The following is a 144,179-nucleotide window of genomic DNA, read 5'->3' as shown; positions in this document are numbered from 1 at the left end:
TGTCCGCTTCCTGCTACAGTTTTGGGCAATGAGTCAATGTCAGCAATAAGTAGAAACTATAGGCTTTCAAAAATATTAGATTTGGGGATGAAGCAGTAAAGCTTGCACTTTACTATCTGTATAGTTCACTTGGAAAAGTGTGGTATAAAAGGACAAAGATGGTAGAATACCTGGAGAATAACATCCAGGTGACCCGATGATTTTTCTTGGGTTTTCCCTCAGAGTTTATGAAGAAAGCAAATGCAAAAAGGTCACTCAAGGTGCAACTTTTCAAGTGGAGCCCTGGTTATTTGGTATTAGCAGAGTGTTAGAGAACACTTTTGCCAACAATTTACATCTAGAGAGTTGAGATCATTTAAAAACAATCATTGGACAATCTGAAAAAAAAAAAACAATAAAAAACACTGAAAATGATTTAACATCACACACACACACACACGCACACGCACACGTGCACACACACGCACAAATTGTGAGGTAAAGGAGACCCAGACTTCCCAGCAAGACGGAAGAACTGAACTCAAGGCTCCCTGCTTGTAACTCAACCAGTGATGCCACAAGGGTAAGGGTGATATTTTATTGAATCTGGGAAATTAATATAAAATGCATTCATACACCCCAATTTATCTTTGATGCTCATATAGTAGTTAAGAAAATAATTGCTTTGTGTGAAATAAGCTGGTTGTCATGGACAGGGATCACACTGATGATTTAATTTAATTTAATCTCTGAGAAGCCCCTGGAGGAGTAGAATGGATTAGGTCACAGTGTTGAGGACTAATGGGGGGATAAGGCTTGGGATATAAAAGATTTTACTTGTGCTCTTTTCAGACCCCTCATAAAGAGGGCCCACTTTCAGAATCGGCCCTGGGATGTGCAAGCTGAGCCTAATGTCCTTCCTCAGAAATCTTCACTCACTCTTGCTTCCTCTTTGACTCTGATTTCAGAGACCAGGGGGATTTTATTTGGATGGAAGGCAATTTGCCTTTTTAAGATATAAAAATATTTATACTATAAATATTACAATATAAACATTTAAATAATATAATACACGCATTTACACGATAGGGAATGAAGTCTCCTATAACTTTCCATCATATAGTAGATGCTCAATCATACTTATTTTATTATCAAAATTAGGCTGAGTTTAGGAAAGTCTTCCCTGAGAAAACGACACTAGATACACGTAATTTGAAAAACAGGTGGAAATTAGCCTGATTAAATAAGTAGAAGTCATTCCAGGCACAGGAACAAGGTGTATAAAGGCAAATGCATGGCACAGAATAAGTTTGAAAGTATGTCTATGTGGCTGGAGAAAGCATGCTGAATTGTATATATTTGGAGTGGAATTGTGATAGAAGACTTCATGGAACACATCATGAAGCAGAGCTAAGGAATTTAGACATTTTCCTGAGGACCATTAAAGTGCTATGAACAGGAGAGTTTAGTGTCAGATGTAATATTAGAAAGTTGGCTCAAGCTGTGGTGTGGGAGCTGACAGAGTTAGGGAGTGATGCTCAAACAAGGAGGAGGGGTGTAAGAGGTAATTCAGATGAGAAAAGTGAGGAGGGCTGAGATGAGTTTCTAGAAAGAAAATGGATAGAGTTCATTTTATTAAGGTTATAGAATTTGTGGAATTTTGCAACTAATCGGATATGGTGCTAGTAAAAAAGAAAGTTGGCTACATTTTATTTGATTATTTTCAGCATAAGCTCACTCATTATTCCGCAGGATAGCCAATCTATTTTTGAAAATGTTTATATGAAGTTGAAATCTGCCTCTCTGCAATTTAATCTTCATTTTTCCTGCCGGAACTATAAAAAATAAATTCATCTCCCACATGCTAGTCTTTCTGATATTTAAATACAGCTACATTTTCATCCCCACATCTTCATTTTTGTCTAGATTTTTTTCTAAAATGAATATAGTTCTTTAATTATTTCTTAAATGGTATGATTTCTAGACATCTCTCCATCCTACCACCCATTTCTAAACATACTCACGTGTAAATACTTTTTATTTATTTTTTTAAAAGATTTACTTACTTAGAGAGAGCGAGTGCAAGCAAGGAACAGGGGCAGAGGGAGAGGGAGAGAGAGAATCTCAAGCAGACTCTCTGCTGACCATGGAGTCCGATGTGGGGCTCCGTCCCAGGACCCTGAGATCATGACCTGAGCTGAAATCAAGAGTGCATGCTTAACCAACTGAGCCACATAACCACCCCAGGAGCCCCTACTTTTAAAATGCAGTGGCCCACATCATTCCAGATGTGGGCTGGCCGGTGTAGAGACTAGAAGAAGCAGCTCCTTTGTTCTGAATGCTATAGGTCTAGTAGTAGAGCCTGAGCTTGCATTATCTTCTTTCATCCCCACTCAGTTCCTTGGTCCCTTCGGTCCTTCATTCCTTCCTCCCTTCTTTCCATTCTTTTTGTCAGTTATATCACACAAAGTTAGTGTTATGTTGAGTTTGCAGTAGCCTAAAAGCCTGAAAGTATATGCATTAAAGAGTTCTCCTCTTATATTTAAGAGCTATATTATTTTAGCCTAAGGCAGAAAATTTATGATAGTGCGATCTCAGCACATCAATGGAATTGATAGATATGATTTTGAGTTCTGATTCTTTCATTTACCATATAAGTTCTTCTCCATGCTGTCTGCTCCATTTATAAAACATTTGCTTATTTCCAAATAGATAATCATCTTCTGAATTGTCATGACCCTTAATTCCTCTCTTCTGGAACTAATCATTTGATGGCTTGTGTTATAGTTATTTAGTGATAGGACTTATCTTTCATAAACGGTAAGTTCCTCATACCAGGCTCCCTGCTGATTTACTTATTTTTATTCTTTTTATGGCCTAGAACATAATAAATATTTTAGCAAACACCCAATGAGTGGATAAATTTAAAGTAGCAAGTAAATTATCACCATTTTCTTCAAGTATCCTTTGTTTCTATTTTCACAATCAACTGTGTTACATCCATTGTAGATTGAAAATCTTTGTCTGATAGAGAATTTCAAAATGAAAATTCCAATTGAGTATCTCTGATTTCCAGCTCTCATTTATAAACATTATCTCATCTGCATCAAGTGATAAAGCTGAACTTTCCCTTATTCTATCTGAACAGACATTTATAAGTCTTGTGCCTATCCCTGATTATTCAGTTTCCTTTCTCTCTGACGCATGCCCTTTGCAAATGCAACTGGTCCTCTTCCTGTCCGGCCATATTTTGGTTTTTGGTGCCCCTTATTTCCTCAATGGAATAATATGTGATTATTTGTAGAAACTTAACTTTAAGGACTATCAGCCTTCTTCCCTTTTAATATATATATATTTTCAATTTCTTGATATGTGAAACTAGTACTATCCCTTCCATGGCAATTAGACATTCTTTTATACTATTGCTATCACCTTCCAAGATCCTCACATTTTGTCGACTAAAACTTCCTCATTGCTCAAAATTAAGAATAATAATTACTAGTTATTTTATCAACCATCTGAAAGATAAACTCTGTATCAAGAAAAGCTGATAATCATATATAGATATAGATATACCTATATTTATACCAAGAACTATAGTATATATTTTTTTAATGTCAAACCTAGTATCATACTCAGTTGATAAATACTAAAAATAATCTTACTGAAGGTAGAAATAAAATGAAGATATTCTTCATCACCAATATTATTTATCATTCTTAAGCTTTTTGACAATGCTATGAAGAAATGGAAAGAGATAAAAATAGGGTTGGAGGATAAGCACAATCAATGACAGATGATTTGACTAATTTATCTGGAAAACCTGAGACAAGTAAGTGAAAAGCCACATAAATGCAGCTGGGAACAGATAATACACAGAAATAAATATATAATCATTTTTATTTCTCCTTCACTTTTGAAGATTAATTTCACTAGATATTATTTTCACTAGATATAGAATTCTAGTTAGAAAGTCTTTTTCTTTCAACACTTCATTCTTTTCTTGCTTGCTTGGTTTCTGATGAAAATTCCTCTGAAATTCTTACCCTTGTTCCTTTGTAGGTAAGGTGATTTTCCTCTCTAGCTTCTTTCAGGATTTTCTCTTTGTCTTTGGTTTTCTGCAATTTAAATATGATAGCCTTAGATACAGATTTTGTTTTGTACTTATCATACTTAGGGCTTTCTGAATTTCATGGATTTCTGGTTTGAAGTCTGTCATTTACTTTTAGAATGTTCTCAGTCATTACTTCACATATTTCTTCTGCTTCATTCCATCTTCTCTTCTCCTTCTGATGTTCCAATTATACTTTTTGAAAATTTTCTCATAGTTTTTAGATGCTTTGTTATGTGTGGGTTTTTTTTTCCCCTTTCTTTTATTTTATTTTATTTTTTCTTTTTTTCTCCTGTGTATTTCAGTTTGGGGTGCTCCTATTGACCTATCTTCAAGCTCACTGACTCTTTTCTTTGTCCATGTCCAGTTTACTGATGAGTGCATAGAAGTCATTCTTCATTTCTCTTACAGTGTTTTTTATTTCTAGTATTATCTTTGAATTCCTTCTTAGGATTCCCATCTCCCTGCTTACATTACCCATCTGTTCTAGCATGTGATCTGCTTTTTTTCATTAAAGCACTTAGCAAATTAATTACTAATGTTAATTAATAAATATCAGTTTTCTTAAATTCCATGTCTCATAATTGCAGCATTGGTCTTCTGAGTCTTATTCTTAGTCTCACCTTATCTCTTCAGACTGTGGTTTTCCTTGTCTTTGGCATGCCTTGTAACTTTTTGTTTAAAGTCAGATGTGTTGTATTGAGTAATAGGAACTTAAGTAATAGGCTTTTAGTGTGAGTATTTAGTTAATCTTTCTAGGAATTTGGCTATATTTAATGTTTGCTGTGGCTGTAGGTGCTAGAGACTTCAAATTCTAGCATCTTTGTTTTTGTCTTTCTTGTTAACTTTGGTCTTCACAAGTACCCTTTGAGTCTATTCATTGCAGATCTTCCAGGTGAAATCCACTGTTCCATGCTGGGGCCTTGTTTGTGTGGTGGTAAGATATATGTGGGAGGGGGAAGTGTTTCATAATCTTATGATTAAATCTCAGTCTTTTACTGTGCCTGTGTCCCTGCATTGTGAGCTTCACAGGTATTTCTTAGTCTCCTCCTCCCCACTCCAGGCCCTCAGACAAGCCTGGAAGACTAGAAAGAACTAGAATGGAAATGCTGCCTGTAAATGAGATAGAACTCTGGACAAGTCTTTTTCCCTTGGAGAGCAGGTCTTGGTTAAGGGGAGTGCTCTGTGTGAATTTCACAGAGATTACTCTTCCCCTCCTCCCATCACAGCCAAGAGGGGACCTTTTTGATTCTTCACCATGAGAACCAGGTGGAGTTCCCAAAGGTAAAATCCATGAAAGGATGAGTGTCTCTCCAAGACCGAGGCTTTTAGGAGTTTCTCACTCACACTGGTTCACACTCAGCCTCCAGCAATTCATCAAAATTTTACTCTAAGTTCACCTGCCAGTTTACAGCTGCAGAGGCTTATTCCACATAAACAGATCTTATCTGTGACTCTCCTCGTTTGTCTGTCTCTCCAGATTTCAGGGTGCTAGTTTGCCCTGCAAACTCAGCTTTCTGAGGAATCCATGAAAAGTTGTTGATTTTCAGTCTTTTCAGCTTTTTCTTTTAGGACAGGAGTGATAACTTCCAACCTCTTTACATGTCAGAGTTGAATCTGAAAGTAGCTCTGTGTGTGTCTGTGTGTGTGTGTGTATGCGATCCACTAGAAAATATGAAGAAAATATAGTTTAATAACATCAAAAATAAAATAAAATACCTAGGATTGAGCTTAATAAGAAATGTGCAAGTTCTATATAAAAAAAGTTCAATAGAAACTTCCCAAACTGAAATGCCACATACACACAAAAAGAATGGGCAAACACATACAATAGAACATCTAAAAACTATAGGAAACTTGCAGAAAGTATAATTGGAATATATATTAAAAAGTGTTAAATGCATATGCGGAAGACAAAAAATACTCATTAATCAAAGGCCAATTCTCTCTCAATGAATCTCTAAATTTAATATAATTCCAACAAAAGTGCCAAAAGTATTTCTTAAAAGTAAGAAAGTTTATTCTAAAATTGATATGGAAAACAAAATTCTAAAGCAAAAGCATAAGGCAGGTGAATCTAGATTATTAAAAGATAAACTAAAGCATATTCAAAATTTTAAGATTTTATTTGAGAAGAATTGATTCCAACTGGGCAACACCAACCTGGAAGTGGTTAGGAGTGCTCCACCAACAGTTTGTGGAGGGACTTTTATAGTGAAAAGGTGGAAGCAGAGTAAGGAAATTGTGGATTTGTTATAGTTTTATAAGGTTTTCTTCAACCATACTATTTAACGTAGCTTAAAATCTATCTGGCTACTTGTGATTGGTTGTCCCTAGGTTTCAATTTTATACCCTTCAGGCATTTACAGGCTTAGATTTTGGTTTGCCTACCTAGGCCACAGCAGCATTAGATCAACATCAATCTAATGGCTTCCTTGTTTAATTAATTTAACAAGATCTACCACATTTTAAAAGATCATAACAAAAAGCAGAGTAAATAAAACAACATGATAGAAAGCAGAATTGTTCATTCATTCAGTAAGTACTTCATATGCACCTACAGTAAGTCAGACATTTTTCTAAGGATTTAGGATAGAGTAGTGAAGAAATCAGAAAAAAAAAATTATTTGCCCTCAAGGAGTTTATATTCTCATAGGGAAAGACATACAATTTAAAAAATTAATATGCAAAATACCAAATATATGAGATGCTGTTAAGTGGGATGAAGAAAAAGCAGGAAGGGGAATGAGAAATGTTGGACAGGGGATGTTAAATATTGAATAGGGTAGTTAAGGAAAAGCTCACCGATGAAGTGATACTTGAACAAGGGTGTAAAACAAATCATGGTATTTGCCATGCAGATACTTGGGGGAAATTTTCTAAGCAGAAGAAACATGAAATTAATAGGTTCTGAGGCAGGAGCATGTTGGGTGTTTCATAGTGACCTGAAAGAGAACCAGGAGTTAAGAGAACCACAGTGAAAATATTAAGCAATGAGGTCAGAGAATTAAGAGGTGCAGGTCATTTAAAGTTCTGTCGGTCATTATAAATATTTTGGCTTTTCATCTGAATTTGATGGGAGTCCATTGGAGGGTTTTGAGCAGAGCAGTGACATAATCTGATGTGCATAAAATGGACTCCTTTGGCTTCTGTGTTGTGAATAAACTATTGAAGGGGAAGGTCAGAGGCAAGGAAGTGAGTTAGGATAATAATGTGAGTGAAATATGATTTTGTATAAATAAAGGTGGTAGCAAGATAGGCAAGTGAAAAGGAGGTGGTTGTGAGAGCAAGTAGATAAGGTCATGGGGAAAAAATGAGAAGTTAAACTTTGGGCTTGTAAAATTGGAGATGCCTATCAGATGTTCATGTGAAATGTCATGTAGGTACTTTCATGTGTGATTCTAGATTTGAAGGGGAAAATGCGGGCCACGGATATAAACTTGGGTATGTTTCAGCATACAGAGCATATTTGAAGATATAAAACTGATGGGATCACCCAGAAAGTAACTGTAGAGAAAGGATGAAATCCTGGGACAGCCCATTGCTAGAGATTGGGGAGATTAGAAAGTACTAGTAAAGGGGAACAGAGAAGGAGTTGCCAGTGGAGTAGAACAACTAAGTATGGGAAGCTGAGTAATAAATTTGGCTGGCCCTTATCCCTGGTTACTGGAAAGTCACCTGTAAATCCTTGGAATCTCCTGAGAGATAGGAGCACCTTTGTAATTTATGGAGGGCCGCTGAATGGTTTATGTTAACGGGATGACTCAAAATGGGGACTAGCCCCAGAAACACCAACCCTGTGGTTAGAAGGTTGAGTTATGTGATATCAGCCTGCTCTCTGGTGAGGGGAGGAGGGTTGGATATTGAATTCAACAGAGTGGCCAGGGATTCAATCAAGTGTACCTATGTAACAAAACCCCAGTAAAAGTTCTGGAAACTAAAGCTAGACTAAACTTTGCTGGTTGGCAATACTCTGCTGTTGCACAGTAATGTGCCAGGAGGGTAGTGAGTCCTAAGGATGAGGAAGTTTAATGTTTGGGATCCTCCCAGACTTCGCCCTGTGCCCATCTCCCTTTGACAGGTATTGTTTTGTATCCCATTGTTATTAAAATGGTAATAGTTAATATAGCACCTTCCCTGAGTTCTGTGAATCACTCTGGTGAATTATTGAAGCTCAGAGGGTAGTAAGAACCCAATAATTTGTAGACAGCAGATCAGAGGTGAGGGTGGCCTGGGAAATCCTGGATTCATGGCAGTCTTGTAGAGGACTGTGCCCTTAATATTTGGCTCAACTCTGAATCGTTAGTGTCAGAAGTCATTGCAGAGGCCAATGGAAGAATATATTTCAGGGAGCAGGTAGTGATTATGTGAATCAGGTTATATGTAGACTGAGAATTGAGGTCTCTACTCAACAATGTGGAAACCATGGGTCACTTTGAAAAGAGAATGTTCCATAGAGTTAAGGGAGTGAAATCTTGATTGCAAAGCATTCTGTCTAGAATAGGAGGAGACGAATTATAGTTAGCAAGTATAGACTACCCTTTTGAGGAGTTTTGCTGTCAATGGAAAAAGGTATTTGTGGCTTTAGCTGGAGGTAGAAGGTGTGGGATTAAGAATATTTTTTTCTTTTTTAAGATTGGAGATTTTATAGAATGTTTACACTGGATGGAAATAATCCACTGGAAGGAAAACACAGATGAGGCAGGAAATAGCAAGAATAATGTCTGAAAATTATCTTTGAGCATCTGGAAGTCACTGGATTAGATGCATAATTTAGGGGTTGGCCTGGGAAAAAAACACAGACAATGCTTCCATAGTAGCAGAAGAGAAGGGAGAGTATGGGCATAGATGCCTTCAAATGATAGATAGGGATTTTGCAGAGAACTTCTCTTCTGATTGCTTCTGTTTTCAGTGGAACACAAAACAAGGTCATGGTGTGAGAATGAAGATAGTGTAAAAGATATTGGAGGCCTGAGGAGACAAAAGCAGGTATGAACCCCAGGCAGCACTAAAGAATGTGAGGAGAGTGGTCATGAATGTAAAGTGAAACCAGTCAGCATGGCAGCAATGAAGAGATGGAGAGTCCCTGCCCCACAGAATTCGAAGTGATGGTGGCATAAAAATGGTCATCACTTGAGAGGGCTCCCTGGGAAGAAATGCATTCAAGGCACGCTTAGACCAAGAAGGTAAAGTGAATATTTAGAAAAAAAAGTGAGGATATGAGGTGTTTGCCAATAACAGATTAGTGGAAAAAAATAGAAAATCCGTGAAGAAAACTCTGTGTATATTTAATAATGGTAGAATTTCACATCCATTCAGGAAAAATGGATTATTTAATACATTGTTGTAACTGGAGGAAAAAGGTTAGATCTCTGTCTTACATTTTATACCCCAAAAAGTTCAGACAGGTCAAATATTTAAGTACGAAAAAGTAAAGTATAAATTTGCTATAAAAAACAAAAACTAAAAAATAATTTTGAAATGGGTACAGCCTTTCTAAATATGACACAAAAATATAGCAATTATTGTGAATTATATTGACCAATTTCACTACTTAAAGTTTAAAAAAATTGAGGGGCGCCTGGGTGGCTCAGTTGGTTAAGCGACTGCCTTCGGCTCAGGTCATGATCCTGGAGTCCCTGGATCGAGTCCCGCATCAGGCTTCCTGCTCGGCGGGAAGCCTGCTTCTCCCTCTCCCACTCCCCGTTTGTGTTCCCTCTCTCGCTGTGTCTTTCTCTGTCAAATAAATAAATAAAATCTTTAAAAAAAAAAAAAAAAAAAGTTTAAAAAAATTGATTACAAAGCATGGCTAAGCAAAGGCCAAAGATGCATGTTAAAATGAAAAATAATGTTATTTATATTACAGAAAATAGCTAACTAATTTTATTATTAGTCAGTAGTCACCATTTATAGTCAATAAGACGAATAACCCAATATTAAAATGGGCAAAGAATATGAACAAAACACTTACTTAAAAATAAAAAAAAAAAAGGAAATGCAGCTAGCTCTTAGGCATATTAAAAGTTACTTAATATTAGCCATTTTTAAAATGCAAATGAAAACTATGAAGCTCCAAATTTCCCTCATCAAATTGGCAAAGATCAAAAAGTTTGGTAAGATATCATCAGGGCAGAGAAGATTATACATTGCACTCTATGAGTGTAAAATGGGAAACAAATGAAGTAGTCATTAATAGGGTACTTTGTTAAATAAAATATGGTGTATCATTATAATGGAACACTGAGTAGCCAATCAAAAGAATGCACTGATTTTATACGCTACTTTGAAATGTGCTAACAGAAAACTTTGTCATCATAATTTAAGGAGGAAGCAATATTGCAGAGTAAAAATGTAAAGTAATACTATGAAAAGCGCTGCTCAAGACTCAGACATCGCATATGATAGTTACTTTGAGGCAAAATAAAAAGTGAGTACACATACACACATAAATATGTATGTACACTTGTATTTGCATGAACTATATAGGAATACATAAAAATGCTAATTGTTTGCTTCTGGAGCAGGCTTTGGGTTCTACAGCAGAATAGAATGGAGCATAGTCTTTGCCTGTACACCTTTTTGGAACTTTTAAATTTTATACCATTATTTGTGTCATCCTTTATACTATATCCATGCTTTGCATTTTAAAAATTTTAAGGAAATATTTTAAGTTACTAATATAATTGCAAACTATTGAAACACTTTAAACAGGTAAGTTTAAAAAATAAAGGTAAACCAGTATCAACTGAAAGTAAAAACCTTTGAAATTTTAAAAAACATAATGTTAAATTTTAGACAATAAAAGTAGTTACATTGTGAAGGTGAATTCACAAGGGAGCTGAAGGACACTGATGAGGATTTACTAAGGAGAATGATGTGGGTTGCTTAATTCTATCTTGGTTAAAATATTAAGTTAAGCGTGGTTGCTAAAAATTTTCAGGCAGTTAATAAAAGAAAGTAAATAGACTGTATACTTTCCAAACTTGAGAAGGAAAAAATAGGAAACATTAAAAAGTTGATCAAGAAAAAGAAAATGAGTAACAAAAATGTGAAGCAGTAATATATGATGATAGAAAAATGTCCAAATATGTCAGTAACCACAATAAATATAAATAGTTATTTAAAGTCAGAGCAACTCAGCCTCCCTCCCTTTTATGTTAAGAAAAACTTAAAAGTTAATTACAATGCCCCTGCTAATAATAGAGCTAATGTGGTTTTGGAAATCCTTGTTTTGCATATATATTCTCCTAAATATATGTGTTCTGTTTCTTCTTTTTTGTTGTTGTTGTTTGCTTGTTTTTTTGTTTTGTTTTGTTTTTGTGTCCTCAGCAGAAACCTCTAATATATAGACAAAGGTCATGAGGCAGGCAGGTTACAGCAATGACTCCTATTCTTCCCCCTCTCTGTGTCCTGGCTATGTTTCTGCACAGAGCCCTCCCACTCTGGCTCTGGCTTTGGCCATCTGACTCACTTCAGCCAATGGAATATTAACATACATGACACAAGCAGAGACTCGGGAAATGCTTGTATAATGAGCTTTTCCTGCTTCTGCATTTTGCCTTCACTGTGAGAGCATGCCTGCCTGACAGTGAAAGACATGAGGGACAGAGCCAACCCATGGCAGTCATTCCAAGCAAGGCTGTCCTAGTGCCGTCAAAAGCCAGCCATCCCTCATAATATGTGAATAATTCCCATAAGATAAGTAAAATCATCCAATCAACCCACAGATTTGTGAACTAAATCAATGTTTATTGTTTCGCACCGCTCAGTTTTGAGGTGGTTGGCTATGTAGCAGTATGGTGGTAAAAGATTCTTGGTACAGATGACAAGACTTTTTGGATTGGCTTTTTCAGTGAGTGAAGAATCAAGGCAATGGTGAGATGCCACGTGTCCTCGTACGTCACTGTAAGCCAACACTCCCCAGCAAGTGAGACACACCTCACTCACAGAGTCATTGAGGGACCATTTTACAACAATTCTCTCCACCAAGTGATCAAAATATGATTGACTTTAAAAAAGTACCAAGGGTCTAATAACCCCTGCTAGTCTATACTTCTTATTAGCATCAATTTATGTTCTTTCAACTTTCTGTTCAACTGCGATGTAATTCTTCTCATTTGCCAGTCTTACCCTGCTTCTGACAGTTGCATTCTCTTTTCTGGCTCTCTTGCCTCTGTTTAACCTGCCACAGCCTTTTGTTTTTCCCCCTGTGCTTCAGGAAAAGGAAGATAACTTGGCATACCTGCCAAAGACTTGTGACAGTAATATATGAGCAGGGTGCTCCCCTGATGTCTCAGAAAAAAACAGTACCCTCAAGAAGACAAACCCTCTGTCATTTGGTTTCCAGGGATACAAACATATCTAAAAATGCAGAACTAAATACATTTTAAGTAAGAAATTCTTTAAAAAGTGAAAGTGCAGAGAATGATCTGTTGGAAAAAATACAGGCTTTGGAGTCAAACACTCCTGGGATTGAATCCTGACAGCCATTTACCACCAGCAAGTTACTTAGCTGCTTGAGCATCCCTTTCATCTTCTGCAAGATGTGAGGATTATATGAGACAGAATAACTGAACTCTTAGCACAACCAGCATATTTCTTCTCCTGAGTCTCTCTGGCCTCACTGACAACTAAGACTTCTTTTACCTTACTCCTAAATATCCCCCAAATCCTTTAGCAATTCTGCTCTGTCTCAGCCCCTCCATACTGCCTCTCTTTCTGAACCAGTGCTCTTTCTGAGCAAAAGCCCCATGGTTACTAGGATCTAACTACCAAAAGCAGAAGAGAAAGGTAGAAATAACATTTTAAAATTCTTATTTGGATGCATTTTCAAATTGGAATCCTTTATCCTTCTTACATTAAGAAACAATGCTTCCATGATTCATTAACAAAACACTATTTTAAATTTCATAGAACTTGCAGAACAAATCAGGAAGATTACTTTGTAAAGCAATCGTGAGGACAGTGTTAGATACAATTATATGTCATAATTAATAGGATATAGCTAGTCAATTTGATTTATGGATCTAGGGAATGATGACCATTTCCTAAAGGAACGAGATCTGAGACCTGAGCCCTGAGACAAGTCTTTGACAAAGTAAAAATTCACATCTTGGTTCTCTGACAATAGTTTTCTCAGCTGTTGATTACACTGGATTATGACCCATTTAAATATCTTTTCAATTTAAGTCCCTATTTTGTGCCACATCCACTTTCATAAGCATTGAATTATAGGTGATAAAGTGTGCCATTTTTCTTTTTGATTAGTAGGGTAACTTCCCTGTTCTTACACTATTCTAAATAGAAGGACTACAAAAAGCAACAAAATCTTGACAAATGAGGTACCAAGTACTTATTCCATGGCTCAGAGATAAAAATAGAAGCTACCATTTACTGATGTCTCAAACGTGCTAAGTACTTTGTGTACATTATCTTATTTGATTCTAATGAAAACCCTTTGGGGTAAATATTTTTAGCCCCATTTTATAGGATGAAGTACTAATGCTTAGAGAATAAGGAAAGTTCTCAAGTTAAAAATGGCTATTTAAATATATGTTTGGATGCAATACTATTAAACCAACAATAAAATAGGTATAACAACAACCACCCAGCCCCTCTTTTGCTTCACCTACCTGAAAACAATGCCCCCTTTTTGTTTATATAGTGTACATCCCAGATGCTGTCAATTTCTCCTTATATTTCCTCCTCTCAGGATTCACCTGCCACCTAGTCGTATTCATTTGACTTGCTACATCTGCTTTTCAAGCGAACTGCTCATGCTGTTCTTGAAGGATTTTAGAGGAGGGCATTTTCATGTCAGTGGCCAGAGGAAGAGTTGAATTTTAAAATGAAGATGAGAAGTCAAAGGTGGGAGGGATTCTTTTCAACTTTTCAAAGCTGTATGAAGATAATGGGTTAAAAATAAAATTTTGGTATAAATTTAATGAACAGGGGCTTGGGTTGCCATCATGAGGCATATAAGTGCAGTATTATTCTCTATGACTTCTCTTGTCCTTGGCCATTATAGTCAGGAAAGCTTCTTACAGCACAATGTAACTAATCAAGGAATCATTTTAAGTGTATTTTTGGTACATAGATGTTATTAATAAGTGAAGAATGGTTTATTTCAGCCATTCTTATACGATATATCAAGAAAAAAAAAGGTGGGGAATCAGACTATCCTTATTTTTGGTATATATATATATATATATATATATATAAGTTGTTCTCTCATTAAAATTTTGGGATACAGTTTCTTCTAACAGACCAAAATATACCCTAACTCTCTAGTATATGGCTTTGTTCTAGTCTCCTCCCTGATCACATTCTCTCCCCTTTTTTTTAATTCCTCTTCTTTCTTTTTTCAACCAACTTCTTATCTTATCAATTCCTTTTATAAAATCTTTTATAATTTTCATCTTTACAGTCATATTCCATCCCTTCATCATATTAACCCTTATTTTTGTACATATATAAGCTTTTCTTTCTTTAAAATTTTGGGAGGCACTTTCTTCTAACAGACCAAAACACACCCAAAATCTAGTGTGTGGCACTGATCTATGCACCAGCCTGATCATATTTGATAATATTCTTCTTCTTTTTTTTAATCTTATTCTTTTTTCTTTTTTCTTTCTTTCCCTTTCTTTTCCCCTGGTTTCAGGTCTCTTCTGATTTGTTTAGTGTATATTTTTCTGGGGTTGTTGTTACCCCGTTAGCATTTTGTTCTCTCATTCATCTATTCTCCTCTGGACAAAATGATAAGATGGAAAAAAATCACTTCAAGAAAAAGAACAAGAGGCAGTACCGACTGCCAGGGACCTACTCAATACGGACATTAGTAAGATGTCGGAACTAGAGTTCAGAATGATGATTATAAAGATACCAGCTGGGCTTGAAAAAGGCATGGAGGATATTAGAGAAACGTTTTCTGGAGAAATAAAAGAACTAAAATCTAACCAAGTCGAAATCAAAAAGGCTATTAATGAGGTGCAATAAAAAATCGAGGCTCTAACTGCTAGGATAAATGAGGCAGAAGAGAGAATTTGTGATATAGAAGACCAAATGATGGAAAATAAAGAAGCTGAGAAAAAGAGAGATAAACAACTACTGGATCACAAGGGCAGAATTCGAGAGATAAGTGATACCATAAGACAAAACAACGTTAGAATAATTGGGATCCCAGAAGAAGAAGAAAGAGAGAGAGGGGCAGAAGGTATACTGGAGCAAATTATAGCAGAGAACTTCCCTAATTTGGGGAGGGAAACAGGCATCAAAATCCAGGAGGCACAGAGAACCCCTCAAAATCAATAAAAATAGGTCAACACCCCAACATCTAATAGTAAAACTTACGAGTCTCAGAGACAAAGAGAAAATCCTGGAAGCAGCTCGGGAGAAGAGATATGTAACCTTCAATGGTAGAAACGTTAGATTGGCAACAGACCTATCCACAGAGACCTGGCAGGCCAGAAAGGACTGGCATGATATATTCAGAGCACTAAAAGAGAAAAATATACAGCCAAGAATACTATATCCAGCTAGGCTGTCATTGAAAATAGAAGGAGAGATAAAAAACTTCCAGGACAAACAAAAACTAAAGGAATTTGCAAACACAAAACCAGCCCTACAAGAAATATTGAAAGGGGTCCTCTAAGCAAAGAGAGCCTAAAAGCAACATACACCAGAAAGGAACAGAGACAATATACAGTAACAGTCACCTTACAGGCAATACAATGGCACTAAATTCCTATCTTTCTTTTTTTTTTTTTAATTTTTTTATTGTTATGTTAATCCCCATACATTACATCATTAGTTTTAGATATAGTGTTCCATGATTCATTGTTTGTGCATAACACCCAGTGCTCCATGCAGAACGTGCCCTCCTCAATACCCATCACCAGGCTAACCCATCCTCCCACCCCCCTCCCCTCTAGAACCCTCAGTTTGTTTTTCAGAGTCCATCGTCTCTCATGGTTCTTCTCCCCCTCCGATTTCCCCCCCTTCATTCTTCCCCTCCTGCTACATTCTTCTTCTTCTTTTTTTCTTTCTTAACATATATTGCATTATTTGTTTCAGAGGTACAGATCTGAGATTCAACAGTCTTGCACAATTCACAGTGCTCACCAGAACACATACCCTCCCCAGGGTCCATCACCCAGTCACCCCATCCCTCCCACCCCACCCCCCACTCCAGCAACCCTCAGTTTGTTTCCTGAGATTAAGAATTCCTCATATCAGTGAGGTCATATGATACATGTCTTTGTCTGTTTGACTTATTTCGCTCAGCATAATACCCTCCAGTTCCATCCACGTCGTTGCAAATGGCAAGATCTCATTCCTTTTGATGGCTGCATAATATTCCATTGTATATATATACCACTTCTTCTTTATCCATTCATCTGTTGATGGACATCTTGGCTCTTTCCACAGTTTGGCTATTGTGGACATTGCTGCTATAAACATCGGGGTGCACGTACCCTTTCGGGTCCCTACTTTTGTATCTTTGGGGTAAATACCCAGGAGTGCAATTGCTGGATCATATGGTAGCTCTATTTTCAACTTTTTGAGGAACCTCCATACTGTTTTCCAGAGTGGCTGCACCAGCTTGCATTCCCACCAACAGTGTAGGAGGGTTCCCCTTTCTCTGCATCCCCGCCAACATCTGTCATTTCCTGACTTGTTAATTTTAGCCATTCTGACTGGTGTGAGGTGGTATCTCATTGAGGTTTTGATTTGGATTTCCCTGATGCCGAGCGATATTGAACATTTTTTCATGTGTCTGTTGGCCATTTGGATGTCTTCTTTGGAAAAATGTCTGTTCATGTCTTCTGCCCATTTCTTGATTGGATTCTTTGTTCTTTTGGTGTTCAGTTTGATGAGTTCTTTATAGATTTTGGATACTAGCCCTTTATCTGATATGTCATTTTCAAATATCTTCTCCCATTCTGTCGGTTGTCTTTTGGTTTTGTTGACTGTTTCCTTTGCTTTGCAAAAGCTTTTTATCTTGACGAAGTCCCAATAGTTCATTTTTGCCCTTGCTTCCCTTGCCTTTGGCGATGTTTCTAGGAAGAAGTTGCTGCGGCTGAGGTCGAAGAGGTTGCTGCCTGTGTTCTCCTTTAGGATTTTGATGGACTCCTGTCTCACATTGAGGTCTTTCAACCATTTGGAGTCTATTTTTGTGTGTGGTGTAAGGAAATGGTCCAGTTTCATTCTTCCGCATGTGGCTGTCCAATTTTCCCAACACCATTTGTTGAAGAGACTGTCTTTTTTCCATTGGACATTCTTTCCTTCTTTGTCAAAGATTAGTTGACCATAGAGTTGAGGGTCCATTTCTGGGCTCTCTATTCTGTTCCATTGATCTATGTGTCTGTTTTTGTGCCAGTACCATACTGTCTTGATGATGACAGCTTTGTAGTAGAGCTGGAAGTCCGGAATTGTGATGCCGCCAGCTTTGCTTTTCTTTCTCAACATTCCTCTGGCTATGCGGGGTCTTTTCTGGTTCCATACAAATTTTAGGATTATTTGTTCCATTTCTTTGAAGAAAGTGGATGGTATTTTGATGGGGATTGCACTGAATGTGTAGATTGCTCTAGGTAGGATTGACATCTTCACAATATTTGTTCTTCCAATCCATGAGCATGGAACGTTTTTCCATTTCTTTCTGTCTTCCTCAATTTCTTTCAGGAGTATTCTATAGTTTTCTGAGTACAGATCCTTTGCCTCTTTGGTTAGATTTATTCCTAGGTATCTTATGGTTTTGGGTGCAATTGTAAATGGTATCGACTCTTTAATTTCTCTTTCTTCTGACTTGTTGTTGGTGTATAGGAATGCCACTGACTTCTGTGCATTGATTTTATATCCTGCCACTTTACTGAATTCCTGTATGAGTTCTAGCAGTTTTGGGGTGGAGTCTTTGGGGTTTTCCACATAAAGTATCATATCATCTGCAAAGAGTGAGAGTTTGACTTCTTCTTTGCCAATTTGGATGCCTTTGATTTCTTTTTGTTGTCTGATTGCTGTGGCTAGGACTTCCAATACTATGTTGAATAGCAGTGGTGATAGTGGACATCCCTGCCGCGTTCCTGACCTTAGGGGGAAAGCTCTCAGTTTTTCCCCATTGAGAATGATATTCGCTGTGGGGTTTTCATAGATGGCTTTTATGATATTGAGGTATGTACCCTCTATCCCTATACTCTGAAGAGTTTTGATCAAGAAAGGATGCTGTACTTTGTCAAATGCTTTTTCTGCATCTATTGAGAGGATCATATGGTTCTTGTTCTTTCTTTTGTTAATGTATTGTATCACGTTGATTGATTTGCGGATGTTGAACCAACCTTGCAGCCCAGGGATAAATCTGACTTGGTCGTGGTGAATAATCCTTTTAATGTACTGTTGGATCCTATTGGCTAGTATTTTGGTGAGAATTTTTGCATCCATGTTCATCAGGGATATTGGTCTGTAATTCTCCTTTTTGATGGGGTCTTTGTCTGGTTTTGGGATCAAGGTAATGCTGGCCTCATAAAATGAGTTTGGAAGTTTTCCTTCCATTTCTATTTTTTGGAACAGTTTCAGAAGGATAGGTATTAATTCTTCTTGAAATGTTTGGTAGAATTCCCCTGGGAAGCCTTCTGGCCCTGGGCTTTTGTCTTTTGGGAGATTTTTGATGACTGCTTCTATTTCCTTAGTGGTTATAGGTCTGTTCAGGTTTTCTCTTTCTTCCTGGTTCAGTTTTGTTAGTTGATACATCTCTAGGAATGCATCCATTACTTCCAGGTTATCTAATTTGCTGGCATAGAGTTGCTCATAATATGTTCTTATAATTGTTTGTATTTCTTTGGTGTTGGTTGTGATTTCTCCTCTCTCATTCATGATTTTGTTGATTTGGGTCATTTCTCTTTTCTTTTTGATAAGTCTGGCCAGGGGCTTATCAATCTTGTTAATTCTTTCAAAGAACCAGCTCCTAGTTTCGTTGATCTGTTCTACTGTTCTTTTGGTTTCTATTTCATTGATTTCTGCTCTGATCTTTATTATTTCTCTTCTCCTGCTGGGTTTAGGCTTTATTTGCTGTTCTTTCTCCAGCTCCTTTAGGTGTAGGGTTAGGTTGTGTACTTGAGACCTTTCTGGTTTCTTGAGAAAGGCTTGTATTGCTATATACTTTCCTCTTAGGACTGCCTTTGCTGTATCCCAAAGATTTTGAATAGTTGTGTTTTCATTTTCATTGGTTTCCATGAATTTTTTTAATTCTTCTTTAATTTCCTGGTTGACCCATTCATTCTTCAGTAGGATGCTCTTTAGCCTCCATGTATTTGAGTTCTTTCCGACTTTCCTCTTGTGATTGAGTTCTAGTTTCAAAGCATTGTGGTCTGAAAATATGCAGGGGATGATCCCAATCATCTGGTACCGGTTGAGACCTGATTTATGACCTAGGATGTGATCTATTCTGGAGAATGTTCCATGGGCACTAGAGAAGAATGTGTATTCCGTTGCTTTGGGATGGAATGTTCTGAATATGTCTGTGAAGTCCATTTGGTCCAGTGTGTCATTTAAGGTCTTTATTTCCTTGTTGATCTTTTGCTTAGACGATCTGTCCATTTCAGTGAGGGGGGTATTAAAGTCCCCCACTATTATTGTATTGTTGTCAATGTGTTTCTTTGCTTTTGTTATTAATTGCCTTATATAATTGGCTGCTCCCATGTTAGGGGCATAGATATTTACAATTGTTAGATCTTCTTGTTGGATAGACCCTTTAAGTAGGATATAGTGTCCTTCCTCATCTCTTATTACAGTCTTTGGTTTAAAATCTAATTTGTCTGATATAAGGATTGCCACCCCAGCTTTCTTTTGGTGTCCATTAGCATGGTAAATGGTTTTCCACCCCCTCACTTTCAATCTGGGGGTGTCTTTGGGTCTAAAATGAGTCTCTTGCAGACAGCATATCGATGGGTCTTGTTTTTTAATCCAATCTGATAGCCTGTGTCTTTTGATTGGGGCATTTAGCCCATTTACATTCAGGGTAACTATTGAAAGATAGGAATTTAGTGCCATTGTATTGCCTGTACAGTGACTGTTACTGTATATTGTTTGTGTTCCTTTCTGGTCTATGTTGCTTCTAGGCTCTCTCTTTGCTTAGAGGACCCCTTTCAATATTTCTTGTAGGGCTGGTTTTGTGTTTGCAAATTCCTTTAGTTTTTGTTTGTCCTGGAAGCTTTTTATCTCTCCTTCAATTTTCAATGACAGCCTAGCTGGATATAGTATTCTTGGCTGCATATTTTTCTCATTTAGTGCTCTGAATATGTCCTGCCAGTCCTTTCTGGCCTGCCAGGTCTCTGTGGATAAGTCTGTTCCCAATCTAATGTTTCTACCATTGTAGGTTACAGATCTCTTCTCCCGAGCTGCTTCCAGGATTTTCTCTTTGTCTCTGAGACTCGTAAGTTTTACTATTAGATGTTGGGGTGTTGACCTATTTTTATTGATTTTGAGGGGTTCTCTGTGCCTCCTGGATTTTGATGCCTGTTTCCCTCCCCAAATTAGGGAAGTTCTCTGCTATAATTTGCTCCAGTATACCTTCTGCCCCTCTCTCTCTTTCTTCTTCTTCTGGGATCCCAATTATTCTAATGTTGTTTCATCTTATGGTATCGTTTATCTCTCGAATTCTGCCCTTGTGATCCAGTAGTTGTTTATCTCTCTTTTTCTCAGCTTCTTTATTTTCCATCATTTCGTCTTCTATCTCACTGATTCTTTCTTCTGCCTCATTTATCCTAGCAGTTAGCACCCCCATATTTGATTGCACCTCATTAATAGCCTTTTTGATTTCGACTTGGTTAGATTTTAGTTCTTTTACTTCTCCAGAAAGGGTTTCTCTAATAACTTCCATGCTTTTTTCAAGCCCAGCTAGTATCTTTAAAGTGATGATTCTGAACTCTAGATCTGACATCGTGCTAATGTCCGTATTGAGTAGGTCCCTGGCAGTCGGTACTACCTCTTGTTCTTTTTGTTGAGGTGATTTTTTCCGTCTTGTCATTTTGTGCAGAGGAGAATAGATTAATGAGAGAACAAAATGCTAGCAGGGTAACAACGTCCCCAGAAAATATACTCTAAACAAATCAGAGAAGACCTGAAGCAGTGGGAAAAGAAAGGGAAAGAGAGAAAAAAGAAAAAGAAAGAAAAAAAGAAAAAAGAAAGAGATAAAGATAAAGATAAAAACAAACAAAAGCAGAACAAAACAAAACAAAACAAAAACAGAATGTGATCAAATATGATCAGGCTGGTTTATAGATCAGTGCCACACACTAGATTTTGGGTGTATTTTGGTCTGTTAAAAGAAAGTCCCTCCCAAAATTTTAAAGAAAGAAAAACTTATATATGTGCAAAAATAAGGGTTGATATGATGAAGGGATGGAATATGACTGTAAAGATGGAAATCACAAAAAATTTTAAAAAAGGATTTGATAAGTTGTTTGAAAAAAGAAAGAAGAGGATTAAAAAAATAAATAAATAAAAGAAAGAAAAAAGGGAGAGAATGTGATCAGGCAGGGGAGTAGGAAAAAACCATACAGTAGAGATTTAGAGTATATTTTGATCTGTTAGAAGAAACTATCTCAAGATTTTAAAGAGAGAACAACTTATATATATATGCCAAAAATACGGGTAACTACTATGAAGGCATAGAATATGACTTTAAAAATGAAAAATAAAAATGTTTTTTTTTAAAAAAGGGATTGATAAAATGTTGGTTGAAAAAGGGAAAAAGAAAAATTCAAAAAAAAAGAAAAAAGAAAAAAGAAAAAAGAAAAAAAGACAGTTAAAAAAAATAATTAACTTTGAAAGACTAAAGAATCATGGTAAAAAAGCCATGAATTCTATGTGCAGTATTCCCATAGCGCTGGAGTTCTGCCGTTCTCATTGATCGGTAAACTTGGTCTTGGCTGGCTGTTCTCGCTGATCTTCTGGGGGAGGGGCCTGTTGCCGTGGTACCCAAATGTCTTTGCCGGAGGCAAAATTGCCCCGCCCTTGCCGGTCCGGGCTAAGTAATCTGCTCGGGTTTGCTCTCTGGAGCTTTTGTTCCCTGCAAGCTTTCCATACAGCTTTGGAGGTGGAGAGTGAAAATGGCGGCCTCCCAGTCTCCGCCCCGGCGGAGCCGAGAACTCGGGGTCCCGCTCCTCAGCGAGCCCCCAGAGAAAAGCAGTCAGTCACTCCCGTCTCCCCGGTCTCCGGCCACACTCCGCGCTCACCCGGCCTGTGACCACGCCTTTCTATCTGGCACCCGACCCCGGGTGGAGTCTCCAAACCCAGCAGATCCCCGCGGTGCGCTCCCGCACCTCTCCTCCCGGGGGAAGAAGGTGAGTCTCCCCGGATCTGCCGCTTGTTGGGTCCCTGCTGGAGGAGCAGTGGCCCGACTATGCCGCGGATCACAGTTTATAGCAAACCCGAGCTGAGAGCCCGCGCCTGGGCTCCGTCTCTGCAGCCGGCTTCCCTGCTCCGATACCTGGGAGCTCTGCCGCACTCAGGCACCCCCGGTCTTTCTGTGACCCTGAGGGTCCTGAGACCACACTGTCCCGCGAGGGTTCCATCCCCCACTTCGCCACCAGAGTGACGTCCCTCAGCGGAGCAGACTTCTAAAAGTTCCGATTTTGTGCTCTGTGGCTCTATCACTTGCCAGAAGCGGCCGACGGAGGCCCCTACCCCGCCGTCTATCCTCCCGGATAACGCCTCGGATTCACTTCTCCGCACGTCCTACCTTCCAGAAAGTGGTCGCTTTTCTGTTCAGAGAGTTGTTGCTATTCTTTTCTTCGATCTCCTGTTGAGTTTGTAGGTGTTCAGAATGGTTTGATCCCTATCCAGCTGAATTCCTGAGAGGAGAGGAAATCCAGGTCTCCTACTTCTCCGCCATCTTGCTCCGCGCCTAAATTCCTATCTTTCAATAGTTACCTGGAATGTAAATGGGCTAAATGCCCCAATCAAAAGACACAGGCTATTAGATTGGATAAAAATACAAGACCCATCAATATGCTGTCTGCAAGAGACTCATTTTAGACCCAAAGACACCTCCAGATTGAATGTGAGGGGGTGGAAAACAATTTACCATGCTAATGCACACCAAAGAAAGCTGGGGTGGCAATCCTTATATCAGACAAATTAGATTTTAAACCAAAGACTATAATAAGAGATGGGGAAGGACACTATATCCTACTTAAAGGGTCTATCCAACAAGAAGATCTAACAATTGTAAATATCTATGCCCCTAACATGGGAGCAGCCAATTATATAAGCCAATTAATAACTAAAGCAAAGAAACACATCGACAACAATACAATAATAGTGGGGGACTTTAACACCCTCCTCACTGAAATGGACAGATCATCTAAACAAAAGATCAACAAGGAAATAAAGACTTTAAATGACACACTGGACCAAATGGACCTCACAGATATATTCAGAACATTCCATCCCAAAGCAACGGAATACACATTCTTCTCTAGTGCCCATGGAACATTCTCCAGAATAGATCACATCCTAGGTCACAAATCAGGTCTCAACCAGTACCAAAAGATTGGGATCATTCCCTGCATATTTTTGGACCACAATGCATTGAAACTAGAACTCAATCACAAGAGGAAAGTCGGAAAGAACTCAAATGCATGGAGGCTAAAGAGCATCCTACTAAAGAATGAATGGGTCAACCAGGAAATTAAAGAAGAATTAAAAAAATTCATGGAAATAAATGAAAATGAAAATACAACTGTTCAAAATCTTTGGGATGCAGCAAAGGCGGTCCTAAGAGGAAAGTATATAGCAATACAAGCCTTTCTCAAGAAACAAGAAAGTTCTCAAATACACAACCTAACCCTACACCTAAAAGAGTTGGAGAAAGAACAGCAAATAAAGCCTAAACCCAGCAGGAGAAGAGAAATAATAAAGATCAGAGCAGAAATCAATGAAATAGAAACCAAAAGAACAGTAGAACAAATCAATGAAACTAGGAGCTGGTTCTCTGAAAGAATTAATAAAATTGATAAACCCCTGGCCAGACTTATCAAAAAGAAAAGAGAAAGGACCCAAATAAATAAAATCATGAATGAAAGAGGAGAGATCACAACCAACACCAAGAAACACAAACAATTGTAAGAACATATTATAAGCAACTATATGCCAGCAAATTATATAATCTGGAAGAAATGGATGCATTCCTAGAGATGTATAAAGTATCAAAACTGAACCAGGAAGAAACAGAAAACCTGAACAGACCTATAACCACTAAGGAAATTGAAGGAGTAATAAAAAATCTCCCAAGAAACAAAAGCCCAGGGCCAGATGGCTTCCCAGGGGAATTCTACCAAACATTTAAAGAAGAATTAATACCTATTCTTCTGAAACTGTTCCAAAAAACAGAAATGGGAGGAAAACTTCCAAACTCGTTTTATGAGGCCACCATTACCTTGATCCCCAAACCAGACAAAGACCCCATCAAAAAGGAGAATTACAGACCAATATCCCTGATGAACATGGATGCAAAAATTCTCACCAAAATAGTAGCCAATAGGATCCAATAGTACATTAAAAGGATTATTCACCACGACCAAGTGGGATTCATCCCTGGGCTGCAACATTGGTTCAATATCCACAAATCAATCAATGTGATACAATACATTAATAAAAGAAAGAACAAGAACCATATGATCCTCTCAATAGATGCAGAAAAAGCATTTGACAAAGTACAGCATCCTTTCTTGATCAAAACTCTTCAGAGTATAGGCATAGAGGGTACATACCTCAATATCATAAAAGCCATGTATGAAAACCCCACAGCGAATATCATTCTCAATGGGGAAAAACTGATAGCTTTCCCCCTAAGGTCAGGAACGCGGCAGGGATGTCCACTATCACCACTGCTATTCAACATAGTATTAGAAGTCCTAGCCACAGCAATCAGACAACAAAAAGAAATCAAAGGCATCCAAATTGGCAAAGAAGAAGTCAAACTCTCACTCTTTGCAGATGATATGATACTTTATGTGGAAAACCCCAAAGACTCCACCCCAAAACTGCTAGAACTCATACAGGAATTCAGTAAAGTGGCAGGATATAAAATCAATGCACAGAAATCAGTGGCATTCCTATACACCAACAACAAGTCAGAAGAAAGAGAAATTAAGGAGTCAATCCCATTTACAACTGCACCCAAAACCATAAGATACCTAGGAATAAATCTAACCAAAGAGGCAAAGAATCTGTACTCAGAAAACTATAAAATACTCATGAAAGAAATTGAGGAGACACAAAGAAATGGAAAAACGTTCCATGCTCATGGATTGGAAGAACAAATATTGTGAAGATGTCAATGCTACCTAGAGCAATCTACACATTTATGCAATCCCTATCAAAATACCATCCACTTTTTTCAAAGAAATGGAACAAATAATCCTAAAATTTGTATGGAACCAGAAAAGACCCCAAATAGCCAGAGGAATGTTGAAAAAGAAAAGCAAAGCTGGTGGCATCACAATTCCGGACTTCAAGCTCTATTACAAAGCCGTCATCATCAAGACAGTATGGTACTGGCACAAAAACGGACACATAGATCAATGGAACAGAACAGAGAGCCTAGAAATGGACCCTCAACTCTATGGTCAACTAATCTTCGACAAAGCAAGAAAGAATGTCCAATGGAGAAAAGACAGTCTCTTCAACAAATGCTGTTGGGAAAATTAGACAGCCACATGCAGAAGAATGAAACTGGACCATTTCCTTACACCACACACAAAAATAGACTCCAAATGGTTGAAAGACCTCAATGTGAGACAGGAGTCCATCAAAATCCTAAAGGGGAGATGAACTATGAGAGACTATGGACTCTGAAAAACAAACTGAGGGTTCTAGAGGGGAGGAGGGTGGGAGGATGGGTTAGCCTGGTGATGGGTATTAAAGAGGGTATGTTCTGCATGGAGCACTGGGTGTTATATGCAAACAATGAATCATGGAAGACTACATCAAAAACTAATGATATAATATATGGGGATTAACATAACATAAAAAAAAAAAATGCTAAAGGAGAACACAGACAGCAACCTCTTCAACCTCAGCCGCAGCAACTTCTTCCTAGAAACATCGCCAAAGGCAGGGGAAGCAAGGGCAAATATGAACTATTGGGACCTCATCAAGATAAAAAGCTTGTGCACAGCAAAAGAAACAGTCTACAAAACCAAAAGACAACCGACAGAATGGGAGAAGATATTTGAAAATGACATATCAGATAAAGGGCTAGTATCCAAAATCTATAAAGAACTTATGAAACTCAACACCCAGAGAACAAATGATCCAATCAAGAAATGGGCAGAAGACATGAACAGACATTTTTCCAAAGAAGACATCCAAATGGCCAACAGACACATGAAAAAGTGCTCAATATCTCTCGGCATCAGGGAAATCCAAATCAAAACCTCAATGAGATACCACCTCACACCAGTCAGAATGGCTAAAATTAACAAGTCAGGAAACGACAGATGTTGGCAGGGATGTGGAGAAAGGGGAACCCTCCTACACTGTTGGTGGGAATGCAAGCTGGTGCGGCCACTCTGGAAAACAGTATGGAGGTTCCTCAAAAAGTTGAAAATAGAGCTACCCTATGACCCAGCAATTTCACTCCTGGGTATTTACCCCAAAGATACAAATGTAGGGATCCGAAGGGGTACATGCACACCTATGTTTATAGCAGCAATGTCCACAATAGCCAAATTATGGAAAGAGCCAAGACGTCCACTGACAGATGAATGGATAAAGAAGAGGTGGTATATATATATATATATATATATATATATATATATATATATATACATATACAATGGAATATTATGCAGCCATCAAAAGGAATGAAATCTTGCCATTTGCAATGATGTGGATGGAACTGGAGGTTATTATGCTGAGCGAAATAAGTCAATCAGAGAAAGATATGTATCATATGATCTCACTGATATGAGGAATTCTTAGTCTCAGGAAACAAACTGAGGGCTGCTGGAGTGCTGCGGGTTGGGAGGGATGGTGTGGCTGGGTGATAGACATTGGGGAGGGTATGTGCTATGGTGAGAGCTGTGAATTGTGTAAGACTGTTGAATCACAGACCTGTACCTCTGAAACAAATAATACATTATATGTTAAAAAAAAGAAGATAGTTGGAAGGGAAAAATGAAGGGGGGGAAATCAGAGGGGGAGATGAACCATGAGAGACTATGGACTCTGAGAAACAAACTGAGGGTTCTAGAGGGGAGGGGGGTGGGGGGATGGGTTAGCCTGGTGCTGGGTATTAAAGAGGGCACGTATTGAATGGAGCACTGGGTGTTATACGCAAACAATGAATCATGGAACACTACATCAAAAACTAATGATGTAATGTTTGGTAATTAACATAACATAATAAAATTTAAAAAAAGAATTTAATTCCTGCTGATAAACTAGGTATTCATGAGAAAATACAATTTCTAAGCATCCCTTCAAGGCCAAGACTTCCTCACCTGAAATTTGGATATCTCTCATTTTCTTTTTTCAAGTTTAGGTTATAAAATGACATATGATTTAGTGCCCCAAAGCACTTTTCAGACTAAATTAATCCTAGCCTTTTATAAATGCCTAAGAGAAATTAAACAGCTTAGCCGTAATTGAACGACTGGCTAGAGGTAAAAGCTAAAATGAGAAGCCTCTTTAGTGTTTTTTACTAGCCAGGACACAGTGGTATCTTCCTGCTACAATATGAGCATTTTTTTTCCCCTTTATCTGCCTTCAGTGGAGACAAAACAGCTGGTCACCATCCTTCCTATTTGGATAAAGAGTGCAAGAATGGATTATTATAAAAATCACCTCCTTCCCTCCAATCTAGTGGGTGATGATTCCACTGAAGGGAAAGAGCAATAGAGGGGAAACTTTCAATGTTGCTGGCCTGTTTCCATGTAATCTGTGGATAATAGAGCTCTTTGATGTCTGGTACTTTCATAGCCACCAAACTCAGCTTCCCAGTCAACAGAAAAGCTATTTTACACCACTTTTGATGTGATGAAATAACTTAACTAGACATGGTTAATCACATAGCTGGTGATTATGCCATGCAAGGAAAAGCCATTAAAATAAGCCAAGTGCCGCCTCTAACAAGAACAAAGGAAAACTCCCTAGCAGGCATGTACATAGCTGACTCAAGTGCTCTGGCATGACTCGGTTTTTTACCATCCAGATTCACTCTCACTATTTTCATAACACGAAACATAAACATCACTGCTTCCATCAGAATTCTGCATACCTGCCCAACTTGCTTATTTCTTATTCTGCGAGGCAGTCACAATTTGTCTTTACTCCGTTCCAGACATATCTGGCTTTGATCACACCGCCAGGCTGAACACTGACAGATTCTGGGACTAAAACAGAGAAGGCTCTTTTGTAAAAGTTTAATCCCACTTAGGTCATCTGTTTATTGCTTTGTCCAAAACATCTAGGTTTTCTGATGATTTGACTAGTATCACAAATGCAAATCCTATAATAAATGAGAGTACCTACAGGTTAGCAGCATCAAAGGAAAAGAGCTCTGGGGAGAACAGCACTGACAAGTTGGTTTATTAGTTCAGCTGGTTCTTAAAGACCAGCCAAGGTCCTGTTTTCAACTAGATTGTTTATTTGTATCAGTGGATGCTCTACTATTTCAAGAAAATAAGCAAACTAGATCTCCTAGATTCTTTCTATGTAGAGGAAATTCTAACTTTTGTAAATCTCGATGAACTGAAAGCTAATCAAATTTGACATTTACCCACATTCATACATTTCCCAAAGCCTGGCAACCAAATGAGTCAGTGATCTTGAAATTAAGCTATTAATTGTAATATATAATTACATTAAAAAATTAACTATGGGCTAAATAACCTAAGAAGTATTAGGTGAACTGTATGTTGGTTGAGCATAGAGGGCACTGTTGTATAAAAACCATCCAAGGACCAAGAGAGATGTTAAGAAGATATAATTCTAAAAATTAGGAGTTCAAGGTATAATTTTAGAGAAAGTTACTCAGTGCTGTAAAAGGAATCTACACTTTTGTGCTTAGATGATTTATCTTTTTAGGAAGGAATATGACAAATCTCGAAAAACTCATTCAACACAAGAAAAATTGCATTTTTCAATAATGGATGGATTTATTAACTGATTTCAAAAATAAAATGCCAACAGGCCATTAAAAGTTAATTACAGATGCTTTCAGTATCTATATCACTGTATGAAATGACAAGGAAACTAATTAAGGATTCTGTGCCCTAATTTCCTCATCAATAAAATGATGGGCCTCATTCACTCAGTCAAAAATATTTATAGGGCTCCCACTATGTGCCACAGGATTTAAAGTAGTGAGCCAGCCAGCATCTTTACCCTCTTGGAACTTAGACTCTGGTAAAGGAAAGCTGGAAAATAAACATGATAGTGGTAACGATTCTGAAACAAATAATTAAGATGATGTGACAGTGACTTGGGGAGAAAAGCACTGCTTTTATCAGGGATCATCTGACCTGATGGGGGAGGAAAAACGTAGCAAAGATGTGGTGTGGGACGGAATTGGAGGAGAGAATTCCAAAGCGCTGAACCAAACCAAAGGCCTTAGCCAGGATTGGACTTGATGTGATAGAACCGCAAGAAAGATGGCATGATAAGCATGATGAGTAAAGGCAAGTGTGGAAAGTGGTTAGGTCACAGAAAAAAGACGAAACTAGAGACATGGTATTTAGACCAAGGTATGGAATTTGGATTTGAGCCTAAATGGATTGGTAAAGCATCCCAAGTTTTGAACAGGAGAGTAAGACGGTATTTACACATTCAAAGATAACCCTTGCATTTGAGTACACATTAGATCTCGGAGTTGCAAGAATTGAGGGAGAAAAATGAGTTAGGAAGATAATAGTTACCAGGAGTGGATTAGATGGTTTGGGTTAGGGCAGCTAGGTTAGAGCAGAAGTTCTCAATTTCTTGGCAATGGATCATTTTGCCAGTCTGTGGAGACCTCTCAAACTAATGTTTTTAAATGCTTAAAATACATTGTAGAGAAATAAAAAGGAGAACTAGCATATTAAATGTAAATATATAAATATTTTTAAATGTGTGATTAATACATTAAATAACAAGATTTAGTATAAATAAAATTTTGAAATGTCTGCACAAGCTGTAACATGATATGGAAATATCTGATTAATATCAATAACAAGGTACTACTAATAATACTGTGGTTGGTCCTACATTCATGATTAAAGAAAATGCTAAATTTTAGTTAGAAGTGTATGAAAACAAAGCTGCAAGTTTTTCCATATAAACTCACACATCCCTGAACTCTGGGTCATACATGATCATGCTTGTGGCTTCCTAGGTTTATACCACTTTTTTCTCCCATTGGGCCTTTTCTAGGGAGCTCAAATTCCGGATAACTATACCATTTCCATCTCTAAAGAGAATCTGTGTTGATATCAGGATAAACTATATGGAGATTTTTCGGTTTGCCAAGATATCCTGACTTCACTTACAGTTGGCTTCCATCACAAGATTTAGATGTCAGATACGAATAAGCAATAAAACCAGGGCTCATGGCAACATGCATCCACCATTGCTTTGAAAATATTTATTAAATAAATAGTATGTACATCACTTAACTCCTGTTTATATACAGAAACACTTTCTCTTATCCTCTCAGAAACAATAGAAACAATGGGAAAAATATAACGAGATTAAAAGTGCTGGGTGTTGCTCTTGGATCTTCTCAGTTGTTTGATTGCCTCTGACAAATTACATGACTAACTGATTTCCTCACTTATACTATAAAGCTAAAGTGTATCTACTTTGCATCAACCATCCCAGCATGCTACTTTTCTATAAAAAACTAAACAGGTTGAATAAAATGAAATAGATCTTTTCACACTATTGATATCATAGTGTGATGCATTTCTCATGGTTATTTGGTTTGGTTTGATTATACTGTATATTGAGGAAGAGTTCTAATTGTTTTGACAGGCTTAACACCTTTCAAAGAAATTATATATGGAATGGGGAAATCTTAGTTTTGATGTTGTCTCTGAGATACTAAACAGCTTTGTCTTCCATTTCTTTAATATTTGTTTTAAGTACATTTTGTTCCATACTCAATTTTCCCTTTCCACTCCCAGCAACCACTGCTTTCAAGGTAACTTTCTAAAACAGAATGCGAGAGGAAATCTGGACCAAGGATTTCATTATAAATAAAATGTGAAAATAAAATGATCTTTCTAATTTCAAAAAAAAATATTTTTATTTATGTATCTAGCCTTAAATACAAATACAGGCTATACATACTAAGCCCCTGAAATCTATCCAAATCAACCTAATGAGAATCAGTTTTGGTAAATCTACTGCTAGCCATTTCAATTAGCGATTTTGGTATCACAAAATTTTAAGGAAGCCATGATAAAAGACCTAAGTTAGTTAATATGGCTAGTGTAATATGATGTGGGTATTAAAAGGCCAATTTCTGTGACAGGTATCACCAAGAGCCATGACATTTACCATGAAGTTGCAATCAGAGTGTTTAGGCATGACATGAGAGTTTTACATTCACCTATAGTTTTGCAGTCAAATGCTCTACCACTGAGCTATACCCCCTCACCTATAGTTTTGGAAAGCACCAGAACTGGGTTAATGGAAAGAGCACTTCTATTTTTACTTCTTGGCCAAAATCAACAGGCATTCCCTCATCAAGGAAATGAGCCCAGAATGAAAGCCAAGACTGTTAATAAGCAAGGAGTCTTACTGACCTGGTACTATGTGATGAGGCAAGAGGAAAGGTATTACCAAGGGTAAACATAGTTGTTTTTATTACATATAGAATTTGAGAGAATTAACTAGAAGGAAATTTAGTTATATTAATGTCATCTATGATAAAATATAAACAAAGATAGGCGCAAAATGACATAATTGAACCATGGTCTTTGAGGACAGCTATATATTAACCCAATTTCTCATTCTACAGGCTAACGTCTTGGCCAGTTACTTAAAATGTCTGTGGTTCAGATTTCTAATCTATAAACTCAGTCATGATAACAGTGACTAACAGAGCCCCCCTAAGGAGCACTGGGATAATCCATGTGGAAAAGTATCTTGCAATTGAGTAGGCAATTTGAGTTTTGCTCTTGTCAAAATAAGCATTTCTTTTTGCTAATTTGGACTTATACAAATTAAATAGAGTTACTTCTTAATTTTCAGGAATTGTAACATAATAGGATGTTCTGGATAAGTTTCCTTTTTTTCTTGGTTTGGCTTGTCCATATTTTTTTCCTCTTTTCCACACCATACAGTCTTCCTGCTTTCTTCTTACCCCTCTTTCTTCTTTTTCTCTTTTTCCTACTGGTCCATCTTACACCAATCATACCATAACCCTTCTTCCCCTCTTTTATGTTATCTTCCTCCTGCTGCCTTTCCTCTTGCCTTCTCATCACTGTTCTCATTCTTCTCTTCGGCTCAGCTTCAACTCTCATTTGCACTGTGACCATACCAGCCAGAGTGTGCTAAGTTGCATGCTTGTCTTTCCAACCCATCCCAGAACTCTTTGATCTTGCAGAGACCTGACCAACCATGGCATTTCTTTGAACTCAATGCCTTTGGCTTTTCTCAATAGCTTTTCCTAACTTCTGCCTGTAATTTTGCTTTAGCTGGAATTCCATTTGTTGGAAGGTGCCAAATGTATAGGTGCCAAATATTTGAGGTTTTGTTATGTGATCAGAAATTTTGATATTTTAAATCAGGGAATTTTAGCAGTGCTCTAGTGCTTAAATGAGTCTTAAACAAATACATATTTAAGACTTAAAACAAGACAATACAACTTTTCTGTGAATAAAATTAAGAAGAAACAATGGCAAATATACAATGGCTGTTTGTACTATGTTGTTTCTTATCAAGGCAATATTAACAGTTTTCTTAGCTCTGCAAAAATTCCACTAAAATCTCCTCCCTCAAACTGTAAAGTAAAGCAGCTTAATAATTTAATAAAACCCATCTTTATAAGTCTCATGTGTTTATTTAAACTGGATTATAATTATGATGGAGAAGTGGTGGTATAAAGAGATTAGAAGATTATAACATGCAAAAACATAGAAAAACTATAGTCCTAAAAAGGAATATTGAAGTAATTAGTCACATTGACTTGGAAAAGTTAATAATAGATTTGCATGTTACATTAGTCAAGATTCTTTTTTTATTTGAAAACTAGAAACAATGTAACTCAGTTGTTTTTCTCTCTCCCTTGATTATACTTAAAGAATTGATAATTTATTTGGAGAAGGATAAAAAAATCTGAATTCTCTAGACAACTGCATTACAAAATGATTTGTGACTGCATTGTTCCCATATTGATTGTAAATGTGAAAGCCATTGGGTTGGTCCTTTATGAAATGTAGCTGGAGGCTCTCTGGCTCAGCTTTATTTATAAATAAAAGGGGGAAAGGAAGCAAATTACAATTTCAGAGTGAGTGAATATTTTCCAAAACATTCACAAAGGAAGAAGGAAGGAAGGAAGGAAAGATGAAAGGAAGGAAGGCAGACAAACAGGCAAGGAAATAAAAGACTTTATTCTTCCTTTTATTGAAAGTTAAACCTAAAGATACTCTAACAAGATTTGGTCTTCAGAATGTACTTGTTAAAACTGTACCAATTTGACATGTCTGAGACCTGGAGTCTGCTGCTCCTAGAGGAAGACTGAATATGTGTGGTGTTTGTGAGTCAGGCCACAAATTGCTCTATCTTTGGCATTGACTAGAACTTGAAATTCTGTGTGTTACGTTTATCCTTTCACTTGAAGCTGTTGTTCCTTTGTAAAACATACCTTTCCCTAAGATGGGAATCACTTATGCTATTTTAATCACTTATCATGTGAGAGAAGAACCTACAAGCTTATTTTAACAAAAAAAGAAAAGGATGGCTCCAGAAGAGATGGTGATACCAAAAGAATAAATGTTGGAAAAGTAAAAAAGCAAAACATCATTTTTCTTAATGGGCTAAACCTACTAAATCTATATCTTATCAAGATCTATAGTCCTGTTTTTATTTTTGTTTTTATTTTTTTTACTGAATAAATATCTATTGAATTTTTCCTATGTGCAAGTCATTGTTCTAGGCTCTGGTGAAATCAAACACACGTACATACACACACACACACACACACACACACACACAGTTATGATATTCATTCATCCAACCTTCTTTCAGTACATAGTTATTGTATTTCTAATATGTGCCTAGTAATGGTCTGGGTGCTAAGAATATTGACTTGAATACTACAGAAAATTTCCCATTTTTTCACTGTGTTTATTTTCTTTGGAGAGTGATAGAAATAGACAAAAAAAATTGTCAAAGTGTTGTCATATTAAAAAATGGTATTTGAGATCAGGGAATAACTTGAGGGAGAGTGGGCATTTCAGATGTAAACTGAATGAAGAAGGAGCCAACCATACAAAAATTTTGAGAAAGAGCATTCCAGTGAGAAGTAAAAAAAAAAAAACAAACTCTGAAACAGGAGGAAGTCTAGTAAAGTAAAATAAGAGCTACCTGTATTATAGGCTTCATCAGAGGGAGCTAGAGGCATAATGTTATGAGCTAAGAGTGCTGAGGTAGGCAGCAGGCAGATTATGAAAAGAATTATGGGTTGTGGTATGATGTTTGTGTTTTAAGTGTGCTGAGAAACCACTGTAGAGGTTTTAAGCAGAAAAGGGACAAGATAAAACGTATGCTTTAAATTTTTTATTCTGCCTGAAAGATAAACTATGTACATATTCTGTGTTTGAGGCTACTGCTTACCAAATGCTTTTTAAAAAACCACTGCCAGTTTCACTTCTGCTTAAGATATAGAAAGTCACAACAGAACATCACTCCCATCTTAACAGCAAGAAAGTGGTGGATAATCTACAAAATCCTAATTTCTTGAATTGATCAGAGCTCTGAGGTGGCAAGACAACAAAACAAACTGAGTTCCAAGCAGTGACAAGCATCCCTGATAAGAGATGGGACCCATGGGCTATTCCACTTTTGGCAGACTACTGGAGGAAGAGATGACTGCCATGGAAGTGAGTAATATATAATCAGCCAAAACTATAATAAAATCTAAAAGGCTGAATGTGGGCTAGCACATCAGTTTGGAATAACTGAGAGCCCCCCACATACAGCCCCTCTCACAATGCTGTGAGGAGGTACTTCTCACTCACTCATAAAATCTTCTTAATGGGCTTCTACCAGGTAATGATAAGAAAAATGGGTGCAAAGCAGGAGGACAGAGTGAGCTCCCTGCAATGGCACATATACAAAAGAGGTGACTGGCTGCCAATGAGGGACAAGCACACAACACTTATTCCCCAGATCCCATTTTCATGAGAAGCAAAACCCTAAGACATTGAGAAAGAGGCAGCAAATCTTTCTTCTCCTCCACCTGCTGGGAGGGATACAAGCAAAACCACTAGAGGAAGGGTAGGAAACCCTCCTTTCTGCCTCAGCAGCCAGGAAAAGATTCACTGCCTCTGGAGAAAGGGTAAAAATGAAAGCTGTCTGCCCCTTGCAGAGAGGGTAGAAAATCCCCCCATTAATCCCCCAAATTGATATCAAATTGATTGATATCAATCAGGGGTCTACTACTTTTGAGAGAAGGGCAGAAAACTCTTTCCTTTCTCAAGACCTGTCAAAGATAGATAATAGAGTTTGGCTGTTATGGAAAAAAGAGGCAGGAATGATGAAGAGACCTAAAGCTCAGACACAAAGACTGCTTGAGACTAAATCTGGACCAGGAGAATAGAGATTCACTGCTCCAATCACAAGCTTAGCATAGGCTACCAAGCAGTAACAATCCACCACAGTGTGTGTTTTAAATGAGTGTGGCCAGTAACTGGGAATGTAGAGAAAGATGCTCAGTGTGATATAGATATCTAGGATCTACTGAAAACCATAGGTGAGGCAGGAAAAAAGTAAATCCCTTGGCCATCCCAGACTTCACACTAAGCACAAAATGACAAAAATTTACCATTGGAAAAGTTTGAAACTTGTGGTACATTGAAGGTAACAACAGCAACCACAAAATCTATAGTTTGCTCAACTACTGAATGGATTGACTCAATCTTCCACATTAGCAGCCTGACAGCAGAAGAAACATGCCCACTTCTAGGTATAAATACTATTTATTTCAATTTCAACTGATGTGTGTGAAACATGATGTTTAGTATTCAATTGCAGTTAGGAAACATGAAAGAAAATCAAGGGTGAAAAAAGATCCATTCTCAAAAGATAAAGCAACTAACAGAAGCAGATTCAGAAATGACTTAGATGTTAAAACAATCAGTGACTTTAAAGTAACTCTGAGTAATATGTCAAAGAATCAAATGGAAAAAATGGACATTATGCAGGAACAAATGGGGAATTTCAGCAGAGATGTAAATTATAAAAAATGTCAAATACAAATGTGTACAATTTAAAAAACACTCTTGGGTATCAAGAATTCTTTTGATAGCCTCATAAATAGACTGAACACAGCTGAGAAAAGAAACAGTTGACTTGGATCTAAAGAGAGGTAAAGAGAAATTATTCAAAATGACACAAAAAAGAAAAGAATAAAAATACATAGTATGCTAGAATTATGGGACAAGTACAAATACTTTAACATATAGGTACATGAGGTTCCAGAATAAAATTAGGAGGTAGAAGAAATATTTGAAGAGATACAGGCTAAGAATTTTCCAAAACTAATCAAATACAACAAACCACAGATCTGAAAAGGTAAGAGAACACTAAGGAGGATAAATACAAACTATATATGTATTTATATATTATATATAGGTAAACAAAACAAAAATGTAGACAAAAATGTAGGCACATCCTAGCTAAACTTTGGAAAGCCAAATATAAAGTGAAAATCTTGAAGAACAAAAAAATATAAACAAAGGAACAAAGATACTACCCACAGAAGACTTCTCATCATTAGTTATACCAGCCAGAAAACAATGGAGTGACATCTTTAAAGTACTGACAAGATTACTTAGAACAAAACTATCAACACAGAATTTTATGCCCAGCAAAAATGTTTTATAGAAGTGAAGGCAAAGTAAAGACATTTTTAGACAGAGGAAAGCTAAAAATGTTCATTGGCAGTAGATTTGCATTACAAGAAATATTAAAGGAATTTCTTCAGGCACAAAGAGTATAACACAAATATGAATTTGGATCTATATAAAGAAGAGTACCAGAAATAGTAAAAAATGCAGGTAAATATAAAAGGTATTATTCTCCCCACTTTTAAATAGGCAAACATAAAAAGATAAATGAGTGCTTAATACAAAATAGTAACAGTATATTGTGAGGTTTATAACATAGGGAGAAGTGAAATGCACAATAAGAGAAGCAAAAAGAATGGGAAGGAGGAAACGGATTTAAAATTTATACTGTTGCAAAGTTCTTATACCATGAAGTGGTATCATACTATTTGAAGATAGACTTTCATAAATAATTTATATTAAAAACTTTAGAGCAACAATATACCTTATATGGCAAAATGGATTTTGAAGATGTGATTATGTTAAAAATCTGGAGATGGGGAGGTTATTCTGAATTATCCAAGAAGGCCTGATGTAAACCTATAAGTCGTTAAAAGAAAAACGCAGATCAGAGTCAGTAGTAAGTATGTAGCCACAAGACAAGAAATGCAGGTGGTCTCTAAAGCTGAAAAAATAAGGAAGCAAAGGTCTTCTGAAGGAATGTAGCCCTGCCAAAACCTTGATTTTAGACTTCAGAACTCCAGATACATCGGAAAATAAATTTATGATGTGTTAAGCCACTAAACTTGAGGTAGTTTGTTGTAATGGGAATTAAGAAACCAATACAACTAATTAAGTAATAGCATGGGTAAAATGTAACCATAGAAATACTCAAATAATTTTTAAAAGATCAGAAGAAGCAGAAAAAAAAACAAAACAGATGGGAAAATACAAAGGCAAAAATATAAAAGTACAAAATAAAAATACCAAGACAGTAGATTTAAATCTAGTAATTATGTTAAATATAAAAGCTCTAAACAGAAAATTATAAAGGGCAAAAATTGTACCATTGGGTAAGAAGGCAAATCCCAGCTATACGTTGTCTACTAGAAAACCACATTAAAGGAAAACATACAAAAAAATAAAAGGATGGAAGAAAATATACCATGAACAGCAGAAATATGGAAGGGCTATAGTAATGTTAAACAAAATAGTCTTAAAAACAAAGAATCTTAGCAGGGGTTCTTAACAAACTCTCATAAAACACGAAACAAGATAGCATTTCCCAATACAAAATGCTGGCAAGAATGTAGAAGAACGACTCGCATTCATCACTAGTAGGAATGGTAAAGCCATTTTGTAAAATAGTTTAGCACTTGTACATAAAGTTACACTTACACTTACCATATGATTCATCAATTCTATTGCTAGGTATTCATTCAAGAGAAATGAAAACATGCTCTCTTCTCTACCTGCATGTGAATGCTTCATGGTAGGTTTCGTAGGTACTGCCTTGTAGAATTCCTTATTTGTGTTAGTTTTCTATTCTTGCAGGAAGGAATTACAAATTCAGTGGCTTAAAACAACACCCACTTATTATCTCACAGTTCTGTAAGTCAGATGTCTGGGTGCTCTGTTCAGGGTCTGTAATGTTGAAATCAAGGTACTGACTGGGCTGGGCAGTTATCAGAAGGCTTGGGGGAGAATCTGCTTCCAAGTTAACCCAATCTGTTGGCAGAATCCAGTTCCTTGTGATTGTAGGTTTGAATTCCCCATTCTCTTGATAGAGGTCAGATGTCTGCTGTCTGCTGACAAAGACCTCCCACATTTCTTCTCAGATGAACCCCTACACATTCAAAGCCATCAACGGTGCATGAAGTTTTCTTCATGTTTAGATTTTCTGCACTGCATGTCCATGACCAGCATGACAAAACTTTCTGCCTTTAAAGGGCTCATATGATCAGATTAAGCCAACCTGGACTCTTCTGCCTATAATCCTCTTATCCTTATGGTCAACTGTGCCATATAACAATCTAATGACAAGCCTGATCTTTTATCATATGCACTGGTTCTATTCACACCCAAATGGGAAGGAATTAAGGGCAAAGGTCACTCAGGTCATTCTTAGAATTCTGCCTACATATTATTCAAGAAGCAACAGATATTGTTCGAATATTTGTGAAAGAGCATTAATCTGACCTGGATAATTATATATATATATATATACGTATATATATATTTGCAATATATATAATATACATATAAATATTTGCTTCTCTTTGCGATGTTTTGATATTATACAGACATAGCTACTGGGCAAAGTAGAATGATCTGGTGATAGTTTTTAATTGTGGATGTTCAGGATCATATCAATGGCAAGATTTTGCTTTCCAGGTTTATTCCAAAGCAATTTCTTTGGCTGGATTTACAGCAAGTACTAATTTCTACGTAAGCAGGACTGACCATATTTTTCTCTAGGAATGAAAGGAAAGATACAAAGCCATGAACCCAAATACTCAAGTAGTGATTTAAGAGGAAAATAAGTCTTGAGTTCAATCGCCAGAAATACATCTGACTCAAAAATGTGATGAAGGGGCGCCTGGGTGGCTCAGATGGTTAAACATCTGCTTTCCGCTCAGGTCATGATCCCAGGGTCCTGGGATCGAGCCCCACATCGGGCTCCTGGCTCAGCAGGGAGCCTGCTTCTCCTTCTCCCCCTGCCTCTCTCCCTGCTCATGCTCTCTCTCTCTCTCTATCTCTGTGTCTCAAATGAATTTAAAAAAAAAAAAAAAATGTGATGAAGAGGGGGAAGCAGATGAGCTAAAATGGGACTCTGCAGGAATGTGATGTGGTCAGTAAGTCCCGAAAGTATCATCAGCTCCCCTTTACACCACCTCTTTTAAAAATACCATTAAGGGATTAGTAAGCCTGTCTCTTCTGAAACCTTTAAATTTTGGCCATGGAAGTGTGGATTCTGACCCTTGTTTAAGGATTTAATGATCCAATACTAGTTGACTTGTCCTTGTTCTTGTTTTTCACTCCAATATGGTCTCACTGAAGGGTCAAATGAGACACTATCTTTTTTCCCCCCCAATTTCATTTGGATATATCTATATCTACATCTATATCTATATCTATCTATATCTATATTTGACATACATTGCCTTAAATACTCCTAACACATTTGAAATCTAAGTAGTATTGTTCCCATTTGAAAGAGGAAGAAACTGAGGGTTGGAATTAAAATCATCTTCCTTAAATGACACAAACAGAAAGATCCAGAATCAGAAAAAAGGGGCATCTGAATTCAAAGCTTGTGCTCTTACCATTTTCCTCCGTTACTTCTCATACAACACATATCATTAGGCCTCCTTGGAGTTTGCCCCTTTCCCAAATTCATATGGCCTTGACCTAATGAATGCTTGCATCATTAGGTGTAATCTTATGTATTTTACTTTGACCATGTGTGTAGCTTATGCTACAATTTGGTTTTCTGCTTTAGTCTTAGCAATATGAATTTTTATTCTTGGTTTCCTATGATAAATATTGTGATCCAGGTTATTGTGATCATTAAATAATATTTTTTTTTGGCTATTTGTTTATTGTGTTTATTTGTTCTTTTGTTAGGGGACCCCAAATCCAAAAAGTTGAGATCATCATACTGCTTTCTTCATGGCATGATAACATCATACCTCTGCATAGTTCCTAAACTGTTTGATATCTTTTGAAGATTCCTTTATTTTATCTCTATTCCCTCCTCTCATTTCACCCCCTCCCTCCCCATTAGGCAACTCTTCCAAGTGTTTGATGTCTTTTAAAAATTCATATTATGTCTTTTACGTGTGGGTTTTTTTTGTGTATTTTAAAATACCTAAAAAGTTGTATAATATTCATCCAATTCTCTTTTACTCTTTTTCACTCAGTACTGTGTTTTTAAGATCTACTGATATTGTGTGAATCTCTTGACCATTGCCTCTAACTTCTGAAAAGTATTCTATAGTGTGCATTTTCCTTTGAGAAATACTTAGATTGCCATCAATTTCCCACTCCTGGAAGTAATGCTGCAGTGAACATTCTCACACATTTACCTGCAGAGATGTGGGGTGGAGGTGAGGGGTGAGCAAACTTTTCTGGACCATATGCTCGGGAGTGAGATTATTGGGTCATAGGTTACACATAACTCAGTCTGACAACAAACTTCAACCAGCAGTGGCCAACGGTTCTTGTATCTCTGTACTCCCTCCAGCTCTTGGCATCAATCAGTTTTATATGATTTTGTAGTTTTATGGATTTTAAAATTCTTTTTGTTTTTTTCTCTCTCCTTTTTCTTTTCTTTGAGTTAAAGTTATTAGTAATATAGATTTCTCCCTCTGGGATTTACCACATTGTAATCTTTGTCAATTTGTCTATTCATTTACTTGCTGATTTTCAAGAGTTCATTATGTATTCCAGATATTAATTCCTTATTTTTAGACATTGTAAATATTTTCTTCCAATATGTTATCTGCCTGTTAACTTTGTCAGTGACATTCTTTATTGAATAAAAATCTTTAATATTAATAAAAACAAACAGACCTTCTTTTTCCCCTACTGTTATGTGCTGTGGGGGATTGGTTACGAAGTCCTTTTCCAACCATAGATCACAAAGAAATTCTAATATATAAACTACTATTTATAATTTACCTTTCATATTTAGGCCCTTAATACTTCTAAAGCTTATGTTTGTAGATATTGCTAAATGAAAAAACTGTTTTATAATTTTTCTACTTGGTGAGAAAGATTCCTTCTAATTCCTTTCTCATTTCTTTCTTCATCACTTTCTATCATATATCAAGTTCTTATATATGAATGAGTCTGTCTCCAATTTCTATTTACTTAAATATTAATATTTATATGTCCAAGCACCTTGAACAATCTCTATCACAGAGAATTATTTTAAAAGATTAGAATAAATAAATTACGTTCATAGGATAGTGCTATTAAGAGTTTCTACTAAAATATTTTTTACATGTATATATCTCTGAAATTTAAATTTTAGGGAGATTTTTTAAAAACTTAGTGTATTTGAGGACATGTCTTGGATCTGTCACTGATAAGAAAAGGCAATGTTATTCAACATCCTAAAAGAGATGATCTGTAAAATTCCTTATTACTCCAAAACTCAGTTTCTATGGTGGAAAGCTAAGGGAATTTGAATGAATGGGATAGAATGTGGGTATAGTGAAGGTTGAAAGTGTCCCACTCATGCCTTTAGAAGTGCTAGCATGAAATTCCATTTTTACTTTTAGACCCTACTCTTTGCTCTGGATTCTCACTAAAGCATTTTGCAATCCACAACTTTTCCTAGAATTTCATGGAATCCAGATTTCCTGCCTGATTGCCAAGACCTTCAATGTTACAACAATGGGAGATATTAGGTACAGTGGATTGCACAGATTCTCAATTTGTAAAACCAGACAGCACATTTCTCTTTTTTTTTTTAAGATTTTATTTATTTATTTGTCAGAGAGATAGAGAGAGAGAGAGAGAGAGCACAAGCAGGGGGAATGGCAGGCAGAGGGAGAGGGAGAGGGAGAAGCAGGCTCCCCACTGAGCAGGGAGCCCGATGAGGGACTCATCCCAGGACACTGAGATCATGACCTGGACTGAAGGCAGACGCTTAACCATCTGAGCCACCCAGGCGCCCCTGGACAGCACATTTCTTAATCACATTCTTCATTGGAAGGTAATTTTGTTGCTTGCTGATAGCTATGTCATTATGTCAAACTGGACTGCAATATGGCCAAATAAGCACTAGCCATTTGTTTAGTGTGGGACTAGGGCGAAGAATCTATTTATATATCAAAATACACTTTGGGACAGCCTGGATATATCCTGGAAAGGAATAACATGTATAAATTTCTGGGTAGTATGCTCTTAATTTGGATAATCTGATCTGCTCTGTATTCTCCTTGTCACCATAATATAAAGTTTGGGATTGTGTTTATCTGATAGTAACAGAAAATATTACTGCAGAGGCTTAATAAAGTAGGATGCTCAATTAATCAGGCAAAAAGAGATCAGGAGGCTATTCAGCTATATTGATTTAAATAAAGCCATCAATGACTCACACTCTTTTTCCTTCTTCTCTGTGGCTTTTGTCATAGGGGCAACATAGTGGATCCTGGACTTTTTTTTAATGAGTCTAATTATTGCAGATGAATTACCCTTATTAATATTTGAAGGTATGTTAACCTTTCAATCTGCCTTCTTAATATTGTAGACTCTTTAGAAATTCCTTTTAAAACATTATTTACCCATTTTTAATTACCTAGCCCTTTTTCTTATGAAAATTATGCAGTTGCTAAAATGTCCTTTTGAAATGTGTTGTGTAGTAATGATATGGATATATCTTGATCAATTTATTATTGCCCTAGATTTAAATGCTATGATTAAAATAAGACACTATAATTACATAATAATATATTTAGATAATGCATAATACCAAATAATGTATACTATATAAAAATATAATATTTGGTGAGGACTTATGATGGGGCTGGTAGCTTTCATCAAGCAAATGCTTGGCACAGAATAATCCAGTTAACCTCACTTAAATTTCAGATATAAATACTAGTAATATCCCCATTTCCAAATGAGGAAATTGAATCTCAGAGAGAATAAGCACTTGCCTAATGTGACACAGCCAGTGAGTGGTTCTTCCGGAATTTGAATCTAGGCAATCCGGCTCTAGACTCATGCTCTTCAAGCACCACATTACACAGCTATGCTTCTATAAATACAATTTGTTTCCATATGGCAATTTTTGCCAAGTTATATTATATGATTGTTTAATACTCAACTACTCAACTTGTAGTCACCAAGTCTCCAGATATTTTCTCTTACAACATTTAAAAAATACATACGTGCTTGTGGTGGAGACATTGTGACCTTTATCTGTGTGTGTGTGTGTTATTAAATCAATTTTATAACATACTAAGTGGTTCAGTTAAGGACCTTGAAATGCACGTAGGTTCTAGGTTTTTTGCCGAGTTTTACAATTACATTTTTTTCTCTTAATTAATCTAACCTCATCCATCTGAGTTTTGGTTCACTTTTTGCAGGATAAGTAAAGGCCTTGCAACAAAGAACACACACGTCAGATGAAGCCTTTGATTATTATTCATTCCCATAAAATGTACAGCTGTGGCCTTAATAATGTGTACTAAAAATTCTGATTTTTGTAAACCAAGAAATTTGGGACAGCCCAGTAAACTTGTTAGGAAGAATATCAACATCACAATACCACTTAGGCAACAGCTCCCAAATCTACACTATTCAGCTTTAGAAAGTTCAAATTCACGTATGTACTGTCATTTTAAAAAGCTATTGATATGTGAGCCACTCTTTTCAGTGTTGTTGGAGAGAAGATAAAAAATAAAGTTTTAATTCACATAACAGATGCAAAATATTTTATTTATAATTATCATGAATGTGCTTACCAGCCCATGGGTTAAGGACAATTTGATTGAAGAAGAAAAATAAAACCCATATAAGTTAATCATTGCTGAAAGCCTGAAAAATGATGAATTTTAGCAGTAGCTTTATTTGTAGTCAACAAGGAAATTAGATTATCCTTTTGCAGCAGAAGAGGTTACAATTTGTTATATCCCATTGACAGCCTTTAAAATATACAAACCTTTTACCTAACAAAGATAACACATCTTTTTTTTTTTTATTTAAAAGATTTTATTTATTTATTATTAGAGAGAGAGAATGAGAGAAAGAGAGAGCATGGGGGGGGAGGGTCAGAGGGAGAAGCAGACTCCCCGCCGAGCAGGGAGCCCGATGTGGGACTCGATCCCGGGACTCCAGGATCATGACCTGAGCCGAAGGCAGTCGCTTAAGCAACTGAGCCACCCAGGCGCCCCACAAAGATAACACATCTTTAAGAGAAATAAAATTACTTGATTTGTTTTATGAAACAATGGGTGTCATATCAGTATTAAACAACATAAAATATTGTTCTTTTGCTCTTGATTGGTGTTGTATCTATATTTTAGAAGAGTTGAAGAGTAATAAAAGATGTTTGCTTATAGTCATGCAACCAGAATCAAAGCCCTTCTCTTGGAGGCAATTGCTTAGGGAAGCATACTGTGTTCAAAAATATTAGATAGTCAATAAATACATAGAAACAAAAATTACAAGTAAAGAGGGTCTTAGAAACTGTCTACCACAGTGATTTTCTTTTTTCAAGAAAAAAAATATCTTTTTATATATTTTACCATATGTAAAACATAGTCATGAAACACTGCTCTCAAGGGATTCCTCAAAGAGGGTGCCCTAAGGCCTACCTGATGAGACCTCCACTTTCCCATTTGATAGCTCCTACCTTATTAGGTAACACTGGAACATAGTCTTAAATAATTAGTAATTCCACTATTTGACAGAACTAAGGAAGATGTTAGTTAGTGTAAGAATTCAAATTTACTTTTCCTGATTCCTGGATGAGTATTCCATCATCTGAAATGTTGCACTGAAGGTTAATGCTCAAGGATAGATGTTAGCAGAATGTAATTCTAGGCCAAATGGAAAAGATCTTTATATTACCTGTATTTTGGAATTATTGATGCTACTGTTCTGCTCCATTAGTAGGGATAATTGCTATATGACTGCACTGAGTCATTTTGAAAGCTATTGGATTCAATTGAATGCTAAATGCATTTTGCTACAAGTAATAGGTTTGTTTGGCACTGAAATAGCTATCAACAGCAAGTTCTGGTATCTTCAGAAATCATGAAACCAAACATGCATCTTCTTCAAACGCCTAGGATAGTTTAAGAAAAGTATAACTGGAGAACCTGGATTCAGAGTAGATGGTCTTTTTAGGGGTAGTGAGATTAAGATTTTAGTTAAATTTTATTCCCAGTTATAAGTGAGAATCCATCTGATTGGCAAGTGTCATGGGCAAATGGCTACTCTCATCACACATTACTCTCACTCCCTTTTTATTCAATAAAAGTATGAAAGAAAACAATTTTATCTAAGATGGTACAATCCTATAATAATTTATGTAAATTTGAAATTCACATACAACAACAACAACAACAAAAAAAAAGAAATTCACATACAACATTAAACCCAGGCCTAAAACAATGTAACTGTGTTAACATTTAAAAACTCAGTGACACACACTTCTTCCAGGTTTTATTAATTTTCCTTTTAGCAATAATTCTATGGAATCAAATCTGGAAATGTTATTATACTTGAATGGTAGTCCAGATGAAAGGAGCTCTCGTGTCTATAGTTGACTATATCTTTTCTCTTTTGCTTGGGTTACCATCTTTTTTCTGTCCCTCTTCAATTGGTCTAAATTGGACTTTCTCCAGATTTGGAATCTCAGCCTCAAAGCCATCTCCCTACTTTCCAGAAGTGACCTGAGGCCCCATCAATATTACCAAAAGCATGGAAAACTCTTTACTAAGTTCAGCCAAAGAGAATGAATTTAAATTCAAGGTGAGGTAAAAAATACTTGCAAATGTAGAGAAATAAACTAGTACATTAGGGGAAGGTCTCTGATTCTATTTTAATCTAAGTCTGACCTGAGTGTAGATTGACAGGCACAGTTTAGGGGACACCTGGCTCTATTTCTTTCCTTTTTCCTATTTTCCTCTTTGATGTTTTTCCCATTTCTTTCCTTCTTTTCTTTTGTAAACATGTTGTTATTGGCCATAAGGTCAAAGGGCCTTCATGATGGTATAACTTCCTTCTAAGACCTTTTGTTCTATTGTAAGGTCTCTGATCCTGTTTTAATGTCTCAGATTCCTGGTGGGCTACTCATTCAGTTTCAATTTCTTAGATGATGATCTGCTTCAAACTGTCAGAAAATTTACATAGGAGAAATGATTGATATGCTCTGACCCTACTGAATGATCAGACTGGCTCAGGTGGCCTATCTCCATTCACTTCTTAAAGTTCTTTTTGATTACTTTTTCCCTCAATACTCCAGAGAAAGGATTTTCAAGAATAATATCATTAAGGATTTACATATCCCCCCAAATTAGTAAGATTTACCACTTATTCATGTCAATGTCCCTGGATTTGGGGGCCAGCACAAAAAGAGTTTAGATGAGACTTTTCGATGACAAAAAACCATTCCCACTAAGAGGAAAAAAAAATTCATCTTTTCCCCAAAGACATTGTTTTTCTATTAGTTCTTCTATTAGTTAAAATGATAATATTACTTTCAACTAAAGAGAGAGATCAATTCCCTGGAAATATCTATAAATGGAAAACACTGGAAAGAGAAGCATGTGCCATTGAGTTTTTTCCTATTGATGAAGTATGTTGCTTTAAGGCTAGAAATGCCATGGATGCAAGTTTCAAATTTGTAAAGATTATAAAAAAACTAGAGTTCCTATACAGATTGAAACAAGTCTTTATTTTAATTTGAATTCCCTCAATAGTAGTCACATGTTATTTTCTTTTATTCAATTTATTTAAACGAAAAAAAAAAATCAAAAACATTTCACCCATCTTCCCCTACCCTGCCCCAACCACCAATCTGTTCTCTGTATCTATGAGCTTCTAAAAAACAATACACACACACACACACCCACACACACACACGTATTTGATTCTATGTATAAGAGAGATCATACAGGGGCACCTGGGTGGCTCAGTCAGGTAAGTGTCTGCCTTCTGCTCAGGTCATGATCCCAAGGGTCCTGGGATGGAGCCCCACATCATTGGACTCCCTGCTCAGCAAGGAGCCTGCTTATCCCTCTCTCTCTGCCCGCCCCCCACTCATTCTCTGGGTCTCTCTCTTAAATAAATAAATAAATAAATAAATAAATAAATAAATAAATAAAATCTTTAAAAAGAGAGAGAGATCATACGGCATTTGTATTTCTGTCTCACATATTATCTTTTAATAGAATTAGTGGAGCCGACTCCCAAGTGCTGTGCTAGCCCCTAGTTTCTCCCTCCTCCAAACCATTCTGTATATAGTAATCAGAGTGATCTTGCTAAAACAACAATGTTCTACTTAAGCCATTCAATGACTCTGAGATGATTCTTAACTGGGGGGCATACCTGGCCTCACTGCCACCTTCCCTCTGCTTTGCATTCCAGTGACAAGTCTTCTACTTCCTCAATTACACCATGTTACTCATCCCCAAACCTTTACATGGGTACTTCTCTCTCCCTAGAATGATTGTACCCATCCACCTCCTCCAAATAACCTCCCTATCCCTACATAATTAAGTTCCCATCATGCTTGTAAGTAAACACTTCTCTCCTCTTCATGTCTACCTATCTGGCCCAAGTGCACAGTCCTGTCCAGTTCACTGAACCTACTGGACCTCATTGGACCTACTGGGAACAACTTTGTCCCTGGAACTGCACTGGGGGAGGGAGGGGACAGGGCACTGTGCATGCAGAGCTCCAAACTCAAACGACCATTTCCAGAGGCTGAGGGGGGAAAAAAAAGAAATCCTTAAAGATTAACATATGCCTACAAATTCCTGAGAAATACCTGTGGTAGGAATCTATGAATAGAGCCAAACATGAGAAATAGATGCATTTGCTAACCTTGCCTCAGAAACAAATCTTCATCCTAAGACAAGAAATTAGATATAACATTTATTGAAAATGAGCACATTTTCTATGCAATTTTCCTTAAAAAACTCCAGATGGATTTGGAATTGGAATTACAGTTAATGCCACATAAGCATTCCTAATGTTGTCAGCTCCACTGGGATGAAGTGTCTCACCCCAACCCCTCCGATGGTCAATTATGACTTCAATCCTCTTGAAAGCTCCCTTAAGACTCCATCGTTACCTAATGTCAATTGTTCAATTACAAATCAGGTTTCAAATGTCTCCAAATTCTGCACATTGACGAGGTAAGTGGAAAAAAATTTGAAAGATGGAGAAGGACCAGATCAATTTGGACTTTCATTAAGCTACATATAATTAACACAGAACAGATGCTTCCCAATTAATTGTGCTGGCTTCAGACACAGGAAAATCTTTACTGATTTGTCTTGGACAGAACTTAGCAGGGGAAAAAGCTAGTAGAATCAACATATATTTTAAATAATATGTAATAATATTACCATTATCTTAAAATACTTACTTGCCTCTATGCATTTCATGGAATTAAGTGCTACATAAAGTTATTTAAACAGAGGCAGGCACTTCATTCTAATAGTTTAAGATCTAAAACACAGGATATTGATAAGGTCATATGAATAATAAAAAAATACTAAGTTAGGGGCGCCTGAGTGGCTCAGTTGTTAAGCATCTGCCTTCGGCTCAGGTCATGATCCCAGGGTCCTGGGATAGAGCCCCGCATCGGGCTCCCTGCTGGGCGGGGAGCCTGTTTCTCCCTCTCCCACTCCCCCTGCTTGTGTTCCCTCTCTTGCTGTGTCTCTCTCTGTCAAATAAATAAATAAAATCTTAAAAAAAAAAACTCAGTTAAATATGAAGCAAAATCTATCCATCTAAACAAAGAGCACCTTATCTATCTACCTATCTATCTATCTATCTATCTATCTATCTATCTATCTATCATCTCTCAACTACTTTATGTATAAATCTTTATTATTTATCCCTAAGTCTAAGTGCAAAATACTATAGGGCATTCACAAAATACTAGTACAGAAATAAAATTTGAACACCATAGAAAATATCACACACACATTTTCTCATAGTAAATAGAAAGGGTCCCACATAGTCCCTGAAAAAACACCATCTACTAGAAAATTAGACCAAGGCTTTGTCTAAACAATTCCAAAGGTAATATAAATTTTAAAAGAGCAATATGGTTATGAGTATGGGGTCATTATGATGCCCAATATATTAAGTTTCTAGTTTAAAAAAATTAAAAAGATTTGTCCTTTCCAGCCTTTAAAAAACCATGATGTTTTAGAATTTTTATCTGTATATTTATAAATGCCAAATGTGATATTAATTACTTTTGTAATAAGGACATAAACATATTTCATTTTTAAAAACAATGATACTTTCATTTCCTGGGTTAGTATGTGTTCATTAGAGATGATGCAAATATTTTTCATGTGAAGAAAACAGAAAAAAACGGTAAGAATGGAAATTTAATTGGAAAGTTGGACAAAAGATGTACAATTTATCCATCTCTACAAGCACATACACACACAAAGTAGTCTAATGTGTGCCAAAATATTAATAGTAGATACATCAATATGGTAGGAATTAAGGTTTATTTTGATGATCGGTATTTTCAGAATTTTCTATAATTCAGTTCTGGCCTAGCACACAAGATCTACAGAGTTAGATTCTTTGTGATTTGATTTTAAGTTTTATCATTTACTAGATGCCTGACATTAAGTTACATAAACTAGCAAAGCCTCAGTGTCACTATTTATAAAATACTGACAATGGTCCCTACTATTTATAAAATACTGACAATGGTCCCCCCAACAGTACTGTTGCAGGCATCTAACTGTATGAGAAAATCCAAGAAAAAAAATACTTACCGAAGTGTTTAGTGCTTAGCACAAACTATTTTAGTTATGGTGATGATGACAATATAGATTACAAAGAAGATATAATTAACTTTATAATGACAATAGGTATGATTATAAAGAGGATTTGACTATCATAAGGACCAACAAAATTGACTTTCAAAAATACTAGAATTAGGGCGCCTGGGTGGCTCAGTTCGTTAAGCGACTGCCTTCAGCTCAGGTCATGATCCTGGAGTCTCTGGATCGAGTCCCGCGTCGGGCTCCCTGCTCAGCAGGGAGTCTGCTTCTCTCTCTGACCCTAACCCCTCTCATGTGCTCTCTCTCATTCTCTCTCTCTCAAATAAATAAATAAAATCTTAAAAAAAAATTTAAAAAAATACTAGAATTAGGGATGCCTGGGTGGCTCAGTCAGTTGGGCGTCTGCCTTCAGCTGAGGTCATGATCCCAGGGTCCTGGGATCGAGCCCCATATCGGGCTCCCTGCTCAGCGAGGAGCCTGCTTCTCTCTCTGCCTGCCACTCCCCCTGCTTGTCCACGTGCTCGCTCTCTCTCTGTCGCTGACAAATAAATAAACAAAATCTTTTTAAAAAAATACTAGAATTAGATGATTTCTGCTTGATCAATTAGTCTATTGGAAATATTTAGTAGCCAATATATGTTCATCAAATAATCAATCAATAATTCCAACCACCGGGGCGCCTGGGTGGCTCAGTCATTAAGCATCTGCCTTCAGCTCAGGTCATGATCCCAGGGTCCTGGGATGGAGCCCTGCATCAGGCTCCCTGCTCCGCGGGAAGCCTGCTTCTCCCTCTCCCACTCCCCCAGCTTGTGTTCCCTCTCTCACTGTGTCTCTCTCTGTCAAATAAATAAATAAAATCTTTAAAAATAATAATAATAATTCCAATCACCAACAGAATGCCATTAAAAGACATTTAGCAAAATGCCAACGTAAAACAAGCACCTCTAAAGTAGTAACACACATAGAACTTGATTCTTGGTATATTGCTAAGTTTTAAGAGCTCTTACTATCCCACTCTAGGCTCGGCTCTTCTATTCCTTAGCACCTATAAGGCTGAACCACAGGCTTATTTACATTAAGCATACAAAAATGTTGAATCCTGGACATAAAAATTTCTTCTTAGAAACTTTTATATTAAAGTTGGAGACTGATTTTTTTTTTTTTTACCAGTCTTACCTATCATTAAGGTAAGATAATGCAAAACAGCGTTCGTTCATTATTTAATAATTCCTTATTAAGCATTCACTATATGCCACCTATTATGCTGGGCAGAGTAGGGAAGGAAAACATAGACCTCATTCTCACAGATACCAGACTTTAATGTGAAATACATAGCAGAAAAGAGAAAAATCATAGCACAGTATGCTATATTATGGAAAGGGAGGTACAGACTGCCCTATGAGGAGTCCCTGGATCTGGGAAGGGGACATAGAAGACTTTCCTGGAGGAACTGATGTTTAAGTTCAGACCTGAAGAATTAGTTGAAATTAACTAAGTGAAGAAAGAGAAAGATAAAATAATATGTGCATATGCCCTGAAAAGACAGAGCATAGTATGTTCTGGAAACTGAAATATAGCATAGCTAAAGAAGAGTGTGGTAAAAATCAGCTGAAGAAGTTAGCAAGGGGCAGACACAACAGCAAACCTCCATTATAAGGGATAGCTCCATAATATTGTACATATATCATGTGATGTCCTCTGAAAATACCCACTGAAGATGAGCTCAAAGTCAAAATCCCAAATCACGGAAAGAATGAAGTATAAAAAGTTTTAGAGACAATGAAGTTTATGGTTTATCATTGCATACATATATACATATGTCACTTAGGGCTCTAGTAAGAAAAAGAATTCACCCCAGATACTTCAAATGGCTAGGGTTAAGTGAACCAACAAGTTATGATAAAGCACCCAGTTGCTTAGCAACAATAGGATGGCATTGCATCCTAATAGCTAAGGAGACAGAAGGAGGAAATAGAGTATCAGTAGCTTAGTAGGAATTGTAACTCAGGAGAAGAGGCCATGTAGCAGATATTGTTGTTATGGACTAAACAGATAAGTTCATCTGGAGATATGTCAAAACTAGGGAGAGAGTAGGGAGTAGAGAGTAGGGAGGAAATACCCTGACCTCTGTCTTTTCCTACCTGCTTGATTTCCTGCCAGGACATCTCATTGTCTAAAACCAAGTAGAAGCCAGTTGACAAGGGAGCCTGGGGGATACAATCTACAGAGGACAGCATCCTGGGGCACGGGTCAAGCAGGAATGGAGGAACATGGACATGGTGTGAAGGTGGGGACAATAAGAGAATAACCATCACTCACATATAGTAAATTCCTTTTTCAAAAAGGATGTTAAGTTTGCAAACCAGTTTTAGAAAGACATTACCACTTTTGGAGAACTAAGAAAAGAGACTGGCTTATTGAGCAAGGAAAAGAGATCCAGCACACATGCAGGGATGAAAGAAGAAATGTTTATATTTTTGTTCACTGAAATGAAATCGGATGAGAATGTGTTATGGTGCAGCTTTCGATGGCTAACTCTAATGTCTCCTTCTTAAGAAAATTTGGGAAAAATATAGCAAAATGGTAGCATTTGTTAAATCTGGGTGTGAAAAATTGGTGCTTGGTTTTTGTACTTTTTATACTTCCCTGTATGAAAAAAGTAGCTTGTAATTTTTTTTTTTTTTTTTTAAGAAAGCATTCTGCTAGTTTATCTTGCTTAACTCCCTCACACTAGTGGATTCCAAATTTTGATGGATCACAGATCCCTTTGAGAAACTGAATAAAGGTACTTTTTTCTTCTCTACAACACCTTGCCTAACCCAACAGAGACACACACTGAATACAAAAGTTCACAAATATTTATATAATTTCAGAGAATCCATTGACCAGCCCATTTCTGAGCAGCCTTTGGGTCCATATAGCCCAGAAACATTAGATAAGCCCCTAGTATCCCAGTGGACACCTTTAAAACAAGGCAAAATAAAGACCTTCAGTGTGTCATATAACACTGTGATGAAAGAAGGTTGATTGTTGAACTGACTAAAATACCTAAAAATACCTGGTAATATAAAAAAGCATGATTTACTATGTCCATTCATACATTAAGGATACAGATATATTGTGAAACTTTCTAAGATCTAATGTAAGTAAAGAAATCTCAAAAGAAAGTATGTTTTTGTAGATAGGAAATATGTGAGAAAGATTTGTTCTAGTATTTCTTCCTCTGTCTCAGACCAGGGAAACAATATCACCACTTTTCTACCTCAGCACTGAGGTAAACAAAGGAAAGGATATGGATGTTTCTGCCCATTGTGGGCAAAAACCCAGAATGAGCCTGTGTCTGAACAAGATTTGGAAATAAGAGGTGTGTGGCAGAGGAAGATAATGGATACAAATATAGTAATTAGACAAATAATAGAAAGTAGAATGTCTGATCATGGTGAAAAGGTCATGGATTTAGTTGTTTTAAAAGGGCATACATAAGAATGAATGCCTGAAGACAGATCTCATACCTGTCAATAGAGTGCATAGAAGGTAGAAAGCATGTAGGATACAAACATCATGAAAAAAAATCCAGAACAATGCTAAGATTCATGTGTATATAATAGACAGTAACATTCTTCAACCCCATCTTGCTGAATTTCGAACTTCTGAGCCCATGGAAGGATGACTGACACATCACTTACTTTGGTAAATGAAATTTCTTTTGGTGTTGTATTATTTAATTCAAAGTAAAAAATTGTAGATTTTCTTTTTTTCTTCTAAAAAGTTTATAGTTTATTTTTACATTTGGGTCATTTTGAGCTAATTTTGTATAATGTGTGAGGTATAGGGCAATAATCCTTTTTTTTGCATATTAACGTACAACTGTTCCAGCATCATTTGTTGGATTGTCTTCTCTCTATTAAATTGCCTTTGAATCGTTTTCAAATCTGTTGAATATTCTCCTGGGCTTTCTATTCTGTTCTATTGATTGACGTATCTCTCTTTTCACCAACACCAGTGTCTTGATTACTATAGTTTTATAGTAGTTCTTGAAATCAGTCAGTGTGGCCCCTTCATTTTTTTTTCAAAATATTCTGACTTTTCTAATTCTTTTACCTGTCCATATGCATTTTAGAATCAGCTTGTTAATATCCACAAAAAGATCATCTAAAATTTTGGTTGAGATTATGCTGAATCTGTAGATCAAATTGGGAGAATTGATATCTTGATGGTTTTGAGTCTTCCAATCCATGAACACAGTATATCTCTCCATTTATTTAGGTCATCTTTGATTACTTTTATCAATTTTTTGTAGTTTCCAGCATACATATACTGCACATATTTTTTATAATTATACCTATTTAATTTTACTTGATACTATCATAAATTACATGATATATATAGGATACATATGTCACAATATAATATATAATAGTGTATATATTATATACAATGTGTATAATGTATAAACATATATAGTTAAAATTCTCTAATCCACTTATTTCTCACTAATGCATAGAAATATAATTGATCTTTGTATGTTGATTTTGCATTCAAAGTAATGCCGAAGTAATTTGTTAGTTCTAGGAACAATTTTGTAGATATATAGGGATTCTCTATGTAGTTAATTAAGTCCTCTATGAATAAAATGTTTTCTTATTTTCCAATCTATGTACTTTTTTTCTTATCTTATTACATAGGCTAGAACTTCCAGTATAATGTTAAATAGGAGTAGTGAGAGAGGACATTTGCCCTCTTCACAACATTAAGGAGAAAACATTGTCTTTCCATTAAGTATGTTACCTACATATGCATTTGTAAATGCCTTTATCAGGTTAAAGAAGTTCTCTTCTATTCCTCATTTGCTGAAAGTTTTCATCAGGAATGGATGTAGAATATTGACAAATGTATTCTTTTGCATCTACTTAGATGATTGAATGGTTTTCTTTCCTTAGTTAATATGGTGAATTACATTGATTTTTGGATGTTGAACCTCTCTTGCATTCCTTGAATGAACCTCATTTGATCATGATGTATTATTCTTTTATAGGATGATATCTTTATTTATAGAATAATAATATTTATGCTGGAAATAGATTTTATAATTTTTTTAAGAACATCTCTCTCAGGAGAGAGATTAATCTATAGTTTTATTCCTTGTAATGTTTTTATCTTGTTTTGGTATTAGGGCAATGGTCTCATAAAATAAATTTGGAAGCACTCTCTTCTCTCCTATTTTCTGGATGAGATTATGAGATTCTTCCTTAAATGTTTGGTACAATTCACAAGTAAAACTATTGGGGCCAGGAGTTTTATTTTTTTGTGAGGTTTTCAAATACAACTACAAATTGAATTCCTGTGGTAGATATAGGGCTACTCAGCTTATATATTTTATCTTGAGTGGGTTTTAATAATTTGTCTTTCAAGAAATCGTTTCATTTCATCTAACTTGTCAAATTTATGGGCATAATATTATTAATTGCATTCTTTATCTTTTTAGTGTTAGAGTCTGCAGTGATAACCTCTCTTTCATTTCTAACATTGGTAATCTGTGTCTTCTGTTTTTGTTTTGCTCTTCATGGTCAGTCTTACCAGATAATCCATTTAATGGTTTTTTTGGTGGTTTTTTGTTTTGTTTTTGTTTTTTTTTAGAATCAGCTTTTGTTTCACTAGTTTCCTGTTTTTAACTTCATTGAGTTTTTTAGTATTTTCTTTTTCTTTGCTTTAGATTCCTCATTTTTCCCTGGTTACAGTCAAACTGATACAGCATGGTCCAAGGCTCCTGCAATAAATCACACTGCTCCAGAAAGTATATGGCATGACCAAAGACCCCAGGTATACACAGAAATCTTTATCAAGCAGGATAGCCCAAGGATTTAGATTTTATCTCTCAGGATCTGATCAAGGGCCAGTTTCTTTTCAGGGTTTTTTTGTTCAGGATTTGAACACCCAAACTGGCCAAGTTAACCCTTTATGTAAAACAACATTTCTTTTTTCTCCGGATACCATCAAGATTTTTTTCTCCTTTATATTCATCACTTTATATAAAATATGCTTAGATTTGTGTTGTTTTATTTTATGTATTTATCCCGCTTGGTGCTCTTTAACCTTCTTGGATCTACACTCTGTGGTTTGTCTTAAATTTGTAAAATTCTTGGTCATTATTTTTTCAAATATTTCTTCTGTATGTCTGTCTCTTTTTTTCTGGGATACCTATTATGAATGTTCTAGAATGTGTGAGTTTGCTTACTGGATACCAATTATGAATGTTCTAGGATGTGTGAGTTTGTTTACACACACATGCAGTTTGAGTGATATTTATTGGACTATCTTCATATTCACTGATTCTTTCTTCACCTGTCTTTTTTTTTTTTTAAAGATTGTATTTATTTATTTGAGAGAGAGAGAGTACAAGCAGGGGGAGTGGCAGACGGAGAGGGAGAAGCAGGCTCTCCACCAAGCAGGGAGCTCAACATGGGGCTTGATGCAAGACCCTGGGATCATGACCTGAGCTGAAGGCAGACAGTTAACCAACTGAGCCACCCAGGAGCCCCTATTTCTTCACCTGTCTTGAATTTTCTTTTGAGGCTATTTAAAGCATTCTTTATCCCTGTTACTATGTTATTTATTTCATTTCACTTTCATTTGATTCTTAGAGTTCTCATCTCTCTCCTGAAATTACTAATCAAATCTTACATTTTATCTACCTTTTCAATAAGAGTTTTTGACATATTAATCATACTAATTTATGTTCCCAGTCATGTAGTTTCAATATCTGTGCCATATCCAGGTCTGGTCCTGATGATCATTTAGTTTCCTCTAATTGTCTTTTTTCCCTTGCCTATTTATACGCTTTTCATATTTTTGTTGTTGTTGTTGAAAGTCAGACATCTTATGAAGGATAGTCGACCTGCAATAAATATATTCTATGCCTGAGCAAATTTTTCCTTCTGCTAGGTCTTTCTTCAAGGAGATTGAATTAATGTAGCTAGGAATTGGGCTGGATTTGAGAATAGTTGTAGCTGTGGTTCCCCTGAGTGCAACATGGGCTTTAGATTCCTAAATAAATATCTTGTGTTTATGATGGGCTTGTTTTACCAGCACAGTAAGTGTTTGATTATGGTTTTTAGGTCTTCTTTTCACATTCTGGTTCAGAGTTCTCTTCACATGGCGTTGGTCCTCTCTTTACCTTCTTCCAGCAATACTCTGCTTTTACTTGTTATTCAAATGTGTTAAATTGGTGATGAGAATTATAGAGGATGAGTAGTCTTATTATTTTGAATAAACCTCAATTTTAGGGTGTGGACTTCTTCGTTCTACTGTCTATGCTCTGTCTTTATTTATGGGATCCACTCATAATCCTGCCCTTCCCAAAAGCAGGGAAGCGTTTTTATTTTTTAGTTTTAATTTAGTTTTTATTTTTAGTTTTAATTTTAATTCCAGTTAGTTAACATACAGGGTTATATTAGTTTCAGGTGTACAATATAGTGATTCAACACTTCTATACATAACCCTGTTATCATCATAACAAGTAAACTCCATAATTCCCATCACCTACTTAATCCATTTTACCAACACCTCCCTTCTGGTAACCATCAATTTGTTCACTACAATTAATAGTTTGTTTCTTGATTTGTCTCCCTCTCTCTCTTTTTTCCCCTTTGCTTGTTTGTTTTGTTTCTTAAATTCCACATATAAGTGAAACCATAGGTACTTGTCTTTTTCTGACTGACTCATTTTGCTTAGCATTATACTCTCTATCTCCATGCATGTTGTTGTATATGAAAAGATTTCATTCTTTTTTATGACTGAATAATATTTCATTGTATATATATACCACATCTTCTTTATCCATTCACCAATCAGTGGACACATGGACTGCTTCCATATCTTGGCTATTGTAAATAATCCTGCTTTAAACATGAGGGTGCATGTATCCCTTTGAATTAGTGTTTCTGTATTCTTTGGGTAAATACCCAGTAGTACAATTGATAGGTCATAAGGTAGTTCTATTTTTAACTTTTTGAGTAACCTCCACTGTTTTCCACAGTGGCTGCACCAGTTTGCATTCCCACCAACAGTGCGTGAGTGTTCCTTTTTCTCCACATCCTTGCCAACACCTGTTGTTTCTTGTGTTGTTGATTTTAGCCATCTGACAGGTGTGAGGTGCTATCTCATTGTAGTTTTGATTTGCATTTCCCTGATGATAAGTGATGATGAGCATCTTTTCATGTGTCTGTTGGCCATCTGTATGTCTTCTTTGGAGAAATGTCTGTTCATGTCTTCTGCCCATTTTTTAATTGGATTGTTGGGTTTTTGAGTGTTGAGTTGTATCAGTTCTTTACATATTTTGGTTACTAACCCTTTATTGAATATATTATTTGCAAATATCTTCTCCCATTCCATAGTTGTCTTTTAGTTTTATTGATTGCTTCCTTCATTGTGCAGAGGCATCCTATTTTGATGTAGTCCCAATAGTTTATTTTTTGCTTTTATTTCCCTTGCCTCAGGAGATACATCTAGAAAGAAGATGCTATAGGCAAATGTCAAAAAACTTACTACCTGTGTTCTTTTCCAGGATTTTTATGGATTCAGGTCTCACATTTAGGTCTTTATTCCATTTTTAATTTATTTTTATGTATGGTGTAAGTTTCATTCTTTTGAATGTCACTGTCCAGTTTTCCTAGTCCCATTTGTTGAAGAGACAGTCTTTTTCCCATTGGATATTCTTTCCTGCTTTGTCAAATATTAATTGTGGGTTTATTTCTGGATTTTCTAATCTGTTCCATTAACTTATATGTTCATTTTTGTGTCAGTACCATACTGTTTTGGTTATTACAGCTTTGTAATAAAACTTGAAGTCAGAATTGTGATGCCTCTGTCTTTGCTTTTGCTTTTCAAGATCAGTTTCGCTATTCAGGATCTTTTGTGGTTCCATATAAATTTTCGGACTGTTTGTTCTAGTTTTGTGAATAATGCTGCTGGTATTTTGATAGGAATTGCATTAAATGTGTAGACTGCCTTGGGTAGTATAGACATTTTAGCAGTATTTGTTTTTCCAATCCATGAGCATGGAATGTATTTCCATTTTTGTGTGTCACCTTCAGCTTCTTTTATCAATGTTTTATAATTTTCAGAGTACAGGTCTTTCACCTCTTTGGTTAAGTTTATTCCTGAGTATCTTATTATTTTGGGTGCAATTGTAAATAGGATTGTTTTCTTAATTTCTCTTTCTGCTACTTCATTTTGGTGTATAGAAATGCAACATATTTACATTGATTTTGTATCCTGTGACTTGACCGAATTTGTTTATCAGTTCTAGCAGTTTTTTTGGTGGGGTCTTTCAGGTTTTATATATGTAGTATGTCATCTGCAAGTAGCGAAAATTTTACTTGTTCCTTACCAATTTGGATGCCTTTTATTTCTTTTTGTTGTCTGATTGCTGTGGCTAAGACTTCCAGTACTATGCTGGATAAAAGTGGTGAGGGTGTTTATCTTTGTCTTATTCCTGACCTTAGGGGGGAAAACTCTTTTTCTCCATTAAGGATCATGTTAGCTGTGTTTTTTTCACATATAGTTTTTATTATGTTGAGGATTGTTCCCTCTAAACCTACTTTGTTGAGGGTTTTTATTAGGAATGGATGCTGTACTTCATCAAATGCTTTTTCTGCATCTATTGAAATAATCATATGGTTCTTATCCTTTCTCTTATTGATGTGATGTATCATGTTGATTTATTTGCAAATATTTAACCACCCATGCCACCCAAGAATAAATCCCACTTGATTGTGGTGAATGATTTTTTTGATATATTGTTGGATTTGGTTTGCTAGTATTTTGTTGAGAACTTTTGCATCTGTGTCCATGAGGGATATTAGCTTGTAGTTCTCCTTTTTAGTGGTGTCTTTATCTGCTTTTGGTATCAGGATAATGCTGGCCTCATAGAATGACTTTGGAAGTTTTCCTACCTTTTCTATTTTTTGGGATCATTTGAGAAGAACAGGTGTTAACTCTTTAAATGTTTGGTAGAATTCACCTGTGAAGCCATCTGGTCCTGGACTTTTGTTTGGAGTTTTTTTTGATTACTGATTCAGTTTCTTTGCTGGTTATCAGTCTGTTCGTATTTTATGTTTCTTCCTGTTTCAGTTTTGGTAATTTATATGTTTCTAGGAATTTATTCATTTCTTCTAGGTTGTCCAGTTTGTTGGCATACAGTTTTTCATAATCACTTATGATTGTATCTCTTTGGTATTAGTTGCTATTTCTCCTCTCTAGTTGTGATTTTGAGTCCTCTTTCTTTTTTTCTTGATAAATCTGGCTAGAGGTTTAACAATTTTATTGATTTTTTTTCAAAGAACAAGTGCCTGGTTTCATTGATCTATTCTATTGGGGTTTGTTTCTGCTCTAATCTTTTTTCTTCCTTCTGCGGGTTTTAAGTTTTATTTGTTGTTCTTTCTCTAGCTCTTTTAGGTGTAAGGTTAGCTTGTTTATTTGAGTTTGTTTTTTTTTTTTGCTTCTTGAGATAGATCTGTATTGCTATAAACTTTCCTCTTAGAACTGCTTTTGTTGCATCCCAGAGGTTTTGGACTGTTATGCTTTCATTTCAATTTGTTTCCATGTACTTTTTCATTTCTTCTTTTATTTCCTGATTGTTTGGTAGCATATTGTTTAGCCTCCCTGTATTTGTAGTCTTTCCAGATTTTTTTTTCTTGTAGTTGACTTCTATCCTAGCTGTAAGTTTTGACCAATGTCTGAACTGCAGCAGTGCTTGTTGCCATTACCTGACATATTAAGGCTTTTGTTCTGTAGTAGAAATATGACAAAAGGTTCCAGTCGAAGTTTGTTTTCTTTTTTCACAGCTGCTGTTACCTTTCCCTAGTCTGTGACACAACAGATGATTCTTATGTCTCACTCCAGTCTTTACTGTAAGTGCTTTGTGTGTTTTATGAAGGAAGACCCCACAGGAAGATGCAGACTCCCCTGGTGTCTATGGATCCCAGGGTTTGACACTGCCTCGTCAGCTGGACTTTTACTTTTATCTATTTGTCAGTTATTGTAGCTGAACTCTTAGCAGGTTTTGACTGTTTCTACCCTAGCTTAGTGTGTACTTGCACGATTTCTCCTCAGACTTGGGATCAGTTAGTTGCTGTGCAACATCAGTTGTCTAATGGCTTAAAAAAAGTTATGATTTTGACATTAGTCTGACTAGTTTTTATTGTAATCCTGAGAGAAAACCTCCTTCCAGCTTTCTGTGTCTTGGCAATGAGCCATAAATGAGGCCAGTGAAATATTAGCTGAAGCGAAATATTAGCAAGTGGTAATATTAGTTGCTGGTACTTGACCTTCCAGCCTACTCTGATTCTGCTGTAGTGATCTTGGAAGCATGCATTTGTATAAATGAGCCATTAATATGAAGGAAAGACAGCTGCCCTGGAGAATTTTCTGTATTCATAATAGGCACTGTGAGTAAGAAAACTTTGTTTAAACCCACAGATATTGTGAAGTTATTTATCACAGCAGCAACATTTAGCATGCCCTGACTAATACAGCATTTAAACTAGGATGTCTGAGGTGATGACAGAGGCACAAATAGAACAGAGGCAGAGACAAAGATACATGTGTAAGATACAGGAGGAAAGAAAACACATAGGCCTTGGGAACTTTTTTTAGGAACATGGGAATCTAGGGAAGAAGCAGGAATCCAATTATTAGAAATCAATGTGTCAGGCAAAGACTAATAGAGTTAATGAAATAATTATAGAGGTTTAGTTACAGTAAAACTGCAGGCAAGGTCAAAACACATTGCCTAGAAAATAGAAACAAGGTAAGAACAAGCCACTCAGCAAAACTGACTCAGTGTGAGTAGTGAGTTATTGAGTTCCTCCTGATTCTCAGCATCTTGGACAGATCTCTTTCTAGAGTGGTTTAATTGGACCCAGCATCTAGGACCACAAGGATATATCATAAGATGCCAAATAATTGTTATAACCTAAAACATGACTAAGAGCCTCTGTTGGAGGAAAAGTCCCTTCAATGACAGAATATATCATCTTGATCAAAATGCCATCATGAACTTCTCCTTCTGTGGCAAACAGCTTGAATGCTAAGACACTACCACCCACATCCATATGTCTCAGTGTATGCTCTGCCAAGATATCTGCTTGCCATTTGCTCTGTCTCTACAATGCCAAACACCCAGGTGAAAAGTGAAAGATTCAGTCAGAGTTTCTAAACATCCAGATGTTTGGCACCAACTAAGTAAAATATCTGGATGCATGACAGAGTTTCTCACTTTTTCATCTGGCTGTTTGGTGTCACATAACACAAACCATTGATTGTGTAAATGCTTAGGACTAAGAAAATATAGAACATTGTCACAAATTAGCACTTTTTTTTTTTCTAAAGTATTAGAGAATGTTAGCCTTGAAATGGGGTTTAGAGGACTTCTAATGTAACTTTCCTCAAAATGTATTTGTGGTGTCTCTGTAAGCAAACCAAGGGAACTCCAGAAAAACCTCTTTGGTATCTGGAAAGATTAACCTCTGCTCTCAAGTTTTAGGTTATAAGCATGCACACAATTTCATTCAAAAAATGCTTGTTGGGTGATTCCTCTGATCCAGGCCCTGAGGTAAAAAAAAAATGACTAATAAGATATGTTCTCAAGGAGCTTACCTCAGTCTAGTAGAGGGGAGAAGTAAGACAGTGACAAGGAAAATGGAGAGAAAGGGACTGTTTAGAGTGATCTTTGCAAATCAGAAGTAACCTTGTCAACAATGAAATCTTGTTTAAAAAAAAAAAAAAGACACTGAGTCAAGAGGACTTGATGACAGAGAAAATAATCTACCAGTGCTCGAACATCTCTTAGTACTAGGCATATGGTAAGTACAATACCAATTTCCCCCCCATTTAATCTGCATAAAACTCAATATATAGGCATCGTTATTCCTATCTTATGGCCTTTGTAGAGGGATTAGGTGACTCCTCCAGCATCATACCATTAGACAATGCAGAGGATGGTTTGCAAAACAATCTTTTGCTCCTGCATTTCTTTCACTGAATTGCTTTGCTTCCCTTCAAATTTCTTTAACAAAGCTTAAGTCCTCAGTAGCTTAATCTTGTCATCCCAGGGGATGATCAGAACCTGAAGAAGCCTTGGATCCTGATACACTTAGATTATCCAAATGGAATATAGATGACAAGAAAGACAAACCAGCCAAAAGAAAGTAATAATACATAAAAAGAATGACTGACACTAAAAGGTGAGAGAAAACTCAGCCTTCAACATTAGAAAACCAGAGAAAATGGAATAGGCAAGAGACAGAGCTACTCAGCTAGAACTGGTTGTTTCCTAACCAAAAGAACCCGTTGCCCATCTTTAGGGTGTCAGATAAAAACAGCTCTGTACTTAGATAAGGAAAGATTTTATTCAAAGAGACTACTGCAATAGGGAAAATGTTCCAATCTTGAGGTCTGCAAGGGTCTCAAAAATCAGCATATGTTAGCCATACCTCAACAAAGTGATTTAAAAAGAAACCAAAAAGAAAATAAAAAGCTTTTCTTTTATAGGGAGGGACTAGCAGGAACTCTTAAAGGGACTAGCAGGAATTGAGCAAGTGATAACATGATAGAGGAGGTCTGATGGGAAACATTTCTGGCTGTGGTCATCTGATTCTCAAGATGAGCTGTTAAAGGGAGATGTTCTGCATTTTAGTGCTTGCTCAGACTTGGGGGCCAACCAGAGTTTTGGGGTCTTGGGGAGAAGAGAAGTCAAGTTTGGTCAAGTCAAGGCAGAGGGTAAGAAATGGGCAAGTGTAAATATATGGTCAGGAGCCATCTGTAGTATTGACCTCTGAAGGAATCATTATTTTATCTGCCATATTTTACTGTATGTGCCTTTCTTCCCACCTTGCAGGTTCATTCATGCCTCTTTTTAAATGCTGCTATGATTACAAAACCCTATTATTAATTATAACATGTAGGATCCTAGTTGCCCAAACCTGACCTCACTCTACTGCTGAACCAAATTTCCTTGGATAGAGACATAACAGATCCACCCAACTCTGAGCCCTTCTCTGCCCCATTACAAAAGGTGGGCCAAGGCTGGCCGTTGGATTCCCATGAAGTTGATTTTTTTGGTGACTAAGCCTTTGGCACAGGAAACCTTGCTGGATTGCATTTCCTGGATTTCAGTTTGAGCTGGAACATTCCTCAGATTTACTCATTTTGGTCCTGCTGGAGCAACTTTTTGAAGTGGAAATTCTGAATCCTTACCTGGCCCCTTATGAGACTCAATGACCCACTCCTCAATTCCTTGGAAAGCTTTATTTAGAATGCAAATGATTTCAGAGTATACAGTGGTTTATTGTCTCTTCATGTTTCTGGTAAGAGATATGTGGGTTTTTTGACCACGTGGAATCTTGCTTTAAGCACCCCCAGTTTGATGTAATCTAGGGCCTTTACAGCTGATAAAAACAAATCTCATCCGCACTAGCAGTTTTTAAAACCAAGACTGTAGACATTAAGTAAAAGTTCAGTTATTAAAACGCACATTTTATTCTGCAATATGAGTGAAGTGAAAGATGAAACAAAGCTTGTAGATTTCCTTTTATTTTGCTGTTTCTTTTTTGTTGTATTTTAGAGGAGTTACAAAAAGACAATAAACTACATGAAGAATAGTTTATGATCTCTTTAATGTACCTCCTCCTTTTCCATCCTGAGGATATTTCTTTACATTTTCTCCTCATTTCTAGCTTTTACCATGATAATTATTAATTGTAATCCAAAATTTCTCTTATACAGATTGAATTACATCCCCAAAGAAGGCAAGATGGTTTCGAGGGACTGCATCAGTCAAATCATTTTGGATTAATGCTGTTCTTACAAGTGCAATATGCAAGTTATAATGAAACACAGGGGGGTCTGGATAATTTACTGCAGTATACCAAAGGCCCTCATATATATCCCAGAGGTGAAGGCTTGGAATGTTCAAAGCTCAAAAAGGCAAACTGAAGAAACACTTTTTATATCTAAAAAACTATGATTACAATGTGTGTCTGGATTACTGGCAACAATTTTAATTTCCTGGGTTTGTCAAAAAATAAAAAAAAGAGAAGAAAGTAATACATGAAATGAACACCATAATGTCAGAATGTGGTCATGGATAAAGCTATTGGCTGTGATTCAGGCCTGATTAAAGTTAAGGAGAGAAAAAATAAATAACTTATATAAATGGTATGGGCTTTTCTTCTGTAAATGAATAATTAGAAAACTATTGAAAAGTTCATTTCCCACCTCTCACCATATATTCTTCCTGAGACTGTGATGCCAAAGTGCATGTTATTTACTGTTCTGCCTATTAAAACCTATCATTTTATAAAGGAAACCCATGTCTGAAGTTGATCAAGAGTGAATAGTTGTTACCTAGGAAACAAATATAATTCCTACCACTATTGTGTACTTTATTTTAAATGAGGAATTGTATCCTTTTCAATTACTCAGTGAGATGGGAAGGTGGTAAACAATACTATAAATCTCTAGAATTCACTCGATGGTAATAGCGCATTAAACACTTGGGCAACTAGAATTCACACAGCCAAATAGAACTTAGAGGATTCACTACTATATAATTCTCCAAGGACCATGAACACAACAGGGGAAGGAAATTGGCTACTCAGCACCAGTACTGCTCTGCATCTTATCTAATTGTACATAGCTTAGGTTAGCTGAGCTAAGGACATCTCCTGCTGTGTCAAAAATAGATAACAGTGCCTAAAGTTGACAATAATAGACAAAGAAAAAAAATTGTGCTGTAAATGACAGAACTGCCTCAGAGGATTATTAAACGTATTATCTTGAAAAGATTGGATTTTCACAAGACTATCAAATGGGAGGAGGGGACTAAGGAGAGTAAGAAAACTAAGACAGTTAATTGAATTTGCAAGACACATTGACTGTGACAAGGAGAAAATCAAGGGAATTACATGGATAATTCAAGAGAAAAAAGACACCTTTTCTTAAAGTGTTGTGTTTTCAGTCTATAGTTTTATGTAAGTGTGTGTGGGAGAAAGAAAGAGAGAAAGAAAGAAAGAAAGAAAGAAAGAAAGAAAGAAAGAAAGAAAGAAAGAAAGAAAGAAAGAAAGAAAAGAGAGAGGGAAGAGAGAAAGAAAGAAAGAGGAAGAGAGAAAGAGAGGAGAGAGAGTGAGTTTTGGAACCATCTTAATATTAATGGTAATGGAGCCAATACTATTCTCACCACGGCTTTGTTCAAATGAGAAAATGCTCTCTATATTTGTGTAATGAAGTGGAAAGAATATTGTCTTAGGAGTTAGGGAACTGCACTTTGCTGCTCACTAATTGTGTAACTTGGCCAAATCACTGACATTTAAAATCATATTTTTCTGCTTTGAAGTGGTTCACATCATCTTTTTATTATTTATTTGACCTGGAAGCCAGATACTCACATGGATACCATCCAGTATTGAGTTAGAACCAAATCCAGCCAAATTGTTGATATTCAGTATCCTCAACTCTATAGTCTAAAACTGCCCTTCTTTCTAACAATTTGGATTTCCATTAAAAAAGAAAAGTTTAGAAGTGGGATTGCTTGATCATGTGGTAGTTCTATTTTTAATTTTTTGGAAAAACTCCATTCTGTTTCCCATAGTGCCTATACCAATTTACATTCCAATTACATACAATCACATATAATTCCAATTTACATACCAATTACACTATAGTGCACAAGGGTTCCCTTTTCTCCACATCCTTGCCAACACTTGTTATCTTTTGACTTTTTGATAATGGCCATTTTAACAGGTGTGAGGTGATATCTCATTGTGATTTTGATTTGCATTTTCAGATGATTAGTGATGTTGAGTGATCCTTTCATATACTTTTCATATACCTGTTGGTGATTTATAGGTCTTCTTGGGAAAAATGTCTATTCAGGTCCTTTGCCCATTTTTTAATCAGGTTGCCCTCCACTCATAGTCCCTAATAAAAAGCATGTGCCCGGGGCACCTGGGTGGCTCAGTCAGTTAAGCGACTGCCTTCAGCTCGGGTCACGATCCCAGGCTCCTGGGATCGAGCCCCACATCAGGCTCCCTGCTCCGCGGGAAGCCTGCTTCTCCCTCTCCCACTCCCCCTGCTTCTGTTCCCTCCCTTGCTGTCTCTCTCTCTCTCTGTCAAATAAATAAATAAATAAATCTTTAAAAAAAAAAAAAGCATGTGCCCTGGGTCCTGCCATGCTTTCTCAGCTTGCCTTGACCTACCCCTCCCCCCACCAAGGTGTGCTGGGTACCTGCCCCATGACCTGTGAGCAACAGACCCCTGTTTTGCTTCTAGTCCTTGTTGAACCATGGCTCATCACTGATACTCCAGAGCTCTACTTAAATGTTCACTTAACAAAGTCACAACAACATATAATAGAACTGTATTCAAATTTTAAAAAGAAAATCCTGCCATTTGTGACAACATGGATAAACTTTGAAGACATTATGCTAAATGAGTTAAGCCAGACAGAGAAATGTATGATCTCACTTATATGTGGAATCTAAAAAAAGAAAAGAAAAAAGAAAGAAAGACAATAACAACAAAAAAATGAACTCTTAGAAGTAGAGAGTAGAATGGTGGTTACAGGGTGGTGGGAAGAGATGCTGGTCAAAAGCTACAAAGCTGCAATTATGTAGGACGAGTAAGTCTAGAAGCCTGATGTACAACATGATGACTATAGCTAATAAGACAAAATTGAATACTGGGAATATGATGAGAGGTGCTCTCATCATATACACAAAAAGGTAACTATGAGAGATGATATGTTAATTAGCTTGAGTATAGTAATCATTTCACTATATGTATGTATATCAAGTCATCATGTTATATATTTAAAATATGTACTATTTTTATTAAAAAAAGAAACATAATAATTTTGGCAACAGTTGTCCACTGATGGTGTGAGTGATTACAACTGTTATATTAATTGGAATGAAGAAAATAATCTGTTTCTCTCTGTAGTATCAGCACATTATTATGTTTATATCCCAAATAATATTTTTTGGTGATAATTCTAGTAATAACCTAGCCTAAGAGTTTATCCTTCAGACTTAATGTGACACATCACAGAACTCAGCCTTAATTTTCTCGAGCTGTATATGGATCTAATAAAATATAATCAACTCCAGTATCTTACATTTGCCTCCTTTGTATTAAGCTGGCCCTCATGGGAATTACAAAGACATCGTGGAAATGGTCCTGAACCAGTTAACAATAAAAATCTTTTTCCCTGAAGAAATTAATATACCATTTTGGGTACAATTTATTATTACATATTCATTTTAGATAGAACAGCAGGCAGCCTCAAGTAGAGATATTGTAATAGTGTCCTCAGAGTCCCTGCCTGTTACTGCTGATCAGAACCTACACACTTAATTCTTATTACACATCAATTATCTGCACACTTTGAAATAACCACCTAATGCATCAGTTAATTAAATTTAATATCAGAATATAAATGACTGAAAATGTCATTTAAAAATTTTACTTATAGATGTTTTCTTTATTTGATGACTCTTGAATTATCATAGATGAAAATAAAAGTACATAAAAGGTAAGCACATAATGTCCTATAAAATATTGACATTTAAGAAAATGTTCTTAAATACATAGACATACCAGTCCTTAGTTTCTGTAAAAAAAAACTCATTGCTTGGCATAGAAAAACTGAGAAAACATCAGCTAATAGAAGGAAAGAATTGGACTTAGGATCCTCACACCAATCTATAATTCCTGAGCTGTTCTACTAGTTATCAAAACTGAAATATTACTCATCTGTAGCCTGGTTAAAAGATCGATTTATCTCTACTTGTCCTATGTAAACAAGAATGCAGTGAGCTCCTAGTGAGAATTTTTGAAACCCGTCGTGAAATGCTGGTCTAGTTTTGAGCAAAGAGGGTATCGAGAGACGCTACCACGTTCAGCAGAGGAACGCTTCTGGGAGTGTGCAGGCTCTGTGCCCCTGGTGGAGCAACATCAGGCACCTGACTGGAATCTGGGGATGATTCCAGTCGTGGGACCCAATGCTTTTGGCTCTAACAATGGGTGAGACCACTAGAATATTCTCTGACATAGTCCGAAAGACTCTTTCCTCAAGATCCAAGAGAAAAGTCACATAATCAAAGAAAACAGATCATGACTCTCCATTTGGGAATCCAGTAAGCCTGAGGCAGTACCCGTGGCTGTGAAAAGCTAGACTGATGTCAATGAAGACAAGTTTCAGGTGCTGAAAGAATACTAACTAAACGTGTTACTGACCACACAACAGAATGGCCAGTAACCCATGCAAAGAAAGTTAAAAATTGCCAAGGAAGAAGATATAAGCCTCCAAAAACTCTAACAGGAGAGGAAGAAGGTTTGGGGATTTGGGATTCTGCTGGCTTTTCATATCCAGTGATATGAATTGGAGTCAAAGACATTTTAGTTATATACACTTTCTTAGAATATTTACTTCTTTATTATATTTTCTTATCTTGCTCCATTGGATTAAGACACTGGAAAGGCAAGACTGATTTTTAAGGATTATCTAAAATATTTGTCAAGTCAGGAGGCCCTCAAAACGATCTTCCTCAAAAAATTTAGTACGGCAACACTAACTAACATGGAGGTACATATCTTGGATGAAATATTCAGCTTCTGGCTACCACTTCTAATTTCCTAGTTACATACCGTTAAGTGAAATGAAACTTCGAATAAGTCACACCAAGAAGCAACAGCTTTATAAACTGCTTCTACCGACTGTCCTAGCAGTAAAAAGCTGCCCAGGGGGGCCCTGTCGCCAGTGAGATGCTTCTTCTTCAGACATACCCAAGCAAGCCAAGAACCTATGCACTGGTTTTAACTCCTTTCTCTTGGGTTCCAGGAGGGTTAATATCAATTTACACTTTGTTGAAGAAACCAGGGGCCTATGCCTTTGTTCTCTGTAGGTTCCCAAATAGCCTTAGGGTAAAATAACACTGTCACTGAGGAAAGTTAAGAAATCCTAAATTAGTTTATTGTTTGTTTTTACAATTTCAAGTCTTACGTACAATTCTTCTGAGCTTTGTGACCTGGAACAATTTGACATTTCCATGGATGGGTGCAGTAATCCCCGCCCCCTTATCTGCTGGTTTCAGTTACCCACGGTCAACCATGGTCTAGAAGAAGATGGTCCTCCTGGGGCACTTGGGTGGCTCAGTCAGTTAAGCCTCTGCCTTCGGCTCAGGTCATGGTCCCAGGGTCCTGGGATCGAGTCCCACATCAGGCTCCCTGCTCAGTGGGGAGTCTGCTTCTCCCTCTCCCTCTGCCCACCCCCTCCTCATGTTCTCTCTCTCTCTCAAATAAATAAATAAAAATCTTTAAAAAAAAAAAGATGATCTTCCTTCTGATATATCATCAGAAGGTAATAATAGCCTAACATTATGTCACAACACGCACGTCATTAATCTCACTTCTTCTCATCACATAGGCATTTTATCATCTCACATAATCACAAGAAAAAGGTGAGTACATACAATCAGATATTTAGAGAGAGAGAGAGAGAGAGACAACATTCACATAACTTTTACTACAGCAGATTGTTATAATTATCCAATTTTATTACTAGTTATTGTTGTTAATTTCTACTGTGCCTAATTTATAAATTAAACTTTGTCACAGGTATGCATATATAAGGAGAACATAGTATACGTCGTGTTAGGACTATCTGCGGTTTCAGGTATCTTCTGGGGGGTCTTGGAACATATCCCCTGCACATAAACAGGGACTACTGTATCTCATTTTCCCAGACCCAGTGCCAGGTCCTCTCCTTTGAAGAGAAATTAAAGGAAAAATGCGTTGTCATTCACGACCCAGACCTACTCTTCTGTCAGCGGTCATCCTTGATTATGTTCCTCCTTCCGGGTCACACTGGGATGAAAGTGCACGTGGCAGCCCCAGTGCCTGAGTCTTAATGGTGATGTGGGAAATAGTCATCTATGCATTTAAATATCTATCCATTGGGGACCCAAATACATGGGAAACAGAACCCACTCAGGAAATGTTATTTGGCGAATAATTGTTTGTTCTCAAGTTTAAGGTACATATCCTAAATTCCTGTCATTTATTTGGCTGAATTTTTATTTTTAATTTGTCTTTAATGTTGGAATTATTTCATCTTTGTGTATATAAATTATGACTGAAATGAAAATAATATTTGAACTGTGTAGGTTGACTGGGTAGAGATTCCCAATTTAGGAAAACACATAAGATGTCTGTGATCAATAATTCTTTGTCAGCTATCAAACTCATGCATAAAACATCTTACATATGCATAATTTGTGGCATGTTCAAATAGCCTTTAAAAATAATTTTCTTTTTTCTTTTTCTATTCCAATCTTTTTTTTTTTTTTCAAATAAACTGGGCCCCCAATTTGTTTTCCATGAAATTACTCTCCAGACTCTTCAAATGTATTCCTCTCAGAGTTGTCCTCTTGGAGCATTCATTTAGTTCTGAAAGCAGCATCCATCTGATTTGTCTGCAATCATTGTTTCAGATGAGCACATTCCCAAGGACAAATTTAAAAGCACTAATGCAGCTTGATCTCTTTGAAGTGGCCTACTCAGCTACCAGCACTCAGCATTCACAGAGCTCTCTGGTCCAGCTCTAGCGTTCTCAGTAAGTACCTCCAAGTTTTTATTCTGCTTTCACAAGAACACTGCACGCTTTGCTCTCAGTATGTTCTGGAAGGTTCTTCTCCAAGGAAGGGTGAACAGGGAATCCCAGAGAGAAAGGAAATGGTGCCCGCTGGAGGAAATGAAAAAGCTTTGCCAATTTTTTGGTCCTGGTAAAATCATTCTTTCACAGAAGTCACTGTGAATCTTGCTGCTTACAAGGCTGAAAACAAACATTTAATTAGGGCTATATGAAGTTAAACTGACAGGCTCGCTCTATCTCTGTGCCTGTGTGTGTGTGGGGGGGGTCTATACGTGTAAACATGTGACTTTTATTTCAAAATCAAGTGATTCCTAGTTGAAAGTGATTCAATTGTGTAGTACAATATACCCCATTAGATATAAGACTTGTTAAGTCTGCATTTGCTAAGAAGTGCTTCTTAACAACTCTAAGAAATGTATCTTGACTATAATTTTCAGGCAGCCCCATCCTGTTCACATTGCCTTTCTTAACAGTACCTGAAAAGGGTTTTTTAACTCAAGGTTTTATAACAACAAAAAAAGATTAGCTGAGAATGACTGAGCCCACTCTATGGCATGAAATCTAGTGCTTAATAAACATTTAACTTAACATCAAGCAACAACTAGAATTTATACAGAGAGGATTTTATCCTGATCCCTAAAAAATAGAAGGCACTCTTAGGCACCTGAGGTTTCGAAATGTGTGCGTGTCTTTTTTTTCCCACAAAACTTCTCTTTTGACGGTGTTGTTTACTGGAACTTGTTTCCTATTTCCTGTGTCCCCAGATATAGAACCGTGACTTGGAGAAGAGAACACAGTGTTAAAAAGTGTGACATTTGGAATCAACCACTTGCTCTCTCTTACTACTTGTTAGAATCGGGCAAGCTACTTAACCTTTCTGACTTTCAGTTTATTCCTCTATAAAACAGAGATAGCAACATGGCAGTTATTTAAAACTTACCATATTTTAGGCCATCAGGGTAACTGTCTTACTAAACAGTATGTGTCTACCACTACACAGGCCAGTGGAACACTGGAACAGAAGACATTCACTCCTCTGTAGCACGTGATTGCAGACTGTTCTGAATCCATGTGAGCCATTGGTTCTATGCAGCTCAGAGGTTCCTTTCGTAGAAAAAGCTAAAAACTTTGATGTGGATGAATGTTCGCTGCTCCTTCATAACTTTGCTACCAGTTGTTATAAAAGTAAGTCTCGGACCAAATTCTGCATTCATACAGACGTACATTAATGAAACGTGTGTTAGCAGGCAGACAAGAGTTCCAATGTTGTTGAAGTTTGGTAGTGACCCAGCTCACTGTCTTTTTAAAACAAATAATAGCTCACACAGGAGTAAGTCACTAGAAACAGACCTAACAGTATTTCAGAGGCTTATTTTGTTACCTTTACAAATTAGCCTTAAGCAAAAAAGAATTCTGTCACCAAAAGATCAGACTCAAATCCATTTAGCAATCCAGCCTTAGGTGACATCCTGTTACGCTCAACGTTTGTGCCCCTCCCCACCAATTCATATGTTGAAGCCCTAATCCCCAAAGAGATACTCTTTGTAGGTGGGACCTTTGGGAGGTGATTAGGTTTAGATTAGGTCATGAGGGTGGGGCCCTCATGATGAGGTTAGTGTCTCATAGAAGAGGAATACAGAGAGCTCTCTCTACATGCACAACCACTGAGAAAAGGCCATGTGAGGACACAGCCAGAAGGCAACCGTGTATAAGCTGGGAAGACAGCCTTCATCAAGAACTCAATCTGTCAGCACCTTGGTCTTGGACTTCCCAGCTTCTAGAACTGTGCGAAACGTCTGTTGCTTAAGCCACCTGGTATGTGGTATCTTGTTATAGCGGGTCATGCTGACTAAGACATATCCCAAGGGTACAGGTGACAAATTTCATAGATTCTAATTCCTCGTTTAATCCAATTGTTAAGTGTTTCCATACTTTAACCAATATACATATCTTGAACTCTACTCATTTCACAATTGAGAACCCATTTCTACCATCCATTATGCTGGTTAACAAGCAACTAACTTCACCAATGAAAATCCGTTTCTGATATTAATTATGCTAATTAGCCACTCATCTGTATTTCATTAAATATAAGATAGATGAAGCTCATGTTATAAAGGCTTTTCTGCTATAATACTGGCTGACCACCCATGGAGTGTGGATTTTTTTTTTTATTATTGGAACAAATAACTGTCCAACAGTCCTAAAGTGAGGTGAAAACCACTAATGCATACCTTCATATCCCATTTTATGCTGAAGAATTTTAAAAGTAAGTTACTAACATCATGACACCAGATACCTCATCTTTTCTCTCTGTCTCTTTGTCTTTCTCTGACTTATGGTTTCTATTCCTTTTTTTCTACTGAAGGTAGAAACCAGGGTAGTTTTTTGGCAGGTTGATTCCTCCTTGAATCCACATCAGTAGCTTATACTTCTCCACACCGTCACACAACTTTTGCAGAAGCCATGACACCTTGTTACTTCCTTTTACCAAATATAACCCTCTGGGTTCAGTCTCCTGAGGTTTTTATAGTTTAATAATTCCATGATTATTATATGTGGCCTATAATGCCCTGGCACTGGTTCACATTGCCTTATCGTCTAGGACAATAAAGGCAATCATATGGAGGGAAAATTGGAGTAGAACTTTCTAGGCTAAGAAATATAGTACAGTTGTCTACCACACATAGGCTACATATGGGCCACACATATGCCAAATTCTATCAATTTCCTAAGTCTTCTTTGCTTTTTCCCCACATACTGGAGGCATACTCCTTTAGACCATTTGTAGAAACAGAATTACCCAAAAATCAACCAGTGGATTATACTTGTGGAAAGAGCTAAAATTTCAAAAAGCCAGGTGTAATATAATCTAAACACACATACTGTTCCTATTCTGTAGTTTCACATGGAAATGTGAATTTGGAACAGTTAGTAATGTGTGCAAACGGATTAGGTATCTTTGCTTTTGCCAACATGAAATGTGTAGGTCTTTTAATTTGTGTTGGTGAGTAGAGGTTTAAGGACATAAATATGGGTGATATATGCCTACCTTTTACCCTCCACACTTTGGCAAGACTCATAGATCTTGGCTGGAGAATTAGTCCTTTCTTGGCTTTTGTTTCTCTTTTCCTCACCTTATATTTTATATAGAAACTATTTCCTCTTGAGTTCCTTCTTACACCTTAATTCAGTGGCCCATTCTAGTTTATTCATTCCAGATGTTTCTTATGCAAAGCATAAAATACATAATGTATGACATACTTGTGGGTAGCCATGCTTTTTCATTCACCCTTATATTGGGTTTCTTGGCATCCTAAATTTTTATAGGTGATGAGATTTCATGTAACACAATAACAATGTTTCACATTATCTGGTATTATATGCATTTAAAAGAACTTCAATTATTTTACAAATACCACACTCATTCATTTTGTGTGGCTAGAGAGGGTAAGATTTCAGATGTCTACTTTTTAAGTGGGATTTAGAAAGTTTAGAAAGAGAAGTTTGTTTGTTTGTTTGTTTTTGCCCAGAAAATCTGACTGATTCTTTTAAACTACTGGGCTATGCATATATTGAAAGAAATGTGAAGAATTAATAAGAAGAGAAATCTGTTATACTAGAGGTTGGAAATACATTTGATGAAACTATATATATATATAGTTATATATATATATATAGTTATATATATAGTTATATATGTTTAGAAAGGTTGTAAAGGTAAAATCACATGGGTAAATATACTTAGAAATATTCTGAATATTGTATTTGCATGATAAATGTTTAAATTGCTATATTTAAAAGAATTTGTCTCAATCAGAAAATTTATATAAAGAAATAGATGACATAAATAAGAGAATGCTGCAATGTTTATATTTTGTGATCACAATAGTGAGGTGGTGCTAGAATATTATTGGAATTTGGCTACACTGGGGATTTACACATAAAAATAATGAAGTCTGAAAGATTTATGATGAAAACTTTACACAAACTGGGTATAGAGGGAACATATTTCAACATAGTAAAGGCCACACATGACAAGTCCATAGCTAACATCATATTCAGTGGTGAAAGCTGGAAAACTTTTCCTATGATCAGGAACAAGACAAGGATGCCCACTTTCTCCACTTTTTTTCAACATAGTTTTGGAAGTCCAGCCAGAGAAATTAGGCAAGAAAAAGAAATAAAAGGCATCCATATTGGAAAGGAAGAACAAAAATTCCATTTACAATTGCATCAAAAAGAATAAAATAACTATAAATAAATTTAACCAAAGAGGTGAAAGACCTATATCCTGAAAAATAAACACATTAATGAAAGAAATTGAAGAAGACACAAATAAATGGAAAAGTATACCACTCATGGATTGGAAGAATTGGTATTATTAAAATGTCCATGCTACACAAAGCAATCTGCATATTCAAGTGTAATGCCTATCAATTCCAATGGTGTTCTTCACATAAATAAAACACATAATCCTGGGCACCTGGGTGGCTCAGTTGGTTAAGCAACTGCCTTCGGCTCAGGTCATGATCCCGGAGTCCTGGGATCGAGTCCCACATCGGGCTCCCGGCTCAGCGGGGAGCCTGCTTCTCCCTCTGACCCTCTCCCCTCTCATGCTGTTTCTCTGTCTCTCTCTCTTTCTCTCAAATAAATAAATAAATAAAATCTTTAAAAAAAAAAAAACACATAATCCTAAAACTTATATGGTACCATAAAAGATCCTGAATTGCCAAAGTAATCTTGAGAAAGAACAAAGCTGGAGGCATCACAGTCCCTGATTTCAAACTATATTATAGAGCTATATATATATAATATATAATATATAATATATAATATATATAATATACAATATATAATATATAATATATAATATATATATTATATATAATTATATATAATATAATGTATAATAATATAAAATATTATTCAGTTAAAACAATATGGTATTGCCATAAAAACAGACAGGTTGATCAATGAAACAAAATAGAAAGCCCAGAAATAAACTCATGCATATATATGGTCAATAACAGTGACAAAGGAGCCAAGAATACACAATGGGGAAAGGACAGTCTCTTCCATAAATGGTATTGGGAAAAACGGACAGCAACATGCAAAAAAATGCAATTATCTTACATCATACACAAACGTTAACTCAAAATGGATTAAAGACTTGAATGAAGACCTGAAACCATAAAAATCCTAGAAAAAAACATAAGTGATAAGCTTCTTGACATAGGTCTTGGCAATGATTCTTTTAAATCTGACACCAAAATCAAAAGAAACAAAAGCAAAAATAAGCAAGTGGCCTACATTAAACTGAAAAGCTTCTGCATAGCAAAGTAAACCATCAGCAAAATGAAAGGGTAACCTGCTGAATTAAGAGAAAGTAGTTGCAAATCACATACCTGATAAAAGGCTACTATGCAAAATATACAAAGAACTCATGCAACTCCATAGCAAAAAACCCAAATAATCCAATTAAAAAGTGGGCAGAAGATCTGAATAGACATTTTCCCAAAGAAGATATACAGTTGAACAACAGGTATAGGAAAAGATGTTTGATATCATTAATTATCAGGGAAATGTAAACCAAAGCCACAATAAGCTGTCACCTCACACCTGTTAGAATGACTATCATCAAAAAAACAAGACATATCAAGTGTTAGTGAGAATGTGGAGAGAAGGGAATCTTTTTGCACTGTTGGTGGGAATGTAAATTGGTACAGACAATACAGAAAACAGCATGGAGGTTCCTCAAAAAATTAAAAATGTAACTGCCATGTAATCCAGCTATTCCACTTTTGGGTATTTTTCCAAAGAAAACAAAAACGCTAATTTGAAAATGCACCCCTATATTCACTGCAGGTTTATTTATAATAGCCAAGATAGATAGATAGACAGATAGATAGACAGATAGATAGATAGATAGATAGATAGACAGATAGATGATGGATAGATAGATAGAGATAAAATATTATTCAGTCATAAATGAGAATAAAATCTTGCCATTTTGACAACATGGATCAACTTCAAGGACATTATGCTAAGTAAAATAAGACAGAGAAAGACAAATACCACATGATCTCTCTGATCTCTGGAATCTAAAAAACAGTTCACAGATAATGAAGAACAGATTGGTGGTTGCAAGAGGCAGAGGGTAAGAGAAATGGGTGAACTGGTTTTTTGTTTGTTTAAATAATTTAAATAAAATTTCTTTAGTCTTGAAGAAATTCTAGAATAAAAAAAATATTTTAACTTGTTTAACAAATGTTTCCCAAACATATTTAATCACAGAACCACAATATGATACCTGGGACTTCTAATTTAAGCTCCAATATGTAATCAGGTTGGAGGTCACCATTCTTATCCTTACAATAAATAAAAATGAAACAATTTGAAAATCAATTCCTTTTCATGGACCCATCAGAGAACTAAGGTTGCAAGGCAAACTGCCTCTCTGAAATCTGGAAAGATTGATGAATACCGTTGCAACTAAGATCTGTTTATCTGGAGCAGAAGCCACCAGAGCCGTAACTGGTAGGAACACTTAAATGGTAATTCTGATGAATCACTGGAGGCTAAGAGTGAAATTGCATTAGAATGAGAAACTCCAGGTGATTGCTGTCTAAATGGGGCCCCCACACTCTGAACGGTGTTACCTCTGGGAACTCCACCAGGTTCTTACATAAAAGAGCTGAGAAAGATCCCCTCACGACTCTGGCAGAGGCAGAAAAAGAGTAATCATCATAAAATATACACAGTGCATTTTCTGTAACAAAAACTTACTACCCTCCAGCAAAATAAACCTTTACTAGAGCTTTATCCCACTTAGGAAAAGGCATTTCTTCCGCTCCAGCCCCCTCTAACCTTCCTGTCTTACCTAAGGAGTGTGGCGAGAAGAGAAAACTAAGAAATATTTTGAAGGTCCCAGGCCAGGAAGACAAGCCAACTAAAAAAACCTGAGATTTAATTACAGTATTACAGAATTCTTCTCTTGCCCCACAGGTTACCATGATGCCAACAGGTGTCCAGTATAATGCAGTGGATTACAGTTGAAAGAGCTCCATGATGCCAACTTTGTCTTAGGGAGAGAACTTAGGGAAGCCCAAAGTCAAAAGAGGAGACAAAACAAGGAGAGTAGAGAAATTTGCAAGAAATGTTCAAAGGAGGCCTTCAGGGAGAAAAAAAATGATATGGATGAGAAACTCAGATATACCTTAAAAAACAAACAAAAAAGGAAGAGAACGAGCCTGAAACATTATAAATTGTAAGGAAGGGCTAAAAAAAAAAAAAAAATCCACAATAATGAGGAGATAGGTCAAAGGGAAACCATAGCTAACTAAAATAGTTACCAAAAGCCAAAGCTAGAACAATTTGAACAACAACAAGATCATATTGAATTATAACCCAAAGTATAAAATAAATGTTCACAAGTATAAATATTTATATTTAAATATATTTTTATATATAATAAATAAGAAAATATAGATCAGACTCCCATGCAAGAACATGCAAAAAATTGACATAGATATTCTGCCCAAAAAGAGGTGGAGCCTAACTCCAAACTCCTGAACTGCGGGCTGTGTATCGTGACTTCCTTCCAAAGAGTATGGTAATAAAAGAAGGTAAAAAAGAGTAACTTTACAGTGAAGAACCCTAACAAGCACTATTCTAGCCTGTTCATCAATATTAACATTAATAAAAATAAATCAATTTTGATAGTATGCAGCTTTGATATGATATAATGAGAATGGTACTTTACCTCTGTGGTTTTCCTCCCCCAAACCCATAATCCCAATCTAATCATGAGAAAAACATCAGACAAGCCTCAATTGAGAGACATCCTACAAAATACTTGGCCAGTAATCTTCAAAACCATAAAGGTCAGGGAAAACAAAGACAGTCTGGGAAACTGTCATAGCACAGAGGAGTTTAAGGAACATGACAATTAAAGATAATGTGGTTTCCTGGATAGGAGCCTGGAATAGAAAAAGAGCATTAGATAAAAACTAAGGATGTCTGAAAAAAGTATTGATTTTAGTAAATAATAGTGTATCAGTTGGTTAATTAACTGTGACAAGTGTATTATACTATATATAGGTTATTGCTATACTAATGTAAGATGTTAATAATAGGGAAAACTGGGGCAGGCTACATGGGAAATTTTTGTACTATCGCTACTTTTCTGTAAATCTAAAACTATTTTAAAATTTAAAAAAATTATTTTTTAATTTAAAAAAATATTAAAAACAAAACAAGCACGGTATCATTCCTGACAAATCTTAGATTATAGTTATAGATCGAAAGCACTATCCTTTACAGTACAGATTTCTGCTGCTCAAAGAACAAAACAAAACAAAAGCCTGCTAAATTTGTCTTTGTTTCTCTATAGCGTTCCAAGATATCCCTAGATAAAGTATCATTAGGGTGATAAAGGTAGAAATCACTTAGGCTGGAGTTTCTATGAGTAAATGTAGCAATAGTGAGTCTCAAATGGCAAAGAGGTTGAAGTTTTTAAACTAAGAAGAAATTTAAAAATCAAGCCCCCTGAGAATGGATCAATGGCATTATTTGCATTAGTCACAGAAAACAAACGAACTTGACAACTCTTCGTTTTCACTTAGGAAATTATTAGTAATTCCTTTCTAAGATAGTGGTTCTTGACTTTTCCAGCTATATATACCTTAGAGAATCCAATGAAAGCTTTGAATGATTTTCTTTGGAAAAAAAAAACACGTAATTTTCCATACCGTTTCAGAAATTTATTAACACTCCTTGAAGCCCCTTCATTAATCCTAGATTTTACACTCCTGTCCTAAGGCAATTTACTATGCTATAAATCTATGTAAGATCAAATAATGGGGTTTAGTGGACTTTTCAGTCTGCTGGATGTCATTTCCAATTTTTGTTCCCATTGTGCTGAATTGCACTTCCTAAAATCTAAGAATCCCATTTTCAATTTACTTGGCATATACGAAATAACCAAATGCCTTTGTTCTGAGATTGACTATTTGAATTATATCATTACCTTTGCTCTTGTCTATTTGAAAGTAGACATGAAGACCAATACTATTTTAGTTAGTTAGAACACTACAATGTGGGAGACAAGTAAATAAATATCAAACAGGGGCACCTGGGTGGCTCAGTCAGTTGAGCGTCCAACTCTTGATCTCGGCTCAGGTCTTGATCTTATGATTGTGAGTTTGAACCCCGCTCTATGCTGGGTGTGGAGCCTATTTAAAAAAAAAAAAAAAATCAAACAGTAACTACACTTTCACTTTACTTTTGAATGATTCTACACAGTATGAACAAATGGAAAAATGGGATGAATTGTGCCAGATTTTTCCTAGAATAAAACTGTTTATTCTTTTTTGAGAGCAAATTAAGGGCCTCAAAAACTGTAATAACTCTTTGGATTGTTTGCCTACCATTTAGTAAATATTTCAGTAGTTTATTAAGAATTAGACAAATTTCACCCTTCTCTTTGTAATTTTTTCTGATACCATAATGAATCTTTTTGTTTCTAGTTTCTCTGGAAATATGCTAAGAGTTTCACTGAAATATACACATTAGTCATTTAATAATATCAAATGCTCTGTTGAATTTTGTTAAAAGCCAATATCCTCTCTACCAGGAAGAACAAATTTAAAGAGAAGTGTTAAAATACAATTGAGGGTAAAATAGCAAGAGATATTAGGACTTAATGAGTGAATAATATAACAACTTTAAAAACTAGTAAAACATATAAACCAGAAATATTCTTTGAAAGAGCTTCTGAAACAATTTCACCCAAAGCAGCTGTGTATGTGGGTTTCCTGAGGAATTGTACGTGAATTTTGTATTGTTTCAGAGTAATAGATTTAAGCCAGAATACTATTTTTCCATTGACATTATGAAATAACCTAGAGGCTACCAAGTGATGAGTCTCATCATTTAGTACAATGAGGAAATGAATAAGGAAATGATGTACTGAGCTAGATTCATCCTTCAATCTGAAATTCTCTACCATTCTAGGATACTGGCTTATGAATTAAATGTCCTTTTCTGTCTACAGAGACATTAATAACTTTTTCTGTTAAATATGATTTTGAGTAGTGATCGCAACAGTCATGTGCGAGCACTCATATTTCCAATCCCATTTGGTCTCTGTGTTTCTGGCTTATAAACTATAATAATACAGGCAGTAGAAGCAATTTTGTAGATAACAATAAAAAATTGGCTAATGCACGCATGGATGGTCAAAAGTTGACCTATTTGCCTTGGCTGTGTCACCTAAGTTCTATCATGTATAAAATGCAGATATTATTAATCCTAGAACTCATCAAATGCCCTCTAGGGGATGACAACAGCATTTGGAAGCAACTTAAAATATTGAGAAGGAAAGCCATGAATATAGATTAATTTTTCCCAAAATAAAGCTTATTTTTGGACAATAAATACATTTGGCCATATTAGCAACTCAAAATCTTTCGGTGGTTTTTACAGGTTTGGCTTAAGAATCACTCAAAAGAGGTAAACAGTCTTGTCAAATACAGAAAGGTCACACACATAGGCATACTCTTCTACATTCTACTGTGAGCCAATTTTCCTGGAAAGTTTAATTTTTCATCCAAAACAGTAATTACTTTGCAATTATTTATAATTATTTTGTAAGTTGGTTTCTTAGAATTTTAAAAACTTTTTTGAAATTTTAGCATTTTGTTCTTGGTTGTTAGAAATATTTTGTAAGTTATTTGACCATGTTGTTGAATTTTTAAAATATACCTTTAGCTCTCAAATTCATTACTAACTCATATTCCAAATTTTGTTTGTAGGTTGACTTTGAAACCCAGGATAAACTTCCCAACAAAAGGAGGAAATTAATTATAATACATTAATACAGGTATAAAAAATCATTCCCATACAAACACAAAGGAACTCTGTATGAAATGTTACATATGCAAACCAACAAAAACTCTAGAAATCTCAAAATTGACCTCCATATGTTCCAGAGAAGTAAGAGTGATGTCAAAGTTGGAGCAACGAGGAAAAGCTGAAACAGAATTATTCACTGTATAAATGAAACAGATTTAGGCCTTCAGTACAAGGGACTTGGAGGAGAATCAATCTCCATCCATATGGGGGCAGAAAGCTGAACACCAGTCTCTAAGGAAGAGCAAAGGTTCCATCAAGGCCTACCAACCATATGGAAGACCAGACTTTCTTTGATGGTTCAGAAGTAAAAAATATTCTTCCTCGCTAAATATAAAGGAGAAACACGTAGCCCAAGAGCTCCTCGTAGGCAGCATGGGATCATAGGAAGAGAAACTTGCCAAGAAAGAAGACAATACCCAAAAAAATCAGAAATAAAGTGTGTGTCCTGCTCACATATTTGAGCCACCAGATCAGTCAAGTGATAATGAATCCTTCTCCACCTCCTCTTCCTTCTAGTGATGTCAAATTTAGAGGACTGAGTTAAAAATACTCCCCAGTTCAGAGCACATTATCATCATCTGTTGTGTATGATATTTTTCCCCTGTCATGCTGATCCCCATTCTCTTTCCCTTCCCTACTGTCAGTTTCTACTCTAAAAATCTTTGCTATGTGTCTATTTATGCAGGTATCCTTCTAAAATTACATTTTTCTCCTGTGTGTATGTGTTTTTAACTTCCATTGATGGTATTTTTCTATGAATTATGTTCTATTTCTTTCCCTTATACTCAGTACAGTGCCCTCAAGGTCTATTTATGACATTGTCTATGTATCTAGTTGGTTCAAATAGCTTCAGTGGATACAGACATTCCTGCTTTTTACCCCCATGTTGTGTTTGTGGAAATAGTGATTTGAGGCAAAATACTGTTACTGTAGTAAACAAACTTATTCATGACCTCTTTTGGAACTATGTAACTATTTCTCATGATATACCCAAGAGTAGACTCTTTAGCTTAGAGAACATATACATCTTACACTTAGCTAAATACTGCCAGCTTGCTTTTCTGAATGACTTAACCAATTTACACTTCCACCAAATGTTAATAGACATTCTCCCACGTCCTAGCCAACATTTTGTATTACTTACCCTAAAAATTGTTGTGAGTCTTATATGTATGAATTGTCCCATTATTTTGGTTTGCATTTATTTAATTATCAGTTTCAGCCACCTCTTTTCAAATACTTGTTAGACTATTTGGCTCCCTTTCTTTGATTTGCCCAAATTCTGAATATATTTTTCTACTTAGTTTCCCAATTCTTTCTTGCTTTATTTACAGGAGTTTTTTGTACATACCATTTGGTTTTATTTTTCAACTATAAGATATTACAAATATTTTCTGCCTCTCTGCTATCTATTAATTTGGTCTATCTGTCCTTTGAGGAATAAAAATTATTAATTTTGATTAAATCAAATCTACCAATGTTTTGATCAATGATTGACAGTTTGTGGGGTCTTGTTTAGGAAGTTTTCCCACCCCAAGTTTATAAAGTTATTCAACATTTACATATTATCTCTTTTGTTTGGTCTTTCGCAATAGGTCATTAATCCCCCTTGAGTGTGTGTACATTTGAATATAGCATATAGGCTCCCAGCTTTATATTTAGGAAACCAATCCTTCTGACACCCTTACTAGACTCCCTTCTCTACTGTTTTCTGTTGCCTCCTTTATCATATAATATAAGTACATGTAGGTTCTATAGCTGAGTTATCATTGTGATTCATTAGTCTATCTACTCCTTTACCAGTCCCATACTCTTCTTATTATATTTTTGTTGTATGCCTTACTATCTGGTGGAATCAGTCACCCTTTTAATTTTCTTTATCAGTGCAGATTTTGCTACTATCAGCTACATTCTTTTATCTGAATTCTAGAATTTGTTTGTTGAATCCCCCAAATATCTTAACTGTAGTTTGATTGGTGTAGCACTGAATTTGTAGATCAATTTGGGAGATGTGTGTTTTTGCAAGTTAAGTTTCCCATTCTTTAAACATGCTATATCTGTCCAATTATTCAAAAAATATTTTATCTAATATGCTAGAGATTAAATTTTTCCCCATCAAATATTAATCTTCTTTAGATTAATTTGATTCCTTAATACTTTATAATATCCTCCTATCTTGCCCCTACCTTCTCCAGATTTTCCCGATCCCAATTCCTGTATACACATTGTTATATTCAGCATCACTCTCTTGGTGGCTTTTCATGAATTTTGTATTGTTTTTTCAATTCCTATACTTTCCTTGTTACTCTATGGCATCTCTGAAGTTGGGATGGCAAAGGTAATTTGTAGCCTGTGCTGGTTTTCCTTCATGGCCCTGTTGATTGTCTGTGATGGTTTGAGCTGGACTTTTTGTTGCTTGCAAGTGAACCTCCTAATTGAAATAGCACATCACTAGGTAGCAGACACAGCACATTGATAGGCTTAGTGCTGTCAGGGGGTGTCATTCCATATTTGTCATATGATTTCTCTCACATCATCCAGTTCTCAATCCTCCATCACCCAAGGACATCACATGGCTTGCTAAGTCCCTCTTATCTTTCTATTTCTTCCACCTGCCCTACGCAACAAAGCTCTTCAATGTCCAAAAGGACTGGCTCTTCCCCCTATAGTCAGATCATGATTCATGATTTCTTCTTTTTTTTTAGTGATCTGATTTTCCCCCCTTTTTTCCCAAGTTTTTCTTCAAATTCCAGTTAACATACAGTGTAATATTAGTTTCAGGTGTTGAATTTAGTGATTCAACAATTACATACAACACTCGGTGCTCATCACAAGTGCCCTCCTTAATACCCATAACCCATTTAACCCATTCCCCCACCCACCTAGTGATCAGATTTAAAAATTTAGAAGAGACCATCTAATTGTTTATACCAGGGGAATTTGCATCCTAATGGAGACAGTTGCAACCCAAATCAATTTATAATTGCAAAATTTCATTCAGAGTGTACCAATTCAACAAGTACACTGGAGAATATTTCTGGGCTATGCCGTTAGCAGGTAAGCAAACAAGTTCTTTCTAAGAGGCTATTCTATGGGTAGTTGATTCTTCGAAGTGTTTCCTCCTTTTCTATAGGTTCTTCCTTATTTTAATTTTAAGTACAATCTCACACAGGATTTACAAAAGTTCTGCATTTTTTTTTCTTTTTTCTTTTCTTCCCTATGTAATGTTGTGGCATTGCAGCGTGGGTCTGTAGCACTCTGAGAGAGACAGAGGTTCATTCATCAAGCTCCTTAAGTGCAGGTCAATCTTAAGGCTAAGCTACAAGGTACGTATATCGTCAAAGCTAGACCTACTCAGTCTAGACATTAACCCAGCAAACATCCAAATTCTAATTAGCTTTCTCTTTAACCTCATTTTACTTTCTCTTTCCATTTTCATTGTGTGAATTTTCAAGCTGTTAATAGCATAAAATTGCTTCTACCTTTGTTTGCAAGATATGTCATTTCAAAATTTAATATCTGAAAAATGTCCAAAGGGGAATTTCATTAGATACACTCCATTCATTAGTAGAAAGGTTATTGCGGTTCTCTATAGAGTATATGTACAATATAAGGATCTTTTTGTTTGTTTCTTGCTTGTTTTATTCTTTTTCATTCTTGTCTTCTAAACCTATACATATTTACAAATGTATAATTAGATATATTTGATACATGCAGAAGTCCACCAGTATAATACAAAAATTGTGCACTTAAACATTTTGAAATTTAAGTTAAAGTCTCTGGTACTAAATTACACTTGTGTTCATGTATTGTTCAGTATGATTTTAATAAATTATAGGAAAATTGATGGCTGGACTAAGTAACTTCTTCAGTAATTTTAAAATCCTCAGATGTATAAAATATAATCACTGTTGCAAATTATAGTGTTTCATATTTCTAAAACATGATATAGTTATTTATTTTATGATTATAAACTTTCAGGTTGTATTGGAAATATATTCATTAAAATGTTACTCCAGATTTTGGGTATTTTCTTTAGAGGTACCTGGATAATGTAGAGGGAATTATTATTTATTAATCAACACTGGTTATAAATAGTTACTATTCTACTTAGTAAGAAAGCATAGCACTAGTGCTATACTTAATATTCTACTTTTGAGTAGTCATAGAAAATGCTTTAGTATGTATTTTAGGCAGAGAAGAGACACTAGGATTTGAAAAGTGGTTTTAGTTTAAGGGAAAAAATTTTGGATTTGTTGTTTTTTGGTTCACTTTACTCAAAAGTCTTTTCTTAACTAGTGAGCCCAAAATGTCAGGTCTGTAATCCCAGAAACAGCTTTACCAGGTGTGTGTACTGCCAGGATCACATAGTTCAATAAGCTGTATTATCTGGCTCTTCTCAAGCCAGTTACTGCTGCTGTAATCATAACCCTTGAAATGTATGGATAAATAGAGTTCCTTTATCAGAAATGTGTAACTTCTCATTCACTTTCCTCAAGAGACTCTTAATGGTTAAATTATGGTAAAATGAGCAATTTCTTTTTCCCTCTTTATTTGAAAACAATAAATTGTACTCATGATTTCAAGATTTCTTTCCAGTCCCTCATTAAATTGGCTCCCATGTTATGGACAGTCCCTTGTGAAAGGTATGTTTCCAAAGGAGATTTGTTTCATTGAACTCTCAGTCAAGTCCTCTCCTTGAGCTTTGTTATTGCCTTTTGACCCAAGTAGAGCCACAGAGATGACCCATCTCTTCCTGAGATTATTTAATAAATAATTTTCTGTTTTCCCTACCCATGATAATTAATAACAATTCAGAATTAATCCCATTATTGCCTCCATACCCAATGGACTCATATGGAGGTCCTACTTTGGGTTGTCATGTGGAATAGATTAGACATTTTATAATACTTCTGAAGTGTTTCCATACAAAAAAGCCAAATTATTCACCTAACCAGAACTTTTGTTTTGTTTCATTTTCCAAAGACTGGGATATACTAGATAAAGCATTGTTCTTCTCTACCATGAACCATAAAATTAAAGGCAATAATGAGGTTTTTCAGGATTTACCAAGACTTGATTTTAGTTACTGTAATAAAATATAGGTTCTCAAGTAATTTAACTGAGTTTAAACTCAGGTTTTTTAAAATCATTCTGTAAGTTTTTTTCAGATTTTTTCTTTAAAAATCTCTCTCCAAATTTCCACATTCCAAATTTTTTTTTATTATGTTCAGTTAGCCACTGTATAGTACATCATTAGTTTTTGATGTAGTGTTCAGTGATTCATTAGTTATGTATGACACCCAGTGCACATCACAACCTGTGCCCTCCTTAATACCCATCACCCTGTTACCCCCTCCCTCCACTCCACTCCCCTCTGAGACCCTCAGTTCATTTCCCGGGGTCCATAGTCTCTCATGGTTCACCTCCATCTCTGATTTCTACCCCTCAGATTTCCCTCCCTTTCCCTATGGTCCTCCATGCTATTGCTTATGTTCCACATATAAGTAAAACCATATAATTGTCTTTCTCTGCTTGACTTACTTCACTTAGCATAATCCCCTCCAGTTCTATCCATGTCGATGCAAATGGTGAGTATTTATTCTTTCTGATGGCTGAGTAATATTCCATTGTATATATGTACCACACCTTCTTTATCCATTCATCTGTTGAAGGGCATCTCAGCTCCTTCCAGAGTTTGGCTGTTGTGGACACTACAGATAAAGGGCTGATATCCAAGATCTATAAAGAACTTCTCAAACTCAACACTCAAAAAGCAAATAACCCAGTCAAAAAATTGGCAGAAGACATGAACAGACACTTCTCCAAAGAAGACATACAAATGGCTAACAAACACATGAAAAAATGCTCAACATCATTAGCCATCAGGGAAATATAAATCAAAACCACAATGAGATACCACCATACACCAGTTAGAATGGCTAAAATCAATAAGACAGAGAACAGCAAATATTGGTGGGGATGTGGAGAAAGGGGAACCCTCTTACACTGTTGGTGGGAATGCAAGCTGGTACAGCCACTCTGGAAAACAGTATGAAGGTTCCTCAAGATGTTAAAAATAGAGCTACCCTACAACCCAGTAACTGCACTAGTAGGTATTTACTCCAAAGATATGGATGTAGTGAAAAGAAGGAGCACATGCACCCCAATGTTCATAGCAGCAATATCCACAATATCCACATTCCAAATTTTAAAACTCCCTTCATTTGGTTTTGACCAATTCTGTAAGAGGAACAAATAAAATATTTTTCGTCCTAGTCAGTCATGTTTTCTTTGGTCAAGTCCATTTTAATTTTCCTGTTTTATTCCTTTGGGATTTTTCTAGATCATGATCCTTCATACTAAAAGTGATAGGGAAAACATTAGCTAAACATTTTTTTCCAGACTACACTTGATGTTTATAGCAGCAATGTCCACAATAGCCAAACTGTGGAAAGAGCCAAGATGTCCATCAACAGATGAATGGATAAAGAAGATGTGGTATATATATATATACACATATACACAATGGAATATTATGCAGCCATCAAAAGGAATGAGATCTTGCCATTTGCAATGACATGGATGGAACTGGAGGTTGTTATGCTGAGTGAAATAAGTCAATCAGAGAAAGACATGTATCATATGACCTCACTGATATGAGGAATTCTTAATCTCAGGAAACAAACTGAGGGTTGCTGGAGTGGGGGTTGGGGTGGGAGGGATGGGGTGGCTGGGTGATAGACACTGGGAAGGGTATGTGCTCTGGTAAGAGCTGTGAATTGCGCAAGACTGTTGAATCACAGATCTGTACCTCTGAAACAAATAATGCAATATATGTTAAGAAAAAAAAAAGAAGAAGATAGGAGGGATAAAATGAAGGGGGGGAAATCGGAGGAGGAGACGAACCATGAGAGACGATGGACTCTGAAAAACAAACAGGGTTCTAGAGGGGAGGGGAGTGGGAGGATGGGTTAGCCTGTTGATGGCTATTAAAGAGGGCACATTCTGCACGGAGCACTGGGTGTTATGCACAAACAATGAATCATGGAACACTACATCAAAAACTAATGATGTAATGTAGTGATTAACATAACAATAAAAATTAAAAAAAAGAGTATAGGTGAAATGCCAAAATAGATGATACATAGATAGATAGATAAACAGATAGATAGACAGGTAGAAGAGAGTGAGAGAAAATTTGTACCTCCCCTAGTTTGTAACTCCATTAACACAGGGTACATTATACTTTTAGTAAATATGGAATTCAAGACATTAAGAATAAAAGGAAATAATTCATTAAGTGTTTGATAGGTTTTCATTCTAGATCTTTTTAAAAATATGCATTGCAAAATAGCTCACACAAAATGGAATTTTTAGGAAAGCATCTAACCTTATTTTTCTGTTCAATGTATCAGAAATTTTATGATTATTCCTCAGATTAGACCCATGATTTTCTTCTCTTCATTGTTTGTCTTACCTATATTGCTTTGCCCCAAGTTGCTGCTCTTTTTCTGAGAAGTACAGCTTATTACATAAGTTGAAAAATTATGTTAGTAACCAAGTAACACTGGCAACCACTAAGTGGATTTTATCCCATTTACTCTCTAAAAAAGTATTGTGAAATTGGCATACAAGTACAATTTAGGTAGAATTTGTAAAAGTGGGTCTTCAACTTTTCTCTAACCTAAATCTGAGTTTAGAGTGTAACTCTACTGTCTTCTTTCCACTGGATAGAAAGGTGGTATAGAGTTACATTTATGATTTGATCTGTGAATGATAATTGCTCATTCAAAACGATAGCACTTTCTCTTTCCCTCTTTTCAGAAATCCCACCATTATTCACCAATAGAAAATTATAGAAAAAATGGGAGAATACATGAAAGCGGTATCTTTAATGAAATGTTATTGTTTCCTCATTTTAGATTCTTGAATTAGGAAACAACTTAAAATTAATGTATATATTTGATTCGAAAGTATTGCTCATATTTCACCCTCACAAAATGTTATTAAATTAATGGTGCCTTAGAAGTGAGGAACTACAATATTTATTTATATTTACTGAGTCCTGGCTATCTAATTCCTACAAGAATAGTTTGAGATGAGAGTTTTTATTCTGATTTACAGATAAAAATGTTGAGGCTCAAAAAGTCTAGGTAACCTCCTCAAGATCATAATGGGGAGGGGTGCCTGGGTGGCTCAGTCATTAGGTGTCTGCCTTCGGCTCAGGCCATGATCCCAGGATGCTGGGATCGGGCCCCGCATTGGGCTCCCTGCTCTGCGGGAAGCCTGCTTCTCCCTCTCCCACTCCCCCTGCTTGTGTTTCCTCTCTCGCTGTGTCTCTCTGTCAAATAAATAAATAAAATCTTAAAAAAAAAAAGATCATAGTGGAGAGAGCTGAGATTCAAACACAAATCTGTTTTATTCTAGAGCCTAAGGTCATAACTGCAATACTTTACTAACTCCTAAAGGCTGTTTAGATATCCTAACAAACATCAGAAAGGTGTCAAAAAAGGTTAGAACTAGAAGGGATATTAAAGATTGTGTGATTTTAATATGGAGAAATAGAAGTCTATAAAGGCAATGTCCCTAATGTCATATTCTTATTTAGTGGCAGAGGTCACATATCTTCCCATTCAAGCACTCATTGAAGAAATAAATAATTATTTATAATTTTATTTGAAATCCTTTTGACATTATTACTTCTACAGTGTAGGAAATTCTTATGATCCTTATCTATTTACTCTCTTCCTACTGCTTATTCTTAAGCTACTCAATTTAAAAATAAACCCCCCATTTTTTTTTTCAAAGAAGAAATTCTTATCCTCAGAGAGTTGGTTGCAAGCATGGTTGTTTTAAAAATTTGGGGAAAATCTTGAAAGCCTGGTCTCTAACTCTTTGGTTATTCTCTAACCTAAGTCTGAGTTTACAGTCATTACTTATCATCTTTTCTTCCTAGCAATTGCTTCCTAAACAGCAGGTAAGAAAGAGGGAAATGTCTGCTTCCATAAATATGATCTCTCAAATTTCTCAGGACTATACTCATTTCCAATAATTTATCAGAGTTTAACTTCTGTTAGAATGCAGCAATTCATGAAAAACCATCACTTCCTTCATAACAAGAAAATAAATTTTTTTTGAGACATTCAAGAGTGTGGGGTAAAAAAAAAGTTTAAACAAACTTAAGTTCTAGAGAAGAATAAAGAATGAGATCTTGGGGGATGGGGGTGGGAGCTGGGTGGCTCGGTTAAACGTCTTCCTTTGGCTCAGATCATGATCCCAGGGTCCTCGGATCAAGCCCCGTGTCGGGCTCCCTGCTAAAAATGAGATCTTGGGTAAATGCACATTGTGAAGTCTTTCTTCTCTGGGGCATTTTCTGAATGTGGGCATAGAAGGAAGAATCGAATCCACTGGGGTACAAGAAATTAGGAGAGTTTTTAATAGCCATGTAAATGGAATGATTGGCTGGCATGTGGCAGAGCCTGTTCTTTCTACCTATAAGACCTCTCTCAGAAAATATTTACCAGAGTGTGGCATTGTAGGATCCTGGGGACTATACTGGAAAGGGAGAAAGGTCTTCATAGTCTTATACTTTGATCCCAAAGTCCTGCTAGAATGATGTGCCTATAATATACATAACATGGATCTCATTCATACAATATTCAAAACCAGAGGCACCTGGGTGGCTAGATCAGTTGAGCCTCTGACTCTTGATTTCAGCTAAGGTCATGATCGCAGGGTTGTGAGATCGAACCCCACACTCGGGGTAGAGTCCGTTTGAGATTCTCTCTCTCCCCCTCTACCTCTGCCCCTCCCCCAACTCATGCACACTAGCAGCCTCTCTCCCTCAAAAATAAATAAAATCTTAAAAGAAAACATTCAAAACAAGACATAATGAAAACAAACTGAAACAGCACACCCATTGCTGGAACAGCACAGCTTCTGGGTAGATCAATATGTATTCATCTCACCTTGCTGCCAGAGAAAGGAAAGGGTGTCTTCTCTCTGGGGAGAAATAATTCGGTCTCTTTGTTTTTTTAAAATATATAATATCTGACACACATCCACAAATTGCAAGACATGTGAAGAAGCAGGAAAATATAAACAAAAATTAACAGCAAAAATAAGAATTAGAAATAGATACATACTTGCCTCAGGGGTTAGAATTAGTAGACAAAGAATTTAAAACATCAACATATCAATAACATATCAAAATATGTTAAAGAAAACAGAGGCAATGATGAATGCAAGAGCTGAAGAAAAGAATCTTAACAAAGAAGTAAAAATAAAAAAAGAAAATTATTTAACTATAAAATAAAATGCCTAAAATTAAGAGTTTTTGGATAGATTTAACAATAGGTTGACAGCAGAATGAAATACCAGTAAATTTGAATCCAGGTCAATATAAGTTATAAAAACTGAAGCACAGAAATAAAAAGAATGAAAAAGAAAAGAGTAGAGCATCGAATAACTTGTCCTACATATATATAATTTGTAGTATCAGTAGAACACATATTTTTCCTTTCAAAAATGATGTCTCCAGATCTATGATGGTATGGGAGGGGAGAAGAACAGTCTATTTTTTTTTCTTTTGTTCTCAAGATGAGGGACATAACATTATTTTTTTTCTCCTAAATATAAATTCCTTGAGTATATTAATTGAACTATTTATGAAATCTTACTGTGTTCCAGGTTTTGGGAATATATAAGTGAATAACTGCTGCATTCTAGGGCCTGGAGCTAGGTTAGTGAACAAAATAGATAAACTCTCCATGTACATTTTTTTTTTTTTCAAGTGGAGGGAGACAGAAAAGAAAGTGTGTGTGTGTGTGTATGTGTGTGTGTGTGTGTGATATGTGCTTAAAAAAAAAGTCAAGCAGTAAAAGGAAATACAGTGTACACAAGGGATGGAAGACTGTGTAATGTTTTAAGTAGGATGGTCTGAAAATGCTTCTCTGGTGAGTTGACATTTGAATAGATACTTGAAGAAAGTGAGGTGATGTTCCATGAAGATAACTTGGAGAGTGTTTTCAGCAGAAAAGATGATAGATGCTCAGACAGTGAACCAGAGGCATGCACGCTGTGTTGAAGGAATAGCAGAGTTCAGCCTGGCTCCAGTGGAGAGATCAGAGAGAAAAGGCAAGAAAGTTAGCGAGAGCTAGGACTAACAGGGCAGTTTTGCCACAATAAGGACTTGCCTTTACTTTAAAAGAAGTAGAAAGCCACTTATCTGACATGTTTTAAAAGAATCTTTCTGCTCTTATGTAGAAAGGCATAATTGAGGGGGTAGAAACAAGAACAATTAAGAAGTGATAGTCCAGTTAAACATGATGGTGGTTGGGCAACAATGGTGGTAATGGAGGGGGAGAGATGTAATCAGAACTTAAATATAATTTTTAGGTAGCATTAACAGCATTTATCTCATTGATATAAGAGAGGAAAAGAGGAATTAATACATGAGTTACTTATAGCTGTTTAAAATATTAGTAGTTAATAATTTCCTTCTCAATGGTTTCCTAGAAATGTTTTTGAAAAAATAATTTTGCATCAAAGTAAACATAAAATGTGTTGAAACAAATATCGACCATGTGTGGTGAAGGAAATACCAGTGTCAGGTATTTGTAATCCTTAGTTGAGATTAAATAAACCAATTTTTTTAAATTCACTGATCCATCTGATTTTTCTGCACTCTTCTGTTCTAAAAGGTCATCAGTCACCCTATTTTGCTTTCATTTATCTACAAAACTCAAATACTTAGTTTGTTACCTCTTCCAGAGGTTCTTCATTGTTTTTGCTAAGATATATATACTGAAATGCACAGAACTTGACAAAGCTCTTCAAATATATATATATATATATATATATATATATATATATATATATACTCTCCAGCTCATCCCACTTAAGATAAAAACATTTTTAGGAAAGATCAAGGAAGTTTTCTCTTATCTCTCCAGTTAGTTCTAATTCCCTATTTGTAATCACTATTCTGATTTCTATCATTGTAGATTAGCTTTGCCTGATTTCAAACTTAGTTGATCTTGCTTCTTTTACCCAACATAATATTTTGAGACTGATCAATATCATTTTGTGTATCAGTTGTTGTTTTTAATTAATGCTGGGGAGTATTCCACTATAAAATGTATCCTAATATGTTTATATATTCTCTTGTGAATTGATATCTGGGTTGTTTTCAGCTTGGGGCTATTGAAAATAAAGCTGCAATATATATTCTTATACAAATGAGATTTCTCATTTTAATTTACTTCATTTTGTAATCTCTTCATAGGGAGCAGGAGACAAAATTAGGGTTTATATAAAGCAAGGTCAATCCAGAATCCTTGAAAGGAACCCCTTTCTTTTCTACTAAAATAAAAATTATCTTTAAAAAAGGAAACATTGAAGAAAATATATCTGTTTCAGGCTCTTCCCTGGTAAGGATTTAAAAATAAGAAAGAAAAAATTATCTCTGGATAAACTATATCTAGCTCTCACACAGGTTTTTACAGGCCATGCTATCTGGGTGTTCTGAAAATCCCTAAACTGGGATTTTAATTTTAAATTAGTCTAGATTGTTTGTTTATCCAGACACCTAACAGAAGCAAAACCAAATCCTTAATGGAAAAGTGATGTTTAAGAGCAGCTTTCAAAATTTACTACAACGTTCCAAGGAACACATCTCCCACCCCCCTCCCCCCCACATATATACACAAAGGACATAGTTGAAGAAACAAGATAGTATGAATGAGAGTTGTTGAAGCAACAAACTCAAGAATCAGTCTCACAAAGTTTGAATATATTGGAATTATCAGATAGAAATCATTAAACATTTGTTTACTATGATTGAAGAAATTCAAAAGGGTATTGAATACACTACGAAACACAAAGAAATGACCAGATTTGAAAAAGACCCAATATAACATCTAAAAATGAAAAATTATAATAATTAAACTCAAATGTCAATATGTAGGCTTAACAGAAAATCAGATACAGTTGAAAAGGAAAATTCATAAGCAAGTAAGTAGATTTAAAAAAACAACCTAAAATGAAGCAGAGATGGATAGGAAGTAGAAAGTGTGAAAGAAATGTTAAAAGACCTGGATAATGCCATAAAGCTTTCTAATTACGGAGTTTCAGAGGGAGAGAATAAAGAGCACATAAAAATGTGCATCTCATATTTCAAAATTACAAGTTGTTTTGCTTTTCCTTCCTGATTTTTTTTTTAAAGATTTTATTTATTTATTTGAGAGAGAGAATGAGAAAGAGAGAGAGAGCACATGAGAGGGGGGAGGGTCAGAAGGAGAAGCAGACTCCCTGCTGAGCAGGAAGCCCGATGCGGGACTCGATCCTGAGACTCCAGGATCATGACCTGAGCCAAAGGCAGTCGCTTAACCAACTGAGCCACCCAGGCGCCCTTTTTTTTTTTTTTTAAGTAAGCTCCATGCCAGGCATGGAGGAAACTCATGACCCTGAGATCAAGATCTAAGCTGAGATCAAGAGTAGGACGCTTAACCAACTAAGACACCCAGGCACTCCCCTCACACAATTTTTAAAAATTGAGATATAATTCACATTGCATAAAATTTACTCTTTCAAAGTACCCAATTCAGTGGCCATTACTACATATACAAAATTGTGTAAGTATCATCATTATCTAGTTCCAGAACATTTTCATCACCCCTAAATAAATTCCATTCCCACTAAGAGTCACTCTCCATTTCACTTTATGTCTCTATGGAATTGCCTATTTTTTTAATTTCATATAAATAGAGCCCTCTAACATGTGGCCCTTTGTTTCTGGCTTCTTTCACTTAGCATAACCTTTACAAGGCTCATCCCATGTTGTAACAAGTATCAGTACTTCATCCTCTTTTACAGCTGAATAATATTCCACTATATGGATATACCACACTTTATTTCTCCCTTCATCAGTGGGATTATCATTTGAGTTGCTTCCATTTTTTGGCTACTATGAACAATACTGTTATTGTTTTGTTTGCTCCTATGGATATTCTACCAAGTCCTAACTATACCATATTTCTCCCAACACCAGTCTTTAGCAACTGTATCTGCCATTCCCAACTTCAAATGTATGTTGCTCTGATACCACGATCCTTGTCCTAGTTTATGCTCAGATGTAATAAAGTATAGAATACATAACTCCACTTTTATAAATGGATTTTGGGAGCATCTTTATGTTGGCATTTAGGCTGGATGTAAATATACTCAAAATATCCCATACCTTCACCAGCCCCATGATGTTTCAAAGCAGAAATAAAAAAGCTAAACTATTTTAACTCCTATTAAAACAATGTGTCCTGGAATAGATTCCTTATTGCTCTCTAAGGAAATTACCTTATTAATATTGTATTGTTTTTATTTTCTCCCTTAGAATTCCATGAAGAATTTTGGGCCAAAAATATAATTTTAAAAATCTCTAGTAAGCAAAACTATTTTTTAATGAATTCTGCTTATCCTTCATTAGAGATATCCACTCTCTCTGGTCTAAGTCGCATCTGATTGAGAGAAATTTTAAGTGACACTAGGGTACAATCAAATAGCTTAACTGAGCAAAGGGGAGCTTAACAGTATGAAAGACATGCTTCAGTTTTAACTGTAGTCTTATTTCTGTCCTACTTCACAAACCTTCAAGCATGCATTGGAGTATGCAGTCCTTTCTCCTTCGCTTAACATCTGATACGCACAACCAAAGCACTCACAGCTGGTACTGATCAGGCCAAACACTCAAAAACTTACATCAGTGAAGCAAGGCCGGGGGTCAGACATCCTTGGCAAAACTCACTAAACATTTTTGTAAAATTACTTGCAGATTCATCAAGTTACCAGTAATTTTTCTGCATGAATGAGATCCAAAATGCATTCGTGTGCCTGTGAATGTGCTTTTTAAACTCAAACAAAAAGTAAATAATTGCCCAATTTGCATTACTGAAAATATGGGATCTGAGGGGTGGGTGGGGAAGGGGTAAATTGCGTGGAAGGAAAAAAATGAGCATTCCCAGAGAGAACAGCTATACTAGAAGTTAACAGGATAACTTCTAAAAAGAAAATGACCTTGAGAGTTGGAAGTACATTTGAGGGGGTGGGGGGGAGCCAGGGCTGTGATCCAGAATAAAAAAGGAAATAAAAATGCTTTAATTTTGCCCCTAAAGCAATGGAAATTTATGGCATGCATTTGGATATAGATTTTATATATTTTTTACTACCCTAGTGGGTAAGCTGAAAAAATCCATTTCATCCATTTTATGACATTATGGCCCTTTGGATTGAGATTCAGGCCATTGGCAAGAAACATTAGTTTGGCTGGGCAAAAGGTTAGTCCAAAGTTAAGGCATCATTCTCACTTAGCTGGATTGCCAAAGGGCTCTTCAACCACATGCACTCTGAAACAATGGGAAGGTAATGATTTGATTCATAGGTAGCTTAAACTTGTGATAACTATGTCAGATCATTTATTGGCACAGAGTAAACAAATCTTATCTGCTTACCTAAGAAATAAGCAGGAAATATAGGAAGTGTTTGAAAATTAAAGTTTTAAACTCAGGCTACCTTTTGTTTGTATTGCTTTGACAGAGCTCTTGGGTCTCTCTCCTGGGAATGCATTCCCTTTTTTGCTGTGAGTTGCTCCCCTTACACTTTTGTTGCTTACTTTGCCCTTGAATTAATGTAATTGTTTACTATTTGCATCCATTTCTCATTCGGAGGAGGGCCCATTTCTTATTTATTTTTGTATTCCCAGTGTCTGGCATATAGTAGCTACTCAATAAATATACACAGACTAAATCACTCAGTTGCAGCAATCAAGATTATGAAAAGGATCTCCTGCAAACTATATTAACTAAGATTAAGGTAATTATTCCTTGTTTAGAATCCTTCCTCTGAAACCATATAAATCCCTTGGGTTTGGAAATTTTTCTGGAAGAGTTCAGTGGATTGCCTTTCCTTGAGACACAGCCAACATTTTTTCTCTTGATCCATAATTGGAATAAAGTGGGGACAGCCATTTAGATGTTCTTTCAGCAGTTGCTAAATTAATCCAGACTCACAAAAGAAGAGAGAGGAAGAGACAGGGAGGGAAATGAAGAAGATAGAAGCAGAAAGAAAGGGAGGCAGAGAGGGAGAGGGGGAGATTGCCTAAGAAATTTACTGCTGTGTTTGTCTTAAGACATTAGCACCTTTTATATAATTATAATTTTGGCCCCAAATTTTATTTTTACCACATGTGCCTTATTTTAAATGAACTTCCAGAACTGTGCCATGAAATATTCCTAGTCTGGCATCACACCTGGGTCTAGTTCAAGAACCTAACTACTTGTAGGTCTCATGCTAAAGCCTCACGCTCATATGCCAGGAAAAACAGTCATTGCCATTTACCATCTGGATCCAATGTACTCTTTTAATTAATTTTTTATATTTTTAAATTGTACAAAAAATCACAACCATAAGAGAGGGATAGTGAAAATCATTTAGAAATTTAAATGAGAATTTGAACACAGTTAACTCAAGTTTTTATTTCATAATTTCCTGATTTTAACACTCTATATGCCCACAATGGGCAACATTCTCTGAATGCAACCAATTGCTCATCAGAAGTCAGGCATGAATCTGGGGATGTGTCCATCTTGTGATACATATTCTGTATCTCAAATGCATATCTAGTAGGATCTAGCTTATCATTAATTCTTGTCCTTATTGCATTTGCACCACCAAAATGCAATATTTAAAAATAATTTTGGGATGCCTCGGTGGCTCAGTCGGTTAAGCATCTGCCTTCAGCTCAGGTCTACCTTAGGCTCAGGTCATGATCTCAGGGTCCTGGGATGGAGCCCTGCATGGAGCTTCCTGCTCAGCGGGGAATCTGTTTCTCCCTCTCCCTTTGCTCTTCCCCCTTATTGTGCTTGCACTTGTGCTCTCTCTGTCTCTCTCTCAAATAAATAAATAAAATCTTTAAAAAATAATAATAACTTTGGAACTTTTGGATGATATAACTTTGGTTGTATCTTCTTTGCTCTCTACAAACCATTTGTAGTTACATTTATAAACACTATTTAGAATGATCAATGATTTTTTTTTTTATTTCTACATCACTTTGTTCTTTTTCTAATCACCTTTTTATGCATACCTGTGTTCAGCATTTGCCTGCTTACAAGCTATATGAAGTTAAGCTTGGTGCATCAACATAATAGGTAAAAAATACTGATGCACATCTTTTTAACAAAATGGGATGGTCCAGTTTTTAATCACAAATATTATGTGGTAATGTGCCTTCTGTTGGATTACTAACTGTATGAGAAAACCATATTTCTTTTTCATCCTTAGAAATCTATTGATCACTTACTGATTTTTGAATCTGAGAAAATTCATTTAAGGTACTGTTGTCTGAGTGTTTACAATCTGAAATTTTGTTTATGTGATGAATTTCACTATCATTATTAGACTACGGAATGCTTCTATCTGTCTGTTTGCATTTGATTTCTGAGTCATTCTACTGTTGTGAAATATCTTCCTTCTTCAGTTTTCTTCTGTTTTACATTATGGGAAGAACATGATAAATTCTGATTTCAAACCTGTGTTCAATGAAAACTTAAGCTACAAAGATGATGTCCCTAGTCTCCTTTTATACCTTCTCAAAAGATGATGCAATACAGCACAATAAGAAAACTGAAGGATGACATAATTCAACATTTTACCATGCTTTTAGGTGACTTAATTATTCTTTTGCTTGTTTATTATTTAAGTTTTTAAGTATACCTGGAAATAATTGATAAGTAATGAGAGAATAATTTCTAGAATGATTAGATGGCAAAATGTTTCAAGATATAGGAAAAAATGAAATCACTAAGAACTTGTAATGATCTTAGGGATATAAAGTTTCCAATGCATCCACATGATAATTACAAAACATGGTGAGTTTTATTCTAGCTTAATAAAAAATGTAGATCTTTATTCTCTGAAAGATCCCTAAGAAATAATAAAAGTCATGAAATATCAATACTTACAAATAGAACTATTCTTTTTTTTAAAGATTTTATTTATTTATTTATTTATTTATTTATTTATTTATCAGAGAGAGAGAGAGCACGCAAATGAGGGGGGGCAGCAGGCAGAGGGAAAAGCAGGGTCTCCGCTGAGCAAGGAGCCAGATTCAGAGCTTAATCCCAGGACCCTGGGATCATGACTTGAGTGGAAGGCAGACGCTTAACCGACTGAGCCACTAAGGCACCTCAAAAAAGAAATTCAGAAACTAATACTGGGTCAGATGAACCCTGATGGTGTGTTGAGTTAATCAGATACATAACAAATACTTTTGACAGCAGAAATTAGCAGTGTATATCCGGAAGTGTGTTGTTGAAATATACTATCTATTCTACATTCTGTACAATATTGGGGCTAGCACTGTGGTGTTCTGCTTTCATTTTACTGATTGCAACTTTCCTTAAAAATCCAATTCAGCATCAGTTTTGCCCTGGATCAGTCCTGAGGACTTTGATCCAGTTCAGTGCCCCCACAGGTGGAAGAGTGTGAAAATCTTGATTGGGTAAACAACTTGAGCTTTTGATCTGAAAATAAATAGCTTCCAGGGAAATAGGACCAAAATATATTTTATTTTCCTGGCTCTGTCTGTCTCTCTTTTTCACTCAGAAACTCCAAATGCATACAAATCGCCTCCCTCCCACATTATATGTGGGAGCACCTAGTGGGTACCTCACACATGTCAAAGAAAATATTCTCTCTTTGGCAGGCACAGGGACTCTTGGTGTTCCTCTATCAGGAGTAGCAGTGTTCTTACCACTGGCTGCTGGCCTAAGTGAAAAGTTTCTCTCATTGATAAACCAAGTCCATAATTTCTACATCGATAGATTCTATAAGTCTTCAGCGTATCAGTGCTATTAGGAAGGAAGAATGCCTATTTTTCCTTTTCATATAATGATCTGTTGGAGGGATCCCAAAGAAGTATCATTTGGGTCTACATAAGTTATAGAGTTTAGGGGAGCATCATGTCCATGTTTTACCTACAATTCTCTCTCATCCTTTTGCCCCAGACAGGATTCCACAGGGGTGAGCAAGGCCACTGAGTTGAGGCCACCTACAAACACTGTTTTTCTCTGAGGGTGACTAAAAGTATCTAGCTCCTTCTTTTTCATTTAATTATACCTCGGTAGGTTTTCTACAATCTCCTTGTAAAGAAACTTCTACGGAGTCCCCTTAACTAGTTGGTCAGGTATGTTTACAAAAATTTCATCACAATATGCTTTTCTCCCTTGGAAAATTCAGATGGAAGTACCAATCTAACTCATTTGGGCCCATCCCAAAATTTGCCAAACATGCTCCAGATTCCTTGAATGTAGTAGGGCAAAGTAAAAGGCAATATCTTAGAATACAATTTCTCTGTAGTAAAATCTAATCAAAAGTTGTTAGTTGTTTCTGTCAATAAATGTTATATATCCTTATGTCAGAATTTGGAGAACAAGAAAACATGTGAAGAAGAAAATATGAACTCTATCATACTATGATCATGATTATTAATCTGAGCTTGAGACAGACATAGAAAAAAGAGGAAGAACAGTATTTTACTCTTAAACTTGAAATTCATTTGTCTTAACTTTTCATGCTTTGATAATATTTTGGTTGGCTACTTAAAACATGCTGAATAAAAATAATTATGTGAAATGCTCAGTTTTACAAAAATGGCATCCCATTATAAATTTAGTTTTTATGTCCTCTTTTTTCATTTAAATTTATATTTGAGCATTTACCAGGTCATTAAACATTATCTAAAAATACAGTTTTAATGGCTTCATAATAGACTATTGTAAGGAAATACATAATATATTTAACTAATCCCCTATTGCTAGACATTTAAATTGTATCCAATTTTTCACTATTATAAAAATGTTAGAAACAGTCTTGTATGTAAGCTTTTGACCGCATATCTCAGATTGTTATTTCTCTGGGATGGATTCCTTGCAACAGAATTACTACCTCAAAGTTCATGAATCTTTCTAAGGCTCTTGAACATATTGCCAACCTGCCCTCCCAGATGGGTATATGCATTTACACTTTGTTAAGTGCTTTGCAAAACATTGATTCTAAATCCAACAAACTTTAGAAATAGTCTGTTTTCTTCTGCTCTTGGGCTGAGATGTTCAAGAGGTTTCAAATCAAATGTTCATTTAATTATTTACTTAGGTGACTTTTCTTCCCAGGGGGACCAAAATGTGTTTGCGGCCAAGAAATTCTAGTCTTTTAGCATTTCCACTGGGTTATTCAGATAATTTGACCTAATCAAAAGATTTCGTTTAAAAGTAAGAGATTATGCCTCTGCCTGGGTGACCCTATTATCCAGATAGATTTTCTTCCATTTTCAAGTGTCTGTTTTGAGCAAAGCAAAGTTACCTGTCATCCACATACTTTTGGAAGGGAAGGATTAGTAATCTTCCTGCTTGTATAAATGCTGAAGGTAAGGCTTAGAGAGCTCGGCACCACGTGACCCATAAAATATATGGCAGAGCCATAATTCAAACCCAGGTCCACCTGTGTATAGAGCCCCTGTGAAGTCCTCTGTACTATTTTGATATCTAATTATTAGATGTGTGGATTTTTCTGATATAATGTGGTAGCTGAATCCTAAGCCTTTGGCATTAAACCAGATTGGAATGAGGGATTTATTACTTTCTCTCTGCATTCAATCACTCATGTATTCAGCCCAGTTTATTCAGCATCGTCTATGTGCCAGATCTTATGTGAAACTCTGTCCTTCAAGATACCTGGCTTTGTAATTCAGGAAGCCCAAATTTACTTTGGTCAAGGAATATTAAATTCCCTACATCTACTGTGTCAAAAAGTACAGCACACTGGCAAAGATGAGCAGGCCCAAATAAGTCCCAGGATTTGCTGATGTCAAACTTGACACTTTATATGCTCCAATTTCTCTAAATTAACACAGTGAATACTCTGAAGAGCCTTTACTGTTGTTATTTGTCAGGCCTCAGATTTTTTTCCATTTATTTTCTCCAAAGATATTTTTGCCTACAACTATATTGTTCAGTGTGTTTAGGAAAAGGAAATAGCAAAGTGATGTGGTGTATCAAAAAAATAATACTAAGAGCAAATGGAGAAAAATGGGGCTGAATGCATAAGGAAACTACACTTCAGGTGACATTGATTTGTATCCAGGAATGCCTAAAAGGCTCTCTAGTGATTCTAAATACTTAAGAGCATATTCATTTCCTTCTAGAAGAAACCAAAATTACCCAGTAATTTAATTCTTATTGAACAAGAAAGGCAGCCAGTTACAGACACACACACACACACAGAAACTCACTGGTTTTGCTTTGCCTGATTCCATGTGCTTGAGACTGAAGGGTTAGTAATATATTTACACAATGTGAAATGAGTAGGCAAACTTCAACTATTTTAGCGTGGCCTTTGGGCTTCTTGGAATGTCAACTGATCCATCAAGGAGTTGTAGCCAAATTGCCTATGACAGAATATTTTCTCTTAGAGAAGCAGACACATGCCTATCACGCAAAATTGCTGTTCTCAACAATAGTAATGAAGGTACTGGCAGTATAATGAATTAATAAATAAAAGAAGGGGTCAGGAAACTTTTCAGAACACACTTGTATTCCTTCTCTTCACTCTTCCTTTTATCTGCATTCATTCCTATCCCTGACAGAGTTGTTTATTGTCTCCTGAAGTGTTGTAGGTATTTTTTTTTTTAAATTATATCCTTGTTTTACCTAGAAAGGGAACTACTGTTTGATTACTGACAGATCCGTTTTGGCAGGAGAATGTCATCTGAAAAAGTTTACTGTAAGATATAAAAGAGAGTTTACATGCTCTATTTTTAAATGGCCAACACCTTTCCCATATAAAAAAAAGAGAGAGAGTATTAGAAATACACCTAAGAAAATAAGAGTGACCTTTGCTGGAAAATACTGTCTTTATCTTTAATTCAGAACGCATAGCTTTATAGCAAGGGAGAGAGGCCTTTCTGCTGCTACGAAAACTTCTCCTTTGTAGAAGATTTTCTTCCCAGGTTCTTTGCAGAAAACAACCTACCTGATTTGTACAAAAGAACACTGCTCTCTAGTGGAATGAGGGGAAAGAAATCCATTACCTCATTCGCTCGCTTTTCTTGCCTTCTTGGCAGCCGCTTACGAAAGGCGGCTGAGCTTTGTCCTGGACTTATGACATGTTATGATATATGGCTACAATTATTGTGATATTATATTGTGAAGTGGTTTTGCTCTTGTAATCAAGCAAAAATCTTTTCCCCCCAAACCTTCTTTTGTAAATTGAAACCAGTAGGCCTCCCCATCCCTTACTTCTCAGCGGCTGCCTGTACCAAACAGAAAAAAAGCCTGCAACTAATAATGATGTAATTTACACAGGAACTTGCAATAATTTAACTCACATCAGGTTAATTTGAAAGTGATTAATGGTAGCATTTATGAGGCTGGAAATTTTTAATAATGCTTTACTTGTGAATTTATGGCATTCATGTTCCAGACTGTGGGCTGCCTTTTTTGTTGTGCTCATCGTCTATCTCCCCCATCCCCACACGTGGTGTTCATCCCTCCCTTTTCTAGGGATAGAAAGAAATAGATTTGCAATGCCACATTTCCTGTCTCAATGGGAGGGGCTACAAAATCAGTACAAATTTGCTCAGATGGGGCATTCTTGGCCCCGGAATTGTGCCATACACATCATTTTTAAATAATTCTTGCAGGGATTATGGGCTCCTTTGATAACCTTGATTCCCATACTCATACATTCTCAGCTGGCCGGCATAAAATGGACTTTCTGGATTTGCCCTAATGGTTTCATACCACTGAGCTAACACAAATGTGGTTAGGAATATATAGTAACAATGCATTCCAAACAGATACACACATTTTCAGAAATTAAACCTGTGGCCAACAGCCCTCCAAAGATTTATGGTCAACATGCCTTATTCCTAAGGCCCTAAAAGTATCTTTAAGTTGGTTCTTCTCTGCAACCTCCCCATCCTAGGGGATAAGGGGAAGCCCTGGTTGGCTCAGAATCATCATATGCAAATGCATACACAAGTATGACACCAAGTAAAGATGCACCATTGCCCCCTCTCACCACCACCACTTATAAATTCTATCCTTCATCTGATTGTCATTGCAGAGAATTTCAGTATAAAACCATAAATAACAATTTGAGGAAGCAACATTTTGTTTCAGAGTTTGTTGGGAGCAAGGTGAGCTAGAGGCCTCCACACCCTTAGACTCCTAGTCAGTGGTATACACTAAGCTCATCCTAAGCTCAGCCCACTCAGGTTCTGTGGATCATTGTATAGGGTGGGGAAGAGCAGGAGTCACCTGCAAAAGCAAAAAAGGTTTTTTGTGGGAGTGAAAAGCATACTTTCCTTTTGTCATTTAATTTTAAGTTCTCTCCACCCCTCACATCTGGGCAAAATGAGCAACCTCTAAATTAAAACTCCCTCCAAAAAGCCTTAGTAAAATTGAGCTATGTCTGTGATAGAGAAGGTAGTAAAATGATGCTTCTTTAAAAAATTATCTCCTCCAAACCAGAAAAGGAAGCTTCAGCTTCAAAATTCTGGTCAATGGGACATGTTGGTTACCATTTTCATGTGTGTGTGAACAAGGGGACACCATTGCTCAGGTGGTGAAGGCTGCCACTGAAAGTAGGCCTTGTGAAGGGGTAGAAAGCACAGTGATGAGAGGCACATTCAAGCTTCAGCACTTCCACCACAACAGATTGAGGCTTGAGTCTTGAACTTCTATGCAACTCATTTTTTCATCTTCAGAATTACCTGCATTAAGAATTCTTATGAGGATCAAATAATGCAATATATGAGAAAGATTTCTGAAAAAATATGTACTGCACATATTGAGGAGTTTGAATACTATCTTGGCTCTATGCCAAAAAGCCACGAGGAACTCTATTTCAGAGTGTGTGAACTCTGGTTTCTTAATCTCTCTGAACCTGTTTCTGCTTCGGGAAAAAAGGAATAATAACTACTTCACTCAGAGGGTTGTTGTGAAGCCTGGAAAAAATGTATGCCAAGCATCTGGAATGGTACTTGGCACATAATAGGAGCTCAGTAGATGATAAGTAGGGCAAAAATGTGCTTGATAAAGGGTTAGAGATAGTGCATGGCAAGTACCTAGTTCAGTTCTGGTCATACAATAGGTGCACTATAAATGCTAAGTGGGATGATAATGATAGTGATGATAATCAGCTGATGATGATAACAATGATGATAACAATGATAAAGATGATGACAATTATTAGAGAAGAAATACTGTATATGATGGCTGAAAGTTTTTAGCTGGAAGCAGTATGGTGTTGTCAAAAGAATCCAATGTATCCGAGTTTGAAAACTGAGTCCACTTCTTTTTTTTTTTTTTTTTAGATTTTATTTATTTATTCATGAGAGACAGAGAGAGAGAGAAGCAGAGGAAGAAGCAGGCTCCCAAGGAGCAGGGAGCCCAATGCAGGACTCGATCCCAGGACCGTGGGATCATGACCTGAGCCAAAGGCAGACGCTCAACCATCTGAGCCACCCAGGTACCCTGAGTCCACTTCTTATTTCTAATCTTGACCTTGAGCAAGTTATTAGCTTCTCTGAGCCTAAACTTACTCATCTGTATAAGTTTTGGTACTGCTTAAAGGAGATGTTACTAAAGCATATGATCCAACTACTGACATCTAGTATATTCTGGATATATATTAGCCCCTTTCCCCTCCTTCTGCCTTTAGCATACATATCCAAAGCAGCTTGTTTGATTTCATTTGCTTTCAAGTTTTGGATATTGGGATGCTCACCTTCTAATTTTTGGAAAGGAAATTTTTGCATTGTTTTATATACATAGATTCATATTCCATTGGTCAGAGCTAGTCATTTCAGACCAGTTATATGCAAAGGGAGTAGTGGGAACAAGAATCTCCAGCTGAGAAGTCACTTTAGAGCAACAAACAAACTCTACTGAAGAGCCTACAGTTGGAAGCTAGTCATATTTGCCATAGTCAGCTTCTCTTCTCAACTAACCATGCCCTTCCTCCCAAGCACAGTACATACTCCCCATTTCCCCAAGGGTGGCAACCCACTCCTCTCCCTCCATCCAACTCAAAGTCCAGTATCTCCAGGAGTTGCATAGTCCTCACCATAATGTCTAGACCTGCCTTCTCCAGGTCCAGCAACCTAAGATCTAAAAGTACAAGCTATCTGCAACTTTCCATGGATTTATCATTAAATAAGAATACAGCTGATGCAGGACACTCACAATGAAAACTTTAAAAACAAAAAAGGGGGAAGATTTTATTGACAGCAACTGTAAAGCCCCCTTACCTTGAGGGTAGTTCCTTAAATAGCCCAGAATTCTTGGACCTTGTTCATGATTCTCCATGAACTCAGGCTCAGAACAATCTGAGGTTCTTCTTCATCCATTATCCTCCATGGCCACATTTGAAATGGAAATTAGGACCAATGTACAACTTGGAAACTGTACAATTTCTGCAGGCTGTTTCTTACCCATGCAAATATGGGGTATCAAGGGTTATTTTAGAGTTTCATGAGTCAAAGGGGATTTTTAAAAGGTCAGACTCAAGGTCTTTTGGCAATACAGTTTCTTCCACAATTACTAGAACTCTGATCCACTTCTTTGTAGAGAATTTCATATTCCAATAACCCCTGACAATATTGAATTTCACCTGAGACTGGTGCTCCTGAAAAAGAATGATAGTTAAGAAGTCCTCCACACTTTTGTGTTCTGGGAAACAATTAACTGCAAAGAACCACCCTTCTGCATATGACTTAGATAAGACTCACAGATGCCTCCCCTGTTTGCCTATAACAAGACCTCACATAGACCTTTCAAATTTCCATTCTCATCTCATAAATGATTAGCTGAACTGTTTGTCCCCATTGACCAAACTGAATACCTGATTATTTGACTTGACTAAGCTTTAGTCAGGCTTCTTTCCTTCTTTTTAGGTCCCTGAAGTTTGTCTTGCCCCTAAGTTTAAGCAAGCACTAACATGCAGAATGGCTCTTGTTAATGGCCCCTTCTTAGAATCAGCTAACTGGAGAGAAAAATGTTTTCAATGCAACTTTACAATCATGCCACCCACTCATCTCACTCCCACTTCTTTCTAGCCTTGTTTACTCCTCTTATAAAAGGAAAGCGTCATGAATATGGACCACATCTCTCCCAAGATTTGGGGAAATTTCAGCTTTTATTTCTTTAAGTAATCTTTCTGCCCCTTTCTCCATCTCTTCTCCTTCTGGAACTCTCACAATGTGTAAATTCCTTCACTTGATGATATCCCATAAATCACATAGGCTTTCTTTACACTTTTTCATTCTTTTTCCTTTGTTATCTGACTAGATCATTTCAAATAACTTGTCTTTGAATTCACAAATGCTTTCTGCTGCTTAACCAAGTCTGATATTGATGCTCTCTATTTCATTTTTCAATTCATTCATTGTATTCTGCTCCAGAATTTGTTTGGTTCTTTCTTATTATTTCTATTTTTCTGTTAAACTTCTCATTTTGTCCTTGTGTTATCTTCCTGATTTTGTTGAGATATCTTTTTGTGTTTTCTTGTAGTTCACTGGGCTTCCTTAACACAACTATTTCAAATTCCACATCTGATATATTGTAGATATTCATTGCTTTGGGGTCCGTTGCTGAAAAATTATTGTACTCCTTTGGTGGTGTTTCCTTGATTTTCCACATTCCTTGAAGTCTTACATTACTGTCTTCACATTTAAAGAGGCAGTCCCACTCCCCCTGCTTGTGTTCCTGCTCTCGCTATCTTTCTGTCAAATAAATAAATAAAATCTTTAAAAAAATAAAAATAAAAAAAATAAAGGGGCAGTCACTTCCTCCAATCTTTACCGACTGGCTTCAGGAGAGGAATACTTTCACCTGTTTGCCCTGCTGGAGATTCTGAGGCTTTCTAAGACCTTTTCTATGGATATTCCTGCTTCATACTTCTTGTTCCCTCCTGGGTGGGGATAGGGGTGACTCTTAAGATTGTATTTCTTCTCTTGATCCTGCAAAGCCCCAGGGTGGATGCTGACAGCGTCCATTTGCTTTATCTAGGGTGGTGCTGAGTGCTGAAGTTTGTGTGCTTTCTCCCAATCCCATTGAGTTGGGCCAGCCTTCTGGGCACACTCACTAGCTGTCTGCAAAGGTTCATATTCATTGCCCTCTGAGGCCCGCACAGAGAGCCAGCCATGAGATGGGGGGGAGGAGTGGAGTGAGGCATGCAGAACATTGGAAAATGCCTGTGGGCCATTTGATAGGGGGCATTCTGTAAGTGAGGTACCCCAGCAGCTCATGGGCAGGCTTCCTCATGGACAGCATGAAAGAGTTTATATGGCCAATGTGTCTGATGAATTCTCAGCCTTGCCTGCTGTACTCCCAGCCTTTCCATGTCCTTCAGTCATGTGGATCACCTCAGTATTCTGAATCAAGTAAGAAAGAATTAGGCCTCTTTGGCAGCACCCCACACACTGGGAAGCCAGGCACTCACACACTCTCACTTTCCCCTATGGGAGGAATCATGGATCAAGGCATCTCTCTTGGCACTGAGCTGTGCCACTTTGGGGTAGGGGTGATGGTAATAAAGCGAAACTGTCCCTCTTACTCTACTTAATGTCCAATCTCAGATTTTTTTGCTCCAGTGGTATACTAGAACTTTTCTGATGGATTCTTTCATTCCCACAAAAGAACTCTTATGTGTGGGTGATTCTCAAAATCAATTTTTTTTTTTTTTTTTTTTTGTGGGGAAGAGGGTAGAAAACTCCTATTCTACTATCTTGCTGGTGTCTCTCCAGAAGGCTACTTTCTTAATCTGATCTTGGCCATGAGCATTTTATCCAAATAAGAAGTGTAGTGGGCCTTGAAAGCTCCAGTTCAAATGGAAAATCTCATATATGTTAATCCCAGTTGTTTTATGAATCTGAGTTAACCTATCCACCAGGTGTCACATTGAGCTCCTAAATACTTTTTACAAACTACCCCCAAAATGAAAACTGAAATAGCACAAGAGGATTCACAGTGAGGAGGTAGCCTGAAATAGCATTTTAACCTATATGAGAGAGTTTGGAAAAAAAGTTCCTCTCTCTCTCTCTCTCTCTCTCTCTATATATATATATATAGCAACATATACACATATACATATACATACACATATGCTTATACATGAAAACATTGAGTATGTATATGTATATATATACAAAAACATGAGAACATTATTAATAACCCATTACTTTTTAAAAAAGTATTTGAGCCACTTAAAAATAAAAAATAAAGCAATTTAGGGGAGTCTGGGTGGCTCAGTCAGTTAAGCAGCCGATTCTTGATTTTGGCTCAGGTCGTGATCTCGGGGTCATGGGATTGAGCCCCATGTCTGGCTCTGTGCTCAGTGTGGAGTCTGCTTGTCCCTTCTTCTGTCCTTCCCCACCCCCACTCATGCTCTATCTCTAAAATAAATAAATAAAATCTTTAAAAATAATAAAAAATTAAAGCAATTTATATGAGACTAAAACCATAGGCATCTGTAATAAAGCAGGATGAAGATGAAAATACAAGCATGGATTAAGAAATTTACTTATTTAGCTTTGAGTTTTCTGAAAAGCATCGACAAAAGGCAAATTGGTTTGATCACATAATTCTAAATATATAATAAAAGTAAGCATTATGAATCACAGGAAGAAAAAATAATTTAGGATCTGTAACTACAATTCCTTTTGAAAAAAGTGAAACTTTAATAATGGAAGGACTTCTGTTCTATAGAACATGTTGACAGTTTGCGGCATTCATGTTAGGGAATAAGAAATGCGCAAAGCTAAGTTTCTCCTCGTAACAAAAAAAATCTGGAGCTCTTGAAGCCACCTGGAGTGGAAGGGTAAGACAGTAAGATTACAAAAGGTTTTGCCAACATGATTGGAACCATCTCCATGACTTTTAAAATTTTGAATAAAAGTTACTAAATTAGGGGCACCTTGGTGGCTCAATCAGTTAAGTGTCTGCCTTCGGCTCAGGTCTTGATCCCAGGACCGAGTCAGGCTCCTTGCTCAGTGGGGAGCCTACTTCTCCCTCTCCCTGCCACTCCCCCTGCTTGTGCTCTCTCTCTCATGCTCTCGCTCTCTGTCAAATAAATAAATAAAATCTTTAAAAATAAATAAATAAATAAATAAATAAATAAAAGTTACTAAATTCAAGAAAAGCTTTTGTTTCTTGAAGGAAACAATAAAAATGTTTTTATTGTTTCTAAGTGGGCAGAGTATAAGAAAGATAATATTAGGAGTAGAAGAATTACAGATAGACGTACAATGAAAACAGATACTCCTAGAAATATCCAACATCATGTAGAGCACTTTTCAATATTCTATGACTTGGAATATTCTTATTAAGGAATTGTACAACTATATCTTAGGGGACCTTGGTCAAAAAGCTTAAGAGGAGAGACAACTTTTGTCTTAATTCTTTATATTTATGTATTCAAAAATGGAAACTGAAACTATATGATAAGTTGTGGCTTTGAAAATAAAGCCCCCAACAATTTGAAAATTTGTAATATTAAGTCATCCCTTAAAATTAGCTTTTTTTTTTTTTAAGATCTTATTTATTTATTTGACAGAGAGAGAGATAGCGATAGCAGGAACACAAGCAGGGGGAGTGGGAGAGGGAGAAGCAGGCTTCCCACGGAGCAGGGACCCCCATGCGGGGCTCGATCCCAGAACCCTGGGATCATGACCTGAGCCGAAGGCAGACGCTTAACGACTGAGCCACCCAGGTGCCCCTAAAATTAGCTTTGATAAAAGACAATTACATTAACCTTTAATTATAACTTGGAAACTTCAGTACTATGATGGATCTGAGGAGTTTTACTTAGACATACATAATTTGGGGGTTCATATTTGATAAAGAAAGTGAGTACATTCCTAAACCCAGTGTGATACATTTTACATTGATACATTTTTTATTTATGGGTGAGATTAGGAAGTTGAAAGACTGTGTAACTGAAATAGTTTTATTTGAAGATGTTCTAACCTTCCCCATAATTACAGACATCACTTTTCCAACAAACAAACAAACAAACAAACATGTCCATTGATGGAAATACTTGAAATCAATCACAAAAAAAGCAATATGGCAGGCAGCAATTAAGAATATATTTGATACAATGGGTGTTAGGGTAAAAAACAAAAACCTAAAGCCAAAAGGGAGAGAAAAATGGGCATAAAGAGCAATGATAGCCATAAACTGAAGAGGTTTACATGTAAACCATTCAGAAAGACTAATCAGTCAGCTCCAGAAAGACTAATCAGTCAGCTCCAGCTTCTGCCTCAGAAAGGCAATAACACATACCATCTGAAACACAGGAAATTAATGATTATGAGGTTCATGGTTTCTGCAGTTCCAGGTTAGTATCATTATTTCAGTTTTTAATATTCACATTCTTTGTAATGAGTTTTGCATTTTCTTCAATTTTCTTTGGGCAAATATAATTTCAATTCCACATAACTTAATAGGGAAATTGTGTCAGGATACTATAGGAATAAAAGGTGCCCCTTCATTTTCTTTCTCTTTTTTTCCTTCCCTAAGAGAAAAACAAAGTATAAGAAATACTAAAATGAAACTTCACTAAAAAATATGGTGCAAAGTTTTTATATTGCTATTACTGGGGGACCATGTAAACAAAGTTCTCTCTATCACACAAAAATGCTGCGATTTCAGGGTGTACACTAAAAAATCTCCTTAATTCTCTTATGGTATTTTACCTTTAACTAGGATGAGTTGCCAGATTTTTAGGTCAGCTCAGGGATGGCAGATAGATTTACTTTGGGTATGAACTTTGTCTCTCTGTCTCTGTCTCTCTCCATACATAAAAAGAGAGACTTTCTAATCTCAATCACTCTCATGCCTTGTTCCACAAACCAACAAAATGTCCAAAATATCCCCACATTTCATGCTTCTATACCATATCATGCAGAATTCTAAACAGTCTTTTAAACCTGAAGTTGACACAAACATCCATTAATACATCGCATGCCCCAACTATATGTCTCTGAAAATGTGGTCATTACATTGTCAGTATTCGGCAGCTATGAGAAGTTGTGCCTCTGTCTACCCTCTTCATGAGATTGCCCTCTGAGCACTGAAACAGCAAGATTAACAGAGATCAGATCAGACCCCATCGAATATGTACTGCCATCTTCGTGCAACAGAGCAGCTTTGTGGGTGAGAGCACAGGCACTAGTCCTAGGCTGCCTGGTGTGCGTTCCAGCCCCACCCCTTCCGGTTGTGTGCCCTTGGGCAACTTACTTAATCTACTGGTGCCTCTGTTTCCTCATCTCTAAAGTGAAGATGAAAATAATAGCACCTATATCATGTTGTTGTTTTGAGGTTACATTATTAATACATGCAAAGTGCTTTCAGAAGTGCCTGGTAGAAAGTAAGTGCTTAACTGTCTTTTCTCCTTGTTTATTGTTATCATCATCATCATCATCGTCATTATCATCCTCATCATCATGGTCATCGTCATCACTCCTGGCCCGCAAGACCAGCATATAACCAGAGCAGATGTAGCAATATGTCTAAGGATATAATGTACATGAGTGTTGGGGATGAAAGTGGTTGGTTAAAATGAGCAGCTTCCCAGCAGAAGGATCTATTCTAGGAGTAGGAACAAATCTAGGAAGTCTGCGAAGAAGGCCAGATTATGACAAATTTACTGACTTCCACGAGGTCTCTTGGGAAAGAACAAATAGACTTTCTCCTGTGACCCCCCACCCCCCAAAACTCCATTGAATGTTCTTTTATATCTTAGAACTGCTTTCTGCACCAGCAACTGAGAAAAACAGGTTGCCTCATTTATTATTATTCCTAGTTTGCTTTTATAAATGGAAAAATGTTTGTTTTTAGACAAAAAAAATATATGTTTCATTTTCTTTTTAGGAAATAGTATAGAGTACAAGGGTTTAAAGAGACAAAAATTCTTACAGTTGCATTTTTGAGTGCTGTCCTTTTAAAAACTGAGTCACTGTTCTCTCACTTACTAGACCCTTGTCATTGGTTTTAATAATCATTGTCTGGTTCAATTGATTCCAGCTATTAGAGCAGAGATGCTAAATACCTTATTAGTACCTTCTTGTTACTGTGTTGAAGAAACTTAGCACAGTGAAAATGGGTGGATGGAGATGTTGGGCAAAATCTTAAATGGGAATCTGCTCTTTTTTTTTAAGATTTTATTTATTTATTAGAGAGAGAGAAAACACAGGCAGATGGAGCGGCAGGCAGTGGGAGAGGGAGAAGCAGGCTCCCCGCTGAGCAGGGAGCCCAATGCTGGGCTCAACCCCAGGACCCTGGGACCATGACCTGAGCCCAAGGCAGACGCTTAACGACTGAGCCACCGGGCGCCCCCCCCCGCTTTTTTTTAAAGATTTATTTATTCATTCTAGAGTGAGAGAGTGAGCAATTGGTAGGGGAGGGGCATAGAGAGAGGGAGAGAGAGTCCCAAGCAGACTCTGTGCTGAGGGGGGAGCCCGATGCAGGGCTCCATCCCACGACCTTGATATCATGACCTGAACTGAAACCAAGAGTCCCACACTCAACCGACTGTGCCACTCAGGCGCCCCTAGCTTTTACTTTTGATTCTAAATCGACCCTTAAAGAAAAAAGTAATGCAAATTAAGGAAGCCAAACTAATATTCATGCAACACTTACCTCACATAAAGTATGGCATTTAATTATCAAGTCAATCTTATGAGGTTGGTATTATCTTATAGAATAGATGATAAGATCAAGGCATAAAATAACTCAGGACACATTTAATAAGTCTTTGAGTTTCATTTCAAATTCCTGTTCTATCTGACCCCAAAGTTGATGATTTTTGCTAGACTTTCTCCATGAGTTCTGAACTGTCTTTTGAAGGTAAATAGCATTTTCTCCTTCTCTCTCTATTCAAATGATGTTGACTGATGTTGTGCTTGCAGTGAAGAAGGTGTTGTTCTAAATTTCTGGGCAATAGCAGTGAACAAAGAGACAGAGGCCTTCCTAAATTGGGGCATACAAAGGTTGGGGGGAGAGGAAGATCAGACAGCAAAAAAATAAATGTGTAACATTTCTAGGGGTATTAAGTACCATGAAAAAAATAAAGCACAATAAAGGATTCAAGACTGATGGTGGGGAAAGTGCTGTATAGTCTGAAGACTCTCTAGTGAGGTGCTTTTCTAGCAGAGAGAAAATAAGAGATGACAACATCCATCTGGCAGAGAAGGTTTCCATGCAGAGCATGTGCAAAGGCCAGGCCGCAGAACTATGGCTATCATGTTTGAGGAACTGAAAGGAAGCCAGCATGGTTGAAGCAGATTGTCGAAAGTGAAGAGTGGTAGGTGATGAGGTCAAAATTAGTGTTGCCTGCGGTTATTTAGACTGTAGAGGTCATGTTAAGGATATTGGATTTACTTCAAATGAGTTGGGAAGTCAGTGGAGAATGTGATGAAAGGAGTTATATGATCTGGCTTAATTTTCATGGTTTTACTTTGGCTGATGAGAAGACAACAGATTGTGAAGGGGACAAGAACAAAAGCATAAAGACTAGTACATTATTGTAATACTTCAGGTGAGCTTATTTTCTTCAACTCATTTCCAGATCATCATTCTTCTTTTACCCCGTAATTCAACCAAACTACATACTTCTCATTTCCTCTGATACCTCCAACCTCTAAACACTGGGGTACCTTACCAAATATCAAGACTTATTATTAAGTCTGAAAATTCATGAAGTGTAGCATTGATGTAAACTTTTACATCTGGACCAATGCCATGTTAATTCCTCCAGCCACATTCATCTCCTTGCTGATCCAGAGGCAGATCCACATGTATATGACAGAGGCAGCATCACAAATTAGTGAAGAGAAGATTGACACTTCAATAAATAGTCCAAGACAATTGCTTATATGTGTGGAGGAAAAATGATCCCTACCTTACATCATTTATAGAAATAAATAACCAAGTAATTTTTTTTTTTTTTTTAAAGATTTTATTTATTTATTTGACAGAGAGAGAGCACAAGTAGGCAGAGCGGCAGGCAGAGGGAGAGGGAGAAGCAGGCTTCCCGCCGAGCAGGGAGCCCGATGCGGGGCTCGATCCCAGGACCCTGGGATCATGACCTGAGCTGAAGGCAGACGCTTAACGACTGAGCCACCCAGGCGCCCCAATAACCAAGTAATTTAAAGAACATAAATGAAAGAATAATTTCCAACAAAATTGGAAAATTCTCAAAAAAATATGTTAGCATATCTTTAAGATTTCAGGATTGGAAAAAAAAATCTGCTTAAATCAGATGCCCAAAGTTATAAACCACAAAGGAAAAAAAACCAATTTTTGTTCCTCCTCCTACTGGATTTCATTCTTTCAAAACTTATCTCCCAAGTTAGCAAAGAGAGGTGCTTGTCTTCATGCTGGAACATGGCAGATTTATCCACTGTACAGGAATATTGTAACAGTGAAATATCTAGTCCTGGGACCTTATGCTCATTCTCTCTCTCTCTCTCTCTCTCTGTGTGTGTGTGTATAAAACAATTCAGACTGCCTTTTATTAAGGAAAAGGAAATGTTTCCCAATGGCCTGGCAAATCGTTGAACCAAAGAACCAAACACAGGTTCCTACATCTGACATTTAAACACTTCCAATTTTATCTATAAAATGTAGATGATAATATATTTTCCACCTACTTTATAAAAATTAGAATCAAGTAAGGTTATGTAAGGTTAAATACTTTTGAATCTCTCAAGCATAATAAAAATATCAACTATTATTAACATTAAGTCAGATATAAACTAACAAAGTAAAGATCTAAGGCATGCATTAGGAAAACTGCAATTTTTAAAGCTCACTTCTACATAGATGTTCATAGATGTTTAGACAAAAATGGGAAGTCTTGATTTATCAAATAAATTGTTTTTCTGCTGCATTTCATTCTACTACAGTAGACTTGGGGAGTTTGTATCTTGACAGATATGTAATCTCTCTGGATAAAATGTAACCACAATGATTATTCACATTAAGCCTTAGATTTTGCAGAAAAATGGAAAACATAAGAGAGGTTTCTAAATCCTTAGACTCATGGGAACCACAATTTCTCTCAATTGTATTTTCTTTTTTTCTAAGGTACTCAAACTGCTTTGGAGGGGATATTGTTCTGTGCATTTGAGTGAGATAAATCACTCATGTAAGCAGATGATCCTAGAATGCAGTTAAGATGAATGGCCACAAAACATCAGGGGGGGAAATATATATATATGTGTGTGTGTGTGTGTGTGTGTGTGTGTATAATTAAGGAAAATATGTAGCTGTCCCTATATATGTGTATCAAATATATATGTATATCATAATATATATATGTATTTATATGTATCATATATGTATATATGTATATGTGTCTGGTGGCTATGTCTGAATAAACAAACCAACACTATAAAGAACTGAGACATTTACTAAGATGTACATTTAATAAGATTAACAAAACATATTTCACTTTTGCTGATATTACTGATACATTTTAGATAGAATTGTTGTGTGTGCTTATAATGATAATGCAGATATGGGAGAGAGTCAGAAAAGGAAGCAAACAGGGCTATGCAGAGAACAACTACTGACCTAATTGTGGTAGCGATAAACTAGGGTATAAGATATCCAGGACATATTAAACTCAGGTTTCTCGGTAGCTTACATTGCCTCTAGATGGATCCATCCTTGTGTGATGGCACCCGGCAACGGGAGTGTAGGGTATCGTCCTGTGACCCTGAGTAGTAACTGGTACAAATTTCTCTAAATAGTAAAGTATATCAAAGATAGTAATCTGCGAGTCCAAGGAGAGACGTCTGGTGTGGTCATTGCCAGATACTGCTTTGTCCCTTTATCTTTATTAGTAGGGCCACAGTTTTGTTCAGAGAGCAAATGTGCAGGAAAAAGCTTACCTGTGAAAGCCCTTGTATTCTGACCAATGAGATGGAAATCTACTGGAAGAAGAAGTTGCATATTTCTTCATGTTAAAAAGAAAGACTGGATGGCTGCTCTTTGTCTTTTGCCTTTTACTTGTCTTTCTCCGTGGAGGACAGTTGCAAGGCTAAGGGGGCAGAGCAGACAGCTGGAAGGAAGCTGGGTCATTGATGACTTTCTCAGGCACCTGTCCCATCCCTACACTCTACCTCCAGATTTTGATGGATGGGAGAACAAATGAAACACCTATATGATTAAGCCACCAGAGTTGAATTATTGTTACATGCAACTGAACACAATCCTATGTGACACAGCAGCCAAAGTGAGTGTTTCTCATTATCTTACAGTGTGGCACTCTTACCAGTGGAGATAATTTTGCCTAGTATCAAATTACATGTTAGACAAGTATTTTCCAGTTATCATTTAATCTTGATTACTCCAAGAAGGAAAGTCTCAGTTTAGTGCCAGTATGTCTTAAACAGCTCTTTAAAACTTGCTTTCTCCCTTGTAACAAACGGAGATGCACTCCAGGCTAAGAGACTTTGTTAAGCATCATTATCCAGCAAAAATTTAGTAACATTGTTCTGTTTCCATTAAGTTTGGTTTATAGTCACCTTCTCATTATGGCATAGGGTTACTGGTTTTCCATTCATGAAAATGACAAAGTTTCCTTACAAAACAAATTCAAATAAAAATGTGAATTAATTTAAAAATATCAAGTAAATACAAACAAAAGTGATACAGAGGGGGAAATTTTTGACAAAGAAGGGTAATAGTACATAAATGACTCAAGTTTGATAAATTGAGTCCTAGATATATTCAATTCTGGTACTAGGCCTTCAAGAATAATTGCAGACTCACTAACACTTTGGGGCCATGTTCTCTTGGTCAGTTTAAAACAGCCTTGACAGAATTTAGCCTGTTGGTCAAATATCCTCAGTACTGAAAGTTAATCAAGTTAGGAAAAACTATATGCAAAATTTCTTTGCCTCCTGCTTCACTCATTATAAATACAAAGAGGATGCTTTGGACCTATTATGCACTCATCTAGACGGAGTTACCAAAACCTCAGCCCAAATTTCACCCTTTGATTCCTAAAAATATTCCAGAATATTTTCTATACAGGTAATGAATCAATATTTGTACAGTTTCAGTTATTGCAGAGAAGGGTAGCTGTTAGAAATATTCTGTTGAGCTAAAATCGCAGCCCTTACCACCTAGGATCATTTATTCAATAATTTGAAATTTATTAAAACTTTATCATGAATGCTGAATGTCAGCACTCTTTTTTTTTTTTAAAGATTTTATTTATTTGACAGAGAGAGAGAGAGCACAGATAGTCAGAGTTGGCAGGCAGAGGGAGAGGAAGAAGCAGGCTCTCCGCTGAGCAGTGAGCCCGATGCGGGGATCGATCCCAGGGCCGTGGGATCATGACCTGAGCTGAAGGCAGACGCTTAACCAGAATGTCAACACTCTTGATGTCTCTTTATTCATTTGTTTGCAGCAGAAAGTTTGGCTGCTCATATAAATATTGTTTGCTGTTGCAAGTTCTCTTGTTCGAGAAATTTTAGGTTTCAGTGTTTGGGCATAATCTTATAAAAAGATAGATCAGAGCAAAGGTCAAATTGTGTAGCAAAAGTCAAAACCAAAGCTCTGCTATTGTGGAAAAGGAAAACTTAAAATTACAAATAACAGATTCTTTCATTTTATAGTTTTACCAAATGTCCTCTCTATTCATTGCAATGCCCAAATAATGATCACAGTGAATGTCATCATAGAGGCCTTGAGATCCTGGAAATTTGTTCAGTAATTTATATATGCTTTGGATGATTTTATTACAAAAGTAATTTGTTCATATATAAGCTATGTGCTTCTTCCTCTTGCTAATTCCAGTCAGTCCACCTTAAAAATAAATATATAGAAAACCATGCTCAAGTTACAGGCATGGAGTGATGATGGGTTACTCTATAAGGAAAGAGTATAAGAAAATAATTCAAAAGACAAGGGAACAATGTTGAAAATGTGGCTTGGGGGGCGCCTGGGTGGCTCAGTCACTTAAGTCTCTGCCTTTGGTTCAGGTCAGGATCCCAGGGTCCTGGGATCGAGTTCCGCAAGGAACTCCCTGTTTGGCGGCAGTCTGCTTCTCCCTCTGCCTCTGCCCCTCCCCATTGCTTGTGTGCTCTCTCTCTCTCAAATAAATAAGTAAAATCTTAAAAAAAAAAAAAAAAGGCGGGGGGGCACCTGGGTGGCTCAGTTGGTTAAGAGTCTGCCTTTGGCTCAGGTTATGATTACAGGGTCCTGGGATTGAGCCCCACATCAGGCTCTCTGCTTAGCTCCGGGAAGCCTGCTTCTCCCTCTGCCTGCCACTCCCCCTGCTTGTGCTCTCTCTCTTTCACTCTCTCTCAAATAAATAAAATCTTAAAAAAAAAAGAAGAAGAAGAAGAAGAAGAAGAAAATATGGCTTGGATCTGAGGCATGCAGGTCCCCCACAAGATGGGGCCAGTAGAGAGGATCTCTGGCAAACCAATGGGACTAATGCAGGAGCTGAGGGCAACTGCAGGGCTGGGGAACACTTCCATAGCTTCAAAGCTGTTGTGAAAAGCACAGTGAAAAACTAGATGTATTCTCCATGGGGCTGGCTCAGAGATTACATCTTACTTCTAAAATATTGGCCTTGAAATATCATTTGGTAAGGAGTGTGCAATAAGCAAGGGAGTGTGGGTTGAATGGAGGTTAGGAGATACTATGGCCTGCCCACCCTGGAGTGCCCCCCCCCCCCCAGTACAGGACATTAAATGTTAGGTCTCATGACTATCAGTAAGAAAGAACTCTCAAGCTGAGCTCCACCATTTCTGACTGGGCTAATATATTCCAGGCAAGAGAGTATTCCTGGGCTATTCTGGATTAGTCCAACAAGCCAAAGCACAAGCTCATCTTTGCTCCATTATCTTTAGTCATTAAGTGGCAGGATGTATAACAAAATTGGGATTTGGGCACATGTGTCTGAGAGATAAGTAGGTGGTACTGTGGTAAACAATAATCACTGTCTTGGGGAAAAAACACAGCTCAGGACAAAGCATCACTGAAAGCCAGTAAGGAAGTGAAGTAATTTGGCTGAACATGTGCAAAAGGGAGATCACAAGTAGCAATAATAATGCCAAGTAGGTTTCTGCAATTAGAGACAGCTTGCCACATTTCAGCTAAGCTCGGAGTGGCTCTTAATCTAGGGCACCTTAAAAAAAAAACAAGGGGCGCCTGGGTGGCTCAGTCGGTTAAGCATCTACCTTCCGCTCAGGTCATGATCTCAGGGTCCTGGGATCGAGCCCCTATCGGGCTCCCTGCTCAGTGGGAAGCCTGCTTCTCCCTCTGCCTCTGCTCCTCCCCCTGCTTGTGCTCTCTCTCTCTCTCAAATAAATAAATAAAATCTTTTAAAAAATAGAAAAATTAAAAATTAAAAAAAATAATACAGGTTAGAACACTACCTCTTTTGTACATAATGCTCATTATGTATTCAGAGATAATAGTGTCCTAATACACCTAACACTATTATAAAGTAACAATATAATTCAGACTTAGTTGGGTGTGCTCAAGTGAGCATGAATGTGAGGTTTTTTTTCTATCCCCTTCACTTATTAGGCCTGCCTCCCAGCCCCTCTCTCCCTGGAAACCAACTGTTTGCTTCCTGTATCTATAAGTCTGTTTTTGTTTGGTTTTGTTTGTTCATTTGTTTTGTTTTTTGGATTGCACATATAAGTGAAATCGTATGGTATGTATCTTTCTTTGACTTATTTCACTTAGTTTAATACCCTCTAGGTCCATCCATGTTGTTGCAAATGGCAAGAGTTCATTCTTCTTTATGGCTGCATAATATTCTACATTGTGTTTCTGTGTATGTATGTGTTGTGTGCTGTGTGTTGTGTGTGTGTGTGTGTGTGTGTGTGCGCGCCACATCTTCTTTATCCATTCATCTATGAATGGACACATAGGTTGAGATTGCTTCCGTATCTTGGCTATTATAAATAATGCTGCGATGAACATAGGTGTGCATGTATCTCTTCGGATTAGTGTTTTCACTTTTTTTGGATAAATACCCAGAAGTGGAATTGCTGGATCATATGGCAGTTCTTTTTGTAATTTTTTGAGGAACTTCCATACTGTTTTCCATAGTGGATGCGCCAATTTATATTGCCAACTACAGTGTCCCAGGGTTCCTTTTTCTCCACATTCCTCACCAACACTTGTTATATTTTGCCTTTCTGATACTAGTTATTCTGACAGGTGCGAGGTGATATCTCATTGTGGTTTTAATTTGTAGTTCCCTGATGCTTAGTGATCTTGAGCATCTTTTCATGTGGCTGTTGGCCATCTATATGCCTTCTTTGAAAAAATCTCTATTCAGGTCCTCTGCCCATTTTTTTAATTTGTAATGTGGTTTTTTTGATATTAAATTGTGTAAGTTCTTCATATCTTTTGGATATGAATGTGAGTTTTGAAAGAGATCTAATACATATGAATAGATGAGAACAGCAGGTTTTTTTTTTTTTTTAACCTTTACATTGCATAAAAGTATCATTGCTGAGTAAATGTGCTGTTGCTGACTGTTGGGATGTAGAGCCAGTTTTGAATATTTAAGCAATAATTGACACTGTCTTCAAAGTGACGAATGGCTCCCCTGTTGAGACCACATATTGCTATGTTTACTTAGAGGGTGAGTTGATGATAAGCTTTATATTACATGCAGGAAAGAAATGAGAGTATCTGAAAGATGTTTTATACGAATATTATTGTCAACACTGAGAGGGATGCTGGTTTCTGATGTGAGCTTTGCAGGTTTTGAGCTCTTCATGAGGAAGTAGAGTTGTAAGTTTTAATTGAATAGTAGATTAGCATTATTCAGGGAACTGATTCATAATATAGAACTGTGTTCAGATAAATGTTATAGGGAAAGAGGAAGTGAAAAAAATTTTTTTTTTATGTTCGGAAGGATAATGTTCTGACATTCAGTAGGTTCTCCTGCCATTCTTGAAACTGTAAAAGATAATCAGATTTTTATTTATTTATTTTTAAAGATTTTATTTATTTATTTGATAGAGAGAGACACAGCAAGAGAAGGAACACAAGCAGGTGGAGTGGGAGAGGGAGAAGCAGGCTCCCCGCGGAGCAGGGAGTCCAATGTGGGGCTTGATCCCAGGACTCTGGGATCATGACCTGAGCGGAAGGCAGATGCTTAATGACTGAGCCACCCAGGCGCCCCAAGATAATCAGATTTTTAAAATTTAAGTTTTAGGTAGTAAAAAATATGACTAGATCAGTTCTAAATGTTTTACTTTGGCCAGGAAGCCTGGTCCAAGAAGTTGGTCAAACATGGCTATCCAGGGGCGCCTGGGGGGCTCAGTCGGTTAAGCGGCTGCCTTCGGCTCAGGTCATGATCCCGGAGTCCCGGGATCGAGCCCCGCATCGGGCTCCCTGCTCGGCGGGGAGCCTGCTTCTCCCTCTCCCTCTGCCTGCCTCTCTGCCTACTTGTTCTCTCTCTCTGTCAAATAAATAAAATCTTAAAACAAACAAACAAACATGGCTATACAGAGGAGTCTAGGAGTTTTCACTGAGTGAAGTAGATAGGACTCCACATTTTAAAAGAAAAGACTGGATATACTTATCCAAGTTTTGGATAGCTTTCCAACTGCAGCTCAGCCTGTTCACTATATTTTGGTTTTATATCCACTCTGTGTAGTAGATTGGGTGCTATGATATACCAAATTCTTAAGTTCAAGAATGTTAGAATTAACATTTGGGCAATCTAATATGATCCCCCCCAAATGCATAATAACTAATCAGTAAATGAAAAATTAACAACATAAATTGAAAATGCTAAAGTCGGTCAGAGGAAAAGAGTGATCGGTAGACACTCAATATAAAAAGGTGACCCCAGGGGCTGACTGTTTTCTGCATTTCATAGACATGAATTATCATAAAATGGTGGAGCAAAACTTAAGTTTCAACTTTAGATGTATCTATGGTGAGAATATGAGTATGAAAATGTGTGCTTGGAATGTTCTTAGAGAGCTCATTGACCCTCTCTCTTCTCCTGAAGATGTAATTTATTGGGTGTCGTGAAATTAATCCATCTAAAGCTCCTGAATGTATCACCTATCTTTCTGTAACTCAATTTGGCCAGCTCACTCTCTCTGCTGAGACCATGAAGATCCTTTTAAGTCTCTTTATTCTCAGAACATGAAGGCATTTTATATCTTCTTTAAAATGGCTGTATCTATTTTAGGTGCAGCTCTATCTTGATACATAGAGCTTCTTGTAGGCAAATAGAAGTTAAGTGGGATTCTTTGGAGCTGATTCCTTTTTGAAAGTTTTTATACCCAGGACATTAACATGAAAATATAATCTCTATCTAAAATGCCCTACTATTCATTCTCAGAAAAGAGGAAAGAACATAGGGCTACTACACAAACTTGGATAATCTAATAAAAAGTATCTTGACTTGAGAGCTACCTAACCAAAATGTTTTAATAAGGCCCATAAGTTATAATATTAATCAAAAAGCTCCAGGAGGCAATGTTTTTGGTTCAGACTAGTTACCTCTCTCCATTCCTTTACTTTCTCTCATGTTCCATGTTGAGGAATCCTTACCAAGTAGCTGTTCCATATTCCTACTAACCTATAAATATTGCTCCATCCTTACACTTCCATTTTTATCAAGTATGTACTCCTGCTTCCTCTCTCCTGATTCTTATCAGTCTTCAAATTTCAAGCTGCCCTAACATGACAGAATAGTGTAGGTAAAGCCTTCCCCTAAATTTCCCCAAGAAGTTGGCAAATAGAAAGGTCTAATAAGGACCACATTGCTACCTGTGTAAGCATACTTTGCTACTCCTGTGAGGGGTGCACGTCTGTAGGACTGTCTTCCATCTACTATCCCACAGGCACAGAAGCACCTCACGAAGACTGCAGCATGCATATAACCAGCCCAAGGTTCTTGATCTGACAAAGCATTAACGTTTCCCCCTCTTCCAATCCATGAGCATGGAATGTTTTTCCATCTCTTTGTGTCTTCCTCAATTTCTTTCATAAGTGTTCTGCAGTTTCTATTTGTAGGCAAATAGAAGTTAAGTATAGATCCTTTACCTCTTTGGTTAGGTTTATTCCCAGGTATCTTATGGGTTTTGGTGCTATTGTAAATGGAATCGATTCCTTAATTGCTTTCTTCAGTTACATTGTTAGTGTATAGAAATGTAACTGATTTCTGTGCATTGATTTTGTATCCTGCCACATTGCTGAATTGCTGTATGAGTTCTAGTAATTTGGGGGTGGAGTCTTTTGGGTTTTCCACCATGTGGAAAGTCATGTCATCTGCAAAGAGAGAGAGTTTGACTTCTTCTTTGCCAATTTGAATGCCTTTTATTTCTTTTTGTTGTCTGATTGTTGAGGTTGGGGGGGCTGGAGTAGCCAGGTGATGGGTATTAAGGAGGGCACATGTTGTGAAGAGCACTGGGTGTTATACGCAAGTAATGAATCGTTGAACATTACATCAAAAACTAATGATGTTAGCTAACTGAACATAATAAAACATTAAAAAAAATAAATGTCTGTCAAATTAAAAAAAGAAAAGATCCACATTTTAAGAGAAAAAAATAATAAAGTTTCCCCCTCAAATTTTCTCCTCTGGTTCCAAGGAATCAGTACCTCAAAATCACTCTGTCCAAACATTAATCATTCGAATTATTGCCATCCATTCATTTGTTGAATTCATTCTCTGGTAGGAAGTGAAGAAGAGGAATCTCCTGTTTCATTGGCTTACCGAAGAAAATAAAAGGAACAAGAATTTGCTGATTGTGGGGAGTCATTTAAAAAAAAAAAAAAAAAAACAGGGCGCCTGGGTGGCTCAGTTGGTTAAGCGACTGCCTTCGGCTCAGGTCATGATCCTGGAGTCCCTGGATCGAGTCCCGCATCGGGCTCCCTGCTCGGCAGGGAGCCTGCTTCTCCCTCTGACCCTCCCCCCTCTCATGTGCTCTCTCTCTCTCTCTCTCATTCTGTCTCAAATAAATAAATAAAATCTTAAAAAAAAAAAAAAAAAAAAAACAACAGAACTCTAAATCAGTAATTTCCAAGTGAAGCCTTCACTCAACTAACCATTTGCTAGTGCAGCATTTCCTGGCCACCCCTGCCTAAAGTCCCAATAATGCCATTCCACTGCAGTGCAACCCTACTGGTGCGTAACTAGGACAGTGCTCATTAAAATGCTAAATCGTGGTAAGCATGTGAACCCTGAAATGAGCAGTGTTCAGAAATCTGAGGTCTGGGCTGCATGGAGTAAACTCTGTGCATCTATGAGCTGGCTGAGCTGCTTTCAGTCAAGCACACCCCTCCTAGACTGATCCTGATCATGTCAGACTATGGCCTCAAGAAAGTCCCTGAACATCTCTATCTCTTTGGACTTCATCTCTAATAACAACATAACATCTCCTAGGTCCTACAACTTGATTATTTCTTATTTACATAATATTAGCATTTAATGAAATGGAAACTCATCATATAGCCACATATATTTTAAGTAGCATCTCTCCATTATCCCAGGGCCAAAAACTGTTAAGTCAATGGTGGGTTCTATCCTCAGCAGAACCTCTGAAATGAGAAAATATCATAATAATGACTTGAAAGTACTTGAAAGACAAATATGGGTATCCAGGGTAGGGTAATAATTTAGTGAACCTTCAAATAAGCAATATTTCAATATATACCCACCCAAGATATGTCAGTGTTGGCAAAGACCTTTGTTTCTTTCTTTTCCCCTTTAATTTACTGTTCCCTTTTTGGAAGAGTATGGTAGGCAGGACCTTATGAGGGCCCCCGGTTTCCTGGTGTACATGCCCTGTATAATCCTCATGCGTGTGAGTGGCCTGTTAACATGTTAAGATATTGCTCCCATGAATACATGACGTCAGATGGCAAAGGGAGATTATGCTAGGAGAGTCTGATCTAAGCAGGTGAGTCGTTTAAAAATAGAGCATTTTCTCTGGCTGGCCATAGACGAGGAAGTCAAATAGACATGTTCAGGCTCACATGGAAGAAAGTTCACATGTTGTGAACCGTCTAACTGGGGCCACATGGCAAGGAGCTGCAGCCGGGGTCTAGGAGCTGAGAGTAGTCCTCAGCTGACAGCTAGCAAGAACACGGGGACTTCAATCCTCAACTGCAAGGAATTAAATTCTGCCAACACTAGTGATCTTGGAAGAGAACCCTGGGTGCTAGATGAGATGACAGCCTCAGCTCTCACTGCGATTTCAGCCCAGTGAGACTCTGAGCAGAGAGCCTAGTCACACCATGTCTAGACTGGTCACCTACAGACACTGCAAGGTAACAAACTTGTATTGTTTTAAGCTGCTAAGTTTGTGAGCATTCGTTGCACAGCAATAGAAAATAAACACAGGAGGACAAGAGTTCACATTTTTTTCCAGTTATGCAAATAGTCATGTGTAGGAAATTGAGTGGGTTGGAATCTCGTGATGTTTTAGCAGACCTTATCGATCTGTGTCTTGGAAAGGTCTTATCTGGCCTGTCTCACCTTGACTCAGAAATTTCACTAGTACCTCAAAGAATGCAAAGCCCAACAGGGGGGGGCTAGGTAATTCCTACAGTTCTTTGTATATAGGGGTTGTACTAAATAAAGCCTATGGTCCCTTTCAACCCAAATATCATAGAATGATATTGTCATATTTATGAGGTTTGTGTGGTTAACTACAACATGACTTAATGCCAAGTATACACAACACCAAATAAAGGGTAGAGTTGGAACATGAGTATAAAGTGAGAGAGTTAATATTTCCTTGGTGCTTAGAATGTGCCAGCATGTTTTCTATATGCATTCATTCTTTTAATCCTCCTAGTACTGTGCAGAATAGATGCTACTGTCTATTTATAGATGGAGAAACAAATGCTTGAATGATTTCTATAAACTGCTCAGCATCTCCCAGCCACTAAAAGGTAGAACCAGAGTTCAAATCCAGGACTGTCTGATTCCAAAGGACAGATATTTTCACTGCATCTATGATAACTTATAAAATGTGTAGAATAGATTTAAAATGAAGTATTTTTAAAAAGTTGTTTCCTGGGGCACCTGGGTGGCTCAGTCAGTTAAGCACCAAGCCTTGATTTCAGTTCAGACCACGATCTCAGGGTCGTGAGAATAAGCCCCGTGGGGGGGGGGCTCCATGCTGGACATGGAGACTGCTTAAGATGCCCCCTCTCTCTCTTCCCCTCCCATTGCCCCCCCAAAAGAAAAAAAAAAGGAAAAGAAAAAGCTGTTGCCTATTTCTCAGGGGACAACTGTCCCAATACCACTTTAATATGTCATGGTTTGTATATGTATGCAGTGAATGAGATAAAACAACATACAAACTCCAGATATAATTTTAAATGTTTTTTTCATAGTTCAATTCATTCCTAAATATTTTTTACTTTTTTTCTTTCTCAGTTCCTACAAGTATGCACATTACTAAAATTTCTGGGTACATGTAAAACCATTTATTATTATTAATACATTTTAAAATATTCTAATGTTTGAAATAGCATCTTTTTTAGGAAAAAGTAAACATGTCCTCTTATTTTTTTCTTGGAGTTAGTAAGATATTGGTGTTTTTATCAATAAGTTCACCTGCTGGGTTTTTTTTCTTTTTTTTTTTTTTACTGTAAGATTAAGAAACAGGGCCTAGAGAATAATTGTCGACACTGAACATAACACTTAAAAAATAAGGAAGTCAATGAATTCTGAATGCAGATACTGATAAAAGGTAAGAAGTAATAAGTCAAATAAATGTCTATTTTTTTCTGGACTTGAAATTGATATAGTACAATGATAATTTCAGGCGCAGCATAATTTAGGGTTAAAGGAAGCAATAGTTTTACAGATGTACATTTGTCCTCTGAACTTATAATAAACATTTAAACAATATGCATCAGAGTGATAGAAAACAGGTGTGCACAAAAGTGCAGCATATTGTCAAGTATTAAACTCATTTTAGACCCTTGAAATTTCTTTTAGTATAAGTTAAGTAAACATTAAAGTTACAAAATAACTGTCATTTGTCAAAAAGGGAAATATAAATTATTCTGGGTGTATTTTTTTTTTAAGGATCCACATCAGCACCACTATCTGAAAACTATGGTGTTTATGCTTAAGTTGAATATTTGTTCCATTCCTTTGAGACATTATTGGCTGGCAGCTTCAGCTTTGGAGAATGGATGAATGGGTTTTAGCTCCACTCTGGTGCTTAGATCTGAAACCTAGGCCAGATAGTTATACTGATGTCTTTAATTATGTGGTTTTAAAAATTCTGTTTATGTCCTCTGAGGAATCAATGTAATTATCATTTAAAGTTGGTTTCTTTCCCTTTTTTTTTGTTGTTTGTTTGTTTGTTTGTTGCTAAGGACACTTAAATCTATGCAAAGAGAGGCTTTCAGAGTGCTTAGCTTGGCTTTTGTTTGAAAATGTATCCTTGAACCTTTTAGCTCCCAGACCGCGTTTGATAGCAGCCATTCAGGTTGGCAGAAGAACCAACCTTGGGTATAGGAGTCAAGCAGAGTTTGAATCCGAGTTCTTCTACCTAGAGGCTGAGAGACTGGAGACCAATAGCTGGGCCTGTTGTGCTCAGTTTTCTCATTTGCAAACTGGACATAATAATACCTTCTTGACAGGGTTGAAATAAAGTTTAAATGATCTGTAGGTGACAGTTCCTCTTATGCAGGAAATGGCTTGTGAATTTAGGTTTCTTTCTATGTTGGTGGGGAGGGGAATACAGGCTTTATTTAGCATTTCATTTTCTACTGGATGTCTGTGAATATGTATTTGTATGCCCACCTCATTATTACTGTTCAACACTATAAAGAAGATTAGCACATCATTTATTTCTCGCATGAACCGACCACAAACTATGAACTTCTGTCTTATGAATACATCGGAACCCCTTGGGGAGCGGTGATGTAGCTATTTTGCAACTGCTGAGAAAGAAGGAGGACCCTGCCCTCACTGCGGCCACCACAGGACATGTGTTGCTGCTTTTTTAAGCTCTGTCCTGGAATATTAAAAAGCCAGCCTTTCATGAACTGGCCTACAAAATTAAGTACCATTTATAATATTATTGCCATGGAAAAGCATTCTAAGTTTCCATTTAGTGACATAGGACAAACTTTTGTACAAAACCACTCATATAGAAGGCCCTTAATTTTGCGTAATGAGTACATATATTTTTGCAAACTTAATATCTATCCAGCAGTGCACTGATGCTCTTAAAAAAAAATGGTTAGGAAAGGCCTGGTAATTTGAAAGGGAAATTAAAGCTACATACCTAACACAATGTAAGATTTTTTTTTTCCTCAGGAAAAAAAAAAGGTAAGTTCTTTTGTTTGCCAAAGCCATGCTTGTTTGTTTTCTTAAATACGTGCCATATTTCATAGTTAAATGTTTCTGTAGATTAGAAGCCTTTTGCCATTTAAATAAAACATGGACCCTGGTTCTTAACATTATGGAAATTATTTATGGTAGTATGTTTGCAATGACAGATGTTTTTTAAATCACTTTGCTTTCATTTCTTCTTTGTTTTACAAATGTATTAAATCTCTAACACTTGAGTTAACTGAGAGTCTCTATAAAAAGTGGAAGTAGTGCCTAAAAGCCTCTTTACTGCATGTTAATTAAATAGAGTAATGAGCAGGAGGGGCAAAAGGAGAAGATGGAGAAATCAAGTTACTTCACAGACTTATACTTGAAAAACATAATGCTGAATTCAGGCAAGGAGCATGGGGTGGTGGGAAGCAACGTGGACTGGAGGGCAGGCACTCCAGCGGCAGCCTGAACACTGTTTCTGTGTCTCCATTTATGCTTGGAGACATGAATTAGGCAACTCTGGCAGTCTTTCACTTCTATAAACCATATGAGCAGGAAAACCATTTAAAACTCTATATAATTGAGACCTTCCGTGTCTCTCCAGCCATTTTGGAATGAGTTGCCGGCGCCATGATGGCAGGGAGACATGTGACAATGGACGATTTGGCATATAGTATCATTTGTGATTATTTAGAACAGGCATTTGCTTTTGAGCTTAGGTCCTTAGGAAACAAAGTGGTTTAATTGTTTGTAATCTCGGTAAGAAGAAAAATGAGTAAAGGGGATAGGTTGATTTTTTTTTTTTTACTAAAATAGAAATTAGGCTTAGATCTAAAAATTTAAAAAAGGTCTCTCCATTTTTAGGTATATATTTTGCTAAAAGATGATTAGAAGACTTCACACTTAAGTTTAAAGTGAAAAAGGCAAGCTTAGTGGATTGCATCATTAGCTGATTAAAGAAAATGTTAACTAAAACATCACCATCAAGCATATGGACTGATCTAATTAGTTGATTACTAATTCAGATTTAGTGCTGAGTACCTTTACTTTGAACATCAATTTCAGCTTAATAGGAAGTTCTTCCTGCTTCTCTGTCATCATAGAAAACAAGGCTTGGCAATTGGGCAATTAAAGAAATGAACGAATGAATATTAGATTAAAGCCTTTCCTGACATCCATTTCAGAGTGTCAAAATATGTTGTTCACAGCAAATTCATTACAGAATAGGAAGCCACTTCTCCTTTCCAAACAAAATGGCACGTTTCAACCGTATCAAAATCTCCTACCATACAAATCCATATTGTCTTTTTTTTTGAGCACTCGTAAGTACCTGACCCTGTGCTCTAGTCTGTGGATCTAAGGACAAATAAGATACAGCATCTATCTTTAAGTATCACAGTGTATTGGATAAGAAAGTCACATTAACAGTCTCCTGTGATTACTGATGGAAGGAGGGAGTGGACACTGGAGTTTACAGTGGAGAAGAGTGTAACCTGGTCTGGGTTGGGTGGTACAGAATTAGTAAAGACAGGTCTGTATTAGAACAAGGGGAAATGGAAGAACTTCTTTCTGCCTTTCTGATTCCCTTTATCTGGTTTTTTAAAGGCTGATGTCATTACTTGGCTCCATTCCCAATCTCTCTCCCATTTCATCAAGGTTGCTTTTTCTCCCTCCTAAACCCTCCCATCCCTCTTCCTCTAGAGGCCAATAATCTTATCCTTGCAGTGACAATGGCCTGGAGGTCTACCGACTAATAATCTCATTAATTCTCATGATATCTTTTCACAAAAAATAATATATAAGTGGCAATTATTGCTTCAATTTTACATATGTAAAACTTGAGCCATGAAGAATGAAACAGAATTTGCCCAGGGTTACACAGAAAATGGAGGAGCCAAGATGGGAATGAATGAAACACTTCATATCATACACAGTCACCTTGGGCTTCATTAATAGGCTTATTATTGTCATAGTAAATGTCAAATTTCATCCAGAAATAATATAACCATATACATGTTCCAGAATAATGCAGTATAAATTTAAAAAATCAGCATTCTAAAGATTTGTACAAAAAATATTTTATGTATTTAGTTTTTGTTACATCCATTATCATTCAGTAAAGTTGTAATATTATGCAACAAAAATGCAATTCTTGGGTTGAGCGTGTGAGAGAGTGTGTGTGTGTGTGCACACCCGCCTGTGCACACATGCACATGTAATGTTTAGTCTGATTATAATGGCAGTTTGAATGCTTGACTGGTCTATAGAGATTGGTAGTAATTAGCATGACAGACAAAAGGAGCAAATGCAGTCCATTTATGCCTCGAGCTGAACTAATTTTAGTGTTAAGCATGAATCTAATATCCATAAATAGGGAATAGTTATTAGCAAATATTGAAGTCAGAATCATATTTGTAGTTTTGCAGCAAGAGTAAAAATTACCTAGTTTCAGTAAGACCATGGGTTTTGCTGTTAAAGATTATGTTATAGATATATTGACTGGAGAAAACCCTGCTAGGGAAGTGAGTGTCTAACAATCCACAGACAAAGTTTGAGTTTACCCTTTCTAATAAGTGTCCATGGTTTTTTTTGGTAAAACATATATTGAATCAAGAAACAATATAAATTTTACAGAACAGATGAAAACAGGATCTTTATACAATATACATATATGTTTATAAACTGTATCTTTCTCTCCAAGCAGTAAATCAATTTGTTTCTGGCTTTAAATAGACAGACAGTACCTCAGTCCAAAGAAAATTGAACAGATTCAAATTTCGATGGCATCAGGTGATGGAGGTTTAGGAATTTATGACCACTCTGTCGTTGTCATATTATTATACTACTGGAAGAGAAATTTTGTCATGTCACTTCTAGATTAGCAGAGAAATGTAGAAACTCCAGCAAAATTGACTCTATGCCAACATATCTCAGTCCCATGCCCTTTTCACAACTTCCTTGTTGAGGCATGACACACGTGAAGAGGTAACTGAAAGGACATGTGGCTGACAGAGACCCACATCTGTGTTACCATTTGGATCGACCACTTATACATGAGAACTTGAGTTAAGTAATTTAACCTCTCGGGACTTAGTCATTGCAATTGTAGAAAAAATATAGACCTAACCAAGTCATGAGGTTATTTTAAGTATCTTACTGATGACTATTAAAACAGGTCAGCAATACTCTGGACAAAAATACAGTGTTAAAGGGGCAGCTGGGTGGCTCAGTTGGTTAAATGTCTGCTTTGGCCCAGGTCACGATCCCGGGATCCGGGGATTGAGCCCTGCATTGGGCTCCCCACTGGGCGGGAAGCCTGCTTCTCCCTCTCCCTTTGCCTCCCCCTACTTGTGCTCTCTCTCTCTCTGTCTCTCTGTCTCTCTTTCTGTGTGTCAAATAGATAAATAAAATTTTTAAAAAAATACAGTGTTAAAAAATAGTGTTAATGAACATGCGCTAATAAAAACTAATTCAAACTAAAAGACAATTTTAGCAATATTACAGGATACAAGATCATACACAAAATCAACTGCACTGCAATGTAGTAGCAATGAACAGTGCAAAAATGAAATTAAGAAAAAATTCTATTTTTAAAAGCATAAAAAGGATAAAATATTTAAGAATAAATTTAATTAAAAAGTGCAAGATTTTTACAGTAAAAACTACAAAACATTATTGAACGAAATTAAGGAGCACCTAAAAAAATAAAAAGGTAGTCTATGTAAATAGATTGAAGGCTTAATATTGTTAATATGGTAATATTCCCCCAGTTGATCTTCAGATTCAAAGTCATCTGTATCAAAATCCAAGCTGGCTTTTTCTTTAAAAAAAAAGAAAATTGACATAGTGATCCTAAAGTTCATATGAAAATGCAAGGGATTCAGAATAACCAGAACAGTCTTTAAAAAGAAAAAGAAAGTTAAAGGACTCACACTTCCCAATTTCAATACTTATTACAAAACTACAGTGATCAAAACCATGTGGTACTAACATAAGGAAAGAAATACAGATTAATAGAGTTGAGACCTCAAAAATAAACTCCTACATTTATTAATTAATTTTTGCCAAGAGTGCCAAGGCAAATTTTCAATAGAGAAAGAGAAGTCTTTTCTACAAATGGTGCTGAACAACTTGATATCCAGATATAAAAGAATAAAGTTGAACCTCAAACTATACACAAAAATTAAATCAAAATGAATCAAATACCTAAATGTAAAAGCCAAAATTACAAAAGATCTTAATAGAAAACCTAGGCCTAAATTTTCATTAACTTGGGTAAGCAATGGTTGCTTAGACACCAAAAGCACAAGCCCAAAGATAAGATAAAAGATAAAATTAGTTGAACTTCATCAAAATTAAAAACTTTTGTGCTTCAAAGTTTACCATCAAGAAAGTAAAAAGACAATTTACAGGCAGGGAGAAAATATTTGCAAATCATTTATCTGGTAGAAGCCAAATACATAAGGAACTATTAGAACATAGCGGCGCCTGGGTGGCTTGGGTTGGTTAAGCGTCAGACTCTTGACTTTGGCTGAGGTCATGATCTCAGGCACACCCACACATGCACCCACACACACTTTCTCTCTCTCTAGAAAAAAAAAAAGACCTTAAACATAGAAAAAACAAATAACCCGATTTAAAAACGGTCATAAGAAGGGCCCTGGGTGGCACAGTTAGTTAAGCACCGACTCTTGGTTTTGGCTCAGGTTGTGATCTCAGGGTCATGAGGTTGAGGGTAAGCCCTGAATCAGGCTCCACACTGAGCACGGAGCCTGCTTAGGACTTTCTCTCCCTCTCCCTCTGTCCCTCCCCCACCCATGCCTCTCTCTCTCTCCCTCTCCCTCTCCAGTAAATAAATAAATCTTTAAAAGAAAAAAAAATAATAATGGTCACAATTTCAATCAATATTTCTACAAAGAAAATATACAAATGATCAAAAGCACATGAAAATATGCTCAGCATCATTACGTAATACAATTAAAACCATAATGAGATACTACTTCACACTCATTATGTGGCTAAAATTTTTAAAAAAGATTAAAAGGACAATAAGAAGTATTGATGAGGATATGAATACATTGGAATGATCATAACCTTTGGAAAACAATCGGGCAGTTCTTTAACAGTTAAACACAGAGTTACCATATTATTCAACAACTTCACTCTTATGTATATACCCCCCAAAATTAAAAACTATGTTTACCAAACAATTGTACATAAATACTCATTGCAGCATTATCCATAATAGCTAAAAAGTGGGTGAAAAAACAAATAACAAACCCAACTAACGAACAGAGAAACAAATGTGATATGCCTTCATAATGGAATACTATTCAGTCATAAAAAAGAATAAAGTACAGATACATGCTATGACACAGATAAATCTTGGAAACATTATGCTCGCTAAGTGAAAGAAGCCAGATACAATAGGGCACATAGTATATGATTCTATAAAATATCCAGAATTCGTAAACTCACTGAGATAGAAAGTAGATTAGTAATTGTTAAGGCATGATGGGAAGGGAGAATAGGGAGAGAATGCTATTTTTAGGGTGACTGAATGTTCCAGAATTAGATAATGGTGATGTTTTTAAACCTTTGTGAATACACTAAAAATCATCGAATCTTACACCTTAAAAGGATGAATTTTATGGTATGTGAATTATATATCAATAAGACAATAATAATGAATAGGCACCCCAGTATCACATTCAAGGCAAGAAAGATCCCAACAATTTTCTACCACATCTGACATTCTCATTATTAACTGGAGTTGAAGACACAAATGTTAACTAAGCATCATTTGGAACGGGTCATTTTTTAAATGAAATTATTAGTTTTCTGAGATGGATAAACATTTTTGTGACTGGAAAAAATCTGAAGATCAGAGCTTGAGACAATGACCATTACTGGGGCACAAAAGTGAAAAGTTCTGGGTCACCTATTATGGATAGCCTGAAAAAGTTGTCCTCTTTTGACAGAGAAAGAGAGATTAATTAAAGAATATAGGATTCAGAAAAAATATTTTTAAATAAACGAATGAAAGAGAATACACTAGAAAGCAGTCTTCACCTTCACCAAAATTTTACCCAGACCTAACATTGCTCAGGAACAGACTCCTCACAAAGTCATTCCTTATGTTTTAAGAAGCAATGTTTTTTAAAAAAATATTTTTCTTCTTATGTTCTCTTTTGCATATTACAAGCATCACACAGCACATTTTGTTTGACTCTGTAAGTTTATGTCCTCTAACCTTGTCTCAAGTTCTGCAAACAGATCCTTAACCTCAGGTGTATTAAGATTGTGGAATAATTACACAGGTATAAAAGCTAAGGTAAAGGAAATTTATCATAATGTCCAGTTCATAAAAAATTGTTTGCTCTACACCTATGAGGCTCAGACCATGCTTATCAGGGGAAGCTTGAAGGAAAAATTTCCCTTGGCTGTTCATTCATCATGAATTACACAAAATCGTACCATACTCCTGTGACTAATATGCAGTAGTAATATTATTTTAGAGTTACACTCTTATAGAAAAATGTCCATTTAGAGAAATAAACTTTTAAGTCATGTCTACATGAACATAGGAGTGTGAAAAATTGTATTGTATCCATGGGATATCTTAATTAACATTCTGCAAGTAGTAATAGCAGGTCACTGCCCTTGGCACAGCCATAAAGATATAACCCAGCAAGGAGAATGACCATTTGTTTTGTTTTGTTTTGTTTTGTTTTGTTTTGTTTTGTTTTCCCAATAAGATGATATTACGGTTATAGAGTCACAGCCTAACAGACCAATTCAGTAGAACATTTAGTTAAGTTATCCCAAAGGAGGATGCTGAATATATAGAAGAGGGGAGTATTCTACTTGGATTCAAACAAACTTAGTCCCAGTGTTTATCATTAAAATTTAATATGGTACTATGTGTGAGAAAGGCCCTACCACATAGAAAGTTTCCTCCTTCCTTCCTCCCTTTTTCCCTTCCTCCTTCTCCCTCCCTCCCTCCCTTTGTATTTTTTCTATTCAATTACTGTCTAAACCACCCTTGTCATAAGAATACTTTGTTGAAAAGCATCATTGCCATTATCTGACTGTCTCCTAAAGGAGGCATGGACTACAGTCTAAAGAGTCAGTACTTTTTCAGAGCAGCGTCAAGGGTCCTAGAATAGAACCATGTTTGTTTGTTTGTTTGTTTTTTGTTTTTTAAGAATAGAGCCATCAAACAGAAGTTTCTGTAATGATAGAAATGTTCTAAATATGCACTTTGAAAAAATGTTCATTATCATTAGCCATCAGGGAAATTCAAATTAAAACCACATTGAGATACCACCTTACACCAGTTACAGTGGCAAAAATTGACAAGGCAAGAAAGAACAAATGTTGGAGAAGTTGTGGAGAAAGGGGAACCCTCTTACACTGTTGGTGGGAATGCAGGTTGGTACAGCCACTTTGGAAAACAGTGTGGAGGTTTCTCAAAAAATTAAAAATAGAGCTACCCTATGACTCAGCAATTGCACTACCGGGTATTTACCCCAAAGACACAGATGTAGTGAAAAGAAGGGCCATATGCACCCCAATGTTCATAGCAGCAATGTCCGCAATAGCCAAACTGTGGAAAGAGCCGAGATGCCCTTCAACAGATGAATGGATAAAGAAGATGTGGTCCATATATACAATGGAATATTACTCAGCCATCAGAAAGGATGAATACCCAACTTTTGCATCAACATGGATGGGACTGGAGGAGATTATGCTAAGGAAATAAGTCAAGCAGAGAAAGTCAATTATCATATGGTTTCACTTATTTGTGGAACATAAAGAATAGCATGGAGGACATTAGGAGAAGGAAGGGAAAAATGAAGGGGGGGGAATCAGAGGGGAAGACGAATCATGAGAGACTATGGACTCTGAGAAACAAATTGAGGGTTTTAGAGGGGAGGGGGGTGGGGGAATGGGTTAGCCCAGTGATGGGTATTAAGGAGGGCATGTACTGAATGGAGCACTGGGTGTTATACACAAACAATAAATCATGGAACACTACATCAAAAACTAATGATGTACTATATGGTGACTAACATAACACAATGAAATTTGAAAAAAATATGCACTTTCTATGAATTCCACTACTGAGCATCTGAAGTAAGACTAGTGCAATTTAGGGTTCAAATTTTTAATGTAATTTAATTTACATATGGCTAGTGGCTGCCATATTGGACAGTGCCAGTTTGCAATTTTCTTTTAACCTTAATATTTAAATATCTATGAGTACATACATTTACATTAAAAATATTTATATAAAATATTTATATACATTATAAATATACAATATGTGTTATATATTTAACATATTTAACATATATAAATATATAATATGCATTATCAACTCTCAGGACTTCTAGATGTGATATGAAAAGAGCAGAGGTGTAATTATTTAGAATATAAAAGTGAATCCATGCTGGAGGTAGCAGATGTAAATTATTAGGGGTAAAATACATTGCATAAATTCTGTCTAGCCTTTGGATTCTCTTTTGGTTTGGTAATTTAAAAATCTCTAATTTCAGGCAAGTTCAGATTACATGAGCTGCAGGTGGTCTTCATATTCTTGGTCTGTTGAAGCTAAAAGTTGAACAAAGTTATGGGGATAACCTCAGGAAGGTTGAATGATGCCAGGAAACATGGCAGAATGCATATAGAACTAATTCCAAATTCAGGAGGACCCAATAGGGCCAGCCCTGGATTAGGCAGGCAGGTTTTCTCACTTCAGTTTGGCCAAACCTAAATCCTTTGGAGCTTAACTGGGAGCTAAAACACTCAGAACAACTCCAGGACACTTGCAGATACAAAGATTGAGGAAGTACAGGCCGAGTGAACAGAGACCCTACTGTTTGCTAACTATTTGGAAGTGTACATATTTGGGGGGGGTAATGTATGCTGCAAAACAAAGGTGAGAACAAATTTAGAGAGATTCTCTAGTAACAGTGAAAAGCTGCAGGTGAATATCTAATCTCCACAGCAGGCTAAAGATTATAATTATAAAGCTCCCTAAATACTTAGACCACATCTGCCATGGGTTTGGATAGATTTCAGCTCAGCTGTGTCCTTCCCTCCCTCCCCACTTCCCTTTAATCAAACTACTGTGTTTCAAAATAGAACATATCATTTTATTAGTGACTGTTTTCTATTGTTTTGTAATACTCCTCCAAACATTTGAAGCTACATTGAGAAAATTTTCTCTCAATCCTTGCAATTAATATGAATTTTTCTTCTAAATTGACATAGCACTCCAAATAGCAATTGGTTTAATAAATAGAATTTGGCACCCAAGAGCACTGTGAAGACACGACCAATCGATCTCACCCAAAAGCATTGTTTAGATGTATTGAGAAAATCTAAAGCTACTGCCTGTTAACATATTCTCTAGAATTTTTTAAAAATCAATACTGTAAATTATTTTACTCAATGTGCAGTCTTTATAACTGAGACTTTATCAACCTAAAAGCTTTAGAAAAAGCAAAAACAAAGAAACATTTTCTGACAACTTTTGTGTCATGCCAAAGGCTTTAAATCTGTGGCATATTTAACCCTCTCAACAAACTATTAGGTAGATATTATTAACCCATTTCACAAATGAAAAAAAAAAAGGCTCAAAACAGTTTTAAAATGTGCTCTAAATCAAGCAGCCACTTAGTGCCAGAGTTAGGAGAAGGACACAAGTAAAGCTCTAGGAGTTTATAGTAATTTCAACCAGAAGAGAGCAAATTCAGTTGCTGATGAATTTATCTATGTGGCCAAGTATTTCCAAAGCTACTTGACTGGGTTGCTTTCTGGACTTTCCTTTTTAAGGGTAAATATATTATTATTTATTGCTATGTAACAAATTACTATCATAATATAGTGGTTTTAAACAACAACAACCATTTATAATCTCTCCCAGTTCTGTGGATGAGGATTCCGTAGTGGCTCAGTTGGTGGTTGTGTCTCAAGGTCTATACGAGGCTGCAGTTAGATACTGAGTGGGGCTGTGATTATCAGAGCGCTTGACTGGGACTAGAGGGTCCATTTCCAATGGGGCTCTTTCAGATGCAGCTTGGAAAATTGGTGCTGGCTATTAGATGGGAACCACACACAGCTCCTCTCTACATGGGCCTCTCTACAGGGCTACTTGAATATTCTCTTGGCATGGTAGCTAGCTGACTTCCCCCAGAGCAAGTGAGAGACCAAGGCAGAAATTGTAATGCCACTTAGCTTCCAAAATCATATATCATGACTTCCACTTTATTCTATTGGCCACCCAGAGCAAACCCTGATTCAATGAGGGAGAGTAAGAATTCCAGGGGAAGTGGATCATTAAGCACCATGTTGGTGGTTAGTTACTGCAGTTCTTTTATATGAATTTTTTAATAGCAATCCTTCTAAAATGTGTTATTCATGTTCCTGCAATAGAAAATGGTATACTTAAAAAAAATAACCTTTCTTTTTTATGAGGTCAAGAAGACATCATGAACATCAATGTAGTATTGTGTTGTAGAACAATGAAAATTTCTGAGGTAATTGAGGTATGAAGGGACAAGTGATTCTTCCTGGAACAGTCAAAAGAGAGAGTTATTTAATTGACATTCCTTTGTTATATGACCTTATATCAGAAGGGTGTTTAAATGTGCCCTTTCACTAAATGCCCCCAAACTATATTTCTGTTTTTATTAACAAAAATTTTCTCCTCTTTTCCCCAATGGCAATTTCTATACTTCACTGTCACTTCATATGGCTATCAGTGCTTCCATATCTTGCCACTTCAGTTTTTTCTATTTCTGTTTGCACTGTCAGCAATTACTTCTCTATAGTTTCTATGTTCACTTCTTTCTCCTTTCCTGCCACTTAAACCATTTCTTAGCCTTGTAAAGTGCAGGAATTAAAACATCAAACTCTAGTTCATGGTAATGTCTTCTTAACTGTCCAATTACATGATAACCTTTGTCATCTTTCAGTTGTCTGTTTTTTCATGTGCATAAAACAATGCAAGTTGGGATTATATTATATAACCATTATGTTGAAGAAGCATAACCTTCAAAGTTCAATAAGGAAACAGCCTAATTCTCCCACCTCCATCCCCACTGGCACTGCCTATTCAAATCTACTTTGTGGATCCAATCTGTTACCATCTTTAGATGAGTCCTGGGCATAACTTGTCTGGTCACTCTTGATGATGATGATGATGATGATGATGATGATGATAATAATATCCTCTGGTAATTTTGAGTCACCAACTATAATGTCCATTCCACAACAATAAATCAACTTTGAACTTTATTCAAAGTAAAAGCTTCCCCTCTCTCCTCTGGTAATTTTGAGTCACCAACTATAATGTCCATTCCACAATAATAAATCAACTTTGAACTTTATTCAAAGTAAAAGCTTCCCCTCTCTCCTCTGGTAATTTTGAGTCACCAACTATAATGTCCATTCCACAATAATAAATCAACTTTGAACTTTATTCAAAGTAAAAGCTTCCCTTCTCCCTCAATTCAACATGGTTCTAGGTGGGAATTCTACAATAGGACAGTAGGATAAAATGATTCACTCTTCCCTGTTTCCCTAGCCTGTATTTCTCTCCTCCTCCCCAGCTTGCCAACAGAAGTTTCTTATCCTTCGGGTCAAGGAAAGAGAAGTAGGGGTAGAGGCAGTAAGCGGCAGAAAAATGCCCTCTTGAATTTTACTCTTTTGAGCTGGTGCCAAGATTCTCTTACCCTGGCACTGTTTAAAGTTGATTATTCCTCTCCTGGTATATTCGTGGGTTCTTGGGCTACCTTCCTTCACTGGTAAGGGAGACAGAAGAAAGCACCTCTCCCCAAGATACCCACATCCTCATCCCCAAAACCTGTGAATACGTTAATATACATGGTAAAAGGGACTTTGAAAATGTGATTAAATTAAGAATCTTGAGATAGGTAGATAATCCTGGATTATCCATGTGAGTCCCATGTCCTCACAGGGGTTCTTATAAGAGGAGGAGACATCAGGGTCCAAGACACAGAAGGCAATATGCCAATGGAAGAAAAGGGTCAGAGAGAGAGATTTGGTTTTGCAAATTCTAAAAGGAGCCACAGCTTCACTTGGGGGGGCCTCTAGGAGCTAGAAAAGGCAAAGAAACAGATTATTCTCTGGAAATCTCCAGAAAGAATATAGTTTGATCACACTTTGCTTTTAGACTTTTGACTTGTAGAACTGCAAGAGAATAACTTTATGTTGTTTTAAGATTCGAAATCTGTGGTAATTTGTTACAGCAACAATAAAAAACTAATACAATTGAGAATCCCTGAACTGCAATTGCTCTAATGCAGATGAATGAATCTTCTCCAGATGGTTTTAAGACTCCTGCCTCAGCCTTTGAGCAGCCATTAATATGCTTACAGGCTATGTCTGCTGAGGCTTACTCACCTTTTAGGTGGCCCTCTTGGGCAAGAGTTAGGACAATCCCAAGGTGCCTCCCTAGCATT

The sequence above is a fragment of the Halichoerus grypus genome, chromosome 14 (genome assembly GCF_964656455.1).
Source record: "Halichoerus grypus chromosome 14, mHalGry1.hap1.1, whole genome shotgun sequence".
NCBI lineage: Eukaryota > Metazoa > Chordata > Mammalia > Carnivora > Phocidae > Halichoerus > Halichoerus grypus.
This window is presented reverse-complemented; position numbering follows the sequence as displayed.